Source organism: Haliotis cracherodii, unplaced genomic scaffold (genome assembly GCF_022045235.1).
Source record: "Haliotis cracherodii isolate W230 unplaced genomic scaffold, xgHalCrac1.p SCAF_11, whole genome shotgun sequence".
Lineage (NCBI taxonomy): Eukaryota > Metazoa > Mollusca > Gastropoda > Lepetellida > Haliotidae > Haliotis > Haliotis cracherodii.
In genome coordinates, this window is record NW_027266266.1 from 27,239,440 (window position 1) to 27,383,618 (window position 144,179).

The following is a 144,179-nucleotide window of genomic DNA, read 5'->3' on the forward strand; positions in this document are numbered from 1 at the left end:
GTGGTATGGACTCCGAAACCTGTGTGTTTGGAGGTCGGATCTGAAGATCCGTCCGTGTAAATGTGACACCAATTTGGCCAATTTTCCTGTATGTATGCTAGTGTGGTAGTTTTAGCTATGTTTGGGTCGGTTTGTTTATTTATTTGGCTAGCTAGTGTTGTGTCTATTTTGGGTATTTTAAGTTTAGGGGTGAAGATATTTGATTGTTTGCAGTTTTGTTTAAGATTTTTAATTTGGTGTTCATTTAGGTAGTTTGTTATTCTCTGGGATATTGGGGTAAGTAAGGGGTGTTTACGAGCTAGAGCTTGGTTTTTAGGGCTGATGTTTTGGTTTATTAAGTTTTGGATGAGAGGGTTTGATTGGGACGCGGCCCAGAAATTTAAGCTTAGCTGTTCCCTGCGTAGACTTAGTGGCATCTCTCCTGTTAAGGCCTGAAGTGAGGTGTAGGAGGTGCCATGTTGGGTGCGTGTAATTAGTTTGAGAGCCTGATATTGTATTGAGTCAAGTTTTTTAGATAGGGAGTTGTTAAGGGTGTTGTATATGGCGCAGTCGTAGTCTAGTTTTGATCTAATTAGTGATATGTAGAGAGAGAGGAGAGTATCTTTGGAGGCTCCCCAGTTAGAGCCAGTTAGGCATCCTAGGGTGTTTAGGTCTTTACTGCATTTAGTTGTTAGGTTTTGGATGTGAGCATCCCAGGTGAGATGTTCATCGAAAATAAGTCCTAAGAATTTGGTTTGTTTTTTAAATTTGATTGTTTGATTGTTTAGCTGGAGGATTGGGGAGGCGGGTTTCATGTTTTTATGTTCGAATACTATTCCTGTTGTTTTTTCTGAGTTAAGGGAGAAGCCCCATTTGTCAGCCCATTGTTGTATTTTATTAAGAGATTTTTGGAGTAAATTTTGGGCCATTTTCATGCTTTTAGTGCGGATCCAGATGGCTCCATCATCCGCGAATTTTGATGTGTTTACTTTAGGGGATAGGCCCTCGAATGCACTGATAACCGCTAGTACTTTTATACTATGAATACTAAGAACAATGTTTTGTTATTATATTAACTTCGTTATCATTATCCGTATACAATGGTATGTGATCAAAGAAATAAAACCAATAATAGTTAATCCTATTGACTAAATACACAATAGGCAAAGAAGACAGTTATATGCAATCCTTATGAACATAAGAAACGGATTAATTAATTGTGAGATAGTTACATTAATCAACTTCACAGAAGAAGCCTGTGTGAAATAACAAGATCTAATTAAGCTCAAACCAAACCATTTTTGTCAATAGGGGTGTAGGTTGTTTAAAATAATCTGTGGTAGGCCACATTGGAAAGGTCATTTCTGTTGCTTTAGGCCAGATGGGACGTAGGCCAATAGGAGATGCACCATATACACAGCAGCCAGTCCGGGCCCAGCCGTGACTATTAACGAACAGGAAACGGTGACATCAGTCCAACTATAATGAGTGTATGTATATTAGCTTCCCTGCACTTCATCACTGTAGATGACAAAGAGGGTGGTGCATGCCGTGTGCACAGTAGTATTGGCTGAACAGCTGGGGAGACACTTCCAATTGCTCATCAACACACTTTATTGTTGTTGTGTTGAAATTAAACAGTTCGTTTACCGTTATATGCATGGTCACGTTGATCAGTTCATTCAGAAATTGACGTACACCGCACATGTTCTACGTCTAAACAATGCCCTCTGATTTTTCTATTCAATAGTATAAGTTGTATCAGTAACACTCGCTATACATCTGGTTTTATGCGTCCAGTGTCAGGCTGTATACCACTAGCCGGAGGCAAGTGCTATAAAACCTAACGAGGGACTATAAAACCCCATGTTCCCCGAGTGATACTGCTACAACGAATTTATTTGTTGAATCTGTCATTGTAAAACAGCTGTTCCAAGGACGTAGTTAACTTTTTTTGACAGGGAGGATATGCTATGTCACTGGATTTTTTCCCCTGGATTTTTTTATAGAAAACATGAACTTGAACTTGATACTTGTACAAATATATGGATCGCCTGTTCTTGCATGAACCATTGGTGTGCTGCTCATCATGATTTGTGTTTATCATAGAACACAGCAGAACACATGCGTTCTGGGAGAAAACCGTGTATGTTCTATGGCACACATAAAGCGTCTTGTTATTTTAGTCTTGTTACGTTTTTTCGCCGTGATATTGCTGGAATATTGCTAAAAGCGGCGTAAAACCAAACTCACGCACTTGTTACATTTTGTTATTATAAAAAAAGTATGGTTTATGCAAGGTTCATAAACTATTTATCCCCGTTCCTACACATATTTTTTAGACTCACCAATCTATCAGCCTATCTTCTTCTAAAAAATAAATATACCGAAAAAACATATAGTCGAATTTAAATTTAGCTATCAATATTCAGTACAAGATCTCTGCTCGTGTGCAAGGTCATCTCTCTGGGAGAGAACACGGGTTCTATAACAGATCACAGGCGTTCAGCAAAGGACGTGCTGTCCCAAATAGAACATTCCTTCGCATGAACGTGTGGACGCGTCCAGTGCTCAATCACTGTTTAAATACCCGCCTTCCCAACAGCCCGAGACGGTCTATTTTAATGGCGGACGGTCAGTTGCACGCCTGATGGTCGGGCTATTGTTGTATTCCCTAATTATAAATTACCTTAGCATTCTAGTTTTAATTCAGTGTAAGAGGTAAATTAACTGTTAATGTTAAACACATGCATAGTTCAGTCCTCGTATGTTATTAAGCAAGTTTGTGTCCTCAATTTCTATAGGCTAAATGCGCGAAATTATCCAATCAGAACGCACGTAGGATATATTTAGGCTTGTATTGTTTATAAAGTCATATATTCCTCAGTACGCAATTTGTAGCGATCCCACAATGACAATAACCTACAATACTGTGTACGTATGCTAAGAAATACATACCTCAATAACATATCAGAGTTGCCCTATTCAATTCTAATAAGAACGGTTTATGTATTCATATATCTGATGACTGATTATTGGTTTAAAGTATAAGGGGGTTTTAAGGATCAAGAGTGGTGATTCTTTGTTTCTTCCAGCGAACAAGACAAATTTATTGCATCATAAAAGTACAAAATTGTCTTATAGTTTGATCTTTGATTTGTGATGATTGAACAACGTCGTCTTTACTTCTCCCAGATTTTCGATGGTGAGGCGCTTTTCAATACATTTTTATAACTCGTTTAAAGCTGTGTTAAAAAGCACGTGTGATGACGTCTTTGAAAACAATATCAGTTTCATTAGTTTCGTTAATAAAACGATTCTAACAAAATCTGGTATCAGTTACAGCATGCAGTATTTGAGTATGGTCAAAGCGCACTCGTGTTTCGCGATCTGTATTTCCAGGAACCAACACATTATCCAAGATATATCTCTGCTTTGAATGCAACAATATTTGGACGTCAAACATCCATGCATACTTAAGTTTTACATGGTTGTTCAAATGCAAACCTATCAGATGATATAAGATCAAACCAAGCATTCCAATACTTGTATATCTGTAGTTTTCGTCTCTTATGTGATTTCAGGGCCAACGTCTGCTCATTACGACAAATTCATTAACTGTAACCAGCAGTATAAGTTCATTAACCTTATTCTAGTAAAATGCCAACAATTACATTTATTTGCAAAATATCAAAACAATTCAAAGTATTACCTGTCTGTCAAAGCATAAGTTTTGGAAAATAGGTTTTAAGATGTTAATCCTGCAACCGATATGAGAAAACGCAGGATTCCCTCCCAAATGTTAGGTTTAGTTAGATTTCAAGTTTGACCAATGATACACAGTCACACATATTCAATGCAATTATAGTTATATTTCATGCGTAGATACATACATGTATATCAAATCCAAGAATCGCTTACATTAGTTTGATTGTTTGAAGTATTTAGTATCAACATTTTAATTCATGCTGATGTTGTTTTTAAAATGCCAAACGTCCTTTATTTACATTATCGTATCAAAATTATCAAAATTTGGCTTGTTGATCCCAAAACACACTATACGTATTCACAGGTTACTATATAGTGAGTTTCCTGGGATTAAGCGGAACAATAGACTTATATTAAATGTACAATGACACGTTAAGTATTTATTTCAGTTTAGTTAGCTGGAATCAATTTATACTCTGTTTACATTATGATGCAACTCGGTACCACATAATACGTATTTGTCGACTTTCTCCATCTAGATCCGCCCTATAACAATAATGATCTACTTCATTGTGAACAGTAGATACCATTGAGGAAGTTATGCGTAATATACTCGCAGTGACATTATACGTGAGCAAAATATCTAGTAGCGCACATGCATGGCAACGTGCACGCTGTTTTCAATAAATCACATCTTGTCAAGATTAGCAAAATGTAATCTAAGGGATTTTGGACATTTGGGTCAACGCAAAAAAAGGTTTTACGCAACAGAAGTGCGGTCATCTTCAGCACCTTTCGGTCGTAAACATATGAAACAAATATCACATCATTGCGTAAAAACCAAACTGAATATGCGTTCAACTGTCAAATTTAGAACGGAAATTTCTGCCAATTATGAAACGAACTCTAACATTGAAACTTCTATCTTCCAAATTAAGTAATGCTTGTGCGACATTTTTAATATATATGAAAACAATTAATTCAAAAAACATAAATAACACTTATGCCATGTAATTTAATATACTTTATAGCGATATAAATGATACCAAATATTAAAGAACATATCTCTCTACGACGATACGTTCATTATTTATCAATACATTGTAAATTACGAACATAGCAGAAGCATATATAGATTAATATCTGTACATAAAAACGTGAAGTTTAATCAAAATGCTATTGTGCGAACACATTCCTACCACAAATATATTAACGCATTTCATTTCTTATTTTGGAGGCTTTTATGCAGGAAAATAGTATCGTAGTATTTTAATGGGGGAAATTATGTTTTGATTTTAATTGTTTCAACAAAACTAAACTATAAATATTCTGGGCCCTGTTCCACAAAGCGATCTTAGCGCTAAGTCGGTCGTAACTCCCTTTCTTTAACACTGACTTACGACAGTCATAGCGCTAAGATCGCTTTGTGGAACTGGGTCCTGGTTCGTAAAAATAGTATCTCATTAGGTAAAATATGTTTACTCAAAATATTTAAGATCTTTATGTTCACAACATGTCTGTCCGACTGCAAAACTAACTGTGATACATGGTTTATCTACCGTAGCAAACCTTTATATCTTCACAGATGTTTAGAGAAGAAATTACAATTTTATCAACAAGTAAAGAATTTTTATTATCTTTGATATATCATTTTAGAAATGATACACGCACTATGGTGTATAGTTAACATTTTTGGGAGTAATATACAATGTAGCGTAGCGAAACTGAGACCGGGAACCAGGTTTGTTGTGTAGGAAATTAATAGACCAATCAGCGTTCGCGTCTCACGGCGTAGAAGGGAGTTTTCCAGTAGTGTATATTGCACGGCATTGGTCCACTATTTGCACGATATCGTGTACATAGACTGTCCGGTTTATAACAGTGCCTGTACTGGCATTCTATAAAGGTGCGATGCATGCCTACTGTGTTGCCGCAATGGCGACGCCCTAGCATATGGGCATGTGTTCTGTATCGGTGGGTTATCGGCTGTTCTGTAATTACGGATCTGAGTTTTCAGATATGGATGAATCAGACTTGGAATTTGAAGAATAAAATTTTCAATGAGTTTATGTTACTATGTTGTCAATCCACCATTTATTATTCTCTGAGAACTAACATTACTATTCTTATGTATACCCTTTGTTACTTGTGTTCGTGTGTCTAGAAAATTCTAGACTGGCAACATTTTATCTGGAAAGGTAACTTTGCAAAGTTGTCAGTCCGGTTGTCTTGACTGGAAGTTTGGGGAATTTTATACACTGGGAATAGATAACAGATAGAATATAGTGTTGATACCTAAGTCATCAGTGTCGAGAACTGTACGAGTGTTTTATCGTGTAATACCATACGTTCTTTCACTTTGACCGCCACACCAAGTATGTCCTAAGTGTGTGCCAGTGTATGTACGTCGGTATTACCGTAGAGGTAATTGATGGTGTTTGAAGTGAGGCCACAGGTCTCTCGTCACGTCGTCCTTCAGCGTGTACTGGGCCGTGGTTCACCTTGGTCGTCTGCCTGTGTGTGTCAAACAACAGATGCTGTATAGTGGAACGTAATGTTGTAACACATGGTGTCAGTTACTTGTATACATACGCGCTGCGGGAAATTTCAGTGTTTTCTTTCTCGTTTAGTCAGTTAATTTCTTTTCATATACACAGCGTACTGGATAATACGTGAGTGAATGTGTGGGTGAGTTGGGTTTTAACGCCATTTTTAACAATATTCCAGTTATATAACGGTTTATCAGTATAACATGGGAGGAAAGCACAAAGTGAAAAAGGTCTCAGACGTGTATCACTTCGGTGAAATCCACTTGCCAAGGTAAAGTGCTGACAAACCTTGAGCCAAATTCGGGGCGAACCAGGATTCGAACCCACATTCATAGGTTTCTGGCGAGTCCAAGGGACGCAACTCTACACAGCGAATTGAGGCGCCTTAGACGACTGGATCATCCATATTGCCCGACACGTGACATAGTCTGGACCAGGCAATGACCAGATCCTACTTAACTGGTCACTACCCTGGTACCATAGTGGACCAACAGCCGTCAGCTGCCATTGTGGAACATTTACCCAACACTGCTCCAGTATTTCAGTACCACGACAAGTCAGCTTAAAGGAAACCACCGAGCGGTATCCAAAGGCTGTGAGCTTTAACGTAACACGTGATCTCAATGAGTCACAATGGAATTCCCGTTCTGCACACGGAATCGGTGTTATAACTATACTGTACTTAGGACTTACGCATTGCGTATTGGAATGAGCTCTTGGTGACTACCTTTATTGTGAGGAGATAGCCCAAAGCAGCCATCTTGCCGAGGCAAGGGAGTTAACTGACTGTATAAGTCCAGTTTCCACCCTTGCCGAAATAAGTTGGAATTTCTGGCCTCGATCGTAGCGCCACCAGTCGCTGTTACGACTTATGTCAGTTCTATATACTTCCAATTGACCAATCTGATTCCACATCTCATATCACTTGCATTTGCTTCAAACAAAATGGCGGCGCACAGTCAAAAAGGTCTGATCGATAATCCATATCAATATTGTAATAAAACGGGTCTTATCTCGCGAAGTGAATCAAATCCTGTGAGGACCTTGATTAAAAACGTGAACATATTTAGATAATACTCACTTGTAACTATTTTCCATTTCCGATGAATAAGCGGTTATATAAGGTATGACAGACATACATATAGCATTGAATAACCGTGTATATAGACGTCGGCTGGGATACCACTGATTATACGCTGTGCGCCCTGGTATACAAGAAGCCGACATCTTTAATGGTAGGGGAACTAGGTTTTCGTCTCGGTTCTGTGGATTTATTGAGAGAGACCAGGCTAATATAGTGTAATACAGGGATATAATGTTCCCGGACCGTATCGACTCGTGAGTGAGTTAACATTCAACGTCAAATTGGCATTATTTCATATCTAAATGGGTGCTAAATACAAAGTTATATCTAAAAACAAATTTGACAAACATTTCGGCATAGCAATGTTATTAAGAACTGTATAATACACGGGCTATATGACCCGAACCCCTCATGTCTACAGTGTCACCTTTACACGTGCAGGATTTGTGACCGAATATTTCATATTCCGGGGTTGGAGCTGTGTGTGTGTGTGTGTGTGTGTGTGTGTGCGCGTGGGTTGGGGGGGGGGGGGGGGGGGGTTGTTATAGTGAGAACACATGTGATATTGGAATATTTTGTCAACGCCCAATGTCGACACGAGCACGGCAAATTAGCTTTCACATATACAGTTGAATCTCGATACTTTAAACTGGATACATGTTTTATATGGAGAACTTTATGAACGATATGCTGGACCATTCCTGAAGTACATATACCGCTAAATCGTTGTTGAGATACTGAGATATGTTTAAACAACGCACAACGCCTTGATATGCAAACCATGGTAGCCTTATGGAATTTGAAAATGATCCTGACAAAATAACCCATACGTTATATATGTATAGCATATTTGACTAACAGGTTTGAGTGAGTGAATGTTGTTTAACGCCGCACTCAGCAATATTTCAACTTTGCGACGGTGACCTCTAAATAATCGAGTCTGGACAAGACACCATTGATGGGTGTTACAAGCAACGCCCCACGTTGTCTGCATGGTGCGATGGTCGTTATATGGCTGAAATAAAGCCGATGTGACCTTAAATGTTTACTCACTCACTCACTGATGGTACGATGACACGCTATCAACTGAAGAAGTTAAATAATCGATCCTGACCACTCCATCTATTGAGTCGCGTCCCACGACAAGCTTGGTAATCGTCTGTTTATTTATTTCTGTTTCGAAATTACGTGTGTATATTCACGTCTGCTCTAAACAATCTTTGTCAAATGCATGTAGGCTCTTTTGTAGGCAGCGTAATCGCAAATTGAGCATCGTGATAACATATGTGATATAGAGGTCCATCGTTATACAATCGGTGTGAATAATACAGATGCTTTATAACAAGGCTTTTTTTGTGAAACATCAAAAGGAGATTTGTAGTTAAAGTTATTTATGAAGTGTTTTATATATGGTTGAATGGTTGAACGTCGTTCCAGATTTTATCAAATTGATAAATACCTTGTACATGTTCGTCATGCGAACACATTCCACCGCAAGCTGTAATTTTCGACGCCATTTGTCAGCGTCATGACAGGACTATGTCGACAGGTGCCATGCATGTATAGCTTGAGGTCGCTAAATGGCATAATGATATAAACTATCTAGTCTATTTTGTTAGCTCACCGTGTAAGTATAAGTTGTCAACGCTAGAGAATAATCTGTCTCTATAATCCGCCCAAACAGATTGGCAAAATAGTGGTGAAAATTATGTGAATGGATCACTGACAACAAGAGATGACACCCGATGTCGCGGTATGGGTAAGCATGTCCTGCTCTACATCATGCAGTAGCACGAAACTCACACAAGTTGCATAAAATAGTATGTGTTTGTTTATGCTCCTGCCCGTCAACAGAACAGACAATCCAGGGACACAATAGCCCGATTACTGATTAAAAATTAAAAAAACCCCGATACATTGATAATACGATAGAATAATATATTAATATATTAAACGATATTTTAATAAAAATATGAAAAAGTTCCTCATTTCATTTTTAGTCCGGTACTTGGTTTGCCTGTCGAAGTTCACACCTGGCATAGATTGAAATAGTGTAATCTAGTCAATGTATTAGCTGCACATATACGATAACGGAAGGTTAGGCTATTTCGTGCAAGAAGGACATCTTGTGTGCATACTTCTGATCAAGTGACGATAGACTTCCTTGGAATAAGCCTAGCGATTACTGTCGTTTTCCCGTTTTCACACGATATAGTACTGACACCTTGTTCAGACCAAATAGCTGGGCCCCGATATTAGCGCAAAGATGATCGTAACTCTCATACTTTAACACGGGCCTTACAAAGGCTTACGATGATCGATTTGGGGAGCGGGGTCCTGATCCGTTTTCGTTATATATAGTGCTGACCCGTTTTCACACTGCTAATGTGTCTTGGCAAATTCACATACAAGCCGGAATTGGTCGGTCTTTCAAATGGTCTTAGTAAACTTGCGCAAAATATTTCTTTTTCAATTAATGGGGTAACGTTTGACGCTTGGCACAGTTTAATTTATAAAATGAGATTTATATCAGGATTAGATATTTTATCAGTTGTAGCTACAAAACCAGAATCTTTTTCAAAATTAAAAACTATGAGACTGAATTTGTTAAAACAAAAACACATTGCAGTGTTGTATTTTTATTTCTTTCGTTTGATCAGCTTGAAGCATATGTTTCTTTTTCGGGGACAATATATCTCTTTGGATGGAATCCCAGCTCCCCCAATAAATACCCAATGTGAATGATAACAAGTGAGTAAATACTCAATGGCCCAGATATATATCATCTGGAGCCCTGCTTAATTATACAGAATGTCGTGATATAGCATGATTATACGGACTGCTGCGTCAGCTAAATTCCCAGTTACAAGTGTTTTATTAAAACAACTTGGTCGTTAGTTCTTTAATGTCATGCAAACTCGACTGAATAAAGTTTAGCTGTCATGTCCGGAAGTAATATTTTAAGAGCGTGCCGGTTCACTTTCTCGTGCGGCTAAACAAAACCTTGCTCCAAGGCTGCCCTGGGTGTATAGTCATTCTGTCCTTATATTTTAGGCAAGTCCAGATAAGCGGAAAGTACATGATGCCAGTCTCTCATGGGGAAAACTTGTTCTTATTATTTATATAATCTAGAAATTATGATTTTAAACTAATAATTTTTGCCTTATAGACTTGCGCAAGTCTAGGCCAAGCACCATGTTGTATTCAATGCTACTTCGGTATAGTAAATTGGGTTTTTATTACAAATTTGCGAATTTTGCCTTATTTGGTTTGGCTTTGAGAAAATGACACGGATGCATGGGCCATGGGGATAAGAAATTGCTGGAAAGATGTAACCAAACTTTTAAAAGAAACTTTATCTTTGTTTTATATGTGTATGATGATATGTGTACATACGAAATAAATAAATAAATAATTATGAACATTTCTAAAACATTCCCATGACAGTATACAGGTATTAGCATCAATAGGAAGATGTGCTACAAAACAAATTGCTCCGTGTTGACCCACTGGATCAAAGTTATCTGGTTTTAATATCATACGAGTTTTAAAGCCACCTGTACATAATTTTGAGCACAGTGTTTAGTTTCACAAAGAGAAACATTATTATGAGGCGGGTGCACATGCACCTATTCACACCACGTGATCATAAATAAGGAAATAGTGCACATGCGCGCAAGACAATTTATGACTGGGTTCCGTTGAAACAAGGTTTGCTTCAAGCTGTTCTCTATGTCGCACTTACGTATATGTCAGTACGTGAGAAATATGTCATCCGTTGTTTCCACAGCCAGACAACGTTTTAAGGCGTGCTACATAAAGTCTGTGTATTTATATATAATCTATATGTCTGGCTGTCTAGGTTATAAGATGGACGACTGATAATGTATATTACGTTGGTTGGTTGGTTTGTGGTTTAACCCCGCACTCAGCAATATTCCAGCTATATGACGGCGGTCTGTAAAATAATCCCGTTAGTTACCTGTTAGTACAAGCATAATCGCCTGATATGGCAAGCATGGGTTGCTGAAGACCTATTCTACCCCGGATCTTCACGGGGTGATATGTTCTATGAACTCATTGGTGGGAGGAGATTACATTTAATTACTAAAAACAAGTTAAGGACCACTCGATTAACTAAAATAATATTAAAGTATCATGACAAGTTAACTATAATAATATGAAAGAATCGGGTCGACCTTAACTTGTTTTTGTAGTATAGTTTGTTGTCTCGCTCAATGGCAACTTAAGTGCCCCGTCTTTGTGTAACATTAAAGGTGCTTGAAACACTGCATTGTTTGATATGCATTCGCAAATTACTTATATTCCAGAACACAGCTGTTTTTTCACTGAAATCCTCTGCACCATTCTAACGACTCGTGAGATTTGATTTTAATGAATTCGAGTCTTAATGAGATTCGGTACATGTAAATAAATTTTCATTTTACGTTAGGCAACTATATAAATCCATAGGGTCGGTATATCCGCACGGCGATGACGAAACCTCACCTACCTTGCTATTACCGAACGTTATAACCTATACAGTGTACATTACACCCGTGTATGAAACGCCACTAACACCACAGTTATCCACAGTTCAACTGGCGGCGGGTGGTATCGGCTTACCCTGATTTCCGATATCAAAGTAGGTAACTTTTGGAGCTTCCGGACAATGCGACAGTTGCTTTCTGTTACATTGACTCCCGGCGTATGACTGATACTCACAGTCGTATTGCACACATTCTCGAGTCATAGTTTTGGCTCTCGATGCTACCCTTCCTGAAACAGAAAGTGCTTCTCATCTGACAAACAATATAGATTAATCTCATGTGTAACATGTTCTGTTTTGTTTTGAGGAGGCAAACATTACGAGACATAAAGTATTCATTTGACGTTCGACCAATTCAAAACCAAATTGCTAAAGAAAATGTCGAAAAGGTGTCCTGTTGTCCAATGGAGGTATGGTTAGAGAATACGCTGTCATCTTTCGATGTTGAAATGAAGCCGACAACATATTATCGTCAGTGATACTATTTAACCTTGGTCGTCCTATGCTATGAAACATAAATGGAAAAAGAAATAATGAAATCAAGTATATAATCTTCGGTAAATGTAACCAACGAAGCGAAAAGACAAATTTCAGGGGTAGGCAATGCTCTTAAGATGGGGTAATATTATACTTGTATAAGGGCGAGCACAACACATTCAGCCTGGTTTGAGGTCACACTGGCTTCACCCTGTGTTATCCAACGTAACGGTCAGCGGTGTCGGATTTAAGATCAACCTATATTGGGCCAGCTATCTGGCAACGTGTGGTGCAGACACGGGGCCTGTAGATATCACGGCAGTATGAGGAGTTCCCAGTGTAAAGCGGAACTACGATACACAGCAACAGCGCGTCTCTTTGTTTAGTGGTATTGATCTCGATTAGGTAAATATATGGAAATGGTTCTCAGACAATACTGTATAGATTTTGTTGTAGAAAATCCAAATAAATATCTGTACATAATTGAGTCTGGACCAGACAATCCAGTGGAATTAGGATAGGATGACATGCATCAACCAAATCAGTGAGCCTGACTAGTCTCCTCTTGCTACTCGTGCTACGAGCATAGTCAGATGACAACCATTGGTTTTGGGGGTGTAATCTGCCCCAGAATCTATACACACTCTGTTGTTAGAAGCATAGGTATTAGGACATATTTTGCTCAAGAATCCCCCAGCTGGGATTTGTCACAAACAAAATCCCTTTCCGACACAAAAAACAACAGACCAGCCTGTTAGCAATGTGTGAGAGGTTTTATTTACAGACCATACAGAGCACTTCCACACAAGGTAACAAACATATAAACACAGTCATACATACACCAATACCTTGTGGCAATCTGAAGCTGCAGCCCGTACACACAGCCATCTACTGGCTATGGCCTACTCAACCAGTGTTGGAAATTAACTCAAACCACAAAGCTAGGTGGGCTTGGAATACACAGAGAAGTTATTGTGGGGGCGGAGCCATCAAGTCAGGCAGTCCTAGACATGCACCAGTCGGATGAAACCCAGGCAAGGATGTTGTGCTTGACACACCAAGGATTATTAAAGATCAAATCTTGGATTCAACCCTAAGATCTGCAGATCCTCACATGGCTAAGGGCTGTAACTCTGTACAGGGAGACCACTTGATTTGTGAAAGGACTGAAGATCCTAAAATGGATTGTTTGTGACCAGTTTGAAATTGCAGTAAGGAGTCATTTTCAATATTTGGTTCATAGATGTTTCTTTATGTTGGCTCAGTGGTTGAATAAATATACATATTTATCATATGAAGTATAGTTGTTTGAGTGAAATAAGAAAATGTGGGTCCAAGATATGAAAGAAACATGCTGGTTAGGACCTTTTCTTTGAATGAGAAGCATAGATACATTAAATTATGAAAATTTGGTAAAAGATATTTTAATATAATTTGAAATTTGTGAAATATGGGTGAGCAAATCCAAAACTAAACATAAAGATAAAATCTTAATTACTTTTTTTTAAAACTGCTTACAGTTTGTGGTAAATCAGACTGAATTTAATGACATGGTTTTATCTGAAGATTCATAGAAATTGTAGGCAAGAAAGTTAAGTTTTCCGTATGAATGAACTTGTCAGCAGGGCTTGCTGCTGTCTACAGTGCACATACTCCTCTCTAGCATTAACTTCCAACACTGATAACGTGGCCGGGATTCCAAAAGCAGTTTGCAGCATTATTTAGCTTTATGTTTAAGAGCCAAGGGATCAAGGTACAGAGATCAAGGGTAGAGATGTCGGATACATTGGCCAGTGTATGTTCACTGTGTGCTCATCACATATCATTCTCCTTTTTCTGTTACAGGTTACTATCAGTGATAAAAACATTCTTGATATTAGGCTGAATGATGAGAGTTGATGGAGACAAGGGATACTGTGTGCTACAATCAAACATATTCATATACCAGTATAATAGGCTCTTGTTCACACTTCACTTGCTTACAGCCTACCTTTTGCAGAGGTCTGTCATTGTCTGGTGACTCTAACACCAATAATACCTACCACGATGCGTGTGTAAGGTCTGCCGTTTTTTGTACTGCTACTGGTGTTAATCTAGCCTTGCTCCAAGGATTTAAAGGAAGTAATGTGTCATTCTGGTTTACCAATGAGAAAAAAATCATTCTGGTTTACAAAGGAAAACAAGCTGTGTCATTCTGATTAAGAGTAGATTAACTGCCATTCCCGTAATCGCTTCTCTGTAATGAGCACATATAGACAGGCTGACAGTCTTTATATGGATCAAAATAAGTCCATTACTTTTCAAAAATAAAACTGTAAATTTGGAACATAAACTACTCTCCCGAAGACACTTCTTCCTCCCCGGCTCTAGGCCCATGTTGGTAAATATATTACTTGTCAAAATAGGAACCAGTGAAGACTATCCTCCTGGAAAACATCCTAGCTGAAGACAAGATCCAGAACACCTCATCATTACTGACGAATATGTTTGCTTGTCAGAGACTCATGTGATGTGGTTACTCCCTGGTGGTGGTACTGTTATTTGGGTTTTAGGCTGACTTGGACCATTAAAGGTCTATTTGTGCCCAACAAAACTCACTGCTGACAATGCAGAGGAGTCCTGGAGTTCCCTAGCTTCAGCAGCAGGCGACATACATCTCGGGGAGGATGTGGATCAACAAGGTGAGTACTGTCTGTGTGACACTTAGGTTTAGTGTGAGGGAGTATGTGAATGTCACACCTATCTGACCATGGATAAAGATCTGGTAGATATATAGAACTGACACAAAAAACAGTCCAGCATTCATGTGTGCTGTGGTTGGATAGGTGGACAGCTCAATATGCCTCACCTCATTTACCTATTAAAACGCAAGGTAATCGGTGACATCTAGAGACCCCTAGTGCACCATGGGACATAGCAGGACATGTGATCAGTAACAACTGGGAGTACAACTGGTGGTACCCATATATCTGTGCTAATGACATGCACCCAGTACACCAGCTGCACAGGCAAGAGATGACATTTTGCTACACCTCGGGGCAGTGATGAGATTAGTGTTTTGTTGATCAGAAACATTTTGTGACTAAGTTTGATATCTTGTTTCAGAGATTTCCTTAGTCGAATAGGCAATGAAATTATGGTGCTGGAAATATAAGAAACATTTACTTGTGGTTCTGAAAGAACAAAGAGTTGAGTAACTAACGAGAGTTCAGTGAGATCTTTCTTTGCTTTTGTTTAAGCTTCCAACAACATTTATTTACTGAGACTGGTTGCATAACATGTTTGAGATATACTTTATAAAACATATGCTGCCATGAGATGTTATAGAGTGCAATGAAACATGAGCAAACACCAATACACATATACTACTCAAAACAAGTTAAAGAACACCCACAACGGGAAGGCTGTATGTTGCAATACCCACCTGTCAAAACAGATTAACTGTAGTCATAGGGACAAATTGGGTGTTCTTTAACTTCTTTTGAGTACTATATATTGTTCCCACCCAATATTCCAATATGTTTCAGCACAACAATGCCAGCACAGGACAATTCTAATTCACTGAAAGGCCAAGCTTCAGTTTCCGTATCTTTCAGTATTGTTTCATTCAAGGTTAAATAGGAATTTGTTTGCACTGTCAGACTTCTCAAAATCTGGAATATATTGGTTGTATTTCTTTTACATGATCTTGACTTTGCCTTGTGTTGAAAATATTCAAAAGGAAATTGAAAACAAGTTCTGAAACTTTAATCTAAGCTGAAAAAAAGAAAGTGCCTTTCTGACATGACCCTTTGCCTCTATCAGTGAGTGAGGTAGTTAGATTTTACCCCGCTTTTAGCAGCATTCCAGCAATATCATGGTGGGGACACCAGAAATGGGCTTCACACATTGTACCCATGTTGGGAATCGAATCCGGATTTTCGACGTGATGAGCGAACGCTTTAACCACTTGGCTACCTGACCGACCCTTTGCCTCTATCAACATATATTGAAAGTCGCATATCACCAACGGGTATGAAGTTGACTCACTACCTTAATAGTGCTCATAAATCAGAGTCAAATAATGCTGAAACTTTGAGTGTTTGAGTTGGGTTTAAAATTGAACAGTATTTCAATTACGGTTCCCTTAGGAAGCTTGTATTTGAATGCACTCAGCGGATCCTGGCATGGACATGGGATGCAACTCTGCATAGCATCTTACATAACTGGGCCACTAATGGACAGTAAGATGATGTTTGAGTGACAGCCTGGCAGTGTTTGATATATAACAAACAGCCAGGCCGCCATCAGGACCCATGGTGACAGTGAGCTGATGTTTGAGTGTCAGCCTGGCAGTGTTTGATATATAACAAACAGCGAGGCCGCCATCAGGACCCATAGAGACAGTGAGCTGATGTTTGAGTGACAGCCTGGCAGTGTTTGATATATAGTGAGTGAGTGAGTTTGGTTTAACGCCGCTTTTAACAGTATTCCAGTTATATCACGGCGTGTCAGCTTAATGCGGGAGGAAAGCCCGAAGTGATGGAGGTCTCCGATGTTTACCACTTCAGTGAAACCCACGAGCACGGGTATGGTGCTGACAAACCTAGAAACATAATCGGGGCAAACCGGGATTCGAACCCACAATCATAGGTTTCTGGCGTGCCAAAGGGACGCAACTCTGCACAGCGAATCGCGGCACCTTAGACGACTGGGCCACCCGTGCCCCCTGTTTGATATATAACAAATAGCGATGCCGCCATCAGGATCCACAGACTTTAGAAGCTGCAAGCCCTGACACAACTCTTCAGGCCCTCATGTCAAACACTGCAGTTTACTGTCACAAATAAATGAACATGTAAATATACTGCAGGCCACATGGACCTATACAACGCTGAAACTACGGCCCGACACGAGATCTACCTGGGCCTTTGGGCAGACGCTTATTTCAACCACTGCAGCCCGGAACTACTGATTCAGATATGGGGATATTCACTTACTAGTATGTGGACCAAATTGACAGGTGTTCCGTTAAACAGGGTCCCACTGTAACATATGTTATTGTGCTCAAAGGCTAGCAGGTAAAATCTCTGAATGAAACACTGCACTTCTATAAAGTTATTACGGCTGTAATTTGATGTCAGATTGAAATATGACATTGGCAATCACAAACACTTGCATGTAATTGACATCCTTCATGACTAGTTGTCACAATAGTGCCCACCTCAGTGATAGCTGTATCAGCTGTTACGTAGGCCATGAATGAGCTTCACCAAACAACGGTTCAACTTTTACAGTTTTGATATTAAAATAAACCAACCAACCAATTGGTACCTAAAATGTTTTGAGCCATTGATGTCTGGCTTCAAGCAGAGACTGATCTGCAACTCTGGGGTTTGGCCTCCTACTGTGACCATGACACTGTTATCTGGGGCAGACCAAGTGGTGTTCTTCTTAATTCAGCAAAAGTTAAGGAGAAAATGAAAATGCTACTGTGTTTAAATTCTGTCTTCTTTTTGCTTGTAGTTGTAAGGCAAAACTGACCTAAAATGGACCCTGACATTATAATACCTCTTTTTTGTTTGGGCTAAGAATTAAAAAAAGGACAATTACGTTGTCTGGCATCAAGTAACAGCAGCAAAACATATGCTGCATACTGTAGAAGGTTTGCCTGACCAAGACACACGTCCAAAAACACCTGATTTGAATACCAGCAAAGCAGAAAAAGTAAAAGGTTCTCAGTTCAGTTTTAAATGATTGACAATCCCATGGGCAACCTGAAAAAAACAGAACTTATAGAATGTTATTTGAAATGGGTGCAACTAATTCTAGAACCCAACTTACAAATTGTATAGACAAACTAACATGGGGACTCCGCCTTATGTGGTCTTTCTATCAGAAAATTCAAATTTTTCATGCAACATTTTTGTCATAAAAACTGTTACCAAAAATAGCACACAAGGAATTATTTCAAACAGACAAACCACTTTTCTTCCAACAAATAATGGTGACCTTCAAGCATGCAACATATACTCACGGAACCAAATAAGGGAACATATACGAAGGGAACCAGTACAGAAGATGTTCAGCATGAATCTCAAAGCGATTTTTCCTAGTTCCTACTCTAGTAAGATTCAGATCAATGAGGATCAGGGGGAAAGATGACCTGGGTGTTTGAGTATCAGCCTACCTCAACAGCATGGGTTGGTGCTCATGTTATCAACCACTGATTTACCAGGTCCAGACTGTGTTATTGCTGGAGTATTGCTGACTACAGCATTACATGTCATTCACGATTGGCACGTGGTTCCTTGAGAAAGGCAGGTATAAACACTGGTATTGGTGATATGTACCAGGGGGTAAACTTCAGGGGGTGGTGAGGTGGCCCTGTGGTTGAAGCATTTGCTTGTCACAATGAAGACCTGGTTCAATTCCTCACATGGGTTCACTATGTGAAGTCCATTCTCATTGTCCCCTGCATTAATATGGCTGGAATATTGCTAACAGTGACAGAAGCAAACCCAACTCACTCACACACTTCTACCAAACTGCTAGCTGTTCCCTTAATAATTCCCATCAGTATACATGATACATGTACACCACCAGTGTAAACATAAGTTAAAGTATTAAATAAAAACAGCTGTACATTGAAATCATAAAAGTCTGATAACCAATTGAGGAATAATAAATATGGGAGATGACAACAAATTATCCGGACATCTGTCTTGGTGTCAAGAGATGTGTCAATCTGTTAGCACAAATAGAAAAAGCAGGTTACACATGCATTATACCAGACACCTCTTCACCACGTTTGTTTGATGCTACTAATAAAGACGCATGCGACAGCATCACAATTTGAAAAATAGGTCGATAAAGCTCAAAATAAGCAGAAAAAATTACCCCTCTTGCATTGGTAACAATTTGCATTGGTTTTAACATGATAAAACCTTGATATTGAATATCAAAGCGATGCATAAATATTGAAACTTAGACAAAAATTAGAAAAAGAACTTGAAATAGAAGTTCCATAATGGCGTGCGACAACCTCATCAGTGACATTCGTTGGAGTCACACTTAAGTGAACACGTATTTTGTATGTACTTTGGTAATTAAACATTACATTTACTTACAAAAACATTTAATTCAAGTGGGGGAGCAAGCCTCCTAAACCCCCTTTTATTTTAGCGAGGCGACAAAGACTGGAGTCTGAAAAACTTTTCCTTTAGGAAACAGTTACTGAGGAATGAGCATGCGCACATCCCTTACCAAAATGGCAGAAGGTGTCCGGTATATTGCATTCTTGCCGAAAGCAGAAAGCAAGAATAAATACTTAGTCAACATTAGACATTCCAAGTGAAATCCCAAAATTTGACAAATGTCTGGAATTAGGAATGAAGGCTTTGAAGTCAAGACCTTTGTAATATATGTTGATAGTCCCTAGAGTTGTTGTCCTGAAGACGGCATCCAAAACAACAGGGGTCAGCTGTAACCAATCCACTGTGACCCATGGAGGCAATACTCCATGTTGCGGTCCACAAGATCTCCCGTGATTCGAACTGTTGCAGATCACGTGACACAGCACATGGTATCACAACAAAATGGCCTCCATTCTGTAGCAGACAACAGCAAGACCTGGCTAGAGACATCACAACCTTTCTGCATGCAGACTGACTCCCATTGTCTGTCAGCAGCCAGCTGGTTATCAAGGGATGTAGACTTCACTTCATATACTTATTGACCTGTCACCATGGTATACTCAATGATAAATTTGATAGTAGCCATTTTGTCCTTCAGCCTGTCCCTTGCGACATGAAACGCCAGTCTTGACAATATTGGTACATATAATGTGAAAGGTGAATCGTGAGCAAAGAACAACTGAATGTGTTATATAATATATGCTACTGTCAACATACATGCACATGAACTTCCCTTTAATGTCCAAACAAAATTTCAGATATAATTCGAGAAAATTGACACAAGAGGGAGACTTTTTCATTCTTATTTTTCAGAGGAAACAAATAGCATAAACACTTTTTGTGTTCAAGCAAAAGTAAGTTTGAATTTCATAGCATTTTCACAAGAAAATAATTATTATTCCAGTGCCAGAGTACATGAAATATAGCTGTGGATGCTAAAAATGCAATTGTATACCATTCAAAAAGGTAACTAAAAACTAAATATTAACATAATCCTTTATCAATCATATTTGAAATAAATGAAAAGATAAAAAATATTTTTTTGTAGCTGTTAAACTGAAATCAACATCAGAACCAAGTAGATTACTCATATTTCATACGAAATATACACATACCCTCTATGAAGGAATAGAATCATCCACTTCAAAGAATGGATCATACCATTTCCTTATCATAGGGGTTATAGCAAGAGTATGTCCAGATATGTCTCACATCAACTGAAAACAACTGATAATGTACATTGCTTTGGATATATACACAATGTTTTTACTCTGTATTTTGATATGCAACTGAAAGGCTTGAATACTTTCACAAAAGCAAGCAGTTTGTGATGAAAACTTGCATACACATTTGACAAGGACATTGACACCATTCTGAAATGCACATCTACAATGATTGCATTCCAGCTATGTTTTGATAATGCAAACAATCAACAGCTTGTTACACGAAACAAAACATTAACAATCTGTAATGCAACCAACTTATGAAGTCATGAAAGGCTAGATCAAACTTACATATTGTTTAAAGTCTTGACTGGGAAAAGTTGTTGGCTAAAAACTGTGGTTTTAATACTAGTTTTTCTTATGAGTGTCACATTGTCCAGATTTGACTGGAAGTCCTGTTCTCACACAAACTATGTAACCATCAGTGAAGCAAGGTCTCATCACTGTCTAGTTTTCTCATATTTGGAAAAATAAGTCTGATGAGAAGCTTTGTTCCATGTCCCTTTAAAAGCCACCTAATCAAGAAATTCTGAAGAACATTCAGGCTGACATTCAACACGAATGTGAGTTTGGTTTAATTGTGTCACAGCTTACTGTGGAAGGAAAGCCTGAAGTGATACAGGTCTTAGATGTTTACCACATAGGTGAAAGTTCCTTGGTATGGGGTTCAAACCTATGATCAAAGGTTTCTGGCACACCAAAGGGAAGCAACTCTGCTCAGTGAATTGTGCCACCATTGATGACTGGGTCACCCAGACTGTTGCAAGGATTGTTATGGAAATAAAATAACTGTATTGAAACTAAGTATTAAATATATTTTGACACAAAACTGATTACTTGATCACAAGTCAACCTTGTCTGATCTTTCCAAAACTATTTCAGGTGAGCACTGTATTACAACCAACCTTTACTTCAAAAAATTAGGATTGCCTCAACTTTAAAACACAATAAATTGGTCTAGCCTTAAGAATATTTTCAGTTACGAAAATGTCTTTACAGATCTATCATTTGAAGTAGATTATAACAGAACTCTTTCAAAGGGCAATTCCGCCTTTACATCAGATTAATTTGTAATATTTCCATCAAAAATGAAGAAGAAATCAATATGCAAATAATAAAATTATTTTCGTAATGTCAGTAGCCTTGCAAGAAAAGAAACAAAAGTATGTAAACATTTCAACAAAAACTACAACCATCTTCCATCAACATGTGGATGCATCCCCAAAATATTGTACCAGTTGTTTCATTGATGCAACACAAAGTATGTAGATTAAAGCTGCAATCTTGATATATCAGGATTTTGAGAATTAAAAAAAACCTGTTAATGCAATCATTTCCATATTTGGCATATGACAATGGTATGTCAATATAATCTTAATTGTAAAATCTTATTACTTCGGTTTGTCTCAAAGATTAAGGCATCCTCCTAAGGCAAGGGAGTTAACTGACTACACAACATTCCAGTTTCCACCCGTGCTGAACTAGGCTGGAATTTTGTAGCTTGATCGTAGAGGCAGCGCCCAGTGAAATTGATCTATCGTTAATCAAGATGTATATTGTGATAAGACCGGCCTTACCTTGCAAACTGAATCAAATCACTTGAGCACATTGACTAAAAACATGAAAAGATTTGGAAATATCTGTCAACGCCTAATGCTATTGATGGTACACAGGTTTTGCAAATCAGACTATAATTGGACTATGCATAGGTTCTATAGTCCAGCCAAAATATAACTCCATAATTCCAGCCTAGTTAGTAGAACTTGGACTTTTACAGTCAGTTAACTCCCTTGCCTTGGGAAGATGTCATGAAGGCAGCAGTGCATCATGTGTGTCTGCACCTTAAAATAACTGTTAATGTAGTGACAGTGATGACTGACAGGTGAGAGTGTCAAATCAATTGTGTTGGCTTACCACAGGAACCAGATTGCTGTTCCTGGTCTAGATGTGTCATAACATAAAACAAGGGCTTCTTAACCTCTGGCATTGTAGACAGCATTATACCCTTATATAACATCAGATTAAGTACCCAAATACATACACAGGTATCGATACTCGTATCATCTGTCAAATAGGGTAATGATTGCAAACAACGCTTGAGAAAATATGCTTACCATCAAGTTACCAGACTGTAATATGCCAAAGAAACAGATAATTGACTTTCCATTGAGAAACAAACCAGGTTTTTACAAATTAGGTACAAGTCAGATTTCAAACAATTCTGGAAACGTCCATGGAAAATCCAGTTTCAACAACGGAAATTCCATGGAATGTGTGAACAGATAACAAGGCTGTTGATATTGAACACAGAATAAGCATACAATACACCACTGATACCATCACCTTGTGTTGTGATGACGGAAAGCATTAAAGCATCTTGTGTCTTGTGCTGGTAATTTATAACATCTTGAAAAGAATCTGGGAGGACGATGATGAGCTCTCACTTGAGAGTCTAAATTGGATCACTTGCTCAGGACTAACTTTGACAAGGGTTACCTCCCTTTACAATTTAACCAGCTGCACTGGTTTGGAATTGATAAACGCTCATCATTTTTATCTCCTGACTATGTTTCATTTATTCTGGATGTTTAAAACCAACAAGCTGAAAGTAAGCTACTTTATTTAAGGATTATTGTTTGACAAGCCCAAATTGTTCACAAACAACATCCAGTTATTGACTATAAATATTTGACATAGCTTAGGGTCAACAATGTTAATTTCTGCATAAAGACACTTAATATTACATATACTGTGTCTCAGATGTAACAAAAATTGTACAAAATAAAATGTGTAGACTCATTCATGCATAAGTCAAATTTTCATACATACATTTTGGTGGAAGAAGAAGATCTGCTTAAACTGTAACTGGGAATTCTCCTAAATCTCTAAAACACTGCGTTCAAAATCAGTAGACAAATCATGATAAGCCATGAACAAGTCACAATTTATAACTCAATTCACACAAATTTCGGCACCATAACTGGCAGCAACTATTCCGGAAACTGCTTTGATAAGCTCGTTTGTCTACGAAGCTGTCCTCAGTATTCTGCTAGGAGGTTTGACTACGTCGAAGTGTAGGTCTAACACCCATCACTTGTCAGTCAGGGATAATCTTAAGATAGCTTCCAACTGCTCTTCTTCTTCTTTTCGACGTCTGACGGACTCCTCCGATTCCTTCTGTGACAATTCCAGGGCTAGACGCAGCTGCACCTCTTCATTAGTGAGTGTGGAACGTGGTTGACTTATTTCCACAGGGCCACTCTGTTCCAGCCCACAATTTTGTCTCAGGCTCTCGGCTATCGCTCTGCAGATAGAGGAAATGTGTGTCCTTACATACACTGTAGCCAAGGTGATGCTTGCTAAACAACAGGGCACTGTAGCTCACCTTCATATGTTCTGGTAGTCAACAGCTTAAAATGTCAACACAGACTACATTTTAATAAAAGTTGCTGTCAGTATTGGTATTCAAATAAAAACTGGAGACTAAATTTTCACAAGATTTCGAACACTGCAAGAATGAATTTACGATTGTATAACACTATTGCAATGTAAAACAGTTAACTTTAATTCCGAGTCTTAAATACCTTCCAAGGAGATGTTTTTTAATGCCACACAATTGTTGAAAAAAAACCCACTAAAATGCTAATGATTTTTACAAAATATAATGCTATCATAAGTAGAAACATATTGTCAAAAACAGCTTCCTCACTCAGGTAATTTCAGAGATGTTTACGGAGCCAAAATGCATTTTGAGAGAATTTATGATATGCAATAAGAATGTGTGACTGTTTAGTCACCTTTACTCCTGCAATAGTTATGTAATAGTTCTCACCACAATTGCAATATTGGTGCAATTATTGAAGTAGTATTGTGCTAGTTGGGTAAGTGCCGCAAATGTAGCTTTCCCTGTATTAGATGTCATGATGACCAAGTCTAAACCATCTGCGAAGTCCCAGATACTCCACATTGCTTGGGAAGTTAGAGAGTAAGGGAGGCAACTCTGCTTACTGTCAGATATTAGTAAAATCTACTTATTTTTTTGGATACTTATCTTGCATTACTACCTTAATGCTTCTACTGCTGTTTTTTTTTATATAGGATACAGAGCTGTGAGAGATCTGGCTGCAGAAGTGGTTGTACCCACTAGTTGTGTGGCTTCCTTCCTCCCACAGCTACCACGTGCCCGGAAGTGGCGATGTTACGTATAACCACGTCACTGCTAGTAATGGACCATCTGAAAGACCTTGTGGGGAGGTAGCAAAGCGCTGGAAGGGCACTTTATACCTTGTAATGCAGGATAAGTATCTAAATGTAAAAAATATTAGATTTTAGTAATTTTTTTATCTTATCCTGCATTACTACCTTAATGTTTCTTTATAAGATGGAACGGAGGGGGGCATACCTTCAGAAGGAATTTAGGACAGACCCTCCAACCAGCCTGTGTAACCAGATAGCTTCCTGAATGGGGAAACAGAAACCACACACCTTCCTGTCCGAGAGAGCCACACGAGAGAAAGTAGGAGGTGTGAAAGCCAGTCATGGAAAAACAGGAAAATTAAAAGCTGTGTCGGCCAAGTTCTAATCTCTGATTTCTGCAGCTGGAATAAGCGAAAAACTGAAATCTCCTAGTCTGGTGTAATTACTACCACAGAGGTCACAGGGTCATATCTGAGGTTTATGAGTCAAGACCTGCTGCACTACCACCAGTGGAGTGACACTAGGAATATCTTGCACATCCTCAAGAGCCACATCTTAGAGATAATGACTGGCGAAGACAGTATCCGAGTGCCAAAACAACTCTCCATGATGGATTGGATGGAACAATTGCTGTGGGGAACCATGGTGAGATAGTGTTTGGACCAACTTCCGTCTTGCATGTAGGCGAGACTGGAATAAACAGTCGTTTCAGGGATCCCCATTGTGTCTTGGATTGAGGGAGGAAAACTCTTAAGGCTCGACCTGGGCACAGAAGTAGTTCATCCTTGTCTTCGGAACCCACTATCGATGATAATGAAGGAATGGTGAATGATATGTCCGTCTGTCCTGGGAGTTGATTTTTAGTGATGAAATCCCAGCACAGCCCAAGATGGACAGCACATGCACTCTACGTTCGAACTGTACTTGGGAGGGAGAGTGTCAAGGTCGCGTAACTCACTGACTCGAGCTAAAGCAAGGAGAAAAAATGCCTTTTTGGTTGGATTGAAAAAAGACACGGAGTGGTTCAACAGGAGCAGTCAAATTGACTTCAAGAACACATTCAAATCCCAAGCTGGGGGACGAAACTTGGTACGTTGATCCTCCAGATGAAAACCACAATAGTGACTGCAGTTTTGGAATTATAGGAACTGCCAACACCAAATTGAGGGCTACCAGATATATAATTATGGTACCACCCTTGAGGTGACACTTGTTGCGGAGATGGAGAAGGAATTCAGTCATAAACTGCGGTGATGGTGCTGTTTCTGATCCTTACAGAAGCATTCAAAGGAACACCATTTGTCATCATACAGGGTACGCGCTGAAGGTCTATGTGCTAAGGCTATAGCCTTCGCAGCTCTAGCTGAGTAACCTTTAGCACTTAAGGCCCAGTGGAGAAGTGCCAAGCAGTCGGACGGAACTTGTCTGGAGCTGGGTATGGCAACTGACTGTGGGTGTGGCCACCCTGGGAGTTTCAGAGGGTCGCAACTGGCGAGGTCTCAAAAACCCACAAACAAATTCCTAGCCGGCCACCAAGGCATGATGAAAAGCAGTGATAGATTTGGTGAGTTTTTTCTCCTTTGCAGAACCCTGGTCAGTAGTACAGGTGGCGGAAAGGTGTATGTTTTTAGGCCTGTCCAGGGAATGGTAAATGCGTCGACCACCCAAGCTAGAGGATCTGAAACTGGGGAGATGCAGATCCAGAGCTGATAATTCTGGCTGGTGGCAAATAGATCGTTAAGTGGCAGGTGGAATCTGCTGACACACCAGGCATCGGGGTGGATTATCCACTCTGTTGGGGCCACTTTGTCTGGTCAGTGCATTCATCAGGATGTTGCGACATCCAGGGATGTACTGGACGATGAATCTCATGTGTAGTCAATCCACTAACTGGAAGAACTGGAAGGTCTGAGACTGTAGGGATGACGAGTCTGGAGTTCCCTGGTTGCACGACTGTGATGTTGTCTGTGGATATTGTAAGCACTTGGCGCTGAAACCAGGACTGCCAATGAGACACAGCCTGGGTGAGTGCTTCTAATTCTAGATTGTTTATGTGCCATTGGATTGTTTCACCACGGCCCTGAGGGCAGTCTGGTCCTCCAGATGTGCCCCCCAGGCCTGTTGTGATCGACGAACAGGTGGAGGAAGGCTTGAGCGATGTCAAGGGGATGCCATTGCAGACATTCGATCTCACTGTCCACCAACGAAGATATGGGTGGAAGAATCTGCTGTATCGGATGTAGTTGAAGTTGATCTCTGGCTGTCAGATCCTGAGCTGACAAGAGAAGGCCCATTAATACCTGCCATTGATGCAGAGTGCTAGCTTTGTGAAGGGCAGGAAGAAGATGGTGCTGTATTTTGTGCCACCTGTCGTCTGGTACCAGGACGAGATCTCGGTCTGTGTGAAACAGGCTGCATATGAACTGGAGTTTGAATGAAGGAGTGAGTTCTGACTTGAGTTATTGCGGATCCATCCAAGTTGTGCGAGTACACAATGCGTGAAATTGTGTGTACTGATGGTTCAGTAGGCAGTTGTTGATGTAAGACGTGTAGGTAAGTGGTAATTGGTAAATAACCATGGGTCCGTGGAAATGCCAAAGGGGAAGACCACACATGGGTAGTGGATACCCTGGTCGTAGAACCTGAGGAACTTCCTGATGACCTATGGTGGGAGATCAAAGGTGTCAGAAATAGTGCCAATGAATAACAAGGATGCACTCCAGGGCTGACGTAGGGGAAAACCAAATTGTTTCCCTTTTATCAACATTCGGACCCGGGTAGGGAGCGACTGAGGCCAACCAGTCACTATCCAATTCAGGACTTGGTTAAATCCTAAGTTCAAGTGCTGTCGATTTGAAGGACATGACAACAGAGCTCGTCTAAGAGTCCGAATGAGAGATGTATTGTCGACTAAGAGGGGAGTGACTACGGGACTGACGTCTGGAAGGGAAGACCTGGGAGAGATAGCGCCACCTGTGTGGGATTGATAAGGTGTAGTGGCGTTTTCTTAAACACTTAAAGACAGATTAGAAATGTTCGTAGTGGCTGGCAATAAAGGTGTGCGCATATGCTGCGTAATGGTAGCAATTAGCACAGGTGCAAGGCCGGGGGTATATTGATTGTTGAATGGAAAGCCGATGGTGCCAGGGTAAACAATGGAGTAAGCAGTAGCCAGTGGCGCTGGCATAGGTATTGCGTAAACCGGAGGTGCTGTACTGCTCCATTGGGGATGACTGCGTCTTAGTTGGGGATAAAAACACCTCAGCGTTGATGTGATTCGCTATCTCCGAAGTCGGAGAAGTGTCCCTGTGGTCAGCCATATTGGGATGCCTGCTAGCATGTTGGGTGTGTCATTTCCTCAAAACCCTGATATATGCTGCAAAGTCACTGGGGGAGATCGCGGCAAAACGCAGACCATGATGACAAGGAACAGGTTTGAAAAGACCACCCAAGTACAACAGACTATAGTCTACATAATTGAGAACATATTGGTTATAACAGGATAAACAAAATGATAGGCAGAGGATGCTATCTGGCTCTTCAAACTGGGGAGCTTTTTTCTCTGATGCCTGTTCAGTGTATTGATTAGCAGTGATGTGGTTATACGTAACATCGCCACTTCCGGTCATGTGATAGCTGTGGGAGGAAGGAAGCCACACAACTAGTGGGTACAACCACTTCTGCAGCCAGATCTCTCACAGCTCTGTATGCTAGTGTATTTTTATGTGTATCAATTCTAAATGCCTTTCAAAGACCTGACACAATCACACACTAAGTAAAATGTATCAATTCTTAAATGTATTCCTTAATAAAAGTTACAACAAACACGAATTACTAGTGAAAAAGAATAGTGAAAACGTAAATATTTTCATCCATAGAGCCATACTTGACACTGAAGGGTATTTGGCCCTCCTGTCTATAAAAAAGATTGCTTACGCACCACAAATAAGAGCACATGCAAGCATCATGATAAGAATCGGATTGTGAAAAACTGTTCTACTTCCATTGAAGCACTGACATTGGACTATGGACAGTTGTGCAAGCTGACCCAATCATTGTATCCCCACTAGTAAAGCCTACCTCTGCAGCAGGCGCTCCTCCTCTTCCCGGGCTTGACCTGTTGGGGGCGTCGTCTTGTTCAGCGCCTCCCAGAATGTCACCTTGGAAAAGAGTGTGTGAGTGAATTTAACTCTGATTTGAACAGTTTTTCAAGTATATGACAAACTAACCCATTTTGTGTGACAAGCGAATGCCTTAACCACTTCGCCACCTTAGATGATAATAACACGACATTGGTTTTTTTCTCCCACAATAACTCAATTTATCACAGCTAGAAACGTACATTTTGTAGAATTTTCCTATTCGGAATATTCTATAAGTAATACGTTACCACTGTTATACCGAGGCTGTTGTCTCCCACAACTGCTGCTATAGCGAAATCTACCACAGAGATCTCAATTACCTCATGCAGCAGGTGCGTAGCCACCTAGCTGCCATGTGACACCCTTCACTCTTGTCTCCTGCGAGAGCAAGTGCTCGGGGGACGGACGGGCGGGCAGCAGCCCAGTGGTAACATATTACTTATAGAATATTCCGAATAGGAAAATTCTACAAATTACATTAAGTAATACGTTACCACTGTTATACCGAGGCTGACTACCACAGTAGGCGGTGGGGAGCACCTACAACCCGAATCCTGACTGCTAGCGTTCCTTCCGACCAGCGGAAGTAAACACCAAGGTGGAAGCACTCGATGCGCATGCACCTAGCTAGGCGTTACCCTATAGGAATACCAAAGCACTGTCAAGCGCATACCGTAAGGCTCAATCGTCATTGCCAAAACGATTGGTGACTCCAAACGGCCCCACTGGATAGGTAGTTCATCGCCGCAGCGGATGAGAACACTGTATCCGCGTGAGCTTAATCTTAGATCAGGTTAAACAGTCGAAAAGAGGGAAATTAATTTCCTTCAGACCGTATATCCCAGAGCAAGCCTACTTAAAGTATGCATTAGGCGCGTGACCTAATTCCAGTATTCGTAAGCATGTATCGCAAGGTTGGAATACACGACAGACAATTAAATGAATAATTGTCAAAATACAAATAAGGATAAAACACACAAAAAGCCGCCTCACCTGTGGTGTGAGTGCGCTGGTTTGCAGGACCCCCACTCCTGTACCCACGGCGTGGGAACATTGGAGACGACCCAGATTGACCACCGTGCAAGGACTGACGACTGCGGAGTTTAGAATTGCGCTGGACACACCCCCTAGATGACCGCTTGTGCCGCGATCAGCGGCCCAAGACGGTGCACCCCCTCCACGTCTTCATCAGAAACCTTTCTGAGGTAATGATTGGCAAAAACCGAGTCAGAACGCCAGTAACAACCTCGTAATATTCTGTGAACAGAGATATTCGAGTGTAGGGCAAATGTTGCCGCTAGCGCCCTGATCTCGTGCGGGTTTGACCCCGCTACCGGTAACCCCCGAGACCGGTACGCCAGATTGATGACAGAATGAAGCCACAACGCAATCGAGTTGCGAGTTATGTCAACCGTGCGATTAGGGTTACACGATATGAACAGACGGTCACGCCCTTGTCTACGTTCATTCGAAGCCTTAAGATAATACTTAAGGGCCCTAACCGGACACAGCGCTCTGTCCTCAGTATCAGCAGGATGTAAGATTTCTTTGAGGGATCTTACAGTGAATTCTCTCTCCGTTTGCCCGACTCTCTGATTCTTGGCGACGAAGCCCATGAGCAGGCCCAGGCGGACCGCTCCTTCGTCACCCCTATCGAATCGTACCTTGGCGACATCGAGTGCATGAATTTCGGATACACGTGCCGCCGTGGCAAAGGAGAGGAGAAATGATGTTTTCCAAGTCACATGCCGGAACGAAGCACTATGCAAGGGTTCATACGGAGCTTCCGTAAGTGATTGCAACACTAGGGAAAGATCCCAGGCCGGTGCCCGAAGGCGGCCCTTCTTAAGATCGTGCTGTTTGAAACCCTTGATAATACCCCGTATCACCGGCTCTTTGGAGAAACATAGTTGGCAATGGAACCCCCGGAGAGTTTCCGGGTCTCTCGCAAGTGAGACATGAAACGAGCAATATCCTGCACAGATACCTTATCTGGCGAATGAATGTGATGTTTACAACACCACTTCGTGAAAATAACCCAACGTGCATTATACACCTTCTGGGTAGAATCACGATGCATACTAACGTATGCCCGAGACGCCCGGCGAGAAAAACCTTTACTCCTCAGACGCTCGGTGACAACATCCACGTGTGCAGATTGAACTGCCCTGCGTTTGGATGAAGCTGACGGGTGTGAGGGTGGATCAAGAGATCCGGTCTCACATGCAGTGGGAGTGGCGACTGCGCGACCTGGGTCAGCAAGTCGGGGTACCACGATCTGTTCGGCCACATGGGCGCGATCAGTAACATTCGACAGCGAACTCCTCGAAGCCGGCTTAGAATGTGTGGTATCAACGCTGTCGGCGGGTAAGCATAAGCGTCCAAGCCCGTCCAGTCTAACGCGAGAGCATCGTGATCGATGGCCCTTGGGTCCGGGACTGGTGATACAAACAACGGGAGTTGATTGTTGAACCGTGTTGCGAACAGGTCGACCATCGGACGACCCAAACGTTCCCACAGCCACTGAAACACTACTGGGTTCAGCATCCACTCTGTGGGGCTCGGATCCTGAGGCCTCGATGGAGCATCGGCCAGTACGTTCCGCACACCTGGGATGTGACGGGCGCGTATCTGGCACGGGACACTGTCCACCAGAGCGTAAAACTCGAACGTGAGATCGAGTAGCGAGTGACTGTGGGTTCCCCCCAGTTTGTTCACATAGGACACTACCGTCGTGTTGTCGGTCGCTAGCATGAGCCGGGCGTCGACGAGACGATGCTTCCAGTGATTGACTGCGTTGATCACTGCCTTGAACTCGAGACAATTGATGTGAAGACCTAGTTTGTCTACACACCACAGCCCCGAGCTCACCTCCCCCTCTAGATGGGCGCCCCAGCCCACTAGAGAGGCGTCTGTATACAGGTTCAACGTGGCCCGGTAGGGCCGCATAGAGACTCCTGATAAGACATTGTAAGGGAGCGTCCACCACTCCAGATGCGGTCGGAGCCGATCCGGGAGGGCGACGGTCGCACTGTTCACCTCCGTTGCTAACAACTGGATTAAAAACCGTTGCAGCGGGCGGAGTTGGAGACGACCCCGTTCGGTGCAGTCCTGGGCTGATACAAGTAGCCCTAACAGCTGTTCCCAAAAGTGAACAGTCTGTTGCACCGCTAAGACTTTGGCAATCATCGCCTGAATTTTGTGCCACCGGTCTGGGTAGACAAATAGGCGATGGGACACCGTGTTGAACCGACCTCCGATGAACTGCAAGTTCTGAGAAGGGGTTAACTCGCTCTTGGGGAGATTGACAATCCACCCCAATTGCTCCAAGAGCCGACGTGCGAAAACGAGATGGCGTGACAGGGTGTCCGTCATTCGATTTGCTACTAGCGAGTCGTCCAGGTACGCGAAGTACCGGACACCCCTCCGGTGGAGGAACCCCACTATGGGGGTGGTTAACCGGGTGAACAGCCAGGGAGCGGATGAAAGACCGAATGGGAGTACAACCCACTCGTAGTGCCTGCCTTGAAAGACAAACCTGAGATACTTGTGATGATCCGAGTGAATCGGAACATGCAGATAAGCATCCTTCAGGTCGATCGAAGCTAGCCAGTCGGCCGGCATGATCAGTGCTTTCAGGTCCGTCAAGCTCAACATTCTGAACTTGGGCGGCTTGCGCAGGTAGAACTCGTTGAACGATTTCAAGTTGTGAATCATTCTGAGTTCGGCACTGTCCTTCTTGGGAACGAGAAATATCCTGGAGTAAAACCCCGGTGTTATTTCTGGTAGAGCTAACTCCCGAACTGCCCTCTTCTCCACCAACCTGCCGATGGCATCGGCGAGGAAGGGAAGATCGGTTTCCGAATAGAAACCTGCCGACGGGGCAACGGTGAGCGGCGGATTCGCTTTGAGATCGAGCCGATAGCCGTACCGAATCGTGTTGACCACCCACGGGTCGTCGAACACTTGTTCCCAATTCTCCCAATAAGTTTGGAGTCTGGCTCCCACTGGGCAAAGAGAGGGGGGCCGGACGGGCTGCGGCAGGCGCAACTGTCCAGGGCCAAGTGACTCGGGTTCGCCTACGGGCCAACCGAAGTTGGCGCTGTCGGCATACGAACCCCTCCAATGAGAGTCACCTGGAGGGGCCCTTGCCGTCCTTAGACGACTTGGGCTTCCCCCAGTTCCCCTTCTTCCCGCGAAAGGGCTGCTGAGAACCCTTACCGGAGCCCTCAGAGCGGGGCTTCTTCCCGGAGGAAGAAGGACCCGACCCCTTAGGCCTGCCGGACGCAGCATCCTGGGGCGCGCTCCGCTTCGGAGCGGCACCCAGGCGCCTATGCAAGGACCCCACAAGATCCAGTGTGTGCCGAGAGGCATCGGCAGACACAGCGGCCTGTTGTTCCTTCAGAACCCCAGGGATCTTGTTATTAAACAGGGTCCGAGCAGACCAAGGCTGCGAAAGGAGCACCTCCTGATTGGCAGCGTCCAACCCTGAAGCAGCCAGATACGACTGGCGCCGAAGAAAATGGCACGTGCCGGAAACAAAGGCCGGAGCCCCGGCAACGTACTCCAGGGAAGCATTCAAACCGAGCAAGCAGTTGTAAATGCGCTGGTCTCGGTCCGTAGGAGAACCTTCGACCAGACTGGCCGCTGCAGCCAGGTATGTGTCTCCGTGAGACAATGCCAGCATGGAGTGTCGAGCGAGGGTGTCCAGCTGTTGCAAGGTACCTTGTGGTACCGTGGCAACCGGTGGGGCACGGACCCCCAAACGCTCCACATGGGCTTCCGCAGAAGGACCAGCCTCGGGAAAGGCAAGGTCATGTACTGGGAAAGACCCTTTTCTCCACGACGGGGGAGGTAACGGGAGACCCCGACCGGAGGCAGCCGTGAAGGCCTTCTCCAAAGAAGGCTTAATCCCGCGCAGCAAGGTTGATGCCGGGAAAGCCTTGTCGGACGTCTCGTCGTATACCTCGGAGGAACCCACGGAACCGTGGATTCCCCGCGGTATCGGCAGGGGCTTTGGCATGTCCTCGAAGAGGTCATACACCATGGCCACGCGGTCCTTAACCGATAGCGGAAGCAACGGTTCGGGGGAAGGACCGGTAACCACGGCAGCCGCCGCCGTACCGGTGGACCCCGCGTCCGAACCCGCGGCCACCGAAGAGGCCGGGGACGGAACAGCCAGCGGCCTATCTTGCGATAAGGCCGCCAGCTTGGAGTCCACAAGTTTCGACAACAATGCGGCGACGGAATCCCCAGAGAGTCCGAGGGCCGCAAGGGGATCCGCCGCAGCCGAGGAGGTGGTACCCGCACGGGGACCCCGACCGGACGAACCGGCCACCACAGGGGTGGAGACGGACTGTACGTACAGCCGGTATCGCTCAAACTCCGCAGGCCCCAGACCTTCGCACAGGGTGCACCGGGTGTCCCCGCAAGGAACCCTGCACCGCGGGCAACGATCATGGGGATCCCGGGACGACAAAAACTTTCTGCACACCCCACAACTCCGAGGAGCAGGGGTAGAGGGGGTGGATACTGGGGACATATCCATGTCAGACATTGATTGTTTGCTATAAACAAAAAACAAAACATGGTTACAACGCACGCACCACAATGATTCACAAACGAGCATTTTCACAAGAAAATAAACGAGCAATGTGAACATATAACATACACATATAACTTTTATTAAAGAAATAAGTTATGTTAACCCCCAAAACATACAAGAACAGGGGAAACGTAAAACACAACGTGCATACGCGAACCCCGCAAGTATATAGAAAAAAGGGCGGGAAAAATTTTCCGTTTGGCGGGAAAATTATAACCAAGCGTAGCTACCGCAACGCCCCATAAAAGCACAGTTTATTAGAGAATAAACTATAATAAATATCACCAAATCTTCAAGGAACGCTGCAGCAGGAGAAAAAACGTCTTGCTTTGCAGACGAAGGAGACAAGAGTGAAGGGTGTCACATGGCAGCTAGGTGGCTACGCACGTGCTGCATGAGGTAATTGAGATCTCTGTGGTAGATTTCGCTATAGCAGCAGTTGTGGGAGACAACAGCCTCGGTATAACAGTGGTAACGTATTACTTAATGTAATTTACTAGCCTTCTGCTACATCTGATGGCCACAGACTAAAGGACCAGCATTTTTCCTGCTACATCTGCTGGCCACAGACTAAAGGACCAGCATTCCCCCTTATACATCTGCTGGCCACAGACTAAAGGACCAGCAGTTCCCCTGCTACATTTCCTGGCCACAGACTAAAGGACCAGCAGTTCCCTTGCTACATATGCTGGCCACAGACTAAAGGACCAGCAGTTCCCCTGCTACATATCCTGGCCACAGACTAAAGGACCAGCAGTTCCCCTGCTACATCTGCTGGCCACAGACTTAAGGACCAGCAGTTCCCCTGCTACATCCGCTGGCCACAGACTAAAGGACCAGCAGTTCCCCTGCTACATCTGCTGGCCACAGACTAAAGGACCAGCAGTTCCCCTGACACATCTGCTGGCCACAGACTAAAGGACCAGCAGTTCCCCTGCTCCATCTGCTGGCCACAGACTAAAGGACCAGCAGTTCCCCTGCATACCTGATCATTCTCTGTGCCTGCCTCCATCAAGCTCTGTTGTATTGCAAACTGAAGAAGTTCATCATCTTCATCTCGCAGTCTTGAGTGGTGGGCGTCACCTAAACATAGTTACCATGGTTACTAATCACCTTATCTGATGTCTATTCTGTAATGCTTTAATCAGAAACAAAACAATTTGAAACAAATTCTTCAACCATAATATCTCACAAGCAATAAATAAGCTTGGTCAATGGTATGCAGTTTCTGATGCTCTCCCCACTTTTGAAACAACAGATTTAGTAAAATCTAAATATTTTTTACATTTGTATACTTATCCTGCATTATTCCTCAATGCATTCACCGCTTACCTTACGACAACAAAAAGACAGCACACAGTGATGGTCTTAGGTGAAGAAATAAAGTTGTTTCAAAGTCCCGCTCCTGCTTTTTGCTTCCTTGAACCACGTCTAATCTTGGAGTGTTTGGGAGAAGTTCCCCCATATCTTCGGCTCCCACAATAGTAGATATTGGTGGGATGGTGAAGGAATGATCGGGTTGGTTGAATTTTTGCACTAAAATTCCAGTACAACCCGAGATATACCGCTCTGTGCGTCCCATGCTCAAAGCAGACCCGGGTGATGTCGCTCGTGAACCCGTGGTTAATGCCAAGAGAAACACTGTTTTCTTAGTGCGGTCATAAAATGAGGATGCATAGAGGTGCTCTAAGGGGGGTCTTTGCAAACCTCGTTCCACGTAGGTACCAAGTTCAAGTCCCAAGCAGGTGGGCGGAACTTGGCCTTCTGATCCTTAAACCTGAATGAGCATAGTAGGGCCTGTAGTTCCGAGACCATAGACGTTCTTGCGACTTTCTGGAACGGCCAACACTGAGTTACGTGCAACCAAAATTTGAGTAATGGTGCTACCTTTCAAGTGTCTATGGGTACGCAAATGTAGGAGGTATTCTGCTAGGAATTGTGGTGACACAATCATAGGGTCTTGATTTTCTTTCCCTTGCAAAAAGTCTCAAGTGATCCCCATTTGTCATTGTATAGTTCTCTGCTAGAGGGATGATGAGCTAAAGCTATGGCTTTTGCTACGCGTGTCGAATAGCCCTTCGAACGTAAGGCTTTTTTAAGATGAACCAAGCGTGCAGACGAATCCTGTCTGGCGTTGGGTGTGGCAGTTTGCTGTAAGGGTGGATGAATAGGTTGGACCACCGTAGGAGGGCAAGTGGATGAGCTTCTGCTAGATTTCTGAGCTCGACGAACCATCCTCTCAACGGTAACCAGGGCGCGACCTAAGTCAGAGCAAGATTCTTTGTCTCCTTGATCTTTGTATCACCTTGGGAAGTAGAACAGGTGGCGGAAAAGCATATGCTTTTAGTCGTTCCCTAAGGGATGCTGAACGCATCCACCGCCAAAGCCTGCGGATCTGGTAACAGGGAAACATATGTCATGAGTTGGTGGTTTAGGCACGTTGCAAACAGGTTGATGTTTGGTTGCCTGAACTTCTGAAGCAGTAGCTGGAATGCTTCTGTGTGAAGTTTCCACTTGGTGGGAGCCACCCTGTCTGGACGTGATAAGTCATCAGCTAGTATGTTTTGACATCAGGGGATGTGCTGAACTATGAATTGTAGTTGCAGCCGATCCACTAGATGGAAAAATCGGAATGTCTGTTGAAGTAGAGAGTGGGAGTGTGTTGTTCCCTGATTGTGCAAGCACCACACTGCAGTGCTGTTGTCTGTGGATATTGCGAGTTGGGCGGACTGTAGCTGATTCTGCCGGCCAGAATTAACACTTCCAACACCAAGTTGTTTATGTGCCACTTTTGATGAGCGCTGGACCAAAGCCCTGAGGCTATCTGGCCTTGCTGGTGAGCACCCCTCTCCTGAAGGGAGGCGTCTACAAACAGGCGTAGACTCAGGGATAACCCTGATAAAGTGATTCCTCCTAAGACGTCAGACTCTATCGTCCAACAATTGAGGTTAGTCCTTAGTTGAGCTGGTAGAGTGATGGCCTTGTGTGGATCCTGATCCCTGATGTCCTGAGTCCTGTGCTAGGTGACTAACCCGAACAACACTTTCCATTGGTGAAGCACTGGTGACAAGGGGCTTAGGATTTTGTGCCATGTGTCCCTCGATACTGACAGGAGATCCTGGTCTGTCTGGAACAGGTCTACTATGAACTGTAGCAGATAGGATGGAGTTAACTCCGATTTCGCCTTGTTGATTATCCATTCCAGTTGATATTCCCGTTGGGGTACTAACATTGGCGTGTTGATGACAAGGAGACAGTTGTCTATGTACAAGTCAAACCAAATGTTCCGCAGTTATTGGCCTCATTATTCGTGTAATCAGCCACGGGGCCACTGAAATGCCAAATGGGAGAACTGCCCATTGGAAGTGAACTCCAGGTGGACGCTTCAGATAACCATCGTTGAACACAGACAGATTGTCTATGTTGGGTTTTGATAGCAGATGTTGATTTCTTGGATATTATTGAACAGGGAAGTAGATGACCAAGGTTGATGTAGCAGCCGGCACTCAGTTGGAAAGCACTAAAAAACCAAGTCTGTGTGTGACGTAATCTCCGCTAGAGCGGCCTTAAGGTGGTTCTCATGTGGTCAATCTTACGCTGTTGGTAATCTACCACAATTTGGAAATGATCTTACTGGATAGGGTTAACCCCTGATATATCCTGATCCACCGCATGTGTTGACGATGTTTGTTCTGACAATGATCTTATTGGATAGGGTTAACCCCTCATAGATCCTGATCCACAACATGTGTTGACGATGTTGGTGCTGACAATGATCTTATTGGATAGGGTTAACCCCTGATAGATCCTGATCCACCACATGTGTTGACGATGTTGGTGCTGACAATGATCTTATTGGATAGGGTTAACCCTGATAGATCCTGATCCACCACATGTGTTGACGATGTTGGTGCTGACAACGGTTTCAGTGATGCCTGATTTCCGTTTCTATGAGGGTGGTTGGCCCTGACAAGCCTGTCATAATTTATATCCTTATCATCCAAACTATGACAACCGCATGGATAGAAAATCATCAATCCTAAGCTTGGGTGGCCTAAATGACAGAGCAAGTGTAAGCTTGGAGAAGTCTTCATTCAATGACCTAGTCATGTCTGTCAACAAGGGTTCCACCAGAATCGACGTGGGATGTGACCCTATGGTGTCCCTCTTATCTATCCTGTACCAGGGAAGGGCGCCACTAGTCATGTCTGTCAACATGGGATCCCCAGAATCAATGTTGGATGTGACCCTATGGTGTCCTCTTATCCATCTTGTACCAGGGAAGGGCGCCACTAGTCATGTCTGTCAACAAGGGATCCCCCAGAACCGATGTTGGATGTGACGCTATGGTGTCCCTCTTATCCATCCTGTACCAGGGAAGGGCGCCACTGATACGAGATGGTCTGCTGCCCAATCGGGTACTTGCACTAAGCAGAGATGCGTATTCCATTCCACAGAGGAATCGCCATCCTCGCCATTTGAAAAAGTCAGACGAGTCAGAGCGATGCTGACATACCCGCTTGATGGCGATCGGCTTCTGCTCCGGTGTGTAGCACCTCCTCTATCTGAAGGCTTTGATGATCCATCTGGTGATAAGGATTCATGCCCTGATGTCCACATACGCGCTGGCGTACTAGCACTGCCCAGCGATGTATGCTTTGTACCAGAACGCACATTAGGCGTTTGGTATACGTTCAGTGCCGATGTAGGCGCTAACCCTTGTGCCAAAGTCTGGTGCATAGGAGTAGGTGCAGGATACAGGTGTGCCATAAACTGCTGCCATATGGACTGCATAAAGTTTTGCATCCAGTTAGTGTTCTTTTTGTTGTCGTAAGGTAAGCAGGGAATGCATTAAGGAGTAATGCAGGATAAGTAAAAAATTAACAGATTACTAGGTACACACCATGACATGTACACATGAGTAAAGTGTTTAGTCCCTGCAAGAGTGAAGCTACTAGTGAACAGTACATATAGCTCACCTAGACGACCGTATCCAGGGGGTGGGTTGAAGCAGGAATCGTCTACAACACATGAACATTCCTCATCTTCGATGTAAGAGACGCCGTCCACTGACGACTCCATTGCAAAGATGTTGCCGAATGTTATTCTGGCATTCAGGACATGGAAAAGTGGAATCTCTGAAATAATAAATGATAGTAATGCATATTTAGATTGCGTATCCATCCTCTTTGCTCTAATCACATGTGCTTCGTTGTGCTTCCAAATTGCTTTCTGAGCTGTATGAGGAGCATACCCAAGTTGTATGTTAGGTGCTATATGATTTTTGCATTTAATTTCTTATCCTACCAGGTACCCATTTGCTGCTGTGGATTGCTATTAGATGAGTTTTCCAAATTTGGCATAAACATTTGACTTTAGCTTGTTTGTTTGTAGTTTAATGCTGCACTCAGCAATATTCCAGCTATATAACAGTGGTCTGTAAATAATCCATTAAAACAAAAAAATCAAACCAAGGTCTGTAGTATGTCAAGCAAAAGCACTAACCTTTGTACTACATTATCTGAACCTTACTATGACCTACACTAAAATGCGATTCAGTTTCAGTCGTACCAATCTTTGCAGGGAAGCCAGCTGGTATCTGCAGAGTGATGAAGTCCCGAAGCTTCTTAAAGTGGGCGTTGCTAGCTGCCATCAGATCTATAATGGGCACCACCTGTTCCTGCAGGGATAGAGGGAATGTCTCGCACAACCACAAGGTGGCCTTGAACTTCTGGGTCTTTGTTGCCTGTTCAATTGGGCGGCCGATGTCACGTTCCTCAAGGTTGATCAACTTATTGAAATATTCCTCCGGTGTGATGGAACAGGGATTATAAGACACTGATGAGATCTGTTGAACAGGAGGAGAGGATGGTTAGTACACACATAGGCTCTGAAGCTCACCCTCTCCAGATCCTTTGTTCAATAACAGTCAGGATGTACAGTCTTATTGCCTCTTAACTAGCAGTGTATAACATTTAGATAGATTCTACCCAGGCCACCAGAACAGTCTAAGTCTAAATTGGCAGTCGGGTTAAATGTTCCCAGCCATGAATATTTGAACACTAGATTGAACAGTTATAGCCAAAGTTGACAACACTGCCAGGTATCATCAGCTGATCATGTATTGTTCATCTACGTGGATCAACTTTTCAGCGACATATTATACTAGGCTATTATCTAAATGCCACTTGTGATATAAGTTCACAGCCTTTAATTTATGAACTATATCTTCAGCTTGTCATTCAGACCATCAGATATGCATGTATGAAAAGTTGACAACAAACATCAGTCAGTCAGACAGGTGGGTATTCCAAACACCAATAAAAGATTGGTGGGACGGTATCAAACCCATACTTGTTGGTTTCGTGGTAAAGCTGTAAATGTCTACATCCAGTTCATAATCTGGGCCCACCAGAAGTTGCCAGGACAAGCAATGATCTAAACAATGGGGTATCAAGACACATAATGAGAAAGGCTTTTGCAGAAGTTTGATGACTTCACTTCCAATTTGGAAAAACACATGCAAGACAACTATATAATGGAGAGAAGAAACTCAAGAAAGCTATACACTTTTGTTTTAAATGACATGACATACGCAGTGTTAAAAAAATAAAATGACAATTTTGGTTAAATAAGGTTCAGAGGGCAATGCACAGTAAGGGTTGGAAATGTCAGCACAGAACGACTAGCACCAGACAGTACCATGACATAAGCTCATAAACACTCAGTCCATGTGAGCTACACATTATATCAAAGAAACAAATATTTCTACCACTTTAAGCCAGCTGCAGCCTAATATCCTACCAATTAAAATCCCAGTGCTCAGAAAGAGTTAAGACCAGGAGTGGTGTGACCTGCACAGTTAACACCATAACCGCCCTAAAAAAATAGATAAAGTTGCCAAACTGGCACTGGGCATTACATTTACCCCATTTGTTGCAGCCTGGGTTTTTGTGTGTTCCTCTGCTACTCCAAGAAAAGACTCCAAGGGCGTTTTATTGTTGCGTTTTGATTTCTCCTTGTCTTGTTGCGTGAGGTGCTCCGTGCGAGTTTTTGTGACCAGTTCAACATTGCTAGCACTGAAGACCTGGAAGAAAGTAGGTCAGTGTGACATACATTTGATTTGTACCTGACAGAGATACATCTTTCATGCTGATTCAACAATTATCTGTAACTTGTCATCATGTTCTTATTGATTTCATCATGTATCATCATCATCATCATCATCATCATCATCATACTTGAACAACATAAACAATCATTAGAGGGGATTCTGTTGGATCATTAATATACAGCAGTAAGGAAAGTGAGAAGTTAACTGTGAAAAACCTAACTGTATGAAAATAAAGGCAGAAATATCGTTTATATTGCAATTTTGCAAAATCAGTTGCTTTTCTTATGATAAATCAGTTAAATGTTTACCAATTTGCACTCCTTGAATATATTTGAAAAACACTTCACATTGACTACCACTGACATGAAAAGAGTGGTTGTGAAATGTTCATTATTCTTGACATTCTCTTTAGATATTTCCTTTAGTTTCCTGTGGACATCCATGGGCAATTACACTGCAAATATCTACTATCCCAACAGCCAACATCCAACAAGCACCATTCAAGTGCTTGATGCTATCATAACACTTTTATCACTTTTTTAAATATTCACCATCAATAGGATAAAAAAAGAAAGATAAAGTCATCATCATGACAATACACAAGTGTGGGCATAATTTGAAATGAATCCTGCACTTACTTTGCACTCATATCCGTTGACGCTCTCAATCTTGTCATTGCGCCAGCCCCATATACCAGCCTTGTTTCTGACGTGATGGAATACGTGTAAAATTAATAATGGAATCATGTCATGATTTAAAATAGGACATTTTAGTATAGTTGTATGTTGACATACTTATCCTATCTGACACGTGATCATCACATCTCAGTTCCTCCAGCTAGATAGCTCTTTGAAAGAGACACATAAGTGATCAGGTCGTGTAAGGTTACCTACCGTGCACAGGAGCACGTTTGTTTGTTTATTTGTTGTTTTATGCCGCACTCAGCAATATTCCAGCTATATGACGGCGGTCTGTAAATAATCAAGTTTTAACCAGACAATCCAGTGATTGACAACATGAGCATCGATCTATGCATTTGGGATCGATGACATGCATCAACCAAGTCAGCCAGCCTGACCACCTGATCCTGTTAGTCGCCTCTTACGACAAGCATAGTCGTCATTTGGGCAAGCAGAAATGCATAGTGAGAGATAGGTCAAGTATAAAACTTGAGACAACATAAAATGATAACTTGTGGAAACGGTAGTGAATAACATCTATTGTTTGTTGTGTTGGTACCTGGAGTCCCTTGAACATATAACACAGAACGTGGCGTAGCTACCACGTAGCACAAACAGCAAGTGCTTACACATTGAAATTGTCACAAAAATAATATAAAACAAAATAATCTAAACAAAACGTACATTAGTGTGTTCTTCTTTCAGTCGTTTGTTATAGTTACATGATCTTTTGTTAATTTACAAGTTGACCCGCCTACCAGTGTCAAAAGTTGGTTCGATGATTTTGCTAGCTTGTTAATATTCCCTTTACCTTTTTCGCAAACACCTGGTGTCATAACTGATTTTCAGTGGTCCATTCATATAATTTTCACAGCTATTTTACTTTAAACGCCAAATGGAACCTGTTTTGCTGGATATTCTGGAGTGGTTATTTTCTTGCAATGACAATTTATATTTTATGAGGGAACCGTACCTGGGTTTGATCAAACTGTTTTATACTGAAAATGTGTACTGTACAGAATGTGGTAAAGGATGTTTTATGATATCTATGGTTTAGTTATGTAGCACGGGCCTACTTGTGTTTGTGTTTGATAAGTGTTATGAGCGTTTAATGAGAGTACAATATGATTGCTTACATTATAATTTTCCCCAGCTACGTCCCTTGAGAAGAAACAGGAAATAAATAGCCTTCACTTTCTCGTATTCAATATTCTTTACTGGGATAAAGATCATCTCCAAAACAAAAGGAAAATAAAACAAAACAGAAGGCAAGAGAGGGGCACAGGTCCCAGAATGATTTAAATATATCAACACACTCGATCATCGAGGATGTCTAGAAAAGTCTAATTTCCACCCTGCCAAACTAGGTTGGAATTATGGAGAACTATTTTGGTTGGATTAACAAGTCAATGCATAGTCCAATCAAAAATCTGTAACAAAATAAACATCCAGTTCATAAACTGCCGTGCAGATTTTGGTCGATTGCAGGATTTGCAAAGCATTTGTACTGCCAACTCAGCAGACATAGATATTTTCTTAATCTTTTCATGTTTTAAATCACATGATTTACAATAGATTGTTTTATCCATATCCATGTTGGTGGTGACTATAGGAGAGGTAAGTCTGTCCAGTTTAACGACTGGGCCACTCGTTCCTCCTGTGTTTACTACTTATATGGAGAAGTACTGACCTCTCAAATGAGATTTTATCCGTATCTATGTAGGTGGTGACTATAGGGGAGGTAAGTCTGGCTGCAATGGCGGCCTCCGAGGGTCTCATGATTGAGGAGTCAGGCATGGACGGAGAGATCCTCATCGTCTCGCTGTACACCTCACGCTGATCGTGATCTATCTCCATCACAGTCGCTTTGTCCCCTGCAATCGGCAAACACAGCAATATTTAGACTCACTATATGGTATTTGAATACAAGAAAAACATGGAAAACCTCTTTGAAGAAAGAATAGTGATGCTACAAGACATACCTTAAAAACACTATTGATAACCATGGTAACTCAAGTTTTGCATAATTCGATAATGATATTCCTTTTTTTCAATTTACTTGGTTAATTGATATGTCAGTGAAAATTTACACAAATGTGGAACATTATTTCTTCCTTGCGAGACTGTTAATTAAATTGTGTAATGAAGGAAAAATATTTTTCACGCAAATATTTATGTTAACAAACTGAACAGCAAAAGAAACTTTGCACCAGATTGAAGTGACTGTAATTAATGAACTAAAAATAACAAAAGTTTGAGGTATAGTATATTTGATAAAACAACAATTCCACAAAGTATTGAACAACTCAAACTTGACATTTTGTGGTTAAATATCGTACACCAGACAAACAAAATCAGTGGGAGCTGAAAATTCAGTTGTCCAGATTTTCACTGCAATTCATTTAAACACGGAAAGTGGTCAGAGACACAAAATTTGTCACTTTAGCACCGAATGTGGAAACCTCATGCCTCCATAAATGCCAAACGAAAAATGTCAAACGTCTGATGGGGTCCCATGGCAAGCGGTTCCATTCATCTTATAGAGCTTGTATCAACTCTTGTCTGTTGGCAGGAGGGTGTGGTCGCCTGTCCAAGATGTCCCAGAGGTGTTCTATGGGTGATAAGTCAGGAGGACGTTGGCAAGGAAGTTCATTACGATACGAGCTGTGTGGGGCCTGTCATTGTGGTGTTGGTACAGAACACCTCGGGGTTGTTTATGGCGGTAGGGCAGCTATACTGGATGGAGGATGTCATCTCTAAAGCGTTGCGCATTGAGGTTTACATTGATGACGAGTGGCGTTGTCTGGTCTCCACAAATTCCACCCCACACCATAACGCCACCTCCACTGTGAGGAATTACTTCTTGAACGCAGCTGTCCGTTCACTTCTGCGGCGGTAAACATGCTGTCTGTGGTCAACTCTAAACAAACAGAACCTGCTTTCATCTATAAAGACCACGCGTTGCCAATCTCGATGCTGCCACCGTCGCACTTTATTAGCCCATTGTATTCGTCTGCAGCGATGTTCAGCGGTCAACATCTGTCCTCTGAAAGGTTAGTAGGCCTTGATACCTGCTGCCGACCCAAAGCATTCGCTGCCGATGTTGTCACTGTGAGGAAGCGGTTGCGGAGGTGCAATGTTTGCAGATACCTGTCTTCCTGTGGGGTAGTGAACCGTGGTCTCCCTGTCCTTGGCCTGTCCGATGACCATCCCAATTGCTCACTCACGTTGTTCTGTGCAGTTTTTATACCCCTGTGCCATGTGCATTTCACCAGCAATGACATTAAGTGTTTTACATTTTTTGCATTTTCTCAAAATGTACACACTGCCGGTAACGATTACAGGGACAACAACGATGGGTTTGGGCTATGTGTTTGTGCCTATTTAAAACCACATTATTTTCTGATGTGCAAATTTTATTTTGCAGTTCAGTTTATATTCACCCACATGACACTTTTTTACACAATCCCTTTGTTAATATTTCCTAAAATATGTTGATCACCTACCTTACTTTTCTATCAACAAACAATATTTAAAATTTCTTTTTGAAATGACATCTTTTCACACAGCCATATTTCCTCATATATGACCTTTTGTTGAAACAAAGACGTAAAGTTATCAACAACCCTTGTACCGGTAGGTGTAATCATGTTCCTCTGTGGCAAGCCAAAGTCCCCCACAACCCTTTCTGTCATTGTCTGGTGCTACATACCTTCCCCCTTGAAGATGTAGCTACGGCTCCCCCGCTGCCAGTTCATGTTGTCGAAGCCCAGCAGTGTGGTGTCGATACGGACATTGGAACCTGTAATAACCAGAACATACTTATGAGAAGACTGATTCATGTTGATAACTACCTTGGTTAGTCTGTCACAGACAGTGAGTCATTGTTCAAGTACAGGAAATCCATACATGATCCATGTGGAGGGGGAGATTTCCTTAGTGTTGTCACTGAATGTGTGGCAATAAGGTGCACGTCATCATTGCTACTTCGCCACAGATTACTTCAAGGGGATTATTAAGATGAGTCCATCTTCCCGAGACAAGGGAGTTAACTGACGTTAAATGTCCAGTTTCCACCCTTGCCAAACTAGGCTGGAATTGTGGAGTTACATGTTGACTTGACTAACGATTCTATGCATAGTCCAATCAGAATCATGCCATGAAATCAACATCCAGTTCGTAAACTGCCGTGCAGATTTTGGTCGATTGCAAGATTTGCAAAGCCTGTGTACCACCGACCTGACGTCAACAGATATTTTCTAAACTCATGTTTTTAATCAATGTCCTCACGGTATTTGATGTAAAAGCCACTAGTGGCACTATGATCATTCTCAGATTTTCCAGTTCGGCAACGGCGGAAACTCGATTTTACCGTCAGTTAACTCCCTTGCCTCGGGAAGATGAGATGTGTTAAACAGGCAAGATAAGTGCTGAGATATATTGCTGCAGAATGTTGTCGACATGATAATAAATAGTGAGCATGTATCCTTTCTTGCTAGTGTATTCAACAGGAATGTTGATGTGGTGCGCCAGTACATCATTTCTAGAATACAGTACAGTGATAATAGTATCATTGTTGTTCATGAACTTATAAACATCAGCTTTCAGCAATGTGACCAGATAAGGTGAGTATCAGGTAAACTTCACATAAATGCTTTTATCATTTGAGATTAATTGCTGTAAAAGAAGTCCTAGAAATTCAAACAAATTAATGCACATTGGTTTAAGAAAGCAAATACCTTCAAACATTGCCTTCAACATAAAACAAACAAATTTGTCTGGTTACAAAGAAACAAAGACATCCATGATTGCAGTTCCACTTACCACACTTCCACACCCGGTACGTATCACTGGGGCACATCCGGGAGATCAGGGGGACTGCAAGCAACAAACCGCTATGTCAGCACAATACTCAGTATGGTGAGCGAGGATGAATAGTATCTCAAACTGTTTGTTGTTTAACGCCACACTCAGCAATATTCCAGCTATATAGTATATGACAGTGGTCTGTAATGATTGAGTCTGGACCAGACAATGCAGTGATTGATACCATAAGCATCAATCAGCACAATTGGGATACGATGACATGCATCAGCCAAGTGAATAACTGAGTGTTGGCTGAGTGACAGCATGGAGCCTTTCTGTCCCTGAATCCACACAGCATGTACAGTTGAGAGTTGATCATGAACATGGGGAAGCTGTATCTGGCTGTTATTGTGTCCAAGGACAACGATCATTATAAAGATTGTCACAACATGTGCAGGGCAAACCTACATTCACTGTTTGTTTCAGAAACCGGAAAGTGACCCCTACCTTTCTAAGAGTTGGGGACATTTCATGAAACCAGGGGACACACAATTACTTTTGGAATAAAGACATAACACTTGGAGAAAGTTACCTTTGCACTGTTCATCACCATCATCATGATGATCAGGGATCAAACTTGTCAATGTTATTTTATGAATTCACATAGGGTGAAATATTAATTCCCTTTTCAAAGACAGGTCATTCTTCCAGTCAGAGTAAATAATACTTCCTGCAGATATTTCAACAGTTAATTTCAAGAAAACCATTGTAAACTTAACACAGAACATCAGTCACACTTTCTCAGAAAAAATTAACTTAAAAATGAACAAAAATAAATAGTAATAATACTTCATAATTTGTCATTGTAAACACAACAGATAAACAGATTAACACATTAGTTGACAAGAGTCAGAACATGGCAAATGCCCCTGGCCCTGACAATAGCGAAAGGCACCACTTCAGACCCTGGTTAATACATGTACCAAGTTTGGATGAAAAATCTTTCATGGTTTTCAAGTTAGGCTCCGGAAACGACAGACACACCAGATGATGACCATATCCCCCCCCCCCCCCCCCCCCTCTTCCCAGAAGTGATTATTCCAGCCAATCAAAACGTGTTACATTACAAGGGTCAATGCATACGGAACTTATCACTAAACCTTTTGCTACTGATGCCAACTGAAAGCTTTCGAGGTTAAGATATATGATAAATCTATTCCAATCGCTAAAACATGTATACTTCCTATTGTGACAAAGATTGATGATACTTAGTGTTGAATTAAAGTCAGTTGTAGTGGGTACTATCAAAAAGTATTTAAATGTTAGGATATCATGTTGTGCCCTTTTGGTGCAGTGATATATAGTTTTTTGTGCCATTAGGAAAGTTGTGTGTGAAAGTCCCCTTGGCCCCATTCTGAAATGCACACAACCACATGGCTTCAATATTTTGATTAAGTGTGTATTCTCTCAAGCTGCTATGTTAATGACTGACTGAGAAAAAGTGGCTCATCATCATCAAGAGTGGGTTGGGAGCTTATCTCACTTTATTCGTCATCACGAACACACATACAGGGTTAAGGAGTACAGTATGCGACGGAGATGTCACTTACCCCAGCTGGCAAACTCCCACTTCATTTCAACGTAGAAATCAGGTGACTGAAACATATGAATATAATTATTATTACAATTATGAGGTGAAAGCATATTTCACCAAACATAATGCACATGCTTGGAGGTTTCCTACACCAATACAAGTTATCTCCCTTCACTGTGTGCACTGACTGTTGGTACAAAATAATATAGTCTATTATCTGTTGAATAAGGTAAGAAAGGTTCCATCTTCCCTAAGGTAAGGGAGTTAACTGACCATAAAAGTCCACAAGTCTATGTATAAGTCCAATCAAAATCGCATTGCGAAATTGACATCAGGTTGATGAACTGCCGTGCAGATTTCAGACGACTGCAGGATTTGCAAACATGTGTACACGTACCTCCAAACTGGACTTCTACAGTCAGTTACCTCCCTTGCCTCGGGAACATGGAAATGTCTCATCTTCAGTCATGTGTTCAGGTGGGCCATTAGTCAGCACCCTACCCATGGATTATACAAAAGTCAAACCTACACTCAACTTTCCTGCCCTACCCTGACACCCTGAGATCATGATGACAAATACATACTCTTCTGTGCAGCATTACCCCAACTCACTCACTCACTCACTCACTCACTCCATGCAAAATTTCCTCATGATCAAAACATGCAGATACAATGTAGTCGTTTCTCCACAGAAACGCTAAAGAAATTGTGAAATGCAAATACTTATACCGCAGTTCAGGCCTCAATCTGCGACTCTAGCCACTAGTCCCAAGCCTGATTCAAGTAACAAGTTCTTCATTTGTGTCTCGCTCTAATATATGGTACCATGTTATAATGATGGATGTTTTACTGACAAGACGAGTAGAGTCACTATGCATGTAGTAAGCTAAATCCCTGTCACTAGTGTCCCTCTATTGTTCAATGAAGTACATGTTATAATGATGGATGTTTTACTGACAAGAGGAGTAGAGTCACTATGCATGTAGTAAGCTAAATCCCTGTCACTAGTGTCCCTCTATTGATCAAGGAAAGACAAGTTATTATAACTGTTTACACAGCAGTATTAACTGAAACAACGATCACTAGACAATACAATTTTAACACATAACTTTCATTTGTAAAGACAACAAATTTAGCTTAAATAGCCCTGTGCTTATTGTTTGGCATAAAGACAACACAATTAACAATGTTTTGAACAAGTTGACAATGCTTAGCGTCAATCTACACCTGGCACATTTTACACAATAATAACTGCCTAACAAAACATTTTTTAGTGATAAACATCCATTTTATTCTGAAATGTCAGGATAGCGTTTAACACCAGATTGTGTTCCCTAGTCTTTCCGTGTTGACATCAGACTGATGGTCTTCACTCGGTAGATCTTCCTCACTTTTCATGCTGCTGTAAAGAATAGTTTGACTAACCACTGGCTCATATCGATGTGGATGAATATGTGTAGGGTCACTGAGCGAAAAATCAACGTTAATGTCGATGGCATTGTCAGGTGATGCCATGGCGAAGGCTAGTAATCTACCAAGCTCTATACAGAAACAGTGATTGTCTGCTCTCCACTATCACGTCACGTCACATGATAACAACTCTGCTCATAAACTCTCAGTAGTTTCTGGAATACGAGTAGGTTCTAATGTTTTGTCAGAATGTAGCCTTTAGAATTATGTCCTTCAAGATACTTGTATTAATATGCTTCCTAAATGATTTAATCCTATATTTATTTTTAATTTTTAATTTTTTTTTGTTTACTGTAAATTCCCTTTAAAAATGTTAAACATAAAAATAATGAAAAAACAAAGATGAATCAATAATATAAATCAGTAAAAGGAAAGCCTCAAAAATGAATCTAGAGATGGATAAGATTATGAACCATCCTAAATTACAGACAAATGAACAAGTTAATATCAAACAATGCCTTTCCTCAAAACATACACATAGAGTCATGATAAAATCACAAACAAAATATGGAAGCAACAATAATATTGTCTGAACATGCTGAAAGGTGAAATATTTCATAAGCCTGTGGATTATTGCCTGTGTCTGTCAGCTGGTGGTGTATTGATTTTCAGTCTCTCCCCATCAACTGACACCACAACGTGAATCGCAGTGACATGATAAGAGGATTCCCTGGGTGTGGTCCAGCATATCACCACTGTTTGCATGTGTCAGCACCCATGTATTGTGCCTGCATCAGTAAAGTAGCAGGGTTAGGGTGGACTTATCTCAGACAATGGAAGCATATGTTCTGGGTATTTCATATTCAACATCCATGTACTGCATGTATAAACAAGACATGTTGTGTCGGGTAATGTAACTGTCGATACAATCCAGCTATACCATGGTGGCATGTGAATAATCAAGTTTGGGTCAGTTGAACCAGTGGTTGACAGCATGAGCAATGATCCATGTCATCAGGATATGAAGACACACAATCAGCCTGGTCACATGCTGATCATTTATTAGAACCCTTTTGGAAGAAGTAGTACTTCACATGATTTCGGAACATGGAAGTAAACAGTTGTGGCTAGAACACATTTAAGCAAACCTGTGGTCAACGGCATGCACATCAATTATAGCCTACAATTGGCCCCTCCTGCTTGTCCCAGACAGTCGTTTTGCCACCCAATCCTCATACCGTGGCCCACTTTATTTCTCACCCATGAAGAGATCACCCGTTTAATAAACATACAGCTGTATGGGAAATTTAATTGGTTTTTTTTATAAAAAAACAGTAATAAGTAAAATACTAAACTCACTACCATGTTATACCAATTATATGAAACTGGTGAATAGTTCTGGTATTCTATTCTCCCATTTCATAAAACTGGTTTTACACAGGAGCTTGTTTAGCTATCTATTTGTAACTAGTGTAGTGTTGATTGGATGCCCCAGTACAGGGAACTTACCTCCTTCAGTTTCTGCAGCAGCTCGGGCACACCGACAGTCCTCTTGGTGTACCTCTGGTAGTCCCTGTGTTGGAGCACCATCTGGACCAGCTCCGGGTCTCCTGTGCTCACCGACTCATGGAGAACTACAACACACAACACAGGTTGTCATAGTAGCAGTTCACACAACACAGGTTGTCATAGTAGCAGTTCACACAACACAGGTTGTCATAGCAGCAGTTCACACAACACAGGTTGTCATAACAGCAGTTCAAACAACACAGGTTTTCATAACAGCAGTTCACACAACACAGGTTTTCATAACAGCAGTTCACACAACACAGGTTGTCATAGCAGCAGTTCACACAACACAGGTTGTCATAACAGCAGTTCACACAACACAGGTTTTCATAACAGCAGTTCACACAACACAGGTTTTCATAACAGCAGTTCACACTACACAGGTTGTCACAGCAGCAGTTCACACAACACAGGTTGTCATAGCAGCAGTTCACACAACACAGGTTTTCATAACAGCAGTTCACACAACACAGGTTTTCATAACAGCAGTTCACACAACACAGGTTGTCATAGCAGCAGTTCACACAACACAGGTTGTCATAGCAGCAGTTCAAACAACACAGGTTTTCATAACAGCAGTTCAAACAACACAGGTTGTCATAACAGCGGCTCACACAACACAGGTTTTCATAACAGCAGTTCAGGCAACAGGCTTAGATCATGGATGAAAACAACAGCAGTTCAGACAATAGTGGTTCAGATAACAAAAGCTTATAATCCCAGCAAAATAAAACCAATCATAATTTTCAAAAGGGGGCTGTATTGAACTCTGAAATTAATTTTAGATCATGAAAACACTGAAATAAAACTCAGGAACACCTGGGTGGTCATTAAAACTACATCAAGGATGATTCTTTCAATGAGAAACCTTAAGTTTATGCTCAGTCATAGCTTAGTGTGGTGAAGTGTATTAATTTTGAACAGTTTATTTGACCACATTCATCTTCCCGAGTCAAGGGAGTTAACTGACTATACATATCTGATCGTGTTGAATAGGTGCCACCATTTTGTTTGAAGCAAATGCATGTGATATGAGAGGTAGAATCTGATTGGTCAATAGGAGGGACATAGAAGGGACATTACTTGTAAAAGCCACTGGCGGCGCTAAGATTGAGCCCAGAAATTCCAGCCTAGTTCGGCAAGGGTGGAAAATGGATTTTTTTAAAAATAGTCAGTTAACTCCCTTGCCTCGGGAAGATGGACCACATTTTGAATATGCATGTGAAGTTTGGGTTGGTTCTACCGAAGATCAGAGTGACAGTTTAGAAAAACTCCAACTAGAAGCAGCAAGAATTGTAATTTTCCGTTAAAAATTTATATTTAGAGGTGGGTGAGGTGATATTGGGTTTAATGTTGCGTCCAAGATTATTGCACTTATATAGCGTGCGTGCATGTGTGGCTGCTTGTAATAGTCCGGACTGATGCCAAATTATAGTGCTAGCTCACTGAGATACCATGACGCAGTTTAACATGAATACCCCACTCAGACACAGTATACTGACTCCGAGCCAACCAATCCTTGTTTTAGCCCCTTAATGCAGAGCGCCAGACAGGGTTACAACAAGTACCATCTTTTAACGTCTTTTGGTATGACACGGCCGGGGATCGAACACCGAACCTTTGGCTCTCTGGGCGGACGCTCTACCACTAGGCCACGGAGATGCCTTATATTTAGAAACTTCATGGGAGCATGCATCAGAGCACAGGAGGAAATAGAAATTGTGTTTATTTTATAAGGTATATACCTTAAAGATTAAGTACCTCACTCAGTTGGTTTGGTTGGTTTGTTGTTTAGCCCCACACTCAGCAATATTCCAGCTATGTGACAGCGGTCTGTAAATAATCGAGTCTGGACCAGACAATCCAGTGATTAATATCATGAGCATCGATCCAACCAATTGGGATCGATGACATGCATCAACCAAGTCAGCGAGTTTGACCACCCGATCCCGTTAGTCGCCTCTTACGACAAGCATAGTCGCCTTTTACAGCAAGAATGGGTTACTTAAGACCTATTCTACCCCGGATCTTCATGGGTCACCTCACTCAGTCATCCTGAAGAACCAAGACCACACCATCGTGTGGAAAACCACCAAAGTCCTGCCCACCACCAACATCTGGTGTCCAGGGAAACGACAAGAAGCCATTGACATCAGGAGACACCAGCCAGCCATGAACCCTGACCAGGGAACCTATCTGCCTAGTACTTGATACTAATTGATTTAATGAATCTGTGTCATGACCTATCTGTCACATTATCCCCCAATCAAGGCTTATTGACCCCTGCCTTTCCATTTGTCCATTGCTTATTACTAATCAGTACTACCGGTAATTAACTGTTACGTTTCCACCTTTGTTGTTTTACAGATACATATATATATATATATATACTCTCTGCGTCCTAGCATTCATTCACCTGCTGAAACAGCATGCATATACCTCAAAACACTGAGTCCCTCATAATAAAGAAATTGACATCCATAGATTCTCTGTCATTTGTGTGTGACTTCCGAATGCTGATCCAATACTTGTTGTTACCGGCTTCGGCCTGACGGATCATCACTTTATCAGGATTCATCTCTGGCCTCACTCTGCCACCGTTATTTATTTGTGGTTTTTGTTAATCTCTGTGTAGGTGACTCTTAACAGCATGACCATGTCCTACCCAGCTGTTGATCATTTGCTTGATAAAGGTGCTAGCACATGTACTGAAATGTACTCAGGTCTTCACTGATAGTACAGGTTCTGAAATACCACTTAAAGATAGAGATAATGTTGTTCTTGTACTCTCTATCATTTGCTCAAAAAAACATCTCCCGAGGCAAGGGAGTTACTGACTATAAAAGTCCTGTTTCAACAGACTGTAATTATGGAGGTATATTTTGGCTGGACTAATGTGTCTATGCATAGTTCAATCAAAATCACATAATGAAATTAACATCCGGTTCGACAACTGCTGTGCAGATTTTGGTCGATTGCAGGATTTATAAAGCATGTGTACCATCAACTTGCATCAACAGATATTTTCCAAATCCTTTCATGTTTCTAATCAAGGTGCTCACCTGATTTGAAGTCAGACCTGTCTTTTTACAATATTGATCTTGATCATCAGTGTGATCGTCTTGATTGGATGCCGCTATTTTGTTTGAAGCAAATGCAAGTGATATGAGCGGTGTAATCTGATTGGTCAGTAGGAGGGACATAGAAGGGACTTCACTGGTGGCACTATGATAGAGCCCTGAAATTCCTGCCTAGTTTGGGAAGGGTGGAAACTGGACTTTTACAGTCAGTTAACACTGGTTAAATCCCGTGCCTCCTGGAAGATGTTTAAAACAAGACATGATCAACCCTTGTTATTATCAGGATTCAGATTGGTCCATTTTCTATGCCACTGACTGATTGTAATCCAAAATGTCCTGAAGAACCTATTTTAAGATGGTTATGATATGCAAGAATGTCCGATCAAAAGTTGATGATTTTGTTTTGATTGTTTTTGTTATTTGATATCACACTCAGCAATATTCCAGCTATATTATGGCAGTCTGCAAATAATTGCATCTGAACCAGACATTCTAGACTGACAAATAGTCCCAGGAATACAGTTATTGTATTTACAAATATATGCCTACAAAATCAAAGAAATCAAAATCCAATGGTTCCCAGAATAATCCTAGAGCTGAGGCAATCTAGACTTGCCAAATCTTTCTAGACTTTAGTTGTATGCCTTTTTCAATTTATTCTCTAGTGTCTGGCAGACATTCTCATTAAAATCAGATCTAAGTTCTTGCTGTTGCTAAACAAAGATCTGAGGACATCCCATTACGGGTCATGTCAAAACGACCTTTCGCGAACTTTGACCGACCACTGAAATGACTAGCAAGAAATCGACATCAACCAATTAGAAAGCAGCTTTCTCGAGCTTTACGGTACTCGTTTCAACCTGACGACTTCCTTTTTGACTGCGCTTGAAAAATATGTTGACACAGTTCTCGATCAAAATTGTGAAAACTGAACAAACGAACATTCCGGGATGTTTAATATATGGTTGCGATTGCATGTGCTTCAAACTTTCTGTGCAACGTCTCCTCTGTTCAAATGTTTATCCCACCAGAGCGAGAGATAGACGATAATTTTGACGGAATCAGTCGTACAAGCCGTAACTGTCGTTCGGAATACCCCGTTTTAATGTTTTCAAAATTGCCTGAATAGAAAACACATTCCGACTGTCACTTTCATGTCCTCAGATCTTTGTTTAGCGATAGCGAGAACTAAGATCTGATTTTAATGAGATTGACAGTCTACAGACAATCAAGGGATTGATGTCATGAGCATTGATCAATTCAATTGGGATTATTACGACATGCATCAACCATGTCAACCAAGTCAGTGAGCTTGACCACCCTATCAGTCACCTCTTCCGACAAGCATGGATTGCCGCAGACTTATTCTATCTTCACAGGATTAAATTCATGTAAATAATTTTATGCCCTTTGAATCTATCAGTGCTATCCTTTCATTACTGTTCAGTGTGATTATCATCATTAGGTTAGCGCAATAAGTGCACAACTCAGGGCTTGAGAAAAGCTATGTATTTGCATTAGATATGCATTAAATATGATGAAATATGCAGACAAATCAAATCCCAAATACACTATTGAAATATACCTTTGTATATCAGATAAAACAACTGCCTATATTATAACTGTTAGATAAAATGATTGTGTATCAGCCGATAGTGAAATTCACTTTCCAACAGATACATTTGAGTGAGTGAGTTTGGTTTAACGCCACTTTTACAGTTATATCGCAGCGTGACAGCTTAATGTGGGAGGAAAGCCAATCTCAATAAAATCAGACCTTAGTTCTCGCTACCGCTGAACAAAGATCTGAAGACATCCCATAAGTGCGTCACTTACCAAATTATAAAAGTGACAGTCGCAATGTGATTTCTAATCATGCAATCTCGTTAACTTTTAACATGGGCTATTCCAAACAATAGTTACGGGTTTAACGACTGAATGCTTACAATGTAGACCATCTATTAGCCATTCCAGAATGCCTTTTGTTCAGGTTTCAAATTTGTAATCGAGAATTTGTCAAAATATGTTTCGAAGCGTAGTCGCCAATTTGAAATTTGTGCTGTAAAGCACGAGAAAGCTGCCTTCTGATTGGTCATTCCATTGGTCGGTCAAAGTTCGTGTAAGGTCGGTCTGACGTGACCCGTAATGGGATGTCCTCAGATCTTTGTTTAGCGGTAGCGAGCACTAAGATCTGATTTTAATGAGATTGGAGGAAAGCCTGAAGTCAATCAGGTCTCAGGCGTTTGACACTTTGGTGAAACCAACAAGCACGGGTATGGTGCTGACAAACCTAAAAACATAACTGGGGTGAACTGGGATTCGAACCCACAACCATAGGTGTCTGGGGGGACCAAAGGATGCAAACTCTGCGAATGTATCTTAACAATCGCTGATTTGTGATTTAAAAAATAGTGCCTTTCTTTCAATGCTAGGATTTGACAAAAAAAAGGGTTTCCCTGCGAGGGAGCAGCAAGCAAACATAGACAGGTTTACGACTTTCTTTTGGATTGACACGAAACAGATTTTCAAGTTAAAATACCAGAATATCAAGAAATGGGTGGGTAAATTTTTTTAATACCATATAAAAAGTGTTGATGCCAATCAAAATGAAATCCCTGGGTAAAATATTCAAATAACTATAAGCTTATCTAGAGGTCTGCTTCTGTTTTTACAAATAGAAATGGATGAAAAAGTCATAACCATGATCATGATGATAACTGGCCCAAATACCAAAATACAATAAGATAATATGACCTTAGGATAACTGACATGTTCAACAACTAGCTCAATGTATACTGAACTACAAAATGAGATATGAATTAAAGGCTGAATAATAATTCTTTTATTATGGCTGCCAGGACAACAATATCAAAATTTATATTTATATTTTGTTAGTCTCTGAGAGACATCCAGCATAGTGTTTGGATTTATACAGATAAGGCTTAGGCTTCATAAATGCATAAATATGGTTAAAGTGTCCACAACACAATATCACAAGGCTTCCATCTGGAAATGGGTGAGTCATTGGAAAATGGCAGTTTCAAAGGTCACTTGAATATGTTGAACTTTTGAACATACTTCCGATACATAAGTGCATGAATATGGCTGAAACGTCAGTCGAATCAAATTCCATTAATTTCGTCATGCATTAACTTGAATTTGTGTTTAAAAGAACAAATAAAACAATTAACAAGTGTGATGGTTGCACAAACAGGGAGTAAAGGACATAGCTAAGATTTCAGCTAATGTAGATCAATTCCTTTTGACAAATCCATGGGATTAAGCTATTGTTGTCAAAAGTGGTCATCACATGGTCATAGCCTAGATTTCAACTCATTCTAAATACTGTAATACTATTTCTAATAACTAATATACACATTCAGTTCTACAGGCCTTTTTCTTGTTTATTGAGTGAGTGAGTGAGTGAGTGAGTATGGTTTTACGCCGTTTTTAGCAATATTCCAGCAATATCACGGCGGGGGACACCAGAAATGGGCTTCACACATTGTACCCATGTCGGGAATCGAACCCGGGTCTTCGGCGTGACGATCGAACGCTCTAACCACTAGGCTACCCGACCGCCCCTTTTCTTGTTTAGAGATCTGGTAGCTATCGATTTGTTTTAGTCTTTATCAACATTGAAAATTTAATGATCACATGATTTCATTGTTTTTCATGACTTGGGTCACAGATTTCTTTTTCAAAAGCTGAGAGTCAGTGGCTAAAATAAAATGAAAGTCAATGTAGTGCTGACAAATAGTGTGAGTCAACAGACACATGTTAACATGGTTAACTCAGTCCAGGATCACTGCTCTGTTTTTAAATGTTTTAGTTATCTTACCTGACCAATATTTGAGGTTTTCAGAATTTGCATCAGCTCCATGCCTAAGCAAAACACGAGCACTTTCAATGTGCCCTAGGGTCACTGCTAGCTGCAGAGGAGCTCTACCCCTTGGGTCCAACAACTCCTTATCATGCTGAAAAGAAATATTTATCATTTACTATGCTTAGAATCTACCATGTTTACACAAATAGTACACCAAACCAAGCATGAAGTGAAAATAAACATTTACTCATAATGTTTGTGAATAATTTTTAAACAATCATACACCAAACACTAGTTGTATGCACCAAAATAGAAGAATCTGTACCTCATTCAAGGAATTTGGAACACTTGCCGTTTCTAAACATGTTTTGGGTTTTGGGGGGAGCATCAAAGTAGCATGAGAGTGAAGTAGCAGAAGAATTGCGAGTGAATACAGGTGTCAATAACTTTTTACGGACACATCTTGAGGAACACATTTTTGTTGACATCGATAATAATCATGATAAAATAACATTTCCCTACTTCCCCTTTCTATCATGTCTATTTATACACACATAGACAGGCTATAACCTACAGGTAGTCAATAGCAGAGAAGAATAAATTAACACATTAAATATCCGTTTCAAGGATGTTTACCAGTCACTTACATTGCAATAAACCACCATGAGGAAATAACTAAAATTACAAAATCTTTATCAACAACAGTCAACGCTGTTCATCATGATAATTTTTTCACACGCCATCTAGGCCTCGTCCTAATTACTAACCGTTTTCTTTGCTAGCTCGCGATCGAGGTTTTCATAATCATTGTGCCATACAAGCCAGTGAATGGGGAACTCTTCAGCTAATGTCTTAGAAGTCATGCTTCAGTCAGATGTATTTTGACAGATCATTACGCTCGCCGACACCCAAAACTAGGAAATGCATTCTACTTCATTCTGACTCATTTGCAATTTCGGAAGTGACCTACTTTACGGTAGTCGTAAAATAGACATAGACTTTTACGTTACTTTAATCCTGATAATCAAAATAAATAATAGAGAACGTGCGTCGATAAACATTATAGTAAAATATAAAAGGAATGTTATCAAAATGACATCTTAAAGGAATTATATTTTTACGACAAGTAGATTCATTGATGACTCAGTCTAGGCCTAGTCCTGCCTTCGATGTAAATTTGGAATGATAACACAAGCAATTGGGACGAATTGGACAAAATCAACACCGTATGAAGCTACAGTTTCGCTAAGAATAAGCTGACAATGATTTTGTGTTCATAACTGTGCAATCTTAATCGCTGGAATTGCCATACACAGGTTGTGATGGCATTTTTGTGCAAGTCTTCTGAAAGAATCTGACAGAAGCTCTCTGTTGAACTCTTGACATCTCCCCATTTCCTGGGGGTCGGGTCGTACGTACATCTCAAATTTCACTCGGCACCGCTTGCGTGTCTCCCAGACCGTCGTCATGTCGAGAGGAACCATGTATTCTACCGCCTGTGCCGATTGCGGTGCATCAGGTAATACCCAACATACAGAAATGTTATTAAAATGCCTTTGCAGCAGCCTTATCAGATAAGTAAGATTAGCCATACTCGTTCACCGATTCATCTCTCATTTGGAACTTTCAGTTCAAGTCTAAACCATGTTCCTCTTTGAGCCATACAAGATGCGCATATGGAATAGGTGTATTGTTTGTGTGTTTTATTGGCTTGACCTTTATATATTTCAGCTGTAGCTTGTAGAGCAGGGATTGCCAGATTTGATAGATAATATCAGATAGTATTTGTCTCACAGTAAAGGAACTTTTGTATATAGTTTGTGTTGTTGGGATTGGGATGATGACTTCTCCAGCTTCAGCATATACCTTTCCCCTATATTTCTTATTGAACAGTTTTAGTTTCATATGTTTGTGGTGTTTACTAGGTAAATCAACCTGTACATTCTCAGATGTTACTTTAATGTCGTAAGCATGGTTGGTCCAGTCAAACCAATTTTTGAAAGTTCACATTTTCTCATATCTTTTAACATGTTTAACATGAATAAAAATGTGATCAAGAATTTCATTTTCATGCATGATGCTTCATTTGATCAACATGTTTTCTTTTATGATTATATTTTGTTTTATCATACTCAGAGACTCGGGGGACCATAGGCAATGGCTTGGGGAAAATATAGTAGACTTGTATCAAGATGATCAACATTTCTGAAGTTTGGTTTTTGTCATAACCATAATGTTAAAAATGAAAGATGTAAGGGGTCAGATTCAAATACTATTGTGGAAAACTTCAAGGACCCCGGGAAGCACTTTAGTTCCGAACACTGCCATTGATGATGGAATACAACATCTTATCTATGTTAGCAGGGCAGCGTCCATTTTTCAGGCTTCTGAGTCCGATAATGATTTTGCTCTGTCGGACATTTGGGTGATAGAGTGCATTTTAAAGAATATCAAGGAAATATTTATACTACTGATTTCCCAAACCATTTATATCTATTAGCGGGATAAGCACACCCTATTCTTTGATGGAAATTTATTTTGATTGAAAACTTGAACAAGTAGAGATTCTTCCTCAGCCAATGTTATTACTTTCAGTATAAGGCACAGAGTCATGGAACTTGTTCAAGTTTTTTTTAGGACATTCGACATTACATCATTTTTTCTGGCACATGAGCTGTCATTAGCATAATTCTAAAATTGATATCTTTCCATTTTTCTGCTTCTTATGACATATAATAAAATCTATAGGACACTGGTTAGTGAATATCTTGTCTGTGAAAGATTAGCAACACATACAATGCTAAAGGGTGTCTGCTGTTGGGATGTTCTGTTCACGCTGTCATATCGGGAGACCTTCAACAGTATGTTTTGAGTTACCGTAAAACCTTGAATAAATGCCCAGAGGTTATTGATTTCGAATGGTGGATTTTTACAGACATTAATAGGTAGAATTGATGGTACCCGGTATTTCCACTCTTCAAAATGTCATGTGTAGCATGCAGGCATTTATTCACTGCGTTATGTTGCCAGTGTGGACATGGTTAAGCTGAGGATCACAGACAAATTGTTAGTTGGCAAAAATACCGCATTAAATATCATGTACATCAAACAAAAACAAGTTTAAAAACATGAACATGTTTAATCATGTGAGGATTAAAAAAACATACAACTTTACGAGTGTATCTAGGTCAGGTCTAGATAAACAGCAGTCTAAACAATCCGCTTTTAATGTTTGAAATACAGTGACAATGACATGGTTAAAATCTTAATTGCATGGTTAGAATTAGTTCCTGGTGCCTAAAGGACACATTAGAAATAAAAAAATGACATGTGAAATGAATTATTTATTGGACAGTATGATTTACAAAATAATCCTTATCAGTGAAAAGGAAGTGGACAACTATTTCAAGCCTGTGGTGAAAAGACATTTAACAAAGGCTGAAGATGGAGCAAGACTATAGTTCATGTTGGCGCACCTAAACATCTTTATGAGTGCCTGTGGCACACTGTAAACATGTTAAAGAAAATATGTTTCCTTCACTGTTTTGTTTTCTTCAGTAGTTGTGAACATGCAGTGTTAGAAATTGGCACTAGTCCTGTAGTCCTTGCCAGTCTGCCTAATAGTTAAGGTATCATAAGACTAGTGGAAATTTGCCATTTTTAATTGAGTGAGTGAGTGAGTTGGGTTTAATGCCCCTTTTAACAGTATTCCAGTTATATCGCGGCGTGTCAGCTTAATGTGGGAGGAAAGCCCGAAGTGAAGCAGGTCTCTGACGTTTACCACTTCGCTGAAACCCACGAGCACGTGTATGGTGCCGACAAACCTAAAAACATAATCGGGGCAAACCGGGATTCGAGCGCCATTTTTAAGGGTTTTGCTATATATTAACATTAATAGGACTAGTGGACTAAAAATGTTAGTTTCTACCGCTGACATGATGAAAATAGACAAATAAAAGTCACTCAAATATGATCATTTTGACTCTTTCAGTGGCCAGTTTGACATTTTCGCCATTATTCTAACTTCTTTTACTGGGGAGGGGAGGTCGGGTAGCCTAGTGGTTAAAGTGTTTGCTCGTCACGCCGAAGACCCTGGTTCAATTCCTGACATGGGTACAATGTGTGAAGCCCATTTCTGGTGTCCCCCACCGTGATATTGCTGGAATATTGCTAAAAGCGGTGTAAAACCATACTCATTCGTTCACTCAGTCCTAATCATTGGTAAGGAAGCAGTTAGTATCTTGCTTTTATTAACTGTCTGTTCCAACAGATCAGACTACAAGTAATAAAATGGGTCAATCATGTGAATGGCCGCATGGCATTATGTGTAGGTCATGTTAAGCATAATTTCCTGTTTCCAAAGAAACTGAAAGGTAAATATTTCCTAAACACTGAAACATTAGATGAAAGAAATCCGTATTAAGATCATGATGATGAGCTAACTGAACATTAAAGAGTTTCATAACCAGGCACATGTTATTCAAAGGAGGAAATATTTATTTTTGAGTTATTGCTATTTCCTGTTTCACTTAAAACAACACAAGTGGTCAGCATGGTCAGCATGGTCAGTGTTGCACTGCTGTTGTGTGTACATGTAGCTGTGGTTCCCATCACTAGTCCTTATTGTATATCAGCTGTTCTCTGTGTCACCATGTGGTCACTACTTTAGGTTGGATGATATATCTGACATACTGTTCAAAGCAGTGCAATTCACTCAGTCATCACATTGTTACAATTTAGATTGATAAATAAAGCATAGATTCTTTGATAATTATAAACCTTCCTTTTCATCATGATCATGCTCATCCTTCCTCTTCCCAAGGCAAGGGAGTTAACTGACCATGCTGACTACAGAAGTCCAGTTTCCATCCGTGGCTGGAATTTCATGCCTTGATTGAAGCGCCATCAGTGGCTATTATGAGTCATGTCCTTTCTGTCCCTCCTATTGACTATGTCAGAATCCACCTCTTATATCACCTGCATTTGCTTCAAACAAAATGACGGCGCCAAGTCATGATGATCTGATTAATAAACAAGATCTTTATTGTGATAAAACGGATCTTACCTCTCAAAGTGCATCAAATTGTCTGAGCGCCTTAATTATGCTTTTGTCCCTAATGTTAAAACGTTTCGGGCAACAAGTACCACAGGACCAAGCATGTTAACAGATCTGTAGTGATGTATGCCTGAGTGGCTTTACGACACAATGTTTGTGTTCTGTGTATGTCTGGCTTTCACATAATCAGGATCATCCTTGATTATTGAGGTTTTTTTGTCCATTTCAATTTGATTAATATTCATTAGACCTGGGACGAGTCCAAATTTACTACCCTGGTACCCAATCCCCTATTACCCGACCCCACCCGGGTACCTGCTGTAAGTCTCAAGAGGTAGGTACAAACTGTCCGATTGGGAAACGTTTGACCGTAGCTCGCTTCAAATGTGTTTAAATACATGTATGAAAAGATCTCGTGTATACAAGGAAGTTGGCTGAAGTTTTATTTTTATTCAAACCTATAAAAGTCAGAAGGAATGGGCTTAGTAGTCAGGAAGAACTGCGAACATTAGTGACTTGTAGTTTAAACATAGAGTTTTAGATACTTTTTGTCATTAAACAATATATCACGTGACTAACCACAGGTCCGGGTAGTCCTGTGGGTATTTGGGTCCTACTCAGTACCCACCCGACCGGGGTACCCAAGTAACCCGTCCCAGCCCTAATATTTATGATAATAGAATGGATATGAAACATTGGAAGGTCCAGGTTGACAGTCCTAACATCCCTCGTTTCTAACTCTGAAGTATCTCTAAGGTTCAGTTCAGAGTGGTCTCTAGTACCTCATACATGTCATTTAAAGTGATGAGAGATGATCGGTGGTCTAGCGGTCACTGTGCCCTGATGGCATGGCATGTTGCTCACACTATCGACCATTGGCTGTCTGTCTGGTCCTGTTCATTTACTTAGGCAACTATTACAACCCTTATCATTCATCTCCATCATTGTGCCTGTAATAGGTCCCCGCTGAAGGCTTACAAGTCGTGTCCTCATTGAAGTAATATTTTATCATGTTCATCAGTACTTAATACTATGGATAGTGATAAGTTTGGCTACATTTTGCAAGTCCTAACTCAGTGTGTAGATTTGATATCTACCTAATCATGCTGATATTGTTATTAAGGGAACTAGCAAGGGCATAGATTCCTGTCTGCTGTATAGGGTAGGGCTGGGACGAGTACAAATTTACTACCTGGGTAACTGACCCCCAAACCCTATCCAGGTATCCCATTCTGTTGTAAGCCTCAAGAGTTGGGCAGAAAATGTCGGATAGGGAACTGTACTTGAGTCCTGGCAAAAACTATTTTGATACACGTATAAAATCATGCATACCCGGTACACTGAAGTTGACTGAAGCTTCATCTTAACTCAAAAGTCAGAAGGAATGTGTGCATCGTCAGAGAGAAATGCAAACATTAGCCATTTGTAGTGTAACTATGAAGTTTCATTGTTTTTGTCATTAAATAATATATCATGTAACTAACCACAGGTCTGGGTAGTCTGGTGAGTACCCGGGTCCTACTCTGGACCAATCTGACCCAAATTAGTATAAGTCTAAGACCCACATTCTGGCGCCATGATATGAAACTGACATGGCATTAAACCCAACTCACTCACTCTCCACTTTGGGCTGACCTGCTGCATTGTGGAAATGTCTGCCTATGATATATAGGATTTACAACATTACAATTCAGAATGACTTAAAATCATAATAAATTCCTTTATAATTATAAACCTAGTCTGGTGAGTACCCGGGTCCTTCTCAGGACCCACCCGTGTCACCGAGTTACCCGTCCCAGCCTTAGTATAGAAGTTGTGATCTATCGGACCGTCATTCCGGCGATGTTTCTGACAGATCACGATCTGAAAAATACTATCATAAAAGTGCATCCCATGGATAAGCTGACCCCTTTCTACAGAATCTTTTTTCTGGTCCTCAAAATTCGGCTTATACGAGGTCATATACGGTATGATGATTCAATGTGAAACCTCATAACTACAGTAATAAAGTTTTGTGGCAATATTTTTTCAGATCCTGTGTGGGCGTCAATCAATCGGGGAGTGTTGATATGTGATGAGTGCTGTAGCGTACATCGCAGCCTGGGACGTCACATTTCACAAGTCAAGTCTCTCAAGAAGGGGCAGTGGAGCCCAACACAACATGCTGTAAGGATGTCCATTTCATGTTTCAGTTGTCAATTTCAATTTCCACATGTCAATTTCAAATTTGATTTTAAGCCTTCAAAGCTAATCTGAAGAAAAATGGATCATTAATTTCTGTGTTTCTTTTAATTTGTTCCACATTTTGACTCTTTTGGTTTTTTTGATGTTTCAAGGCAGTTGTGCTGAAATGAATTAATGTATTTGTTTTTTTTAATTAGAAAATTATAATGCACTATTCTTGTTCTGATTTGATGACGACTACATTCAGATTTAACATGTTCTATTCAGACAGAAGTCCAGTTCATGATTAATCCCTGAAGAAAGAACCCTGTGCATGTATTGTGTGTCTGACTAACTCTGACATGTAAATGACAGAAAGAATACAGTGATTTCCAGGCTGTTTTCATGTAATAATCAGTAGTAGTTGCAGGAGAGTTATCACGATCCCAGATAATAAATGAGAGCGAAAATTTGTTCGTCAAATGAGTTTTCAGAGCATTTCAATTTTATTGTTTTTTACCATTTCACCATTTCACAACCCAAACGTACATAATTAGAATTCTTATGTTAGTAATAAAAGCATATGTAAGTGATATAGAAATATTGCAAGGAAACATATTAACTGCTCTTTTGTTTGTGTTTCAGTTTCAATGTTATAATTTACAGGGATCTGATGATAGAACATGTGATGGCTTTACGTCCAATGTGTTCATGTAACTTAAACCTGATAGAATTACAAGTGCATTTAGGGCGGGGCCCTCTCGTCAGGAGTTGACATATTTATACACCCTGACTTGTGTCGTTTACTTACGTTATGTTAAGTGTGGTGAGTGGACCAATCCCTAATGTCAGCTCTTAGTTTTATTCTCAAATGTGAAATCATGAAGCACATTTTCATGTTACTAGTTACCATAGTCACCAAGTTTTCCTTATAAGGGCCTACCAATTTTGCTATGATTCATGAATGAGCTGATCATGTTGACCCTTAACTAAATGCTGAATGTTGAACTTTAAAAATAAATGAAACATAATGATTGAAAACATGCATTATTTAAACATCTGTCTGGTTGTATTTTTAGCAAAAAATATTTTGAGTGTTCTATATAAAACCACCAATTAACCTTCACAACTTTAACATTGTGTAACATATTTACAATGATTGAACATTTTTTAATTTTTCATATGCTGGAATAAAATAATGAGAGTAATCTTTTGAACAGAAAGATAAAACCTGGAAGAAATCTATGTCCACACTTAAGGAGTTTCCATGTGTGGCTTATAATTAATACAGTTGATGTTCATACAAGATACATATAGCCCACATAATACATAAGTGTACTGCTTCCTTCATGGGTTGGTAGGTTTTTATTGAACATGTTGAAATCATTGGCACGTCATTTCACCAGATGTTTTAAACTTTATACATGTTACACCCTTACATTGTGAGACTTAGGAGACACTTGTGTGCAGTCGGGGCCAAATGGTATTGATAATTGTTATTCATCATGTTCATAGGAGCAGTGTGATAGCCTAGTGATATAAAAAATGTTTGCTCGTCACGATGCAAGACTCCGGTTCCGTCTCTCACAAAGAGTACATAAGGAAATATCTTCACGATAGTTCTTAAAGAAAGAAGATTGTCTCTGTGGTCTAGTGGTAGAGAAGTTCTGTCTGGAGAGCGGAAGGACCGGTGTTTGATCCCCGGCTGCGTCATACCGAAAGACGTTAAAAGATGGTACTTATTGTTACCCTGTCTGGTGCTCGGCATAAAGGGGCTAAAACAAGGACTGGTCGGCTCGGAGTCAGTATACTCTGTCTGAGTGGGGTATTCATGTTAAACTGTGTCATGGTATCTCAGTGTGCTAGCACTAGTACAAACAGCTGCCCACGCATGTGCATGCAAGTCGGTATATAAGTGGAATAATCTTGGACGCAACGTTAAACCCCATTTCACCTCATCTCAAAGAAAGAAAGGGAAGAACAAGAAGTCTGCTCACCCCATACTACAACTGAATGTAATTGGAACCACAACAGAATTGTTTTCACCGAATCAGCAGAAATGCTTCACATGAAATACCTGGTATTGGCTTAGAACTTGTAGAATTTAATTTGAACTTGTTTGCTTCAAATTTAATCGGCAAGTTACCTAGCTCAATATTGAATACACAGTATATTTACCTCCACTCTACTGCACATAGCAATAGCCTGAAAATAATTGCAATTATGTAAGCCCTTAGGATACCTTCAACACTTACAAAACTGGCCCAGACTAGCTGGCTAGAGCTAATTTCCACCCCAGGACTTTAATATTTACTTGACAGCATTGACATAATTTGCTCATTTCTAGGCCTGGAATTACGATCAATCATTGCTTTTCCCCAGATGGTGTATCAGCTTGCAAAGCAGGGAGCCAACAATATATGGGAACATGCACTGTTGGACCCATCACAGAACAAACATGGCCGTCGGAAACCTAACCCCCGAGAACCATTACAGTAAGATCAGTTGCAAATCTTTCCCTTTAGATTTCGGAGAGCCATTACATTAAAGTCAGTTAAAATTCGATCCCCTATTCAATCATTATATTGAGATCAGTTACAAGTTGTTCCCTATTCAATCATTATAATAAGACCAGTTACAAATGGTTCCCTGTGCGATCATTATGATAAGACCGTTACAAATGTTCCCCTTTTTCGATCATTATTATAAGACTGGTTACAAATGTTTCCCTGTGCGATCATTATTATAAGACTGTTACAAATGTTCCCCTTGTTCGATCATTATAATAAGACTGTTACAAATGTTCCCCTTGTTCGATCATTATGATAAGACCAGTTACAAATGTTCCCCTTGTTTGATCATTATAATAAGACCAGTTACAAATGTTCCCCTTGTTCGATCATTATAATAAGACTGTTACAAATGTTCCCCTTGTTCGATCATTATAATAAGACCGTTACAAATGTTCCCCTTGTTCGATCATTATGATAAGACCAGTTACAAATGTTCCCCTTGTTCGATCATTATTCTAAGACTGTTAGAAATGTTCCCCTTGTTTGATCATTATAATAAGACTGTTACAAATGTTCCCCTTGTTTGATCATTATAATAAGACTGTTACAAATGTTCCCCTTGTTCGATCATTATAATAAGACCGTTACAAATGTTCCCCTTGTTCGATCATTATGATAAGACCGTTACAAATGTTCCCCTTGTTCGATCATTATTCTAAGACTGTTAGAAATGTTCCCCTTGTTCGATCATTATTCTAAGACTGTTACAAATGTTCCCCTTGTTCGATCATTATTATAAGACTGTTACAAATGTTCCCCTTGTTCGATCATTATAATAAGACCAGTTACAAATGTTCCCCTTGTTCGATCATTATGATAAGACCAGTTACAAATGTTCCCCTTGTTCGATTATTATAATAAGACCAGTTACAAATGTTCCCCTTGTTCGAGCATTATTATAAGACTGTTACAAATGTTCCCCTTGTTCAATCATTATAATAAGACCAGTTACAAATGTTCCCCTTGTTTGATCATTATAATAAGACTGGTTACAAATTTTCCCCTTGTTCGATCATTATAATAAGACCGTTACAAATGTTTCCCTGTGCGATCATTATTATAAGACTGTTACAAATGTTCCCCTTGTTCGATCATTATAATAAGACTGTTACAAATGTTCCCCTTGTTCGATCATTATGATAAGACCAGTTACAAATGTTCCCCTTGTTTGATCATTATAATAAGACCAGTTACAAATGTTCCCCTTGTTCGATCATTATAATAAGACTGTTACAAATGTTCCCCTTGTTCGATCATTATAATAAGACCGTTACAAATGTTCCCCTTGTTCGATCATTATGATAAGACCAGTTACAAATGTTCCCCTTGTTCGATCATTATTCTAAGACTGTTAGAAATGTTCCCCTTGTTCGATCATTATGATAAGACCAGTTACAAATGTTCCCCTTGTTCGATCATTATAATAAGACCAGTTACAAATGTTCCCCTTGTTCGATCATTATGATAAGACCAGTTACAAATGTTCCCCTTGTTCGATCATTATTATAAGACTGTTACAAATGTTTCCCTATTCGATCATTATTCTAAGACTGTTACAAATGTTCCCCTTGTTCGATTATTATAATAAGACCAGTTACAAATGTTCCCCTTGTTCGAGCATTATTATAAGACTGTTACAAATGTTCCCCTTGTTCGATCATTATAATAAGACCAGTTACAAATGTTCCCCTTGTTTGATCATTATAATAAGACTGGTTACAAATGTTCCCCTTGTTCGATCATTATAATAAGACCGTTACAAATGTTCCCCTTGTTCGAGCATTATTATAAGACTGTTACAAATGTTCCCCTTGTTCGATCATTTTAATAAGACCAGTTACAAATGTTCCCCTTGTTCGATCATTATAATAAGACCAGTTACAAATGTTCCCCTTGTTCGATCATTATAATAAGACCAGTTACAAATGTTTCCCTATTCGATCATTATGATCAGACCGTTACAAATGTTCCCCTTGTTCGATCATTATAATAAGACCAGTTACAAATGTTCCCCTTGTTCGATCATTATAATAAGACTGTTACAAATGTTCCCCTTGTTCGATCATTATAATAAGACCAGTTACAAATGTTTCCCTATTCGATCATTATAATAAGACTGTTACAAATGTTCCCCTTGTTCGATCATTATAATAAGACCAGTTACAAATGTTCCCCTTGTTCGATCATTATAATAAGACTGTTACAAATGTTCCCCTTGTTCGATCATTATAATAAGACCAGTTACAAATGTTCCCCTTGTTCAATCATTATGATAAGACCAGTTACAAATGTTCCCCTTGTTCGATCATTATGATAAGACCAGCTACAAATGTTTCCCTATTCGATCATTATAATAAGACTAGTTACAAATGTTCCCCTTGTTTAATCATTATAATAAGACCAGTTACAAATGTTCCCCTTGTTTAATCATTATAATAAGACCAGTTACAAATGTTCCCCTTGTTTGATCATTATAATAAGACTGTTACAAATGTTCCCCTTGTTCGATCATTATAATAAGACCAGTTACAAATGTTCCCCTTGTTCGATCATTATAATAAGACCGTTACAAATGTTCCCCTTGTTTGATCATTATAATAAGACCGTTACAAATGTTCCCCTTGTTCGATCATTATAATAAGACCGTTACAAATGTTCCCCTTGTTTAATCATTATAATAAGACCAGTTACAAATGTTCCCCTTGTTCGATCATTATAATAAGACCGTTACAAATGTTCCCCTTGTTCGATCATTATAATAAGACCGTTACAAATGTTCCCCTTGTTTGATCATTATAATAAGACCAGTTACAAATGTTCCCCTTGTTCGATTATTATAATAAGACTGTTACAAATGTTCCCCTTGTTTGATCATTATAATAAGACCGTTACAAATGTTCCCCTTGTTCGATCATTATAATAAGACCGTTACAAATGTTCCCCTTGTTCGATCATTATAATAAGACTGTTACAAATGTTCCCCTTGTTCGATCATTATAATAAGACCAGTTACAAATGTTTCCCTATTCGATCATTATAATAAGACTGTTACAAATGTTCCCCTTGTTCGATCATTATAATAAGACCAGTTACAAATGTTCCCCTTGTTTGATCATTATAATAAGACCAGTTACAAATGTTTCCCTATTCGATCATTATAATAAGACCAGTTACAAATGTTCCCCTTGTTTGATCATTATAATAAGACCAGTTACAAATGTTCCCCTTGTTTGATCATTATAATAAGACTGTTACAAATGTTCCCCTTGTTCGATCATTATAATAAGACCAGTTACAAATGTTCCCCTTGTTCGAGCATTATAACAAGACTGTTACAAATGTTCCCCTTGTTCGATCATTATAATAAGACCAGTTACAAATGTTTCCCTATTCGATCATTATAACAAGACCGTTACAAATGTTCCCCTTGTTCGATCATTATAATAAGACCAGTTACAAATGTTCCCCTTGTTCGAGCATTATCATAAGACCGTTACAAATGTTCCCCTTGTTCAATCATTATAATAAGACCAGTAACAAATGTTCCCCTTGTTCATGTTGTTCAATCATTATAATAAGACCAGTTACAAATGTTCCCCTTGTTCGATCATTATTATAAGACTGTTACAAATGTTCCCCTTGTTCGATCATTATAACAAGACTGTTACAAATGTTCCCCTTGTTCGATCATTATAATAAGACTGTTACAAATGTTCCCCTTGTTCGATCATTATAATAAGACTAGTTACAAATGTTCCCCTTGTTCGATCATTATAATGAGACCAGTTACAAATGTTTCCCTATTTGATCATTATAATAAGACCAGTTACAAATGTTCCCCTTGTTCGATCATTATAATAAGACCAGTTACAAATGTTCCCCTTGTTCGATCATTATAATAAGACCAGTTACAAATGTTCCCCTTGTTCGATCATTAAAATAAGGCCAGTTACAAATGTTTCCCTGTGCGATCATTATAATAAGACTGTTACAAATGTTCCCCTTGTTCGATCATTATGATAAGACCAGTTACAAATGTTTCCCTATTCGATCATTATAATAAGACTGTTACAAATGTTCCCCTTGTTCGATCATTATAATAAGACCAGTTACAAATGTTCCCCTTGTTTGATCATTATTCTAAGACTGTTACAAATGTTCCCCTTGTTCGATCATTATAATAAGACCAGTTACAAATGTTCCCCTTGTTTGATCATTATAATAAGACCAGTTACAAATGTTCCCCTTGTTTGATCATTATAATAAGACTGTTACAAATGTTCCCCTTGTTCGATCATTATTATAAGACTGTTACAAATGTTCCCCTTGTTCGAATTTCTTCTTGTGAATGTGGATTCCAGGTGCTAATGAATTCGTTTGTTTTAATTGCAGCCCCAACAAATCTGACTTCATTCGTGCCAAATACCAGTTCTTGTCATTTGTTAACAAGCATAAAGACAGCGACATCAGCTCCATAGATGATGTCAGCAAGGTAAGGTTTTCTTCAGGCAGTGACACATGCCTGTAATGGCTGTTCTGAGGCAGACGTCTTTTGTTGTGCTACAACATGTGCATACAATACAACACAATGTATCATTGAGCACACCTGACTAACATTTTCAAGATGAAAAAAAAGTCTGTCAAAAATCTGTTCATTTTTAAAAAAAAATTCTTTTCGTAATTTTCTTGAAAAGTGTAACAAGCCAGTTTGACATAAGGGAGATAATCATTGTTTCAAGGGAAATAATTCCCTGCTAGTTTTCCATTTTGTTTTTTGGTGTTTCAATAAACATCAAGCACCAGGCTAACTTTACATCTGCATGTTATTTTCTCCCATGAGTCAAGAAAGAACCCTGCTAAAATGGCTATTGAATACCACAGTCTAAACCTGACCTACATGATTTGCGCTCTTTTATTTATTGGTGATTGGAATGTTTTTATATATTGTGTCAGAAAATTGTAAGTCATTCATTGAAAGTATGAGGCTTGTGAGAAATAGAACCTGCCAGAGAGTTGACATGGTACATCTTTATTTGATTCTCAGACGGTTTTTTTTCATTTTCAGGAGTTGCATTCGAGTGTTCGAACAAATAATGTGGAGACGTGTCTCAGACTGTTATCTAAAGGAGCAGATCCCAACTATTTTCATATGGTATGTACCTGACAGCTCTATTTTAAAACCATCTGAAGGTGCACAGCTGGTTTAAGGCGCAGCAATTGCTGTGCAGAGTAGTGTCCCTTAGTTTGACCAGCTCGAAGGGTCATGGGTTCGCATCCAAGATCCCAACTGATGATGATGCTATGGTACTCATTTGGGATTGGGTTGACTATTTATTTACGACTGAAGATCGATTGAGAGCAGGCACACCAGCAACTCAACATAGGCTATGCACCACCAACAAACACGGTCTCAAATGGCATCATCTCATATGGCATTCAAAAGTCTTTGTCTTATTACAATACAGAATACCAGAAACCATCTGCCATATTGGTATCATCTTCCCGAAGCAAGGGAGATAAGTGGCTATTAAAGTCCAGTTTTCACCCTTTCCAAACTAGGCTTGAATTATGGAGTAACATTTTGGCTGGACTACCGGTTCATAAAATTCGTTGAGGATTTCGATTGCAGGATATTTGCAAAGCATTACACATGGTGTCAACTTGGTGTCAACAGATGATCAAGGTGGTCATGTGATTTGATGCACTTGCATAGTAAGGCCAGTTTTATCACAATATAGATTTTCATTTTCGGTCAGATTGTCTTGACTGGGCATCACCTTTTTGTTTGAAGCAATTTCAAGTGATATAAGAGATGGAATCTTGATTGGTCAACAGGAGGGACATAGAAGGGACATAAATCATTCCGATCGAGCCCAGAAATTCCAGCGTAGTTTGGCAAGGGTGGAAACTGGACTTTTACAGTCAGTTAAACAATGACCTGATACAAATGTTGTTCTAAATAAGTGTATTTAACACTGACTAACACACACTCTAAGAAGGGCTAGTGCAGATTATTAAACTCCCACATCCCGGCCCAGACTGTACTCATGGTACTTGTGGTCAGAGCTAACCTGGACGAGGTTTGTGTGAGGAGGTTTGTGTGTTGAGGTTTGTGTGATGAGGTTTGTGTGTTGATCTTTGTGTGTTGAGGTTTGTGTGATGAGGTTTGTGTGTTGATCTTTGTGTGTTGAGGTTTGTGTGTTGAGGTTTGTGTGTTGAGGTTTATGTGTTGAGGTTTGTGTGTTGAGGTTTGTGTGTTGAGGTTTGTGTGATGAGGTTTGTGTGTTGATCTTTGTGTGTTGAGGTTTGTGTGTTGAGGTTTGTGTGATGAGGTTTGTGTGTTGATCTTTGTGTGTTGAGGTTTGTGTGATGAGGTTTGTGTGTTGATCTTTGTGTGTTGAGGTTTGTGTGTTGGGGTTTGTGTGTTGAGGTTTATGTGTTTGCATGGACTTGCCGTGACACAGCTGGAATACTGCAGCATTCACTGTCTAGGTTTCCTACTTGGATTCCATATAGTTTAATCAAGTTGAATAGGAACCTGTTGTCTTCATGAATGAGTGAGTCAGTCCCTCTGTCTGTTGTGTAATTACCATGTTACATCACACAAACAAGCGTCATGTAAACAGCACTAAGTTGAAGCTGATGTTTTTTCCAGGAGAAGGGTAATTGTCCCCTTCACATAGCAGCCCAGGCGAACCAGGCCTCCCAGGTGGAGCTGCTTGTGGTGTACGGAGCTGATCCCGGGGCCCTGGACCTGGGGGGAAAGACACCCATTGATTACGCCAGGTAAGGAGAAGAAAGTCTTCCTCTAAAACACGGATTCCATTCAAGCTCTGAGAGGGCTGTCATGGAAGACTGTATTGTTTTGAGAATTAATGTATTTTAAACAAAGTCAGGCCCCCGTGATGTAGCTGGAATATTGCAGGGCCAGAACTCAACATTCATTCACAGTCATACCAATGTAACTGTAAACATGAGTTACTTATGTGATTTGTCAACACTTGTCTGTTACCAGGGTTACCTGCATGTTACATAGTACATTTCACAGTGTTTGCATCTTAATGTGTCTATGTTTACCATTTTCAGAGCTGAAGGTCACAATGACCTAGCTGACAGACTAGTCGAGATTCAGTATGAACTGACGGATAGATTAGCATTTTATGTGTGTGGAAAGAAACCAGGTGAGCTTAAAATTATAATCTGATCTTACATCTTATGTCATACACCATTCTGCAACAGAAGTTTTGATTATCAGTGTTTATGTATTATGGGATGTGTCTGTGCCGACTTGCTCTTGAAAACTGTGTGCATCAATTCTTTATGTTTCTAATATGATTGTTGAAACCTTATAACCTTGAACTCCATGAACTCAGCTTGTTGAATGGGAGGTAACTCTGTTGTTGTGGCAGCTCCCTTTTCCACCCTCTAGTATAATATCAGCCCTTGATATCTTCATATAGGTTCAGTTGCCATCAAAGTGATTAAGACTTAGAGGTTTGAATGTACAGTGTTCCCTCGTTATTGCGCCCTTCAATATAGCACTAAGTCGGTTATAGCGCGCGGTAAAGCATGGCTCCTAAAATTTACAAACATATTCAATAAACTCAAGTTTTCCAATGACGCGATGTTTTCCCCCATCTCAGAAAACATTATCAGCTGATCACCGAGATCACATAACATCGGAAATACCAGTCAACAAATCCGAACTGAAGTACGCAATATCATGCTATTATTATAATATCTGGTAATAAAAAAAATGCTCATTGTTTATCTGGACTAATGTTTTGTAATGTGTTATTTTAATTATATTCAAAATTTCATTCAATATTTATGATAATGTTTACAATAATTTCGGCGAAATCTATGCGAAGTGATCGGTAGATCACACAACTCACCGTTATTTACAGCAACCATGGTCAGATTACCGCTATTGATGCCTTGAAACGAACTTTAGCTGCAAGAGAATGGATACACTTATCATAAATGCCGTACCATGAAAATTGTTCCATACGTCAAAAAATATGTGTACCAAAGTGCTACGCTTGTGGTTCTTATAATTTTAAGTATATATGGTGGATGCTGCAACTAAAATAACACGATATTGGAATATATTATTCCTGATAAAATAATAATTTCAGATACAATTTCTTCCGACTATTGCATCAGATTTCTTTAAAGTGGTATCACTGGGTATGTTTTAACTGAATCACCGGTAGATTGGGAGGAAACGTGTGCACAGCTTAATGCTATTTCCGGCTTAGTTTACGAGAAAATACACACGGTAAAAAAATGCCTTTGAGAGCAGGAAATACATTTTAAATGGTAAATCATCATGTCTAGTGATGTTTTATATCAAATTTCATACTTTTATTGACCAAGTTTGTTATAGATCTACCTGCTTTTCACATGTTTCAGCTGAAGGGATACTATGTTGTTGTTTTTTTGAATGCGCTTATTAATACTTGATCAATTCTATTTTTACACTATGAATCCTAAATAACTTCTGAAACATGCAACGTAGATCGTGTTAGGTAGGCAGAGAATGTATACTGTTTTGTTGGTTGTCTACCACCTAGGACTCGACCTTTGTTAAACCGCTGATCATCTATAACGCTCATCAATTATTTGGACCCCGAAGGTAGCGTTGTAGTGAGGGATCACTGTATTATTGAAATTAGCTTAGAGTAACATTGATGCAACATATTAAGATTTGAGTAGTAAGTTATTTTCTAGTTTCTTAGAAGGTATGCACCAGTTTGATTCTGTGTTAGAATAGGTCCTTGCATGTCATCGTATTCCAATTGCGTGGAACAAGGCTCATGATGTCAATCACTGGATTGTCTGGTTTAGACTCGATTATTTACAGACTGACGTCATTTGGCTGGAATATTGCTGAGTGCGGCCATAAGCAACAAACAAACAACTTAGAGCAGACTGCCATGTAGCGGGAATATTGCAGAGGGCGATGTTAAACAACTACAACAAGAAACAAAAGTAGACACTGATATGAAGACTTAAACTCTATAGAAAATATGCACTGTAAAAAAACAGTGTAATCTTTACTTTTTAATTGTTGATAAAATGTATTTTTGATTCTGTTTCAGATCATAGAACAAATCTTCATTTTATTATCCCAGAAATGGGAGATACGTAAGTATTGATTGAATTTCTTGTTTTTTAGTGTAAATCACCATAGAACAGTTAGGTAACTGTAATATTAATGTGAAAATTAAACAGTTAAGAATGTATCAAGAATATAGCATGATTATGGAAAACAAAAACATGTACAAGTTAAAGTTAGTAGTTGTTAGTAGTTGTTATGAACGATACAAACCAAGGGTCTCAATGTATTTAGTTTATTATCATTGTTTTTTACAGAAGCTCTGACTTGTCAGAACTTGCTAAACAAGCCAAAAAGAAATTACAAGCAGTAAGTATTTGTAACACTATAAAACTGTTGGTAACAGTATTAGGAATAACCTACCATTTCAATGTCTGATATCAGATTGTGTCTTGACTGCCAAATTATTGCTCCCTTGACAAATGTTGAAGTCTTAGGACATGAAGTCATGAACAGTTCCCAAAAATGTTTTGAAAGTGCTTTATCGTGTTGACATAACACGTTATGATAAAAAGAGACAATTGTTTGTAATTCTGTTATTAATTAGTATTTTGAAACCAAAAAACCATGAATGCTGGTATTTTTATGTTGGCATTGAAATATCATTTTGCGAATTTAATACATTTTTTTGATAAATGTTATTTTCTGTTTCAGCTGCCGAATCATTTATTTGAAGAACTAGCCATGGATGTTTATGATGAAGTAGACCGACGTGAGAATGATGCCAGTGTGTATTGTATGATCAGTTCGTCCTCATGCCAAAGTCTACCTCATTACTTCACACACCAGCCCTACTTCTAATATCACCCCTTCTTCTCCGTATCATGCCTTCTTCTCCATGTCACCCATTCTTCTCCAGTCATATCACCCTTCTGCTCGTATCACCCCTTCTTCTCCAGTCATATCCCTCTTCTTCTCCATATCCCACCTCTTTTCCAGTCATGTCACCCTTATTCCCCATATCCCACCTCTTCTCCAATCATTACACCCCTTCTCCATATCACCAATTCTTCTCATATCACCCCTTCTTCTCGAATCACATCCCCTTCTTCTCCAGTCATATCACCCCCTCTTCTCATATCACCGTTTTCCATATCACTCTTTCTTCTCCTGTCATATCACCCCTTCTTCTCAAGCCATATCATTCCTTCTTCTCTATCCCTATCTCTCTTTTATTCTCCACATCACACCCTTCTTTAGCCATATCACCTATCACCCCCTTCTTCTCTGGCCATATCTCTCTTTTATTCTCCACATCACACCCTTCTTTAGCCATATCACCTATCACCCCCTTCTTCTCTGTCCCTATCTCTCTTTTATTCTCCACATCTCACCCTTCTTTAGCCATATCACACATCACACCCGTCTTCTCTGGCCATATCTCTCTTTTATTCTCCACATCTCACCCTTCTTTAGCCATATCACACATCACACCCTTCTTCTCTGGCCATATCTCTCTCTTATTCTCCACATCACACCCTTCTTTAGCCATATCACCTATCACCCCCTTCTTCTCTGGCCATATCTCTCTCTTATTCTCCACATCACACCCTTCTTTAGCCATATCACACATCACACCCTTCTTCTCTGGCCATATCTCTCTTTTATTCTCCACATCACACCCTTCTTTAGCCATATCACCTATCACCCCCTTCTTCTCTGGCCATATCTCTCTCTTATTCTCCACATCACACCCTTCTTTAGCCATATCACACATCACACCCTTCTTCTCTGGCCATGTCTCTCTTATTCTCAACATCACTCCTTTGGCTAATATGTATATGGTGACAACAGTTTGGCTATTGTAAATTGTATTGTTGAAATTGATATTGTGAAGCACAAGTGTAATGTCTGGTAGCCAAAACAATATTATAAGAATTACCAATTTCACTCCTATGATGGCTGTAACATTATTACATTGTCAAAATATCAGGGCATGTTGTCTATTGGGCGTACGCCCAGTTTTAAAGACCCAAATGTCAAAGCGTAGTACTCTGGGTTGAAATTGGGTTGTTTTTGGTGTCATCTGGAGGTAGTGACAAGGTGACTGCATACTAATCTCTGTATTTGTTGCATTAGTGATTAAAATACTCGCCAAACAATGAGCTGATTTATACCAAATGCTTGTCTTCATAGTACATGTAGTAGTGGGTATGAAAAATAATTTGATAGTTGCCAGTTGTAACATACCCTTACATATTGGTAGATCTATCATCCATAGCGTTGTCCTGGCAGGAGATTCACTGGTGGCTGTATATGCTGTGGCTATATATAGATGCTACAATGCTTCATAAAACAATGCAGGTTAATGTATTCAGCACTTACCTAAACAAACAAGGAAAAAGACAATGAAACCTGCTTGAAGTGCACCTTAGCATATTTAGGGGCACCATTTGCCTAAGGCAGCACAACAAGTGTGCAGAGTTGCGTCCCTTGGCCTGCCAGGATCTGCTTGTGTGTTTGAATCCAATGTTCATCCTATTTATTCCTTGTTGTGTGGGCATCATTCCTATGATAGTGGATCAAAGTGGTATTTGTCTATAACACGTGTCACATGTGAAACTGACATGCAGTTATCAATTAAGACCTCTGCAGAATGTCATGACTCACTATAACACATTTACCATGGGCATAGAGGGATGAGTAATATCTACATGGTTCCGGGACCTGTGAAGGTGGGGGGTAGAATAGGTCTTCAGCAACCCATGCTTGCCGTAAGAGGCGACTAACAGGATCGGGTGGTCAGGCTCGCTGACTTGGTTGATGCATGTTATCGTATCCCAATTGCGTTGATCGATGCCTATGATGTCAATCACATGATTGTCTGGTCCAGACTTGATTATTTACAGACCGCCGTCATTTAGCTGGAATATTGCTGAGTGCGTCGTTGAACAACAAAACATGGTTCGGACTGTAGTTATTTCACAGGCATGATAAGGACATTAACAACTTCCTGCTTTTTCCTACAGTTTGGTTGGCGACACATGACAACACAACGTTACTAAGTGACAGACAAACTGTGCCATTTCTACCTGTGAACCCTGACCTCTCCACAACACGAAATCAGGTCAGTGTGTTCACCGTTAACCCTTCCTTGTACGTGTGTAACCTGTTCTTGTCGCTTTATGGCAAAAATGAATGCCGGTGCAATATTATATTTGACTCCTGCACTTTCTATGTTAAGATTGATTTGTAACTAATGGCTGCAGGTTTCTACAGATATACAGCATGACCCATTTTAACAGAAGTCAGGGTCCCATGTGCTGCCTGTATTTGGTGAAAGTGTTGGAAATATATATGAAAGTTTATACAGGGTTCAGAATAGTGTTCTTGCCCTGATCAACATGAATGAGTTGTAAATTTAATTTTCTGATCTTCATTTTGCCCACAAGTTTGTTTGTCGTTTAACGCTGCACTCAGCGAGATTCCAGTTGCATGACGGCGGTCAGTAAATAATTGAGTCTGGACCAGAAAATGCAGTGATTGACATCATGAGCATCGAGCTACGTAATTGGGATACAGTGACATGCAGGGATGTGAAATCTCTGCGGAAACGCAGAAAATTGCATTTTTTAAAACAGTAGTCCTCAGAAAAAAATCATCTTCAATGTAAAAATATAATCAAAGGTTTAAAAGAAACTCCGAAAATATTTTTGTGATTCCGGACAACCATTGTGGATTGTCCCGTCTTCGATCCTATATGCCTTTATCATTATTTATGACACAATACTATTATCATCAGATCATAGGTTTTCGGACATCATACGTTTTCTATAACAAATATTTGCACTATAACGCTGGGTGTGATGTCACACAGAACTTGTAAGTACTCAGATGATGGCTTGTTTTGAAGATGAAGTTGTCTTTTTGCCTATTAGTGAATGAGATGTTTTACTGTTATTCATGTGATTAGCAAGACAAATTTGAATGTTTCTTCAGCATCTGAAAACCCATGACAGGGATATATCTTGTATGAATGTCTTGTGTTTGCACGGTTGTTTTGTTTTTTCAACAAAAGGTAAGTAAGTGCAAGGTAATTTTTTTTCAATATGCTTCAACATGGGAAAAGGGTCAGACATTGCATGCTTGTAACAGTTGTCCTTGTGTCTGGGGGATGGGGGGGGTGAAGTTTATGGCAGTATTGCTCCCAGCCTCTGCGGGATAGCCGGGTGCACGGAAGCTGTGCATCCGCCATCTGCATGAAATTGTTTAAAGTGCAATCAAATGTTTAAAACATTCGCCCCCTACAGTTTTCCTCTTTTTTGGGGGGAGGGTAGGGGGACCTGCTCACATCCCTGGACATGCATTAACCAGGTCACGACCACCCGACCCCCGATCCCGACGAGCATGGGGTGCTGATGACCTATTCTTTACCTGGATCTTCACAGGTCTTGGCCTAAGTACGGTGTGTACAGTGTGTAGTGAACTGGGTGGGCTTACATAAGTTCCTAACATTGGTTGTCTGTTTTTTTCAGGGAAGACAAAAACTAGCTCGTTTCAATGCCAGGGAGTTTGCCACATTGATCATAGACATCTTGAATGATGCGAGACGGAGACAGACAGGGATTGCCTCCCCTGTACACACCCCTAAAGAACCAGGTGAGTACTTGTGTAGTGAACTGACATGCAGCTGATGACTGTGGAGGGGATTGTATCAGTTCCCCTTGCAGGTTGTAGGAGTCCCTGAGGGGGAACCTGGAGGTGTTGATGAAGCAGGGTCATCAGCATGGAGCCTTGCTGGTGCTGTTAACCCCAGGTTATCTGGCCCTGACTTGATATAGCTGTGACATTGAAGACTGCAGCGTAAACACATCAGTGTCTACTGGTAGTCCAAGATATGTTGAACCAACTCACAAAACATGTTTGAGACAAGTAGGCAGTGCTCAGAATTTGGGCCAACATATTTGGTTTGTTACAGGTAGAGAGGGTGTACGCACGTTGTGCATGTGCACGTCATAACGATGAAATTTACTACACTCCCATGGAAACACTGGAGTCTATTATGAGGCTAGAAAGAGGTCGAAATTGATACCAGAATTAACTTAATTACAAAGAAATAAACATGTCAAAGCTGGTTAAGCATGGTCAAATCATACATTCTCAAGTTGAGAACTGGCCTGTAATGTCATAAATTGCATGGAGAAAGAATGTACAAATAAATCTCAAGCGTTGTCTAAAGCCTGCATTGCCACTGGTCTGTTTGTATCTATGCTAAAGCGCATCAGAGCATCATTGTAGGACGAGAGGGGACACGCATATATCCACCATACTACTTATTGCCCCCCACCACTACCTCTTTCTTCACAATGGTATGCGCCAGTGGACATCGCACATTGTCATACAGTGTTAATTGTCAGGTCACAACTCAACTTATCCTGGCTTGCCAGTAAATGTACACATATTTTAGGGGAGAATGTTTATCATTTCCCTATATGTTATGTTACCGTATATAGCACAATTTTACGCTGAATTATGCACTCTTGTACCCTGAATTATTATAATGCACTCTTGTACCCTGAATATGTGAATTATTATGGTGCACTCTTGTACCCTGAATAAAAATAATGCACTCTTGTACCCAGAATTATTATGATGCACTCTTGTACCCTGAATAAAAATAATGCACTCTTGTACCCAGAATTATTATGATGCACTCTTGTACCCTGAATTATAATAATGCACTCTTCTACCCTGAATTATAATATGCACTCATGTACCCTGAATTATAATAATGCACTTTTGTACACTGAATTATAATAATGCACTCATGTACCCTGAATTATAATAATGCACTTTTGTACACTGAATTATAATAATGCACTCTAGTACCCTGAATTATAATAATGCACTTTTGTACCCTGAATTATAATAATGCACTCTTCTACCCTGAATTATGATATGCAGTCATGTACACTTAATTATGATAATGCACTTTTGTACACTGAATTATAATAATGCACTCTAGTACCCTGAATTATAATGATGTACTCTTGTACCCTGAATTATTATGATGCCCTATTGTAACCTGTAATTATAATGATACATAAGTTGTGATGTGGTATGATAAATAAAGCTTAGAGGTATCGAGTGTGTTGAAATATCGATGTTGTGTTGACAAGTAATGGTTAGACAGACAAACATTTGAATTTGTTTTACATGCACTTGGTACATTGACAATATATATAACGTTGCATTTTCAATAACAGGTTGCATTGGCGCATGTGTTGTATAGCTAAATCAAGCCCAGAACTTTAATAATGCACACTTATGCCCTGAACTAGAATATATCGCATGTGCCATGAACTATGATAATGCACACTTGTGCCCTAAACTGTAATAGGTCGCACTTATGCCCTGAACTGTAATAAATCACAAGTGCCATGAACTATAGTAATGCACACTTGTGCCCTGAACTGTCATAGTTCATACTTATGCCCTGAACTGTAATAAATCACTTGTGCCCTGAACTGTAATAGTTTACACTTATGCCCTGAACTGTAATAAATCAAAAGTGCCATGAACTATAGTAATGCACACTTGTGCCCTGAACTGTCATAGTTCATACTTATGCCCTGAACTGTAATAAATCACTTGTGCCCTGAACTGTAATAGTTTACACTTATGCCCTGAACTGTAATAAATCACATGTGCCTTGAACTATAATAATGCACGCTTGTGCCCTAAACTGTAATGGGTCACACTTATGCCCTGAACTGTAATAAATCACATGTGCCATGAACTATAATAATGCATACTTGTGCCCTGAACTGTAATAAATCACTTGTGCCCTGAACTGTAATAAATCACATTTGCCATGAACTATAATAATGCATACTTGTGCCCTGAACTGTAATAAATCACATGTGCCATGAATTATAATAATGCATACTTGTGCCCTGAACTGTAATAAATCATTTGTGCCATGAACTATAATAATGCATACTTTTGCCCTGAACTGTAATAAATCACATGTGCCATGAACTATAATAATGCATACTTGTGCCCTGAACTGTAATAAATCACATGTGCCATGAACTATAATAATGCATACTTGTGCCCTGAACTGTAATAAATCACATGTGCCATGAACTATAATAATGCATACTTGTGCCCTGAACTGTAATAAATCACTTGTGCCCTAAACTGTAATAAATCACATGTGCCCTGAACTATAATAATGCATACTTGTGCCCTAAACTGTAATAAATCACATGTGCCATGAACTATAATAATGCACACTCTCTGATCTGTATTTATGCAGTGTTTGGATATCTCAGGGATATCGTGTATGTCTCCTTTCTGATGCAGGGAAATCATTTTGGCACGTTGATATGTCATGTCATCGTGGAGGTCACCCTCCAGGTCAAATCCTGAAAACCAGTCTTTGTTTATCATGTTTATTGAACTGAAGAAGGATTTTGTGTGGGTAAATGGAACCTTATACCTGTCACCCTTGGGGCGTGTCCCAGATTGGAAAGTTCATGAATGACCTACATGTAAGGTCAGGTCACAGTGAAGGTCATTCATAGAGCAGGTTTGCCAGTTTCACTTGAATGCCATGTTTCTACAGATATTTTTGCAAGGTTAGTTTTGTAACAATGCATGTAGTGGTTATGTCATTTGAACGGGTGATGAGGAACTTCGTCAGTACAAATTCGAAATTTGAGCTAAAAAATCACCAGACATGTTGATTGACCGTTTAAATTGTATTTTTTGTTCTGCTAGGCATTGTTTTACATCCAGGGATTAAGATTACATTGTGTATTTTCTCGTAAACTAAGCCGGAAACAGCAATCAGCTGTACACACGTTTTCTCAGAATCTACCAGTGATTCGGTCAAGACACACCCAATGATATAACTTTACAAAATTACAGGATTTTAATGCATGGATCGGCAAGAATTGTATCTGAAACTATTATTTTTATCAGGAATAATATATCCCAATATCTTAATATTTAATTTAGTTGCAGCTTTTACTAAACATATTTAAAAAAATAATAACCCTAAGTGAAGCAACAAGACCGCTATTGCCGGTTATTATTTTTCACCTGGAACCAGTCTGACCAGTCACCGTCAAGGCTCCCGTGCACGTGATCGTGAGAACTACGTGTTGACATAGAATCGTCAAACTATAGCAAATATGACTTTTAATGAGTCATAAGTATGGCATTTATCATATATGTATCCATTCTCTGTCAACTAATGTTCGTTTCAAGGCTTCAATATTGGTAATCTGACCGTGGTTGCTGTTAATAACGGTGAGTTGTGCGATCTTCCGAATGCTTCACACATGATTTCGCCGAAATTAATTAAAGCAATGGCCTACCTTAAGAATACAGTACCACAAACTTTTCAAACACGTGATCATACCCTATGACGTAATTTGTAGTATTTTGTTGCCAGTCACACCGGCGAAACAATGCCCTGTGACGTCAGGGGTCATCGAGTGTGCATAAGCTCCTCTCAGTGATCTATCATCTCTGCACGAAATGTCACTGAATACGCCAAGCGTTGTGGAGAGTTTTGAATATTTGTTTACTGAGTATAGCCTGCGGCGGTGCATTTTATAGCAAGCGCTAGTTTACGAAAGCTTTTTTATTTTTTATATATTTTTTATTTCGTTTTTTTCGTAATTCAAGTGGCTAAAAGGGTTATAAATGGGAACTAATATACATATATTATTTTTTCGTTGCACTAATTTTCATTATTATGCACAAGAATGTAGTTTGTTAGGGATATCATAGTGGTGCTGAACACATCCAAATGTCGCCAGTGTTAGGGTATGTTTCCCCGAACTCTATCCTTAACCCTTGGATCCCCTTTACGATAAATCACCCCTTTACGGTCATTAGGGTTAGGAACCCGTTTAGTGGCTATTAGATTACCCTAAGTCTATCCTTAACCCTTGGATCCCCTTTACGATCAATCACCCCTTTACGGTCATTAGGGTTAGGAACCCGTTTAGTGGCTATTAGATTACCCTAAGTCTATCCTTAACCCTTGGATCCCCTTTACGATCAATCACCCCTTTACGATCATTAGGGTTAGGGGCTAGGTACTCGTTTAGTGGCTATTGTAGATTATATAGCGGCTCCTTATATATTTCCCACAAAAACGTTGAGTAAAAAGGATGAAATGGTTTTGTGTCGAATATTTTGGCTACTGGAAACTGTCCTGGAACATTCACACAAGCCACTTTCACCGGCTACATTTTTCATTACTGATTCAAAAGCGAACTCACCGTTGTGTCGTCACTAGTCATGCTTATTCCTCCATCGTTCCTTACTATTATCCACATCATCCATACAGTGTTCCCTACCACACTTTTCTGTCACAAAAATCACCCGACGAATTATTAAATACCATATCATTCATGCGCAGTCGCGAGTTCGACGTCTGACGTCTGACGCCTGGAGCCGTTTTCAGTTCGCGGCATATTGGCTCATTCCTCACCACCCGGTATCTTGTAGATTACGGAATGGGACGAGTGTGCCAAATGCCATCGGGATCATTCGTAAGTGTCCGTAGACTAAAGTCACGAGACACCATGCCTACCCGTAACCTTCGTAAGTGTCCGTCACCTATTCGACCCTTTTCGTACAGTTCCGTAACGTCATAGGCATGACTAGGTAAACTTGCACTAAGTTTAATAGTGTGGACGTAGCTCAGTCGGTTAGCTGTCAGGCTAACAATCCGAAGGTCGCGGGTTCGCGTCCGACGGATTCTCACTCAAACTGGTTGCTTGTCTTGTGACATGTGACCTACGGCAGAGATCGTCCTCATGAGAAGTTGTGGTACTGTATTCTAAAGGTGCTCCAAAACAATATTAAAAGGAATTTTGAATAAAATTCATGAAATAAGTTATACAAGATAGTCCAGATATACAAAGAACACTTTTTATAGCCTGACAGTGTAATTACATGATGATTTTGCGTACTTCAGTATGGATTTGTTGACATGGTATTTCCGGTGTTATGTGCTCACAGTAATATTTTTCCATGTGGAAAAAAAACGTGTTTGACAAGTGATGACAGTCTTATGATATCAGTGGGAGGTCACTGTGAACTGCAATCAATGATTTGCTGTTCCTGTTTTTCGTTGTTACTTTGAAATCCACAGAGAGACATTTATTTACGTGATGGAAATTCCTGGATTGTCCTTGAAATGATTGTCACTACTCCTGCTAATATTCAATATGAAATTCACTCTGAAGGTCACACATGTAAATGTATTGTGTTCAAGATAAGTCAAGAAGGGTTCACAGTAAGAAGATGAAATATAGTTCAGATTATCCTTAGGGTAGAGCATTAAATTGGTAAGCTTTCGGGCGACCTTTGTGTTCATATGATGTTTTTTAAAGTCAAAGCATCCATGTCCGCTTTATTATGATTGTATGATTCACGCTATATCAGGACAGTATGATTCAGTCTGTATCAAGACAGTATGATTCAGTATGTATCAGGACAGTATTATTTAGTCTGTATCAGGACAGTATGATTCAGTCTGTATCAGGACAGTATGATTAAGTCTATATCAAGACAGTATGATTCAGTCCGTATCAAGACAGTATGATTCAGTCTGTATCAAGAGAGTATGATTCAGTCTGTATCAAGACAGTATGATTCAGTCTATATCAAGACAGCATGATTCAGTCTGTATCAAGACAGTATGATTCAGTATGTATCAGGACAGTATTATTTAGTCTGTATCAGGACAGTATGATTCAGTCTGTATCAGGACAGTATGATTCAGTCTTTATCAAGACAGTATGATTAAGTCTATATCAAGACAGTATGATTCAGTCTGTATCAAGTCAGTATGATTCAGTCTGTATCAAGACAGTATGATTAAGTCTATATCAAGACAGTATGATTAAGTCTATATCAAGACAGTATGATTCAATCTGTATCAAGACAGTATGATTCAGTCTATATCAAGACAGTATGATTAATTCTATATCAAGACAGTATGATCCAGTCTGTATCAAGACAGTATGATTCAGTATGTATCAAGACAGTATGATTCAGTCTATATCAAGACAGTATGTTTCAGTTGATATAAAGACAGCATGATTCAGTCTGTATCAAGACAGTATGATTCAGTCTATATCAAGACAGTATGATTAAGTCTATATCAAGACAGCATGATTCAGTCTGTATCAAGAGAGTATGATTCAGTATGTATCAAGACAGTATGATTCAGTATGTATCAAGACAATATGATTCAGTCTGTATCAAGACAGTATGATTCAGTATGTATCAGGACAGTATTATTTAGTCTGTATCAGGACAGTATGATTCAGTCTGTATCAAGAGAGTATGATTCAATCTGCATCAGGACAGTATGATTCAGTCAATAGCAAGACAGTATGGTTCAGTCGACATCAGGACAGTATGATTCAGTCTGTATCAGGACAGTATGATTCAGTCTGCATCAGGACAGTATGATTCAGACTGTTTTATTGTTTGTTTTGGATGATTAATGTTAGTTGGTTAGTATAGAATTCTCTGCATCCCAGTGAATGCACTTAGTGAACGTTTTCGCTGCTTACATGGCAACATGTTCTGATAAGTTTTGAAGAACACAATTTCTATTATTACCCCACCTACCAACCAGCTTATTGTAAAAAAGAGTCTCTGAACAAAGAGAAAAGACAATCGTGGCCTTTGGTATGGAATACAGTTATCAAGTGAACTATTTCAATTTGTCAAATATGTCTCAAAAGTTAAAACATTTGACTGATGTTGAGGGCTGCTCACCAGCTGCTGTAGGTGATTGTACAAATAGTCAGCCGTGAGTGGGACTCCTTAGTCAAACAGGCTGGACCTTCTCACTGTGTGATGGCTGACAAGTTAGTCACCTGAATATATACACCATCCTGTGTACCAACATCCAAACAAGCTGTGGACCCATAGCACTACAGCTTGTCCTTGTTCGTACCTCAACTTCTGAATACCACATGGAGAATGTTAACATATAATTTACGACATTGGATGTATTACGTAGAATGGGATTACAATCCATTTGGGTTTTGGTGCATGTCTAAATCATGCATTACTTGTACATATTTGTACATATATATTGATTCACTTCTGAGCTATTTCAGACAGATGAATCGGTGAAAAGTCCATCCTTAAATGGGGTTTCTGCTCCAGTGTTGTGCTCATTTCTGTTCAGATGTAGATGTTGTAACTAGTGTTACCTGACACATGGCCTGTTGCTATTTTATGTTAAGTTCTAGGGTATGTTGGAATGAATCAATTTAACCAGGACTGCTTTTATATCCGAGCCTAGTCTGCCTTAAATGTGCTTGATAGAGAGTGACCTGCACACTATCGTTACAATTTGCTAATCCATCCACAAACAACTTGAGTTAGACAGCATCAAATTGACCCTTAGTAGACTACTGTGCCTTCAGCATATGTCCTGGTTAAGGAAACGTAACTAATGGGTTCCTCTGTTATGTAGACTACTGTGACATGCATTCAGGTTTTCTGTGTGACCAGACTGACCCAGTCTCGAATGCTCACCTCACAGGTGGGGTGTCTATACCGGGGAATGCCTGTTCTGCCTCACTGATTTCCTCATATGCAGTGCAGGGTGCAGGTTGATTGTGTAAGACAACGTTTTAAGGTTATCATTAGGAATGCTGATTATGTGAACGCTATTGGAGTGTTGGGGCTGGCGCTGTCACTCCGACCAGCTGTGATAGGTACGCCTTTTCTTTGAGTGGAAGGGCCAAGATGTGAGGTGAATGTTACATGCTACTTGACATGAACAGGTCATTATGCCAGATGTGTGTACTATATGATGGTCAGATCTACATCTGGTCAGTTGATGGCCTTATGCATGTTCAGCATTAAGGATTGACTGAGGAGTGGTATTTGCTTTCCATGTAAGCATGTTGAATATTATTGTTTATGGGGATGTGGCTACTCATTGTTTGTGGATAGCTGGATAGTTTGTGGATAGCTGGATAGTTATGGATGTCAAGACATTCTTTCTGTTTCTTCTTTGCAGTTTTTTACAGTCCCAAAATTGTCTTTTTTGAAGCCACATGGTTGAGTGGGGCTCGTCATGCTGACATTCTGAAACCCAGGTTCAAATCCCCACACAAGAGTACAAAGTGTTAGACTCATGGTTGGCGTCCACTGCCCATATAGATATAATATTAATACTGCTAAAAGTAACCAATAGTTTGACTCTCTCACTCACATTAATTTTCATGAATATTTTTGCAGACAAGTACCTCCATGCCCGCCTGTCGAAGGGAGTCAGCGCATTCAGTGACGACGAGCCTCTGTATGATAGCGTGGCGTCAGACGAGGACTACAGCAGTATTGATACTATAAGCATTAAGAGTATGCGAGAAGAGATGAGGAGAGACAAGCCAGCTGATGTGAGTACATGATTCATGCCTATAGATTGACACATTTTTAACCCAGAATCGTTTCAGCACACGGCGGATGGAATACCTAGGCAAAGAAAATGACAACTTTAAGCAGTTAAAAACAACACAAATATATCCTGATATGACGTCTACGGCTCTCAATAACTTTAGTTTGGAAAAGACACATATCAATAAATTATGTACTGTATCACGTCAAACCTACAATGCCTATTTCTTTTCCTTGAATACCATATCTAAAGTGTATATTCTTTTCACCGCCCTGTTATTGTGTGTCTCTGTGTCTTCATTGTCTAGTCTATATCTTGCTGTTGCACAAATCAGACTAGGCTTTTGCTAGTCTTCATCATGTGGATGTAAATTATTTGGGCCATTTATTTTTCTGTCTGATGTTGATTGTGATAATGTAGTATCACTGCAATTTTCGTTTTGTATATTTTCATCATTTTGTAATCCTTTTTCAATTTTTTGTACTTTTGTGTTTGTATTGAACTTGATGCACATGTCATGTTATTTGTCATAGGATTCGACACTGAGGCGTCAAACTCCCATGTCCATTATCTCCTTCACTGAGGTGAGCAGGCTCAGCATGTGGAGCTCAGTTGTAGAGAACACCTTAACCCTTTCCCTGCCATATTAATATGTCAGGTTCTCATGTCCATGGTCAGTTGTAGAGAACACCAGAACACCTTAACCCTCTCCCTGCTATATTAATGTGTGAGGTTCTCATCTCCATGGTCAGTTGTAGAGAACATCAGAACACCTTAACCCTCTCCCTGCCATATTAATATGTGAGGTTCTCATCTCCATGGTCAGTTGTAGAAAACACCAGAACACCTTAACCCTCTCCCTGCTATATAATGTGTGAGGTTCTCATCTCCATGCTCAGTTGTAGAGAACACCTTAACACCTTAACCCTTTCCCTGCCATATTAATATGTGAGGTTCTCATGTCCATGCTCAGTTGTAGAGAACACCAGAACACCTAAACCCTCTCCCTGCCATATAATGTGTGTGGTTCTCATCTCCATGGTCAGTTGTAGAGAACACCAGAACACCTTAACCCTTTCCCTGCCATATTAATGTGTGAGGTTCTCATGTCCATGTTCAGTTGTAGAGAACACCTTAACCCTTTCCCTGCCATATTAATATGTGAGGTTCTCATGTCCATGGTCAGTTGTAGAGAACACCAGAACACCTTAACCCTCTCCCTGCCATATAATGTGTGAGGTTCTCATCTCCATGGTCAGTTGTAGAGAACACCAGAACACCTTAACCCCCTCCCTGCCATATAATGTGCGAGATTCTCATGTCCATGCTCAATTGTAGAGAACACCAGAACACCTTAACCCTCTCCCTGCCATATAATGTGTGAGGTTCTCATGTCCATGCTCAGTTGTAGAGAACATCAGAACACCTTAACCCTCTCCCTGCTATATTAATGTGCAAGATTCTCATGTCCATGCTCAGTTGTAGAGAACACCAGAACACCTTAACCCTCTCCCTGCCATATTAATGTGTGAGGTTCTCATCTCCATGGTCAGTTGTAGAGAACACCTGAACACCTTAACCCTCTCCTGGCCATATAATGTGTGAGGTTCTCATGTCCATGTTCAGTTGTAGAGAACACCAGAACACCTTAACCCTCTCCCTGCCATATTAATGTGTCAGGTTCTCATGTCAATGCTCAGTTGTAGAGAACACCAGAACACCTTAACCCTCTCCCTGCCATATAATGTGTGAGGTTCTCATGTCCATGCTCAGTTGTGGAGAACATCAGAACACCTTAACCCTCTCCCTGCTATATTAATGTGCAAGATTCTCATGTCCATGCTCAGTTGTAGAGAACACCAGAACACCTTAACCCTCTCCCTGCCATATTAATGTGTGAGGTTCTCATCTCCATGGTCAGTTGTAGAGAACACCTGAACACCTTAACCCTCTCCTGGCCATATAATGTGTGAGGTTCTCATCTCCATGTTCAGTTGTAGAGAACACCTTAACACCTTAACCCTTTCCCTGCCATATTAATATGTGAGGTTCTCATGTCCATGCTCAATTGTAGAGAACACCAGAACACCTTAACCCTCTCCCTGCCATATAATATGTGAGGTTCTCATGTCCATGCTCAGTTGTAGAGAACACCAGAATACCTTAACCCTCTCCCTGCCATATAATGTGTGAGGTTCTCATCTCCATGTTCAGTTGTAGAGAACACCAGAACACCTTAACCCTCTCCCTGCCATATAATATGTGAGGTTCTCATCTCCATGGTCAGTTGTAGAGAACACCAGAACACCTTAACCCTCTCCCTGCCATATAATGTGCGAGATTCTCATGTCCATGCTCAGTTGTAGAGAATACAAGAACACCTTAACCCTCTCCCTGCCATATTAATGTGTGAGGTTCTCATCTCCACACTCAGGTTCAGAGGGAGCAGAAAACTGTTATTGTGGAGAACACATCTATAAGTTGTGTGTTATGTATAAATATTACATTGCAAGAAAAGTTCCCATTTTGAACTGTGAGTAAAGAATTTTGAATATTAAGTGGATGTACTCATGGCATCGTTGGTGTGCTATTTTACTTTGTAGTGGTTTTTTATGAGATGATGAGCACTGATGATGAGCAGAAGAACACTGAAGCTGCAGAGTTACTTCCTTATTCCAATATCTCTTGATGAACATAATATAAACATAACAAGGAGTAACTTCCTTATGCCAATGATAGTGGTGGAATATTGCTACAAGTGGCATGAAACACTTTCTGTCACAGCATAACCAATATAACAATACAGACAGTTTTGTTGCAACACATCTGGGTTGGGGTTTGGGGGAGGGTTACAAAATTGTTCAGTGTTGATTCCCCACACTGATGCCCATTCTTCATTCCTCTTGACCTGGAATAATGCGGAGTAGCAACATAAAACCAAACTCACAATCCCTGATTTCACTCACTTGTTTTGGTAACCTAGTTTTCTGGTTGTGTGTTCCATTACCCCGATTGTGACCTGGGTCTGATGTCTCCATGTCCAGGCTGATAACCATGATAACCATAACCCCACCTCACCAGATTACTTATCCAGTCTTACATGTTTCATGCTTGTAATCCACTGCATGAAGTTCTAGCATGTTTTACTTGATTGCTTCTAGTATCACCTTCTCTGTTGAGTTGGTGTTGCTTGTGAGATAGTACACCTCTTGCTACAGAGGGTTTGTTACTTGAAGTTTGCATGACCATCTTTTGTTTTGTGCTTTATAAGAAGAAAGCTAATGGTACTAGCAGTGACCAGGTTTGTCTGTCATACACACCCTGAAACAAATATATCCAATAAAGCCCATGCAAGTCTATAATATTTGACAAGTCTTGATTACTGCAGTATCTGAAAATGAAGAAAGTTTCTTGGCTCCTACTGATTATATTTTCTAACTATAATTTAACAACTGTTTTTTTTCTGTAAAATATGTTCATTTCAGAGACTAGATGTGAGCCTAGGACATGGTGCCCAGCCCCTATAGTTGATTGTATGAGGATAAGGAACCTCTTTCAAATGGGGGGCAAGGGTAGCCCAGTTGTATAAGGCGCCGCAATTCGCTGTGCAGAGTTGCGTCCCTTGACCATGTCAGAAACCTATGATTGTGGGTTTGAATCCCGGTTCGCCCCGATTATGTTTCTAGGTTTGTCAGCACCATACCCGTGCTCGTGGGTTTCACCGTAGTGGTAGACGTCTGAAACCTGCATCACTTCAGGCTTTCCTCCCACATTAAGCTGACACGCTGTGATATTACTGGAATATTGTTAAAAGTGGCGCTAAATCCAACTCACTCACTCTTTCAAATGGCAGATTTATGCTCAGAGAAATTCACAAAGGGGGATAACTCTTCTTTTTAAATGATGTAGGCGACCGGTTGTTTTTGCACTGATTTCCGTCTCAATATGCGCTATGTCCACTTGTGAAAATTAGAGATGGGTCCCAGCTAATACTGTTCCTTGTTGCACCTTCTTTCAAAAATGTTCATTTACTACTCAATATCTGAAACTAGCACTTGTTTTGGGAGTTTAGAAAAGCAAGATTTGTTCAGCCTGCTACTGAAACACAAATTGACATGATGGAAGATAATGAAAAACACCATGAAAAAGTGTGTATTGACTCTCTGTTTCTACTTCAGAAAACAATAAGTCATTCTGTCCGTCATTAACCAGTTTGATATATATTTTAGACACACAGAAGACTTGAACATATTATTGCTAAGATGAGGCAACTATGTCACACTGTGGTCAGACTTGTGAGGTATATTTGATAGAATGAGGGCGTCACACAAAATAATACTGCTTTTGCATATCAAGAGCCAGAGATAGAGTTTATATAATACATTATTATCTCTTATATCAGTATTTTTGTAGACATTCACCCTGTAGGAATTCCAGATTAGATTAGTTTTCCTGTACACATTGCTTGTTATAGTCGATGACTAAAATCAAGATGTGATGCTCACTATGTGTGACCTGACTGATGTCATTGTAAGCCATTGGTGTGGATCATTGCTTGCCAACACTGATTTGCCAGGTCATCATGTGTAAACAGTTTCAGATATGGATCTTACCAAAGTAGCTTATCAGTGGCAGTATATTCTGAAGAGGAATCACTGAAATTTGATTTGGATATGACATGAAGTTTAAGGTACACCAGGGAACTTAGAACCCAGATTGTCACTATGTCATAGAAATGTGTGGTGTAGAATCTCAGATGCTTGCATGGTAGACAGCTAATGATACATTAGTTGCACAGTGCATGAACCAAAAATGATGTACAGTGACATATCAGTCTTTTGGTTTTAGGCAATTTTTGATTTCTGAGTTCAAATCAAAAACCAATTGAAAACACGAAACTCTACTTCACTGTACCACTTCATACATTATCTAAACTAAGGGAATGGTAGAATGGGTATCTTAATAAAATCTGATTTTTTACTCCACTATGATCCCTGTCTGTGTGAGGACTTGAAGACACCTTCCAATCTATGTCAAGGATGTGTGGGTTCCGAGCTAATCAGATGTCAGCTTTGTAAAACGATTCCACTTGGTTTTGTGGTAGAATGAAGTTTTCTATATGCAAAATTTATCATTCTACACTGAATTGAAAATGCAGTAGGGTTGTCTCCCAGTTTGTTCACTCACTCATGATCTGGTGTCCCAATCTCATTAAAATCAGATCTTAGTCCTCGCTCCCGCTAAACAAAGATCTGAGGACATCCCATTACAGGTCATGTCAGACTGACCTTTCGCAAACTTTGACCTAACAATGGAATGACTGACAAGAAGTCGATATTAGCCAATCAGATGGCAGCTTTACTGTGCTTTATAGCACTAGTTTCAAACTGGCTAATACGCTTTGAGACATATTTTGACAAATTCCCATTTTAAATTTGAAAACGGAACAAACGAACATTCTGGAATGGCTAAAAGATTGTATGGATTCAGTCATAAAGTCTGTCACTCTCGTTCGGAATATCCTGTGTTAACGCTTTTGCGGCTGCATGATCAGAAATTACATTCCCAGTGTCACTTTCATGATCTCTGTAAGCGACGCTCTGATTGGTCGGTTGAAAGGTTGTTCTGACGTAACCCGTAATGGTATGTCCTCAGATCTTTGTTTAGCGGTAGCGAGAACTAAGATTTTAATGAGATTGGGTGTCTCCCTCAGTGGTATTGCTGGAATATTCCTCAAAGCAACATAAAATCCAACTCACTCACTTACTTGCTCACTCACTCGTTATGATGTCCTCCGTGCAGTGGATAACAGGTGTTGGTGTGTATTACAGAGCACGACATCAGAACATGTGGAGGCCCCAGTCACAGCCGACGAGTACCTGGAGGTGAAGCGGGCATTGGCGATGTCGGAGACAAAGGTGCAGCGGCTAGCTCAGGCCAAACACGACCTTGAGAAAAGGGTCAATATTCTACAGAGCACGGTACTACAATATTCTTGTTTCATTGCCTATATCAGATTTGAAGTTTTCTAGTTTTCTAGTTGCAAGTAGTTCCTTTTGGCCATTCATTAATCAACGTATCCAGAAAAATTCTGGAGACTCTTTCTCCTTTTGCATTGCATTATTAGCAGCCCCTTGAAACAGAATTGCTTTGTGGTTTTGTCTGACTGCAATGTTAGAGGACAGTCTTCCATGGACTTCTTCCATAGGAACCTAGAGAATTCTATTGGTCCATGTCAAGAGAAGGTTTCAAAGGTCAAGGTGAAAATAAGACAAAGGTCAAGTTTGTGTTTGAACTTTGCCCTCAATCATGTCTGACATTGTTGACAGATCGACAGCTTGATCAAGGAGAACAGTGCCCTGAAGAGCATCAACATGCAGAGGAGGAATGAAGCTCAGGTCCTGCAGAACGGCTACGAGGCCAGCAAGGAGAATAACTCTGCAAACCCTGAGTATGACTCACTGGATGAGAAACTGCCACAACGGCCTGTGCGGGATATGCGGCCACAGTCGATGTTTGAGCCCAGAACCTCGTTACAAAAGGTGGGTTGCCTTAATATGTTCTTTTAGTGCCTGTGTTTGAGCCCATGGGGGTATGTGGTTTCATGTGGCCTAAGTAAACTGCTGGGCTGTTACCTGAGAGTGACCAACCAGGGATTTATCTAGGTTTTGCCAGAGGCTCCAGATATTTGACAAATGTCAGAGGCGTTCCTAATTGGTAATAAAACAAACGCTGATTGGAGATCAGCAGTAACAAGTTTAGAAATGTTCCTACAGTGATCCCTCAATATATCGCTGTCATCGGGGTCCAAGAAACGGACCCTGCGTTCTAGGGGTCTAGGGTCTAGGGGTCAAGATATTCATTGCTGAGGTTCACATTACGTAATGATGGTAGTAAATTGAACAGTGGCGCAATTATTTCACAGTGGCATGGGACATGTAGATTTATGTAACACTGATCGTGGACGATGATTCAAAATGTTAATTAATCAAAGTACCATGTATTATTTTACGACTTATTCAAGCAACATGGCTTCTTGTAGTCCGGTCTCTACACAGTTGGTCTATGGCACTCTTGTGTAGCGTTGTGTCTCTTAGGCGTACCATAATGTTGTGATAATGGGTTTCGAAACCCAGATTTGCCGTGATTATGATGACCAAGTTTTATCAACATCATATTTCACTTGGGGCGTTTGGTACCACATCAAACTAATACTCTGTGATATAACTCTGATTGGTTGATTGGTGACATGGGAGCAGCTCACATTAACAGTTTGTTATAGAGATAAACATTGTCGTTGACAGAGCACATGCAGGACAATATGAGTTTGCCATATATGTTATTTTGTTTTAAGCGTGTTTGTTAAAATATCAATTTTATGTGATAAAATATACAGAAATGACAGGCATAAAAAATGCAACAGTTTGTTATATCTGCCAGTTTGCTCTCAGCGTGTTTGTTATGAACAGGGTTTACTGTATTTCCAAAAAGTGATTTCCAACCTTACTCACTCACTCATCCTAAACTGTGAATATATTTCTCAGAGTCAGTCACGAGAAGATCAACTTCAAACCTGTCTGTCTGAAGCCAACATCCGTTATGATGGAGAGAGGGTAAGTGAGCTACTACTCTGAGTCAGCTTCTCAACACTGCTGAGACTGCCTCTGTGGTCTAGTGGCAGAGTGTCTTCGTGGAGAGCGGAAAGTCGGGAGTTTGAGCCCCTCCCGCGTTATACCAAAAGACATTAAAAGATGGTACTTGTTGATACCCTGCCATTAAGAGGCTAAAATAAGGACTGGTCGGCTCGGAGTCAGTAAACTGGGCTAGCACTATAAAATTGACATAAGTCTGGACTAGTATAAGCAGCCATCTTGAATGTGACGATACACCCCATTTCACCTCACCTCAACACTGTTGATATCCTGTATGATCAGCTAATCTATTTTAAGGATTTGTCATCTGTGGTAGCAAAGAGATTTATCAAATAACTGGTTGATCAATATTTTGGGCATTCAAAATGATTATCGATTTTTCAAAATGTATATCTGGTTGATAAAACAATGTTGTTATGATTGGCTGTGAGGCAGCATGTTTGGGGGTTAGGTGGGCGGGGATAAGTGTAATAACTATGTCATTCTACATTCATTTGTCACTTTACACAAATTAGAAATAATGAATAATGACTTTTGTTGGAGTAAATCTTAATGACATTATTCTCCATGTCGTAGGTTGCCCCAAGGACCACTGCCTCAGTTCATATACATGTCCGATGCATACTTTCATGAAGAAATATTCTGATCATAGTCCAATGATAACTGATTCTCTGATTCTCAATGTGATTAACTAGCACACGTCTTCTGACCTTCGCTTCTTAACATCTCCAGATTTTTATTTGTCTGCAGCTATTGGGCAAAGGGTCTGAAATTCCACAATTACATTTCTCAACATGCTCAAGTTTACCAAATGCTTGTGATCAAATTTAAAATGTGACTGTTTTGAATAAGAAAATGATGACAATGAATTAAGTTGATTTTTTTTATACTGATGTCTTGAAGGAATTGTATATTTCAATATGTTCATTGTACAATTAAATTAGAGTTATTTAAGGTCTGTGAGTCAGTATCTTGAGCACACAGCTTGTAGACTCTGTATAGTACTAATCGTGAGTTGGTGTTTGCAGCTGGGTGACAAGGAACTATCATTACCGAGTGAACCAATTGATCCTGATGTCGCTAACGCCAACATCGTTCCAGATCCTGACTATGATATGCCCAATGATGAGGATGTAGCCTGGTAAGTGTGGAGAGCTGAGTGTTTGTGTCATTCATCAGTTAGACTCAATTAGAATCACACCATTGGGGGGAATACTGGCCACTGATGATGTTTTTCAGGAAAATATTGCCAAAATTCCTTTATTATTAATAAAAACACATCTGATGGAAAGGGTTTTATGTCTTGTGGGCAGGTACTATTGGCTTCATTGACTCCCACTTGTCACAACTCCCTTTGACGGTCGGGTAGCCTAGTCGTTAAAGCGTTCGTTCGTCACGCCGAAGAGCCGGGTTCGATTCCCGACATCGGTGCAATGTGTGAAGCCCATTTCTGGTGTCCCCCGCCGTGATATTGCTGTAATATTGCTAAAAGCGGCGTAAAACCATACTCACTTACTCACTGTTACAACTGCCTTCATGCCAGCTTTCATCTGATGCTTTCAATGCAGATGATACAGTCTAGTCCCAAATGACAAGTCTCGTGAAATAGTATTTTTGGCTTGATAATGACATTCATATGTAAGGAATAGTATTCCACAAGGGGAGTCCAGGTCATACGAGGGACTAAATGGAACTGGTGATCAAGTGGTGATCATCATATTATCAATCACTGATTTATCTGGTCCAGACTCAATTATTTACAGGCCGCTCTGATATGGCTTGAATATTGATGACTGCAGTGTTAAACAACAAACACACACTATTGGAAACGATGCTGAAAGAGATGGAAATGATCAAGTGTCTTGAAGTGGTTAATGCTTTGTTACAGTGCCTCTTCGCGACCGTGTTCGGAGATGACTGATTCCATGTCGTCACAAGGTGCCACACCTAAAGCTACAGCATTCGCCTCAGTCACGCTGTCAAAGGAAGATCTAGCCCAACTTCCAACACAGGAAGACGTTGTAAAGAAGACTGAAAAAATAACCAAGAAAATCCAGGAATTATTATTAACAGCACAAGCAAACAACGCCGAGTGGTAAATATCTGCCTCCTGTTTCCATCTGAATCATTGGAATCCGTAACCACAGGCAGAGGGCTTACAATGTATCAGTTTGTGTAGGAACATAATATATCACTTTGATCGTTCATGACCAGCTATTGAACATGGTATTTATAGTTTTAAATTGAAACTCAACTTATTATTGTGAATTCTTTTTGGAATTTTCTTCCAAGAAACAACAAAGTCTAGAATCTGAATCCTTGATAGATATGATGTGATCAATAAAATATGGAAGATAAGGTAAATGTTGAGGTTACTTTGAAGATAAATCACCCATAGAATAACTTGTAAATAGTTTCATTCAAGAAGTATTGTTAGTATACTCCGACACACCTAATTTGCAACAAATTACCAAAGTCTCGTTTGTCTGACACAGGGATCAACGTATTCTGTGGTCATCTGTCCGCGAGTACACAGTCTCGTGTTTTGATACAAGATGAGTCGGCTTGTAGCTGCAATTTACAACAGCTGCAGAGATAAACTTGCTTAACAATAAACAATTAATGCTTTAAATAAACAAAACAGGATTAATCACTTGCTTAGATTACCTCAATCTCATTAAAATCAGATACAAGTTCTCGCTAAATCTCTTTTGCGAACTTTGACCGACCAATGAAATGACTTGGAGGAAGTCGACATTAGCCACTAAGGAAGCAGCTTTCTTAAGCTTTGCGGCACTGGTTTCAAACTGGCGGCTTCCATTCCAGACTATTCTTTTTAAAGTATTTTGAATCAGTCCTGGTGTCCGTAACAGTAGTTTTGTGTAAAGCTTTAGAAGTTGGATGATTAGAAAACATATTCTGCTAACAATGTAACATAACATTATGAATAATTCATTTTTTTATTACAAAATGTTTAAATTGTTATCTATCGTGTATTTGTCCAATTTTCGATCACGAATGTTGATACTACTTAATTTCGTTAATCAAACATAATCATATGCAAGCAACCATTGATTAACGGGATTTGACTGTCTGTTGCTGATAGGCATAGTTTGCCAGCAGTAGAAATTGGCACTTGTCCTATAGTCCTTGCCAAACTGCCCAATTGTTAAGGTATCATAAGGACTAGTAGACGTTTGCCATTATTCCGGGTTTGGCTATATGTTAGCATATGTGGACTAGTGGACTAAAACTGTTAGTTCCTACCACTGCTTCTAGTTTAGGAAGTAGCATGTAAGCAACAGTGCTGTGCTGATATTTCTAATATTGGTTGCAAAGTTTGTCTACAGTTCCACAGTTCAGTGTACATCTGCTGAACTAGAATCCTACATTAACACCATCATCTTCAATTGACTTCCTAATCCCTGAAATACTCAGTAGGATGTGTGGTGTGGTGGCATGTGGTTCTGTGCACAGAGCACAGGTCACAAATCAGTCGAAGTTGAGCAACATCGGTCGCGGATAGTCCTGCGATGGGTGACCATGTTCAGCAGCTTGGCTCCTGAGAGTTTCTAGGGCTTCGGTCCTGCTCCACGCTGGAGCACATGTAACACATGGTGTCGTGTCTCCTTGTCTCCTTGTCTCCTCACCAATCAGTGAATGGGTACCCGGTGGCAATATGGCTTGGGTTGAATACTCCCCAGGGAGCTGAAATCATTGTCGAGTGCCCACTGATCCATTGACCAGGGTAATAATTTAAACCACATAGTGGATGAAAACAGCGTCTAACAAATGAAACTACTACTACAAAAGTACTCACGGAAATGAAAAAAACCTGTTTTTTCGACCTCAGATCTTAAATAAATGCAGTTAATATACAAAATATGTAAATATTCAAACAACTAAATTAGTACTAATTGGGCCGTGGCACAAATACAGGGTATCAAATGTTTTTATGCCTTTTTACACGTAAAAGTGTTTAAAAATGTGAATAAAACAGACTATTGTGAAACAGGGCATAACCAGGTGTAAGTAGATCAAGGTGACTTATGACACCTTGACGACAGGTGAGAACAGGTGCATAATGCCTATAGTCTGTTTCTGCTATGTCAACTTGGACTTAGTTTTATTTTTGAATGTTGAAAGTGCCGACAAATTACCTCCTGTAAAGTACATTTTGTATTGTTCACTGAGATCAAACTAGCAAATCCAGACTAGTACTTTTCGAGTTGTTTTGTTATTTCGTATTTACAGCTACGTAACACTTTGTGTCGATTTTTAAATTGAGAAAAACAGGTTTTTTTCATTTCCGTGAGTACTTTACTACTACTACTACTACTACTACTACTACTACTACTACTACTAGGTCTCTCAGCCCCACTCACTTATTATTTCAGCTATGGACCATGCTCTGACAAGATATATTCTGCTGTGGTGGACATGGCGGAAATATTTCCACAGGTTAGTGTCTTCTTCTTAGAGAAACCTCCGACTATAAGATGAGGGCTCTATCTATTTTCTTCACCTCACTCATTGGGGCATTATGTAGAGAAAGTGAAAACACGTCTCCAGTACCTCCTGGGTGGCCACAGCGCCCAGTAACTGTAGGGATATACAGGCCATCTATGACATGATATACGATGATATTTGGGTCGATGTGTGGGGTGATATATGGAGTGATATTGGGTGTGTGTATGGAGTGATATATGGGGTGATAAGTGTAGTGATATTTGGATGATGTGTGGAGTGATATGTGGGGTGATATGTAGAGTGATATGTGGAGTGATATATGAAGTGATATGTGGAGTGATATATGGGGTGGTAAGTGTAGTGATATGTGGAGTGACACATGGGGTGATATATGAAGTGATATGTGGGGTGATATATAGAGTGATATGTGGAGTGATGTGTGGGGTGATATATGGAGTGATTAGTGTAGTGATATGTGGAGTGACACATGGGGTGATATATGAAGTGATATGTGGGGTGATATATAGAGTGATATGTGGAGTGACACGTGGGGTGATATATGGAGTGATTAGTGTAGTGATATGTGGGATGATGTGTGGGGTGATATGTGGAGTGACACGTGGGGTGATATATGGAGTGATATCTGGAGTGATATGTGGGGTGATATGTGGGGTGATATGTGGGGTGATATGTGGAGTGATATGTGGGGTGATATATGGAGTGATATGTGGGGTGATATATGGAGTGACACGTGGGGTGATATATGGAGTGATATGTGGGGTGATATATAGAGTGATATGTGGAGTGACACGTGGGGTGATATATGGAGTGATTAGTGTAGTGATATGTGGGATGATATGTGGGGTGATATGTGGAGTGACACGTGGGGTGATATATGGAGTGATATCTGGGGTGATATGTGGGGTGATATGTGGAGTGATATGTGGGGTGATATATGGAGTGACACGTGGAGTGATATCTGGAGTGATATGTGGAGTGATATGTGGAGTGATATGTGGGGTGATATGTGGAGTGATATGTGGAGTGATATGTGGGGTGATATATGGAGTGACACGTGGGGTGATATATGGAGTGATATGTGGAGTGATATGTGGGGTGATGTGTGGGGTGATATGTGGAGTGATATGACCTTTCTCCAAGGCATATGAATTAGTACATGAACATTGTCTGTCGTTCCAGCCTGTGAGGCCTGACACGGTGAATGCAGCCTTACAACTTCTCACCATGAGTGCCGCTCGGCTCCAAGAAGAGTGCCGCAAGTGCGCTCAGCAAGAGCCAGACTCGGATGTGGAAGCAGCTCACAAAACACAGCTAATCATTCAGTTCGCATATGACATTGCTAAAGCGGCTAAACAACTTGTGACTCTCTTTCAGTGAGAAATGCACACAGAGCTTGTTTTTTTGCTTCTGCAGAAAGGATGACTATCTCCCAAACCAGGTTGATTTCTCATTTCAAAACAACACGAAAGTGGACTTGCAACTTCTAAAATGGCATGCATGACTTGTTAGTGGGGTACCTTTTGTGCGACTTGTGATAGAGGTAGAGACGGAAGATGCATGGAGAGACTTTGATGGACTTAGCGAGGTGATGTTCATCAAGATGTACTACATATTTCCTACCCAGCATGAAGTGTTTCCAGAGGGACAGCATGGTTGACCCGTCTCGCTGAGTGATGCATGATCTGATGGACAGGACGTGAGGCTTGAGTTGGATGACATTTGTGCACAATTGGTTGTCTTGAGCATTGCTGTCAGGTTTTAGAATCATACATTGCATGCAGCGTGTTTTGTTGCTTTCATCACTTTCATGGGGTTGATACACAACAGTGAGAATTCACGTCATGTCATTGAAGCATTTTACATTACTAACACCAGCTGACAGTTTAACTGGATTATCTTGTCAAGTTAAGATGCGTGACAAATGAGGTTTGGTTGGAAATTTTTTGTGGATACTCCCCTACATGGAGATAGCATTCATTAATCTCCGATCCACCTGTTGCTTATTGATGAGCATATGCAAATGCTTTTGTTCCCAAAGCAAAACCGTTCAACCAAAATTGTAATTGTCTTCGGAACGTGCAATCTAGTAGTTTATTTATCAATGGGACATGGATATTTGTCAGCACATTTTTATATATCAAGTCACAATATTTTCCTTGCACTAGATTTTGCTTATGTGAGTTAATGTTTCTTGCTGAGAAGAAGAATGTGTTCTTCAGTGATCAAAGGGAGATAACTATGTAAAGGGGGATAACTCTCATACTTTATCTGTTGAATCTATAGAAATAGTTCAGGTCATTGGAAGTGTCTGAACCAACAGTGAAATGAAAGCATTCAGGGTCACTGGACAAAGTGATTCACTCCCAAATGCCAAGGATCATTACAATGACTCGCCTTTTTGAGCTTCATATCATCAGTGTCCCCTGTGTGTGTAGTCATTTCTAATGTCCCCAGTGTTGTAACATATTGTTTAAGCTTTACTTTGAAGCAGCCATTTACAAATATCTAATCAAACGAAATTCCCGGGTTCATGTATAGTCAAAAGAATCATCACCATTTCTGTTTGACAGTGTACTTAAGAACATAATACAGTGCTTTGTGTAAAGTCTTGATATCAACATTATTAACATTCATGAAAATGATCAAACAATTTGCAAACAATCATATAATGTAAATTCTTTATCATGCCAATGTCATTGCTGGACCAAATATGGATTAAGTCATTGCTCAATTCTATTTTCTTAAACAATTCCCTGTAAATCAGAATCTGATAAAATACACCAACCCATGCATACCAGTAATATATGTCCTGGCAATTGCAATTGCAGGTATCAATGAAACTAGATGTTAACTTTCCAAGACCTCTGTATGTGATACTGTTATACCCACTGATAGATATATCCTGCTAATGGGCTGTCCAAAGTTAGGTCTTCTGTTATTGTGTTGGAAACTAACCTAGCTTTGTCCTGTATGTCTGTCTTTCATGAATATGTGCACAATATATAAGCCCAGGAAGCAGTAATATGTCTGCAGTTGGAACCCCATACTTCAGTATCACACGTGTTGGAAGAGTCTTTGAAGGAGTTGAAAAACTTGCAGTTGTATACCTTCTGAAAAACCCAGGTGAAGTTCATTATTTGACTTATTTATCTCAAGACTTTTTCAGCAATACCTCTGTTGACATCTCCCTTAACTTTGGATCTTCGGACGGAGTGACAGAGGGCATGGTTTCGGATAGATTGATGCCCAGGGACACTGAGTGTTATCCCAAATGACTAAAGCTTCTTTTCATTGTTGGCAGTGATGTAGAAGAATGTCCTATCAAAGTTTGTTGAGATCATAAAAAATGGTACAATTGTTGGACATTTCACTCAGTGTAGCAGCTCAGTAGTGCAAGCATATTTTTCTTGCAAGATGGTCTGAGTTCAGTTCCCTATCCTATGGGCACATGGTGTGAATACCATTGATACTTGCTGGCTCAACATGCACATAGTTTGGTTTGTTTCAAAATTTGAAGCAATCTTGTCAAGTTGAGATAACCCTGTATCCAACGTCTGTCCAATATTCTTTTATGATCCTCTTCACAGAATCTATAGTTGCACAATATGGGACACCGTGTCAAGTGCCCAGAGGTATTGTTGGAAACCTTGAGATATGAGAAAACTGATGACACGACTGAGACAGGTTCACTCCTCATCACTGCAAGCACAGCTCTCACGTTGCAATGGGGTGTGTTGTGGTTCTGACACTGCTTGGAGGGGCTAGATATTACATGATGTGGGGAGTCCCGCAACAGCGCTAAGTCTCATCTTTAATGTTGTGCCAATTTTGTATTTATTTGTACTTAGAAATCTTGTACTATATCTCTATGCATATATCACATGCATTTTAAACTGTACAAAATCTGGCGTTACAAATTCACCAGCTATTGTCTCTTCTTGTTCAGTGAAAGGGTAGGTTTAAATAATGGGTTAAATAACAGTGTTTTGGGGGGACGTGTTCTTGTCTGATGATGGGGACATGTTCTTGTCTGATGTTCCTATCTGACAGGGAAGTGCTCTTGTCTGATGATCGTGAAATGTTCCTGTCTGACGATGACATGTTCTTGTCTGATGGTGGGGACATGTTCTTGTCTGATGATGGGGACGTGTTCTTGTCTGATGATGGGGACGTGTTCTTGTCTGATGATGGGGATGTGTTCTTGTCTGATGATGGGGACGTGTTCTTGTCTGATGATGGGGAAATGTGTGTTCATAGGAAACACTTCAACTTTTGTAGCTCTGTGTTTTAGAGGTTACGTAATAGTGTCGAGTTAAAGTTTCTAGATCAGAAGGATGATGTTTGATGTCAGTTTTATCATCCATACAGTCATAAATACAGCTGGTTTATGACAGATACGTGTCTAAGTGGTATTCATCAGGAAATATTTCAGGAATATACCACAAGTAACAAACCAGGTACATAAGGCAGTCTTACAGTTATGACTTCAACAAGTCTGACAAGTTACAAAAAGGCTAATGTTGTTGCGTTACTGTCAAAAGACATCATATCAGACCTTCACAAACCAGTAAATCTGTCTGGGCCCCATTTCACAAAACGATCGCAGCGCTAAGATGATCGTAACTCCCCTACTTTAACATAAACTTATGACAGTTGTAGAGCTAAGATGATCGTAACTCCCATACTTCAACATTGACTTACGACAGTCGTACTGCAAGGTGATCGTAACTCCCATACTTCAACATTGACTTACAACAGTCGTACTGCTAAGGTAATCGTAACTTCCATACTTCAACATTGACTTACGACAGTCGTAGCACTGTGCCCATTCCCACCCCACCTTCACACCCACCATGAGACAAATTCTGGATATGATCCTACTCTCGAGATGAAACTGTTGTCAGTTTAGTTTACAACATTGTATTTACGGAATTAACCATTGTATATACACATGTTCATAATGATCAGTTTTCTCTCATCCTTCAATATTGAGCTAAATCCATTCAACGATGATGATTTGCTTGCAACTGCTGGAGTGCACAGCAAGCACCTGCCTGTAGTTTGTGATACTCAGTAGACACCTAGTGCAAATCTACATGTAATGTGCTTTGTATTTATAATATTGGAAGTCCTACATGGTGGGAGGGGACGTGGATCACACAGAAACTGACATGAAAATGATCTGTCAAATTGACAAGTATTGATTGCAGAATACTTAGATGTCACTACAAATATGTTTGACATTGATACCAGTGTAATTTGAAATGTACATGAGATTTATGAATAGCAGGGCAAACTTTTATGTCACTTTTTAAATAACTGGTACCTCAACACGCCATCATTTACAAAGGTACTACATTGTGTGTCAGTTACATGGAGAATAGTATAGTTGTTAAATATGCCCAATACGATTGCTTTTAGAACAGATAAGTTTCAATCCGAGAAGGTTGTATGTTTTTCTTTATTTCTTCAGGTTGTTAAAAACAGATTATCACAGATTGAAATCTAATTTCTGTGACCATAAAAAACAATCTAATGCTTACCTTCTTCGTTTTGTAACCCTTTGGTTGATGCATGTCATCGATCCCGGTTGCGTGGATCGATGCTCATGATGTCAATCACTGGATTGTCTGGTCCAGACTCGGTTTTTTACAGACCGCCGTCATATAGCTGCACTATTGCGGTGTTAAACAACAAACCAACAAACATTTTGTAACCAGTTGAAAAAATGACATTAATAATTTTCTTTTAAATTTCATGTAATTGTAACCACAATTTCTTCTTTAAGTCAGATATTACTGACTATGTTAAGATGAATAGGTCATCAGTGTAAATAACTATGTTTAAGTCTTTATTTTCCTGTGGCCTAAATGGCATGTAGAAGACTAAACGAGTTTGAAATGTTGTCAAGCACAGGGCAGGAGGAATCTCCCCATCAGTTCATCAAGTGTGATCCATGTCACTGCCCTGCTTGTGTATTTCTGGATATTGTGCATGTGTCAAGTGCAATGTCATATCTTGTGATGTCAATAGCAGAATGCATGGTGTATGTAGCTTCACTCTCACTCAACAAATCAAACTCGTGTACTGTTTCAGATGATGCACATTTGATCAGCCTAGACATGTACTGATAACTTCAACAGATATGTAAAAAAACATAGTATTTCTACTACCTTTGAGATATTAGCATTTATGGTCTGTGATGCTGAAGTTATTTGGTTTGAACACGATGTTGGTGTTTTTGGACTCTGTGACTGTGAAGCTAGATAACACTGTGCCTCAATTAGAATCTAAGGCGTGAAAGCAACAGCATGAAGATAGCATGTTTGTTATATTTTGTCCCGTTTCCCTGTATATTTCTACTGTGTTGTTCAAGTTACTGTAGAGAATATGATTTTGTTGAATTGATGTGTAAACTAAATAAAACAAGCATAACATTTTAATCTGTCATGTTCTCTTTCTAAGTGCAGCTCGATTCCTTGCAAGGTGTGCATCTTGACTGAGAATGTAGCCATTGGTACAAGCCGTAGTCGGGTAGATCATTCTGTTTTTGGTAGCCTTTCCCATCCAAACAGATTATGTCTGCTTGAACTTGGACGTTTGTGGTCATATCTATGCTAGGATTATCGCAAATTTCATGTTCGAATGATATACGTTAGTCATCGCACTACTCACGGGACAGGGCCTTTGCTTAAATCCCCGTGAAGCACGTTCAAATCCGTGCACCAAACTGGCCCTGATCCACGAAGCGCGTGCTCACAAATCCGAGCATGGGTGACATGTAATGCAGGCGTTGCTAAACCTACCTCGTATCCTCGTGCAGAACGTGCGTACTAACCTGTGCTCGGGTAAGTTCATTTTGATTGATCGGGTGCACGAATCAAGGGTGGAAAAGCCCACGACGTGAGTATGCAAGACCATGGGATTTGGTGCCTGGTATTCCGTCTGGACGAGTTTCCCTGTCATTTTGAAGTAGCATGCAGCATTATCTGGTGACAAATCACGTACTGTGAGGGAAATGACCCCTCTTGGTAACTGTACAAACCTTATAATTTTCAGTTGGGACCGACGATTTGATAGTTTGCATCATTAATTCCTAAAATATCATGTCTCGAACAGACACCCCCCTTCCTTTGATCTTAAATGGAAGGCCGGCCCCTTTATACACCTCAACTGCTAAACGACAGTCATACATAATTATCAAATCTTATGGAAACAGTTTCTTGAAAGATAGTATTTGTACCGATTGATGTAAGACTCATCGCCAATAATTCCATCAGTATGTTACCCGATTAATTTCATGAGTCTTCAATTTCAAGCTCTCGTACACACGTACCACCATGGATAATTTAATGTTTAGTGTGTGCGCGCGCGTTCTGGGGCCAATTCCCTTACCACTCCTCTATAAGAATATAAAACGGTCGGAACCCTACGAACAAATTATCGGGTATGTGAAACAAAAATGAAAATACGAACTCGTAGTGCAGGGGATGTCTGCTCTATATAAAACTGTCAGTAACTTATGTCTTTCTGATATATGTAAAGTAATAGCGCCGTCTTCACAAAACACTGAAAGTGAGAAAGTCAGTAATTAACCAACAACTTGCTCTTGTGGTTAATAAAACCTTTCGTACGAATTATATGGTGGTGCGAGGGCCATCTCGAAACGCTTAAAGCTGACAGTAAGGAGCTTGTATGTATATCATGTATGAATGATCAACTGCTTTCAACATAGTATCCGTATTATGGTTGTACAGTTTGGATTGTTTTGTTGTTGTTTTTCAATGAGTTGTTTGTTGACTTTTTGCCTTAGGTGTGAACTTTTTATGTATCATGTTTACATCAGCATCTGTATGTAAATACCGATCCCAAGTGTTAGCATATGTCCGTTGTTTGTTCCACCACGAGCTTGTTGTGCCCCGTCTCAGTGTGGTTGTATGGGGTTTTGTCAGTGAGAACACCCTGAATGCAAACACTCACCACTTTCTATCCGTATCATATTGTATCTAACCTATAGGGCCCCGCTCCACAAAGCGATCTTAGTGCTAAGATGATCCCATACTTTAATATAGACTTACGATAGTCGTAATGCTAAGATAGCTTTGTGGAACAGGCCCCAGGTTGTTTATACCATTTGTATTTTGTTGTAAAGTAGATTGTCAAAGTCAACAAATGTTGATCTAAAGTGAACTGTTTAGCCATTAATGATTTTTGCACATCTTATAATTTCGAAAAGGCAGTGTGACTAAATGGTCGAAGTTTATATATACGCGCAGGCACTGTTACCGAACACGAGTTAGTGATAAGTGTAACATTATGTACTTTCTATAGTATTAATGTAATCTTACAAAATATACCCTACTGAAAAACAATACCCATTAGCTCAGCATTGTATAATAATAATAATAACAATAATAATAGTAATCACCACCATCACGTATGTAATATGGCTCATAAGTAAATTATTATTTTGACTCGCGTTTACATGATACCTGTGCTTGTGGGATTCACCTCAAGTTAAACGTCAACGAGCCGAGACACTTTGGTTGATATACCTGCAATTTCTATTCCGGGTCGGATCTGAACTTCCATTTAACCGGTGAGCTATATGACCGTGACTGCATGTTTTCACCTTTCATATCAAGTTATCCTAACTAGTTTATTTGATCTTCTTTGTACATATTATCGCACTAACGTTTAGGTTGTCTAATATATAGAGATGTCATGCATTTTTAAATAAATTGATTTTATATTCTTGCACGTCGCACTGAATGAACTCAAAGTTGTTTTGCGGTTTGACTTTCGGTGATCTAATGCAACAGAGCACGTGGTAACGATGCTATCTTAGCGAAATGTACTAATCAAATGTATGATTCAGTTTGTTGTTTTAATAACAAATCCAAATGAAGTTTTATTTTAGTTTTCTTATTTTTATACATGTATTTGTGATAAACAATCGTATACATTCGTGACCACTCGTGTCATTTCGGTATGACAGCATCAGGATGGGCAATCAATTAAGAATGTACGGAAAGAGCCGAGTGTTGACGAATGTCGTGTATCTCAATTGTCAAGCCGATAGACAAACATTTACTGTTGGACCAAACACAATACACTCAGAAATATTGTTGGTACATCATATTACCTCAAAGTCCAAAGGTTACTAAACTCAACTCAACTCAAATAGGGCAAACATGCACATTATCACCGGCTGGCCGTAATGTGCGTCTACTAACCACTACAACTGACGATGTTTCATATGATATTTGACGAAGGAAATACGTCAAATCTCGTCCATCTATTTAGATATTTACCTATTAAGGGTGTAACCATTTGACTTTCAGGTGGAGGGGCATTTTGGTTTGAGATGACCTTTTGGTTTAATGTTTGTTTTTGTTTTTTGTTGTTTAACGACGCACTCAGCAATATTCTAGCTATATGACGGTGGTCTGTAAATAATCAAGTCTGGACCAGACAATCCAGTGATTGACATCATGAACATCGATCCATGCAATTGGGATACGATGATATGCATCAACCAAGTCAGCGAGCCTGACCATCCGATCCCGTTAGTCGCCTCTTACGACAAGCATAGTCGCCTTTAAGGCAAGCATGGGTTGGTGAAGACCTATTTAACCCCGGATCTTCACGGGTTTTCTTTTTAATGAATTATGATTTCCAATATATAAGGTGCGTATTCTTTGAAGCACTTACCTGCAAGAAAAGAGCACATTAATTGTGTTACTACTATTCGGGAAACTACAAACCTTTTCACTAATTCACGGCTTTGATTACCTTTCAAGAAAATATCGCGCCCTTCCACTTAAAAGAAATGGTTGCTCCCTAACGGGAAACGTTTCGTTCCCCAGCCATTAACTTTCTTTGTCAGAACAATGTTAGTTGTGTCAAATTATTGCAAAGTTACATTAGGACATTCTCCAAACACAACTTGTTTTTCTCAGTCGGGAAATCACATCCCTTAAAAACACTTTTATTGCATTGAGTACACGGGCAAAGCTCTCCTCGTGAGTCAAGGGATCTAGTCAATTCTAGAGATGCTTCCAGCTTTGAGTTATTTTGCATGCACATTTCAGACAAATGGATATGTATTACACTTCGAAAGGCACTACTTAAATGGCTGCTCAACTGTACCTTGAACGTAGTATGTGTATTCTAGCTGAATAAATACATGTACAGTCCATGTGTTAGTGTTGTCTCATCACGTGATCAGAGTGTATGTGGGAAAGACTACCGCCTGTATCCCCCCTCCAAAAGTTATGTATGTATGCATTGCCACTGAAATCCTTTTAATCATAATTTTAAGGGGGGATACGGGCGGAAACAGTTCAAATGACCGTACTTCACGTGCATGTCATGCAGCTGTCAATTGGAACGCACGTGAAAATGAATGAGCTCCGGCTCTCCAGCAGTGCGCGCGCTCACATTGATAAACTCCTCTTTAGGTCAAGTGAAGTTACCCTGAGTTCAGAAAAGTTAGCTTTTAAACAGGATACAAAACTGACAATGAAAATACACGGTTGTAAAGTGCGATTCTGAGAGTCTCAGCTAATGCCCAGTCGGCCTCAGTGGGTGGGTATGCTTTACGTCGAATGTGACCGTATTCCATGGGGATTTGATCTCGGCGTCTTCGGCGTGAGGAGCTACCGTTCAAACCACAAGGCAACCACTCAGTCGACCTTGTGTTCGCCATTCATACAACATTTGCATGAATCTGTCCACACCATGTCCAACACGCATCTGTCTTCTCTGTAAACTCGTCCATGTTGTCTGACAATACCCGTGTTATAAGGAGGTGTTGTTAATCTTATATTCTTCACGCTACTTAGTCTGGAAGAGATTAAAAACATGCTTGTACAATGTCATCTCAGCGATTTTCGTCTATAGTTATAAACATATGCATCTTAGTTTCGAGGAGATCACTGTGTTTTTATATTCCTAAAGAGAGACTTCTAAAACAACTACAAAGCCTTGTTACACTTTGAACAAATGTTTGCATGAAACCATAGTGCCGCTACTGTCTTACGACTGGGAAGTATGGGGCTTCGAAAAAGTTGAAAAGTTAGAACAAATCCAGCGTTAATGTTATCAGATTTCTTTTAAACATTAAGGAAGATTACGCCGTTATCTGTGTTGTATGGGGATACAGGAATGTTTCCGCCGACAATCAGTGTTAGCATTGCACGACATGCAATCGACGCTTCTGTGTTCAACCAAAGGACAAGCAAAATATCCCCAATCCTTTATAAAATTATGTACTCACAACATATGGCAAACGTTGGTAACAAATGGATTTTTTTTATTGAAAATCTAAACAACATGCGATTTGGAAACATCTGGATTTCACACAGTATATAAAATGCTAGTTTAAGGTGAAAAGATATTTACGTACACAGGGATTTGGAAGCATCTTATTTTCTCCTTATCTGAATGTGTTACATAGATGATTTTAAAACTATTTATACCTTTGAGAAACAACTGATACAACTTGCACAACCAATCTATACCAAGCTAATTACATTTTCAATTTCTAATCTTTTCCTACTTATGGAAACTGGACGTTGGAAACAATATCAGCAGCAGATTCATTCTAGACCAAACAACATTCAATTTTGTCAACTATTTAATCATAATAAGATCAATGTAAAAAGAAAGATTTGTAGGTTGATTAAATATTGTCTATTCTATTTACACCACATAACCTGCGTACATTTCTCCAACTTATTCACCAATTCCGCCTGCCATTGTGTCGCCGCTTGGCGATTTATGAGCGAATAAAGATGTTGTTGCCTCGAACTGTATGTAAGACAACAACGTACCCCATTCTTGCAGACGGTGGGCCCAAAGAATACAGTTTAGTATCTATATTTATTTCAAAATAATAATACTTGAGCACCTGTTTCTGGTGGCAAAGATAATTGAGCCCCTGAACATTAAATAAATGTGCTGATATTAACATCAGGTTATGTCCAGTATGACCACATCGAGGTCCAGCTAGTAACAGTGCTGTGAACCCAAGGGACCTCAATCTCTAGATACCATTGAGCCTGAGTTTAATGTCGGATTTATAGCCCAAGAATCGCCTAAATAAATATTGTACCCATTAGTCCTCTTTATTCCGCCGTAGCGTTATTTTGACTGAGAATATGGACAACTTACCAGGAGTACAATGACAGCTCCGGGACATGGATCAAATGCAATGTACAATGCAAGCACATGTGATAAGTACACGTCCTAGTGACAAGACACATTGAAAACAGCTTCTTTGGGGTTTTTTCGTCTTCTGTCCGTCATATGTCTTGTACATTTCATCTCCAATCTTCCTTAGCTTCTTCGCTAATTCTCGGTACTCTTCGTAAATACCCACGTTAACGCAATACCTCTCATGTGTCATACTGTTTGGAGGAAGCGATGCTCTGTTTTCAGCCAATGTATCAGGTAGAGCCATAATGTGTGGGTTAGGCATGGGGTAACTAGTCTGTAGTTACCCGAAGTTCAATATCAGTGTCCTGATTAGAGAGGGTCACGTGACCCAGGTAGTGGCAACAGATCGATACAGTGACCGTTGTGGACATTGATGGATCTGTAGCGGTTGTGTTAATATCGTTGAGAAAATTACGAAATTTTGTAAGATATGAAGTACTTGTGTTAGTCTCTGTAGTATCTCATCAACTGTAGATAGAGATATTCTGTGTGTCCAGGCGGAGGAATACATCTGACTGGCTGCTTGGAGATGCTGTAAGAATAGGATGCGATTTGGGCTGGACCTGACGCAACTTAAGCTTCATTTCAACAAAGAGTGCACTTTAAACTACTCACTCTGGTTTACAAGACAATGCATAGTTTGACTTTTACCGAACTGATAGTACCATACAAGCCTGCACGTTTTCTCCGATCAAAAGATCAACATCTGATATAGTGGCTCCAAGTCACGTACCAACACATATGGCGATAGGCCACTGTTACATGCTCGTCCATTGCTATGGAACAATCAGCCACAAGAAACCCGAGAAATAGAAAATCTGACAAACTTTAAAAAGACACTGAAAACCTGTCACTTCACGAGAGCCTTTAACTAGTCTAAGATCAAACATGGTCCAAGCGCATTTGGGCAATCGTTTATTGGAAAATGCGCTATAAAAATTCTTAAATAAAATTTACTTAATTCACAACAAACAAAAGTAAACATTTATATACGTTGTCGTCTCAAGACTTCCGTAAGAGTGTTGAAGTAGCACAGTATCCCTATTAGGAGTTGAGTGGTATTGTTTAGACTCACGCATTTGCGTGAAACCATTTTATTTTCGTTTTGGGAGAGACGAGAAGCAGATAAGATTAATTTCTCCCCAGTCAGTGTTTCAGCACAAACACCCGCTGCGTAAACTATGCGACCCTATGTGAAGATCCGGGGTAGAATAGGTCTTCAGCAACAATGCTTGCCGCCGTAAAAGGTGACTATGCTTGTTGTAAGAGGCGACTATGCTTGTTGTAAGAGGAGACTATGCTTGTTGTAAGAGGCGACTATGCTTGTTGTAAGAGGCGACTATGCTTGTTGTAAGAGGAGACTATGCTTGTTGTAAGAGGCGACTATGCTTGTTGTAAGAGGCAACTAACAGGATCGGGTGGTCAGGCTCGCTGACTTGGTTGATGGCATATCATTGTATCCCAATTGCGTAGATCGATGCTCATGATGTCAGCCACTGTATCGTCTGGACCAGATTCAATTATTTACAAACCGCCGTCATGTAGCTGGAATATTGTTGAGTGCGTCGTTAAACAAACAAACAAACAAAGCTTAAACTACACAATACCTACTGTGATATTGTGGTAATCTTCTAAAACTTCGCACGCACGCACGCACGCACGCACCCACGCACGCACGCACGCACCCACGCACGCACGCACACTACTACGCCCGCTGGTTTATTATTTGCTTGACATGAAGCTTAACACGCGTCAGTTTCATGTCCAAATGACATGCTTTTTGTACACCAACATCTCCAAATCTACAGTAAGATTTATCTCCCGTCTGGACGCTCACAATTATCCTTATCAAATGTTTAGTGGTATGTTTTCTTCTTCTGTGAGAGCTATTGCACTTCAAATACGTGTCCCTGGTCGGGGAAACGGTGGACGGTACTTGGATTCACCAGACTTGTTATCCTCCAACTGATGTCAATATAACGGTGAGGGAAATTACCCCTCCGTCTTGTATTGTAAGCTCATGCGCCTCATTAGGAGATTATGTAAACTACCTTTTCAAGTGGATGTGATTATGTCGACAGTGCCACATGGGCGTGTCAGATAAACAGTCGTTACGAGTTATGTCATACGTGGACCCGGCTATTACGGTACTTAAGTGAACATTAATGAAATATTTTATTATAAATTGTTTATTTTGAATTTTCACCAAGAAGTGATGCAAACAAGCACGTCAGTAAAACTTCCGGTCATAAAAATCTTAATCCTTTTATATAGGACAAAACAATTAATGCTTTTGCTAGATCGTCAAATGACGCCACAAGACAATATACATCAAAATGTTAAGAAAGTAATATGAATGCCGTCAGTTGTGGACCCCTCACCACCCCCACCCCCATCCCCATCCCCATCCCCATCCCCACCCCCATCCCCATCCCCATCCCCATCCCCACCCCCGTTCAAACCCATAAAAACCAAATCAAAACAGCTCAGCCCTGATTAGTGAGTGAGTTGGGTTTTACGCCGCTTTCAACATTATTCCAGTTATATCACGGCGCGTCAGCTTAATGTGGGAGGAAAGCCCGAAGTGATGCAGGTCTTAGACGTTTACCGCTTCAGTGAAACCCACGAGCACCGGTATGGTGATGACAAAGCTAGAAACATAATCGGGGCAAACCGGGTTTCGAACCCACGATCATAGATTTTTGGCGTGCCCAAGGGACGCAACTCTGCACAGCGCACCGCGGCGCCTTAGACGACTGGGCCACCCGTGTCCCCCAGTCCTGATGAAATATATTAAGACGATGTCGAGTAATAGATCCTCTGATTTTGGTTTAAAAAAGAACATTTTCAGAGATTGAAATCATTGATCTTTTTAATACACCACATGTTTTCAAACTGAATTAATTGGACATGACTGTCTTAGTTATTTCAGCATAGGAGAAAATGTAAACAGGTCCGTGAATGCCATCTAGTAAAGCGTTTCCTAAGTGAAGTCGTACTTGCATTCAAAGTGTTCAACAGTCTGCAATCAGTTCATCAGGTAATAGTCGTATCAAGTATCCAAACAGTAATTAGAACTAACTAATGAACTTGATTTAGACACCATCAAACAGCCTGTCCGTGTAATATTTACGTTAGGATTACGAAGCAACCAGCTATGGTCGGCTGTCCAGACCAGCGGTCATCACTGAAAACACCGCGACCAGACAGCGGTCAATCAATAACTCGGACAATGGTAACTACCGCTATACGTAATCTCATAATCACCTGAATATCCACCGCGATCATCTTACTGTCCGTGCACGTGCAGACAAACATGTCAATATCTGTCAATAACTGTCAATTACGACATTCGACAAGCAGGTGCGCGTACTTTGAAGTTTACCGCCATGCAATTACATCACAAGTAGAACTTGCCATCGTCAGAACCGTAAGTTATAGAGTTTCTTTTTTAACTTGAGAGGTCTAAGAATATTTAATTTGTCACAGGTGAATCGATTCAGACCATAAATAAAAATCAATACATTTTTATGCATTCGAAAGCAAAATTAAGACAATATTATTTCTCTATTACAATAGGTTTTATTGGTATTGTAGAACGTGATTGGCATTGTTTACCCATTTAGGATTCAAAAGGAGTTCGGTGGTAACAAGCAAAAGATTTAAGCGCACGGACATCCAACCATCAATAGATGATGTAGGTAGTAGAAAGCACGTGTATACAAGTAGAATCTGCGGGTGGAGATTCCGGGGTAGAATAGGTCTTCAGCAATCCACGCTTGTCGTATGAGGCGACTTGATAGATCGGGTGGTCAGGCACAGTGACTTGATTGATAACCTGCGAAGATCCGGGGTAGAATAGGTCTTCAGCAACCAATGCTTACCGTAAAAGGCGACTAACGGGATCAGGTAGTCAGGCTCTCTGACTTGGTTGATGCACGTCATCGATCCTAATTGCGTGAATCGATGCTCATGATATTATCACTGGATTGTCTGGTCCAGGCTCGTTTATTTACAGACCGCCGTCATATAGCTGAAGATTGCTGAGTGCGGCGTTAAACAACACACAAACTAAACAGACATAATGACACTGATGGGACATTTCGCTGGTGTTATTATATTTCCCGAGAATTCCTTGTACAAAAATGGCGCAATCAATGCAATATTTGATGCTGACCAAGAGTGTCAGAACAATTAATTAGCATAAGTGAATCATCCACACCACATGCATTCATCTAACAATTCATGTTTGTTTGTTGTTTAACGCCGCACTCAGCAATATTCCAGCTATATGACGGCGTTCTGTAAATAATCGAGTCCAAACCAGACAATCCAGTGACTGACTTCATGAGCATCGATCCTCGCAATTGGGATACGATGACATGCATCAACCAAGTCAGGGAGCCTGAACATCCGATCCTGTTAGTCGCCTCTTACAGCAAGCATAGGTTACTGAAGACCCATTCTAACCCGGATATTCACGGGTATAACAATTCATGTATTTAACGGCAAAAATATCTTTCTGGGACAGATTAAAAAGATAGGCAACATGTATTCGTACTGTTTTGATTTCGTTTTTTCTTTTATTATTTGATTGACTGGTCATCCGACCCAAGTTATCATGCGTGGAATAAATAGTATTGGTAACAATCTGACTGGTTACATAAAAACACCAACACCAGCCAAGGACAAGACACATATACTGATGGAAATGAATGAGGGAACTATGAAAAATATGGGGGAATAAGCTCTAGTGTCAGTTAATAGCGAGCATACAAATTCAACACGTCAGAATCCAACTTCCCGAACCCTATCTACCCTTGCCGAACAAGGCTGCAATTATAGAGCTATATTTTGGCTGGCATATAACGTTATCTACCTATCTCGCCTATTCGGGACCACGTCGCTATATTACGTGTCTACCTCGTCTATTGGAGATGACGTCGCTATACATGTATTACGCATCTACCTCGTCTTTTGGGGATGATGTTGTTATATGACGTATCTACCTTGCCTACAGGGGATGACGTCGCTATATTACGTATCTACCTCGTCTATTGGGGATGATGTTGCTATGTTACGTATCTACCTCGTCTATTGGGGATGCCGTCGCTATATATGTATTACGTATCTACCTCGTCTATTGGGGTAGATCTATTGGGGATGACGTAACTATATTTCGCATCTACAAGTAGGTCACCTACTAGGGATGACGTCGCTGTATTACGTATCTACCTCGCCTATTGGGGATGACGTTGCTATATTACGTATCTACATCGTCTATTGGGGATGACGTCGCTATATTACGTATCTTCCTCGTCTATTGGGGATGTCGTTGCTATATTACGTATCTACCTCGTCTATTTGGGATGACGTCGCTATGCATGTATTACGTATCTACCTTGCCTATTGGGGATGACGTCGCTATATTACGTATCTACCCCGCCTATTGGGGATGTCGTTGCTATATTACATATCTACCTCGTCGATTGGGGAAGACGTTACTATATTACGTATCTACATCGTCTATTGGGGATGACGTTGCTATATTACGTATCTTCCTCGTCTATTGGGGATGACGTTGCTATATTACATATCTACCTCGTCTATTGGGTATAACGTCGCTATACATGTATTACGTATCTACCTCGTCTATTGGGGATGACGTAACTATATTTCACATCTACATGTATGTCACCTACTGGGGATGACGTCGCTGTATTACGTATCTACCTCGCCTATTGGGGATGACGTTGCTTTATTACGTATCTACATCGTCCATTGGGGATGACGTCGCTATATTACGTATCTTCCTCGTCTATTGGGGATGTCGTTGCTATATTACGTATCTACCTCGTCTATTGGGGATGACGTAACTATATTTCACATCTACATGTATGTCACCTACTGGGGATGACGTCGCTGTATTACGTATCTACCTCGCCTATTGGAGATGACGTTGCTATATTTCGTATCTACATCGTCTATTGGGGATGACGTTACTATATTACGTATCTTCCTCGCCTATTGGGGATGACGTTGCTATATTACGTATCTACCTCGCCTATTGGGGATGATGTTGCTTTATTACGTATCTACCTCGCCTATTGGGGATGACGTTACTATATTTCGTATCAAATGTATGTCACCTATTGTGGATGACGTCGCTATGTTACGTATCTACCTCATCTATTGGGGATGACGTTGCTATATTTCGCATCAACATGTATGTCACCTACTGGGGATGACGACGCTATATTACGTATCTACCTCGCTTATTATGGATGGCGTCGCTATATTATGTATCTACCTCGCCTATTATGGATGGCGTTGTTATATTATGTATCTAACTCGCCTATTGGGGGTGACGTTGCTATATTACGGATCTACCTCGTCTTTTGGGGATGGCGTCGCTATATTTACGTAACTATCTACCTCGCCTATTGGGGATGACGTCGCTATACATGTATTACGTATCTACCTCGTCTATTGGACATGATTTTGCTTTATTACGTATCTACCTCGTCTATTTGGGATGACGTCGCTATATTACGTTTCTCCCTGGTCTATTTGGGATGACGTCGCTATATTACGTATTTACCTCGTCTATTTGGGATGACGTCGCTATATTACGTTTCTACCTGGTCTATTGGGAATGACGTTGCTATATTACATATCTACCTCGTCTATTGGGGAAGACGTTACTATATTACGTATCTACATCGTCTATTGTGGATGACGTCGCTATATTACGTATCTTCCTCGTCTATTGGGGATGACGTTGCTATATTACGTATCTACCCCGCCTATTGGGGATGACGTTGCTATATTACGTATCTACCTCGTCTATTGGGGATGACGTTACTATATTACATATCTACCTCGGCTATTGGGGATGACGTCGCTATGCATGTATTACGTTTCTCCCCCGTCTAATGGGGTGACGTCGCTATATTACGTATCAACCTCGTCTATTGGGGATGACGTCGCTCTACATGTATTACGTATCTGCCTCGTCTATTGGGGATGACGTTACTATATTTCGTATCAAATATATGTCACCTATTGTGGATGGCGTCGCTATATTACATATCTACCTCGTCTATTGGGGATGACGTTACTGTATTTCGTATCTACATGTATATCACCTATTGTGGACGATGTTGCTTTATTACATATCTATCTCGCCTATTGTGGACCATGTTGCTATATTACATAATATATCTATCTCGCCTGTTGTGGACGATGTTGCTGTATTACATATCTATCTCGCCTGTTGTGGACGATGTTGCTATATTACATATCTATACGGCCTATTGTGGACGATGTTGCTGTATTACATATCTATCTCGCCTATTGTGGACGATGTTGCTATATTACATATCTATCTCGCCTATTGTGGACCATGTTGCTATATTACATATCTATCTCGCCTGTTGTGGACCATGTTGCTGTATTACATATCTATCTCGCCTGTTGTGGGCCATGTTGCTATATTACATAATATATCTATCTCGCCTATTGTGGACCATGTTGCTATATTACATATCTATCTCGCCTGTTGTGGGCCATGTTGCTATATTCCATATCTATCTCGCCTGTTGTGGACGATGTTGCTGTATTACATATCTATCTTGCCTGTTGTGGACGATGTTGCTATATTACATAATATATCTATCTCGCCTATTGTGGACCATGTTGCTATATTACATATCTATCTCGCCTATTGTGGACGATGTTGCTATATTACATATCTATCTCGCCTATTGTGGACCATGTTGCTATATTACATAATATATCTATTTCGCCTATTGTGGACGATGTTGCTATATTACATAATATATCTATCTCGCCTATTGTGGACGATGTTGCTATATTACATAATATATTTATCTCGCCTGTTGTGGACGATGTTGCTATATTACATATCTATCTCGCCTGTTGTGGACGATATTGCTATATTACATATCTATCTCGCCTGTTGTGGACGATGTTGCTGTATTACATATCTATCTTGCCTGTTGTGGACGATGTTGCTATATTACATAATATATCTATTTCGCCTATTGTGGACCATGTTGCTATATTACATATCTATCTCGCCTATTGTGGACGATGTTGCTATATTACATATCTATCTAGCCTGTTGTGGACGATGTTGCTATATTACATAATATATCTATCTCGCCTGTTGTGGACCATGTTGCTATATTACATATCTATCTCGCCTGTTGTGGACCATGTTGCTATATTACATATCTATCTCGCCTATTGTGGACGATGTTGCTATATTACATATCTATCTCGCCTATTGTGGATGATGTTGCTATATTACATATCTATTTCGCCTATTGTGGATGATGTTGCTATATTACATATCTATCTCGCCTATTGTGGACCATGTTGCTATATTACATATCTATCTCGCCTATTGTGGACCATGTTGCTATATTACATATCTATCTCGCCTATTGTGGACCATGTTGCTATATTACATAATATATCTATTTCGCCTATTGTGGACCATGTTGCTATATTACATAATATATCTATCTCGCCTGTTGTGGACCATGTTGCTATATTACATATCTATCTCGCCTATTGTGGACCATGTTGCTATATTACATAATATATATATTTCGCCTATTGTGGACGATGTTGCTATATTACATAATATATCTATCTCGCCTATTGTGGACCATGTTGCTATATTACATATCGATTTCGCTTTTGTGGTATGACATTGCTATATCACATATCTATCTAACCTATTTGCCTCGCAGCTATATTAGATATCTATCTCGCCTGTGGGAGATCACGTCGCTATATTAAGTATCTACCTCGCCTATTGGGGATGACATTGCTATATTGTTTATCTATCTCGCCTACTAGGTTGGGATCGGGTTGCTATATTACGCTGAATGAGTGGTTGGGCTAGGTGATATCGGTGATTGTGTGTCATCTTAAGATTTGACCGGTCCCGACTCGATTATCATAAGCATGTGTTTATGAATCACAATAAAAAAGTGACGATACCTGGTGGTCGCGAAATATAAACGCCTCGTCGTACACGGGGTAAAGTCTGAGCGTTCTGGTAATTCATCAGTGAAATATATCCTCATCAGCTATAAATAATATCTCCCACCGCAAAATCAATAACGATGTTTTGAGTTTGAAAACGTTACTGTGTTCAAACAATGGCACCTGGACGTGAATCAATGTGCGGTGATTAAGTGTGTAAACAAAACGTCAGTGGGTAGCGAACACACCTTGGTTACACAAACAACCAGTATATTGTCAGATACTACAAACACACCATCAGGATGGTGGATATGTGTTACCAACACGTTAATTATCTGCTACACGTTACCGTGTTACAAAGATCAAACATACTTACCCTCTCGCACATTTTATTGGATTGTAAAATATGTTTCCGGTATCAGTGCATTTTAACCGGCATTATTAGATCTCATTAATTATTTTCGGCTCGTCAAAGGGTCAACTACACTGGAGTAATGACAAAACAAAGTTGAAATGAATGGATCATCGATTGGTTCTGCACGGCCCTGGACATAACATATAGACACATCCCATACATATACTCGAGCTGGCTTTTATCGAGTGTCTGTGAATAACATAGTGCTCACGTTTCGGAACAATGAACACGTTCACAAACGTTCGCAGTTGCCCTACTGGTCGCTATAGTCGGGTATTTGCTGACATCATTTGACTGCACACACATTCCCGGTATGTGTGTGTGTGTTAGTGACGAGTCTCACGTCTCGGCAGTGATTTACTACAGATTAGAGAGGCAACCATCTCTGTGGTGGAGGATGTGGTGGTTTTGTCTGACATTGACACTGAGTATCTGTAATGGAGCATCTATTCACGATGCGAGACATTTACAAAATTACCTGTTTTCAAACTACACATCCCAGCACAGACCGCGGAACAACCAGAGCGAAGCAGTCCAGGTGTCCGCCATTGTAAACCTGTTGGACATAACTGACTTTGACGACGTGAAACAACAGTTCACCTGTAATGTTATATTCGATATAAACTGGAAGGATGAGTTTTTGGCCTGGGATCCGGACGACTTTGGTGGGATCAAATACTTTACTTTTAACAACGGCTACAAGGCATGGTTTCCAAGTTTAACAGTGACCAACACCTTGGAAAAGCGAGACGTCTTCTCGGACGACACTCAGCGTATGACAGTTTTCAATAACGGGACCGTGTTATGGATACCGTCCGCCATCTTAAAGACGTCATGTCCACTCAATGTCCGCACTTTCCCCTTTGATGTACAGGAATGTTCCATATATCTTATGGCCGTCCATTACACGGTCGATGAAGTCGAATTCGTGACTGGAAGCGATAAGGTCTACAATGGTCGGTTTCAAAGAAGCGGCATGTGGGATTTACTTGACACCAGTTTATCATCAGTCAGGACAGGGAATGTGTACAAATGGCGTATCACACTCAGATTTCAGCGTCGAGCCTTGTTCTACGTCCTCAACGTCCTCATCCCCATCGTCATCCTGTCGTTTCTCAACATGGCCGTCTTCCTTGTTCCTGTTGAGTCTGGCGAAAAGCTATCCTTCGCAATCACTGTGCTTCTGTCACTAGTCGTCTTCATGACGTTTGTAAGCGAACTCGTTCCGAGGACGTCGACTGTGATCTCCATGTTGACGGTGTATCTGACGATAGTGACAACTTCTAGTGCCGTCAACGTCTTGCTGACTATCGTTGTTCTGACCCTTCACAACAAACCGAATAAAGAAGTTGTTCCAAGGTGTTTTCAGAAGCTTGTTTACATAGCCCGTAATGCATCTTGCAGGAAGACTTTCGTCTTTGACGCAACGACCACAGAGAGGCCGATGGAGTGGAAGGACGTTGCTGTCGCGCTTGAGTATTTCTTTCTGAGAGTGTTTTTTGTCGTTTTGATTGTATACACATGCGCGTTCTTTGTTGGACTTATTGCTTTTGGAGACTGACAGAAGACCGAGAAGGAATGAAATAGCAAGCGTGCAGGCTCGCCCGCCTGTTTTGTTTTTCCCCCGCTCGTCCGGGTTCCACAAATTTCCTGTATTCGGGTTTTCTAACTGTGCCTTCCGTTTCTCACTGAACATATGTTTGAATCTGGTGGTTACTGACCATGTCATCTGAGACAGCCGCCTGCTCCCTGACGTATTTCTTCCGGTTCGTTACAGCCTGACTGTTGCAGTTCTTATCGCCACTTACCTTGATTGACAGGTCATATGGACTTTGTTTGATGCTACTCTCCGTTGATTTGCTACTGACTTTGTGAGCATGACAAGTTTTGTGCATAAGTTAAAGAATCAGCCGATTCATGTCACGCCACATTATGTATGTGAATGTTTATCAATCTCGTCATTTTTGTCTGTTTTGTTTTATATATTTTTTTATATTGAACTACTGTAGATAACACATGTTTTCATTGTCGAATTTCATTATAAGGATTCACTGTGTATATTTTTTAGTTCAGTAGTAGTTTAGTTTTAGTATGAATCGAAAAACCGATTTGCAAACTTTTGAAAGAATCGGCTGTGCGGATTACACGTTATACTTGACAACCTGTAACTCTAACTGTAAATCACATTCTCCTACTATCAGGTGGCTGAGTAGGACAAGAGGGGCTGTTCCTCAGTTCAAGGTCAGCGCTGGCAAGGAACTGAGCTGTCACGTTGCCCATATTCGGCCAAAAGCTTTGGATACATCACCGTACGTCATACGAACAAGTTCTTCACGACTTCACAAACATGATGATGTAGTTAATTGAAAAGACTAGTTTTGAAACCAAGTTGACATTTGTGTAAACGGCAGTATTACAAAATGTTTAAAGGCAACCCTTTCAAATACTTTACCTATGGAAACTGATCAGTGGAATTGGTCTGTAGTTGACGACACAGTATCATCGCTCTTCCAAAACAACGGTAAGACGTGAGAAAATGTCGAATGTTTTGTTTTGTCCAAAAGGAAAGCAAATGTTTACTTAGAAAATAATATATGAATTGCTGGACTTCCTCGTGTATATTATCTTTGTGAAATGTGGGGACAGGACATTTAGGGAAAGGTAGCATCCCCATGGGCACTATTCATGCTCATCTGTCTCTTTATGCGTACGAGTCAGAATGTTTTCTCGGAATGGCAAAATTAAAACAAGGGAATTTGGCGGAGACGCGCAACGTAACCTTCATATATATACTGAACCAAATTAAAAACTTCACAATCCTAACATTTTGACCAGTTATCATTGTGGGCCCTTATTGTGTATTTAAACATTAATGGTCACGTATTGTCTTCAGATAACACCCGTTTTTGTGCAGGTGAATCGATCAAAATCATGTGCGCAGCACTATACTGGCAAAAGTGTTTTTTCACGTGCAACTGGTCACGTGGCCATAATACCGCACGTGTTTTCAGCCGTACTTGTTAGCAGTCATTAACAAAAAAAGAATAACACAAGAAAACAAAAGTGTTTACGGCCATTTGTTATGCCACGCCTTTCAAATGTGAAACGTGAACGTGTCATTGGCATGTTGCAGACGGGAACGTCCGTAGCTGAAGTCGCAAGGACGATTGGTTGTAGTCGACGGATTGTTTTTATGATTTACAGACGCATCTACAGCAAACGGGTAGCACCGCTGATCGCCCTCGGCCAGGTCGACCACGTGTTACGTCACATGCAGAGGATCGTCAGATTGTCTTACGTCACCCCCGTAACCGATTTTTGACGGCTACATCAACCAGAAATGAACTGTTTAGGGTTAGACTGAGTGCGCAAACTGTTCGAAACCGTCTGAGAACTGCCCACCCTCAAGTACGACGGCCATACTGCGGGCCGATTCTGACTCAATTACACAGACGTCAACGTCAATTCTGGGCACAGCGACACTTACGATGGAATCAGAGGAATTGGAATCAAGTCGTCTTCAGTGATGAATACCGATTTAAACTCCGATTTGCTGATGGTAGGGCGAGGGTGTGGAGGCGCCGTCATGAACGTTACGCCCAGTGTTGTGTACAGGAAGTTGACAGATTTCGAGGCGGAAGTGTCATGGTGTGGGGTGCTTTCTGTGGCAATGCACGTTCATGGCTTCTTGTCATCCGTGACAACCTCAACTGCTGCTGCTTACCGCGACCAGGTACTGGCACCAGAACTTCTGCCTTTTATGGCAGCACATTGACCCGGTTTGATCTTCAAACACGACAATGCCAGACCCCACACAGCAATTTTGACAAGGACTTTCCTTCAGAATGCGTGAGTCAACGTCAGGGACTGGCCGTCAAGGTCTCCCGACCTCAATCTCATCGAACACGTCTGGGATGCTCTTGGCAGAACTCTGCACACTCTCCAGAACCAACCACAGAATTTGCAAGATCTTGGCACCATTTGGCAGCAACAACGGCGTCGTCTTCCCAATCATGTGTTCACGAGCATCACAAGGTCCATGCGGAGGCGTTGTGTGGCAGTTGTCAACGCACATGGCGGCCATACACGCTACTGAACTTGTGTGCCATCAGATTCTCGTGCTTGGGACGTATGATTTAAACTGTTGATGTTACTACCGAATACCGTAGGTGCTTGGGATAAATTATGGTTACCACCGTTCATTAAAATCCTTTTTTGGACATTAATGATTAAAAATTATCTTCTCTGATATATTATCTTGTATATCATAGATGGGATTACTTTTAAAAATGTGAAGTTTTTAATTTGACTTAGTATACATGTATATCGATGATCTGATATCGTTACATGATGGCCAATTAGCCAATTCTCTTCCACTCATATATCCACCCGATTTCATCTATAACTAAAACTAAGTCGTTTTGATTGTATACACATTACGTTCTCCGTTGGACTTATTGGTGTCGGAGGATGACAGATATTTGTGTCTCAAAAGTAAAAGAATATTCAGTCACATGTAACGTTCATAATGATTATTTGCATATTCTTACAATTATTTTTGTTGTTGTGTTCATAGTAATTCCTGCATTCTTATTGGCTTAATTGGTCAGGTGTTCTTGCATTTATTTCCCTACGATTGTACAACATTAAGGCACGCCCACCGAAGCGGACTACTTTGAGTGCGGAAAGTCGGAGAATCCCATATTAGAGTCGAGGGATTTCCATGTTGCCTTTCATTTTGAAGTCATCTCGAGGTTATTGTCATAAATATTATACATCAATGTATCCAAAGTAAATTTAACTCATCTGTAGATAAAACTATTTATATTCATCTGTAACGGTTCATTTAAGTAGCGGGTCATATGAAGTATCTATGTGTTGTACAAGAAAACGTAATAATTTCTTGTTTGGTGATTTTTATTTACATATTTACAGATTTAATTTAATTAATCTTTGTATGAATCGGTCACGGAAAATCAATCATTGCACCGGTGTTCGCGAAATGAGTAAGCATGTATTGGTAGTAAAGGCCTCTTTATTTATTTTATCGAAAAATAATTAAATTGTCTCTGACGCTCTGAAATAAATAATTATGCTTCATATTGTTTAAAAATAAATTATCTGACACAAAAATAACATTGTTTCAAAAAAGTATTTTGGCTCATAGATTTGGTCACACGCCTGGTTTTGCAGCTGTAGCTGAAAAAATATCTGATCTCAAAACAAAGTCCCAGCACACCCACCTCCCCTACAGGGGGGGAGTTACTACAGTCCCAGCCCACACACCTCCCCTACAGGGGGGGAGTTACTACAGTCCCAGCCCACACACCTCCCCTACAGGGGAGGAGTTACCTTTGATGTCTCACTTAGTGACAGGGGGGGAGTTACCTTTGATGTCTCACTTAGTGACAAGGCAGTAGTTACCTTTGATGTCGAACTTAGTGACAGGAGAGGAGTTACCTTTGATGTCTCAGTTAGTGACAGGGGGTGTGGGGGGAGTTACCTTTGATGTCTCACTTAGTGACAGGGGAGTAGTTACCTTTGATGTCGAACTTAGTTACAGGGGAGGAGTTACCTTTAATGTCAAACTTAGTGACAGGGGAGGAGTTACCTTTGATGTCGAACTTAGTTACAGGGGAGGAGTTACCTTTAATGTCGAACTTAGTGACAGGGGAGGAGTTACCTTTAATGTCGAACTTAGTGACAGGGGAGGAGTTACCTTTAATGTCGAAATTAGTGACAGGGGAGGAGTTACCTTTCATTTCAAACTCAGTAACAGGGGAGTAGTTACCTTTAATGTCTAACTCAGTGACAGGAGAGTAGTTAACTTTAATGTCGAACTCAGTGACAGGGGAGTAGTTACCTTTAATGTCTAACTTAGTAGTGACAGGGGAGGAGTTACCTTTAATGTCTAATTTAGTGACAGGGGAGTAGTTAACTATAATGTCGGACTTAGTGACAGGGGAGTAGTTACCTTTAATGTCTAACTTAGTGATAGGGGAGTAGTTACCTTTAATGTCTAACTTAGTGATAGGGGAGTAGTTACCTTTAATGTCTAACTTAGTGACAGGGTAGTAGTTTCCTTTAATGTCTAACTTAGTGACAGGGGAGTAGGTAACTTTAATGTCGAACTTAGTGACAGGGGAGTAGTTAACTTTAATGTCTAACTTAGTGATAGGGGAGTAGTTACCTTTAATGTCTAACTTAGTGACAGGGTAGTAGTTTCCTTTAATGTCTAACTTAGTGACAGGGGAGTAGGTAACTTTAATGTCGAACTTAGTGACAGGGGAGTAGTTAACTTTAATGTCTAACTTAGTGACAGGGGAGTAGTTACCTTTAATGTCGAACTCAGTGACAGGGGAGTAGTTACCTTTAATGTCTAACTTAGTGACAGGGTAGTAGTTTCCTTTAATGTCTAACTTAGTGACAGGGGAGTAGGTAACTTTAATGTCGAACTTAGTGACAGGGGAGTAGTTAACTTTAATGTCTAACTTAGTGATAGGGGAGTAGTTACCTTTAATGTCTAACTTAGTGACAGGGTAGTAGTTTCCTTTAATGTCTAACTTAGTGACAGGGGAGTAGGTAACTTTAATGTCGAACTTAGTGACAGGGGAGTAGTTAACTTTAATGTCGAACTTAGTGACAGGGGAGTAGTTACCTTTAATGTCGAACTTAGTGACAGGGGAGGAGTTACCTTTAATGTCTAACTCAGTGACAGGGGAGTAGTTAACTTTAATGTCGAACTTAGTGACAGGGGAGTAGTTACCTTTAATGTCGAACTTAGTGACAGGGGAGTAGTTAACTTTAATGTCGAACTTAGTGACAGGGGAGTAGTTACCTTTAATGTCGAACTTAGTAACAGGGGAGTAGTTACCTTTAATGTCGAACTCAGTGACAGGGGAGTAGTTACCTTTAATGTCTAACTCAGTGACAGGGGAGTAGGTAACTTTAATGTCTAACTTAGTGACAGGGGAGTAGGTAACTTTAATGTCTAACTCAGTGACAGGGGAGTAGTTAACTTTAATGTCGAACTCAGTGACAGGGGAGTAGTTAACTTTAATGTCGAACTCAGTGACAGGGGAGTAGTTAACTTTAATGTCTAACTTAGTGACAGGGGAGTAGTTAACTTTAATGTCGAACTTAGTGACAGGAGAGTAGTTACCTTTAATGTCGAACTCAGTGACAGGGGAGTAGTTACCCACCCGATCCTATTTATAAAGCTAAAGCACTTGGTTCCTAACTTAAGTAAGACGTATCTATATTACAATGAAATGCTGGTAAAAATGATTGGCCTTGGGAGAAATCCATTAACAACCGGCCGGCAAAATACTTAACGTTATTTCCTACGACTAAAAGATTCCCTCCGGTGTGTTTATAGTAGATTGAAATATGTTAAACTACATCCCAGTGGTTCAGGCTTAAGTTTATATTTGGACCTACATGTATTCGTTATCAGTCAACGTATGTTAAGCCTGGTAAGCCAAACGTTGAAAAATGATTAGACCAGTGCCCCCATGATGTACCTCCTGTAGCAGTTATAGCATCTATCTATCCTTTAATGTCTCATATGCTTCACTGTGTAGAGAAACTTATATCCATCTAACATTAACTTGACAATAACAAGAATAATCATCGTATGTTTGATTTCACTACAGAAGTTTAGAATTTACCGTTAAACGAACTTTATCACCTCACACATGCCTGTTTCGTGCCTCAAAACATGTAGTTTAGCAAAACCACTCCCTTCAGTGTTATTGTAATGACCACTGACACGAACGAACTTCTCTTCTGTTATATACAGTGCCTCAAACCAAAATTTGAGACTCGTCACACAACCAGCAGTAACAGCATTTGAAGTGATCCGTAACACTTCGCTCAAGTCAAAAGGGAACACACATGTATATTAACTGTGACGGAATGCACGCAAGGTGTGTCAATGTGTTTATTGTTCCGGAACGAGACCTCCGTATTTGCCGCTGAAAAGCTTACTTAATGTCCTACAGTATTACATGAGAAACGATCATTTGCAGCGGGCAGCGGATACACTCCATATCCCACCTATTCATACGTTGTAATATAGACCATTTGTTATTTACGAAAGCCGAATGTGCCACGCTGGTAATATACGATATCGAAATTCTCGTTATTTCAATTATTTATTTATTTTCTCGTGATTTCGAGATGTTTTTATATTTGTTTTGTTTGTTTATCGTTTACTCCCCCTGTGTAATATTCCAGCCATATGGCGGCGCCCCGTAAATAATCGAATATGGAACACACAATCACGTGATTAATATTATGAGTAGCGAGCGAGTCAACGCGCCTGACCCCCAGTCCAATCAGTCGCCCCCTGTGACCAGTATAGATTGCTGGGGACCTATTCTATACCGGACTCACTAAGGGATGAGTTGGTTTAGGTTTTACAGGACAATGGTAAGGTGGTTTTTGACTCGGGGCTTATTTTGTACCTAACGTTTATCGTAATTAAATCACAACCAAGACAAACAATATTTCAGAAAAAAAACATAGCAGCAATACTGAATCAGTTTGTTGTGGCCATCCGAGGATGATTCATTAAAGGCTTGTTTCGTGTATGAACACACAATATTATGTTTCTTCAACACGCTGAAATAGGACGGAGCTGCCGTTACACGTGTTTAACATAAACTACTTTGTGTATGTTTGTATTGCAATCGTTCAGCCACTGTAGCTGTACGCCTGTATGCGTAATGATGCTGACAAAACAACAACTCACCAGCATATATACTATAATAACAGGCAGATAAAGCTATTCAGTAATAAGGCCAGCGACTGACAATATAATCAAACTTGAAAGATATTATCCTGCATACGCGGGTATCTATATTAAATCAGTGTTTCTCACTACAATAACTACAGCTTGGTATAGTCCAGTATTATGTAGTATCTCACGCTGCTGAACCCCAGGCTAGAAGGGTGATTCATCCCGCCAAAACATCACTGAATGAGCTATTATCCTGTCTACCAAACACCATGAAGCAACAAGTACACCCACGCCAATAAAACACCCACCGTCGTTACATGCACTTCAGGGTGACAGCCCTGGTTGTCAGTTAATTCAAACATGAACGCTGATAATTAATAGCACAAAATTAAACATTTTACGAGTTTATGGACGTCAACTTCTTTATTTCTGAGGAAAACTTCGTTTAGGTCTATGTACTTACTCCTTCATCAGGTAAATAAATGATATGAAGCAGAGAACACATGTATGTACCTGTAAGAACAACATAAGTAATAACATAACAAAGGTGGAAACAACTAGGGAAGCCAACAGTTAATTGGCGCTGATGCCATTCAAAGACTTGATTTTACGAGTGATTCAAACAATGTGTACATGACAGCATTGACTGATGGTTGGTTGGTTGGTTGGTTGTTTAACGCCGCACTCAGCAATATTCCAGCTACATGTATATGGCGGCGGTCTGTAATTAATCAAGTCTGAACCAGACAATCCAGTGATTAATATCATGAGCATCGATCCACGCAATTGGGATCGACATTGACTGATGGTATTCCGCTCAGTGAGGCGAGGTTCAATAGGGTTTAGTGAGTGAGTATGGTTTTACGCTGCTTTATATATTCCAGCAATACCATGTCGCGTCCAAGATTATGCACTTATGTAGCGATGTGTGTGTGCGTGTGAGTGTGCGTGTGCGTGTGCGTGTGCTCATTATACCAAGCTCAGATGGTCCAATCTTTGGTTGACAACTGGAATAACAGCCACCAGACTGTTTTCAATGCGCCGCTTCTGCCTTACCTCTATTAACACAAATGGTGGCCACGTCCGATATTGACATTGTCAGGTGAGTTGTTACATCACCCCTCCATTAGGGCGTGTCGCTCTGTCCCCTGTCACCAGGTATGTTTTTTTTTCTACGAATGTATAATGATGTAACACTGTTCAGACAAATAAGCAAATATTGTATTCTTATAATCAATAACATAATGTTCATGCCACTTTATATGAAGCAGACTTATGTTAAACTGATATAAAGAAATATCACTAGAACTGCATCATCTGTTGATATAATTTCAAATGAGGGATTCTGTACAATTCAAAATGTTCAAGATGAAGAGACGAATGTCGACATACCATGGATATATATATATATGCATGTATTAAATAACAATTAAGCGGAGCGCCTCGGTCTTTTCAATGTACCAAGGAGTTTATTGCATTTGTTATCAATCCTTTTTAATATTTCTGGGTTTTAGCCATATTCCAGCAATTTCACGGCAGGGCCACCAGAAATGAGTGGCACTCATTGTACCCATGTTGGAGACTGACCCCGGGGCATTCGTCTTGACGAGCGAACACTGGCCTACCCCACTCTTGTTTTATACCTAAAATACTAACTGTATTAGACATGTGTTAATCTATGTCTCAGTATACTTGATATATACGTACATTTTCATGTTCCACGTTGTACAGTAAATGTATATACAACATACATGTAATCATGGCAGCACGTTCAACAGACTTCCTTCGATGTGACCAGACTGTAATGATTCTGTAGTTTTGGATAGAGTTAGGTAATGCTATTCAGTTTGCTGACAATAACTTAATGCAAGGGTGCTGTCATTTGGTAAAAACGGAAGTGATGACGCATGAGGTAATGAAAGTTTAATGACTCTTCATTGCATTAGTACATCGTAACTAAAACGTTACTACAACGTTACTACAGCATTACTACGTTACTCCAGCGTTACTACATTACTACATCATTACTACAGCATTACTACATGATTACTGTTGCATTACTGCATCATTACTACAACATTACTACACAATCACTACAACATTACTACAGCGTTATTACAGCATTACTACATCGTTAATACAACATTACTCCAGTATTACCCCAACATTACAATATTACTAAAATGTTACTACAACATTACTACAGTGTTACTACAGCGTTACTACAACATTAGTACAGCGTTGATACAACATTACTACAGCGTTACTACAACATTACTACACAGTTACTACAACATTACTACAGCGTTGATACAACATTACTTCAGTATAACCCCAACATTACAATATTACTGAGTCGTTACTACAACATTAATACAGAGTTACTACAATATTACTACAGCGTTACTACATAGTTACTACAACATGATAACAGCGTTAATAAACATTACTACAGCGTTACTACAACATTACTGTATCATTACTACAAGTTACTAGAACATATTACAGCGTTACAACATTACTACAGCATTACTACAGAGTTACTACAGCATTATTACAGCGTTAATAAATAACATCATTACTACAAGTTACTACAACACTACTACAGCGTTAATACAACACTACTACAGTATTACCCCATATTACAATATTACTAAAGCGTTACTACAACATTACTACAGCGTCACTACAACATTACTACAGTACTATTACAGTGGTACTACAGCATTACTACAGAGTTACTGCAACATTAGTAAAGCGTTACTACAACATTACTACAGCGTTACCTATAGTGTGATTGACTATATTATTGCTTCCAGCAACCTGTTTTCTTTGTGTGATAGCTTTATCATTGTCTCGAGAGGGGAATCCCCCCGCTTACCGGTCTCATGTTCATTTCAATCACGTGTTCAGTCGGCAGCACATGCAGAGAGGCAAGAAGCACGTGCTGGTGCAAGTGCCAGATATAAATATATGTGGGACACTGACAAGCTGTCTGATTTTAGAGACAACCTCATGTCACCAGGTATTTTAAATATGTTAATATCATGCTCTGACGTAGCTATGACTGATATTGATGCAGCTATAGACAAACTTAGCACAGCTATATGCTCCGCAGCTGACTGTATGAAAAGGTATCTGTTCATAAAACCGAAGTCACAACCTTGGTATGATAGGGAATGTGTTTACTTCAGGATGGAAAGAGATAGACTTTTGAAAGTATTCAGACAACTCAGGGACAATATATCTCTTCAGAACTTTATTACAGCCCGTAATCTGTACACAACTGTTCTTAGGAACAAAAAGGGACTTTATGCTGAGAAGATTAGAGTTAAATTATTGTCACACATTAATAATGCTAAAGATTTTTGGAGAATATTGAGAGATTATTCATCATCTAGTAATAATATATCACCTATATCTACAAGTATGTGGTTTGAGCATTTTAATGATTTGTTTAATAGTTCTGTTATTCGACAGACCCACATGAAGATGATGGTGAAGTTGACAATGAGTGTTTTGATGACGTTGAACCATGTGTAAATACCTTAACTGATGATGTCTCTAAGAATATTTTAGATTTACCTATCACCCGAGGGGAAATATTAAAAGCAATTTCACAGCTTAAATGTTCAAAGTCTGCAGGGTTGGATCATATAATACCAGAGTTCTTTGTGGCTGCTCAGGATATTTTAGTCCCATATATTGAACTTGTCTTTAATATTATTTTTGACACAGGTAATTTTCCACAGTCTTGGTGTACTGGCATAATAATTCCATTACATAAGAAAGGTGATACCTCCCTACCCAATAATTATAGAGGAATAACTTTATTGAGTGTATTTAGTAAACTTTATACTTCAATTTTAAATAACAGGCTATCCTTTTGGTCCAGTGCATATGATAAAATTGTGGAATCCCAAGCAGGTTTTCGGAAAGTATACAGTACAATAGACAACATTTATATTTTACAAGCAGTCATTCAGCGTTATTTAGCAAAAAAGCATGGCAAAATTTATGCATTATTTGTAGATTTTAAAAAGGCTTTTGACCTTGTTGATCGGTCTAAATTGTGGTCTATATTATTGCAGAAGGGTGTATCCACCAAGTTTTTACTTTCTTTAAAGTCTATATATAAGTGTGTTAAGGCTAGTGTAAGGTCAAATAATATTTTCTCTGAAGAATTTCATTGTCATCTTGGCTTAAGGCAGGGATACGTCTTAAGTCCATTATTATTTTCTATGCTTATAAATGAGTTGGCAATGGATATAGAATTATCTTGTTCAACAGGCATACAGCTTCATCCTGAACTTATTCAACTATTTTTGTTATTATTTGCAGATGATGTTGTTTTGCTTTCTGACACTGTATATGGTCTTCAGAAACGTATTGATACACTAAAATATTTTTGTGATACCTACCATTTGTGTGTTCATCTGGAAAAAACTAAGGTCATTGTTTTAAAAAAAGGTGGTGTTTTATCAAAGTATGAGAAATGGAATTTTGATGGTTCCAGTCTTGAGCGTGTAACCTCGTACAAATATTTAGGTTTATCTTTTACAAGAACCTTATCATGGGGTAAACATGTTAAGGTTGCAGCACTACAATCTAAGAAAGTATTGTGTGGCATACTGAAATCTCTGTCCAACTTTAAGCCCATACCCTTTGATTTATTTTTTAAAATATTTGATACCAAAATTAGCCCAATTTTGCTATTTGGAGCAGAAATATGGGGTCTGAGTCCTGAAATTTGTAATGATATTGAAAGTATCCACATGATGGCTTGTAAGCGCTTTTTATGTGTTAAGGTCTCCACCTCAAATCACGTTATAAGAGGTGAATGTGGCCGATATCCTCTATACATTTATGCTTATAAAAGAGTGCAAATTTTGAAAATGCCAGAATCTAGATATGTAAAGAAATGCTATAATATGCAACTGCAAGCTGTAGGTAATGGTAAAGTAAACTGGGTTTCCAAAAGTAGACACATAATTGTGTCAGCAGGATTTGGTTTTATATGGGATCAACAGTGTGTTGCAAATATACCTTTGTTTATAAAGGATTTTTTTGTGAGGCTAAAATTATCGTACTAACAAGACTGGCATTCAGCTATACGTGAAAGTTCGAAATCATATTATTATTCTTTGTATAAGCAAACATTTGGTGTTGAAATGTATATTACAAGGCTATCATGTGATAAATTTAGAAGTATTATGGCTCGTTTAAGATGTAGTTCTCATCATCTAAGAATTGAATCAGGTAGACATAATAAGGAACCTAGAGAAGAAAGAGTTTGTACTGTTTGTAAACATGATTATATCGAAGATGAGTATCACTTTATTTTAAATTGTGATTGTTATCAAGTTTTGAGGTCAGAATATATATCTGACAAGACATAAGTACAATATTTTAATGTCATCAACCAATCCATTTACTGTTAAGAAACTAGCCATGTATATTCTAAAAGCTATGAATCTAAGGCAAAGTCTATTTGGATCTCCAACTCCCATCACCACACTGTAACCATTGTATCATGGGCCTATGGCCTACAATACATCTGAATAAAGTGTATATACTACAGAGTTACAACATTACTACAACGTTACTACTACATTACTACAGAGTTATTACAACATAACTACATCATTATTACAGTGTTACTACACATTACTTAAGCGTTACTACAACATTACTACAGAGTTACTACAACATACCTACAGCATTTATACAGCATTAATACAACATTACCACAGTATACCCCAACATTACAATATTACTGAAGCGTTACAACACTACATAACTACAGCGTCATTATAACATTACTACAGTATTAATACAGCGTTAATATAACATTACTATAGCGTTACTACGGCGTTAATACAACATTACTTCACCATTACAATATTACTACAGCTTAACCACAGCATAACTACATCATCACTACAGCATTACTACAGCTGGTGTGGGCTGGCAGAGAGGGACTGAGTGTGTGTACTACATCAGCACTGCTGTCGGGCGGGTCATCCTCAATATCACAGGTCCGTTATGTAGATAAACCTTTCTCTCCATAAGGATGATGAACATGTACGATGTAGTGATTATTTGCCGAGTGTGTTTCCCTATCAAGAGCATCATAAGAGTTATTACGACCCTTTGACGAGTATCATACATAGTTTATGTGTTGGTAGGTATGTGATGGTGTTCATGTGTTGGTATGTATTTGATGGTGTTTATGTTTTGGTGTTTATGTGATGGTGTTCATGTGTTGGTAGGTATGTGATGGTGTTTGTGTGTTGGTAGGTATGTGGTGGTGTTTATGTGTTGGTAAGTATGTGGTGGTGTTTATTTGTTGGTAGGTATGTGATGGTGTTTATTTGTTGGTAGGTATGTGTTGGTGTTTATGTGTTGGTAAGTATGTGATGGTGTTAATGTGTTGGTGTTTATGTGATGGTGTTTATGTGTTGGTAGGTATGTGATGGTGTTTATTTGTTGGTAGGTATGTGTTGGTGTTTATGTGTTGGTAAGTATGTGATGGTGTTAATGTGTTGGTGTTTATGTGATGGTGTTTATGTTGCTGTAGGTATGTGTTGGTGTTTATGTGTTGGTTGGTATGTGATAGTGTTTATGTGTTGGTAAGTATGTGATGGTGTTTATGTGTTGGTAGGTATGTGATGATGTTTATGTGTTGGTAGGTATGTGATGGTTTTTATGTGTTGGTAAGTATGTAATGGTGTTTATGTGTTGGTAGGTATGTGATGGTAGGTATGTGATAGTGTTTATGTGTTGGTAGGTATGTGATGGTGTTTATGTGTTGGTGTTTATGTGATGGTGTTTATGTGTTGGTGTTTATGTGATGGTGTTTATGTGTTGGTAGGTATGTGTTGGTGTTTATGTGATGGTGTTTATATGTTGGTTGGTATGTGATGGTGTTTATTTGTTGGTAGGTATGTGATGGTGTTTATGTGTTGGTGTTTATGTGATGGTGTTCATGTGATGGTGTATATGTGTTAGTAAGTATGTGATGTTGTTTATGTGTTGGTGTTTATGTGATGGTGTTAATGTGTTGGTAGGTATGTGTTGGTGTTTATGTGATGGTGTTTATATGTTGGTTGGTATGTGATGGTGTTTATATGTTGGTAGGTATGTGATGGTGTTTATGTGATTGTGTTTATGTGTTGGTGTTTATATGTTGGTTGGTATGTGATGGTGTTTATGTGTTGGTAGGTATGTGTTGGTGTTTATGTGTTGGTGTTTATGTAATGGTATTCATGTGATGATGTATATGTGTTAGTAAGTATGTGATGTTGTTTATGTGTTGGTGTTAATGTGATGGTGTTAATGTGTTGGTAGGTATGTGTTGGTGTTTATGTGATGGTGTTTATATGTTGGTTGGTATGAGATGGTGTTTATGTGTTGGTAGGTATGTGATGGTGTTTATGTGTTGGTAGGTATGTGATGGTGTTTGTGTGTTGGTAGGTATGTGATGGTGTTTATGTGTTGGTAGGTATGTGATGGTGTTTATATGTTGGTAGGTATGTGTTGGTGTTTATGTGTTGGTGTTTATGTGTTGGTAGGTATGTGATGTTGTTGATGTGTTGCGATCAGTTTGTTGACTGTGCGTGCGTCTGGTTTTTGCGTGTTTATTGTTGCGTGCCGGTTGTCTTTGTTGATACTGTGATCGTTTGTTTGTTTCCGAAGGGTTAGACTTGCTATACCGGAAAGGGACTGTATGAGGCCGAAGTGGAAGGCTCATCACCTGGTCAGAGCTTGATTCAAGTTTCAGGGAGTTTAAACAAACGAAAGTAAATCCTCGCGAGGAACTGCTGTTATTTACACAAAGATATTGTGACAACACTTGTTCTGGATTAGTTTCAACCAGATTTCTTTACATCCGAGTCAGCTGCTTGGAGGACACTAAATAACACTGTTGGTGGATATGAGGAGGCCTGTCAAACCAAACACGCCATGGAGCAAACACGATGAACAAATGCAACCCTCGAATGTAAAATAAACAGTTCAAGTGTGATCTCCTTGTGGCTTTATAAACTGACGATCAGATAAAAGTGGCGGAAAATGATTTCCAATACTGTAAAGATCCATTCTATAAATATTTAGTCAAAAAACACATCCACCCCTCTGTACTGAATAGGTTGTTAATGAACACATGCAAAATATTGACGAAGTGCCTGAGGGTGAAAGTACGTTAAACTTGTACCTTGGTTTCTGATTCTAACGCGTATGTTAACGGCGCAATTAAATATGTTCTTTCCAAATGGGAGAATAGATGTGTTTGAAAATAGGAAAATAAATATATTGAATACGTTATTGACATGTGAGAAAGACACCATGGGACAGTTGACTTCCCTGGACAACTGTGAACGCCATCCAATCAAAGCACAATCACAGTCCTGGCAACGGAAAGTGTACAGTTGCAAACAGATGACCAAACACTGGTACGTTAGATTGTATTGGAAAAGACCAACATGGTGTGGACCAGTACAGAAGTGGACGGAACGGACGTCAGAACTGGCACAAAGCAACACTTCCGCGATAGGAGTGAGTGAGTTTAACGCCGCTTTGAACAGTATTCCAGTTATTTCACAGCGTGGGATGCATCGGGTATGGTGCTGACAAACCTAGAAATATAACCAGGGCGAAACGGGATTCGAACCTAATTTCACGAGAAGAACTCGCTTGAAGGGAGAACCAAACCTACCTCCTTTATTACTTAGCTTTGTATTTTGCTTACATTTGTTAAGTTCAGTCAGTCCGTGAAACAAGAAATAATCCCTATTAATAAGGATCTCTCCTTTAAGAACTCATTAAGGATGCGTACAAAGAACCTTGCTATTGCTATATCTGGACTCAATCACCTCATTATCAGGAATACGCACAAACGCTCGGACAAAAATTAGTAATTACCATTTCCAAAGAGGTAGTTCTTTACTACATATAAATATATTAAACCAGTTTTGTTCGGATAAGTGGTTTCACAGCATCCATTCCATGAATGTGTCTAACGAGGAACACCGGAATTGACGCCTTCATTGTTTCTTCCTTTTCACTCAACGGGATTTTATCGAAAAATATAATTTGTCCCAGAACTTGCTTGAGAAAAATGATATTGCAGCATACTTTTGAAAATCAGGAAATCACACACAAAGTCTGATAAAGTCTGACGGGCAATTGTGAAAGAAATGCATGGGGTCATTTTGGTCTTTGTGTTTATCGAATCTTTAACGAGCATCTACGGTGATGGCGCGACGCCGGAATCTGTCAATAACATCGGGAACATGAATTATGAATTATGACACTACCAATCCCGCGACACTAGCCGGGAATAGTTCCACCCAGACCGGGCGTGATTAGACTAGAGAGCTTGTAGATCTCATCACACATCGCGTGATGGACACCGCCATCGTAGTCTCGTTTGCATCGTGGGTAGTTCTTGCAGGTAAGGGCGACCTATGATTGATGGTATATGTACAATGTAACACATATTCATTTCGTTTCGTTAGATTCACACCTCACCTTAAATCAAAATAGTAAAGTTGTTTTCGTATCTAGTCTTTGCCAGTTGATTTACCTTTACCAACATACAGATATACAGCTTTCATAGTGGACTTATGCCAGGTGTGGGTTGACAGGGAACATTTTGTCCCCAGATGCACATTTGTTTGATTGGTTCTTTGTTTGTTTGTTGTTTAACGCTGGAATAACTGACTGCGGCGAAAACTAACAATAAAGAAGCATACTACTCAGTTAAAAGTACAACCAATATCTTTATTGACCTTTGCTATGTGGACAGAAGTATAAGCTCCCATATCACACCCGTCACTGTTGATTGACCTGTTACCTTGCATACCCGTGAACATCCGGGGTAGAATAAGTCTTCAGCAACCCATGCTTGCCGTAAATGGAGACTATCCTAGTATATGGTGGTAAGATGCGATTAACGGGATCGGGTGGTTAGGCAGGTCATCGTTTACCAATTGCGTGGATCGATGCTTATGATGTCAATCACTGGATTGTCTGTTCCAGACTCGATTATTTACAAACCTTCGTCACAGAGCTTGAATATTGCTGAGTGCGGCGTTAAACAACAAACAAACAAACATTATAGTTAAAGTACAGTAGAACATGGATAGAAGGAACTACAAGGGACCAGAGAAAACAGTTCGTTATATACGTTTTCGCTTGGAAAATTACATGGACAGATAAGATTAAAATAATGCAAGTTTAACAAGGTTGGATCGTCACCAGTGATTGCGTTGATTCACCGCTGATTGCGTGCAGCCAATTGTCAGTGACACTTATCACTGAGGAGATTTCTCAGTTCGCTATACACGTTACTAATTAGTGGTATTTAGGCTTGTCGAGGAGCAGATATCAGTTCGCTATATCCGTTAGTTCGTTATATACGTAAATTTTATATGATATTACATAGGAGATAAATCGGGGATTTTTTAACAGTTCGTTGTATCCGTTTGTTGGCTCTATCCGTGTTCTACTGTATTTCCTTGTATATCATTGGCATTGTCCAGTTAATCGTTTTA

General features: G+C 40.1%; 4 protein-coding genes across 7 annotated transcripts; 2 read left to right on the forward strand and 2 right to left on the reverse strand.

The window, feature by feature from the left end:
* Positions 1–21,411: 21,411 nt before the first annotated feature.
* Positions 21,412–59,704, reverse strand: LOC139456383 (ankyrin repeat domain-containing protein 13D-like). 2 transcript variants are annotated; one of them, XM_071238046.1, is made up of 14 exons: positions 59,535–59,704; positions 58,783–58,918; positions 51,802–51,926; positions 48,899–48,944; positions 47,307–47,360; positions 46,195–46,284; positions 44,173–44,356; positions 42,441–42,507; positions 41,617–41,775; positions 40,260–40,536; positions 39,668–39,826; positions 35,674–35,771; positions 29,022–29,101; positions 21,412–24,048 (listed from the first exon to the last, which is right to left on the reverse strand). In XM_071238046.1, the coding sequence occupies exons 1-14, from the start codon at positions 59,628–59,630 to the stop codon at positions 23,835–23,837; spliced, it is 1,785 nt and encodes a 594-aa protein (XP_071094147.1). In that variant the 5' UTR covers positions 59,631–59,704; the 3' UTR covers positions 21,412–23,834. The 2 variants fall into 2 exon arrangements, with proteins under 2 accessions (XP_071094147.1, XP_071094146.1); XM_071238045.1 differs by having other exon boundaries at positions 41,611–41,775.
* On the reverse strand, positions 33,158–34,293 carry LOC139455654 (uncharacterized). Its single transcript, XM_071237211.1, has one exon. It carries the CDS (start codon positions 34,128–34,130, stop codon positions 33,216–33,218), a length of 915 nt encoding a protein of 304 aa, XP_071093312.1. The 5' UTR covers positions 34,131–34,293; the 3' UTR covers positions 33,158–33,215.
* Positions 59,705–59,915: 211 nt separating the features above from the next.
* Positions 59,916–113,358, forward strand: LOC139456384 (ARF GTPase-activating protein GIT2-like). 3 transcript variants are annotated; one of them, XM_071238047.1, is made up of 21 exons: positions 59,916–60,286; positions 65,856–65,989; positions 68,369–68,481; positions 72,952–73,051; positions 73,625–73,711; positions 75,215–75,345; positions 75,646–75,740; positions 77,664–77,709; positions 77,938–77,989; positions 78,335–78,407; positions 80,650–80,747; positions 82,156–82,279; positions 90,923–91,080; positions 91,613–91,663; positions 96,911–97,060; positions 97,409–97,621; positions 98,624–98,692; positions 99,760–99,872; positions 100,620–100,826; positions 103,129–103,192; positions 104,402–113,358. In XM_071238047.1, the coding sequence occupies exons 1-21, from the start codon at positions 60,235–60,237 to the stop codon at positions 104,597–104,599; spliced, it is 2,328 nt and encodes a 775-aa protein (XP_071094148.1). In that variant the 5' UTR covers positions 59,916–60,234; the 3' UTR covers positions 104,600–113,358. The 3 variants fall into 3 exon arrangements, with proteins under 3 accessions (XP_071094148.1, XP_071094149.1, XP_071094150.1); XM_071238048.1 differs by having other exon boundaries at positions 78,335–78,392; XM_071238049.1 differs by lacking the exon at positions 91,613–91,663.
* Positions 113,359–125,175: 11,817 nt separating this feature from the next.
* On the forward strand, positions 125,176–129,384 carry LOC139455655 (acetylcholine receptor subunit alpha-like). The gene has a single exon (XM_071237212.1). The coding sequence runs from the start codon at positions 125,194–125,196 to the stop codon at positions 126,439–126,441; it is 1,248 nt and encodes a 415-aa protein (XP_071093313.1). The 5' UTR covers positions 125,176–125,193; the 3' UTR covers positions 126,442–129,384.
* The last annotated feature ends 14,795 nt before the right edge of the window (positions 129,385–144,179 follow it).

Coding starts and splice junctions, on each gene's coding strand:
- LOC139455655 (XM_071237212.1), top strand. CDS start 125,194: ATGTGTGTGTGTGTTAGTGACGAGTCTCACGTCTCGGCAGTGATTTAC.
- LOC139455654 (XM_071237211.1), bottom strand. CDS start 34,130: ATGGTGTATGACCTCTTCGAGGACATGCCAAAGCCCCTGCCGATACCG.
- LOC139456383 (XM_071238045.1), bottom strand. CDS start 59,630: ATGACTTCTAAGACATTAGCTGAAGAGTTCCCCATTCACTGGCTTGTA. Junction 47,361..48,898: donor GTGGGAGTTTGCCAGCTGGG/GTAAGTGACATC, acceptor TGTTGCTTGCAG/TCCCCCTGATCTCCCGGATG. Junction 29,102..35,673: donor CAGGCACAGAGAATGATCAG/GTATGCAGGGGA, acceptor CTCTTTTCCAAG/GTGACATTCTGGGAGGCGCT.
- LOC139456384 (XM_071238047.1), top strand. CDS start 60,235: ATGTCGAGAGGAACCATGTATTCTACCGCCTGTGCCGATTGCGGTGCA. Junction 77,710..77,937: donor ATCCCAGAAATGGGAGATAC/GTAAGTATTGAT, acceptor TGTTTTTTACAG/AAGCTCTGACTTGTCAGAAC. Junction 91,664..96,910: donor CCATTATCTCCTTCACTGAG/GTGAGCAGGCTC, acceptor TGTGTATTACAG/AGCACGACATCAGAACATGT.